Genomic DNA, 144,179 nt, shown 5'->3' with positions numbered 1-144,179 from the left:
AAGTCATCCCTATTTAGTAGGGAAGGGAGTGTTAATTAAAGAAGAAACGAGTTTATTGAAATTTTGATCAGGATGGAGCAACCAAAGCATAATTTTTTAAAATTTATGAGCCAAGGGGAAGTGGGAAATATATCAAATTAATGTGTATTAAAATCATCAATTGAAAGCATACCTCGGATAACATTCCTTAGAATTGTAGAACTTTGGTACTCATCAATGCGTTAAAGTAACTCACACTTCCATGCAGTGGTTGAGGTGATTTAATTATTGTTGTACGGAAAAGACACATGCTACTCTAAATATATAATGACTTCTTGGGAAACACAGCTAATTAGATCGTTTCTCCTACACTGCTTGGCAGCATGTATTTGCTAACAAGGTATGCAGAGCATGTCACAAATATTCTCAAAACCAAGCACCATTTTTCAGTTTATTCATTGTATTTCTCTATTTGAGAAGTTTCAGGGACAGACATACAATTTTCACATAGAATTCTTACTTAACATTCTTAACATCTTGTTTCCTGAAAACTTGTTTCCTTTTTGGAAACTACTTCTTAATTTTAACCAAAATATGATTTTGCAAATCTGAAAAATTTAGAAGGTGAACAAAGTATGTATATAAAACACATAGTGTGTGTAACAGGAAAATAGTTGGGTGAACATTTCAGTTACTCTAAATATAGATACTTTACTTGCTATTAGTGGCAAAAGAGTATCATATTGTAAAAAGTATCACACTGTAAATAGTAATGAAATAGAAAAAAATTAAATGTTGATATGTATATGTGACTCTCACCATATCTCTTTTATCTTGTAAATAATTTCATAAAAACTGAAAATGTGCAAAAGAGTAAGACACTTTCTCTACATCATTTGCTCAACATCTCCTAATTTTGATGTTTTTATTACTCATAGTAAACAATGGATAAAATTAAGAAATAAAAAAATGTAGTAATAACTAAAATATTTGTTTAGATTTCATCTGTTTTGCCACTAATACTATTTTTGTTATCATCTAATGTGGCTTCTTTGAGTTTCAGTAGTTGTTTGTTGAGAGTTATTTGTATATGATTACCAAAAAGTATTTTCAAGTATTTAATTTGAGTCTGCTTGTTGCTTATTTTTTACTGACTATATATCCCACAAAACAAAAATTGTTAATCCATAAATTTTAATATGCCAAATTTATAAAACTTCTATAATAATTCTGGCATTGTTTTCTAAATGAGTCTTGTCTATTATTGATACATAACTATTAACACACAACAAACACACAAAATAATTAGCCAATATCTCCATTGGAAATTTTATAATTTTAAGATTTACTTCTAGTTCCATGATCCATTTGTAATTTATTTTGTATGAAGTCTGATATATAGAATTATATTACTTTTATTTCAAGGATAGTTAATGGTTCTAACATCATTTTTTCTAAACAATGCCAAAATTGAACTCACTTCTGCACATTCAAAAATTACCAGATCATGTTGTAGAAGTATATAGAAAATGAAAGCAATGAAGCTCGCTAAGACTTCAACATTATATGCAGCCAGATGACTGGAAATACTAAAAATACATGCTATTCTTCCTACTTTCTTTTATTGTGACAAAGAACAAACTTAATTTTGTAAAAGATCCCAAGATTTATTTTTTTAAGTCATGCATTTTTAAAATATCACAATAAATCACGCTACTCAGCAGCCTACTATATAGATCAATTTTAGTACTTTTTTAAAAAAAGTCTTAATTATCAAATTAACCCTGATCATATAAAATGTTAAGATTGAATAGTTGTATTCTTCCAAATTCCTTTTCCTTTCCTGAATTTTTTAGCTATCCAAGATTTTTCATATTAAAATTTGAATTAGCATACTAACAGCTACAAAATCTCACTGTGTATTTATTAGTTTCACTGTGTATCTTGTAGAAGAACTTAGGGAGTTTTGAATTTTTAAATCCACTATATATATATATATATTAATTTTGTACTTAATTTGTTGAAAATTAATTTTACTTAATCAAAATGACCTCAAGTCATTTATAAATGCAAATGGTTAAAATTTTTATGAGAGTGGTGTGTTTAGTGGTGTAATGTGATGCACCATTTTGAGGCACATTTTTTTAATTTATCTGTTGTCTTTAGTCTCTTTAGGTCTTGAAAAATAATATGTTCATGAAAGATTTTCAATATAACACAATTTCTGTATATATTTCATAAATTGTGGCTACTTTCTGAGATTTATTTTGAAACCAGCCTAAATCCCTGTCTCCGTTGATAGCATTTAGAAGCTTTTTTTTTCATAAAATACTATTGCTATGTCAATGATCTTTTAAACTTTTATGTATGTTGTGAGTATTTTCTCTTACTAAGACTCAATTGCTTTTTTCTAGTACAGTAATAAAAATTTTCATTTTTTGTTTTAAAAATCCAAAATAAGAGAAAAGGCATTTGGAGTTCTGATAGCCTGTAAAAATATTAAATGATTGTATATTTTTCTGGTGAAAATGTTGAATGATCATATATCTTTCTGGTAAGAAATTCTCTAACCTTCATTGGTATTAAGTGAAGCAATGAGCTCTCAACTACAATTTAAAATAGAATACATAGTGAGCAGTAGTTATGAAAGTGAGATTGAAGAAAACCATGATCCTTTTATTTTCAAATGATTACAACTATACTCAACTAAATATAGGTCATTTAGCTTTTATATGTTCAGATTGAAACAAGAGTTAGACAAGTTTTCATCTGGTAAGGTTTGTACAGTTTTGCTGTTAAAGACTTGAGTACTTTTACTAACTATACAATACAGCCTTGAAATACACTGCTTTACAACAATAATATATTTGTAAATTAAATAAATATACTTCTATTAGTGTAACTACATAACATCATTTTATGTCTCAGTATATGCCCAGATAATGTCTGGATAATTATTATTGAAACAATGATTATATAAGTATACTAAAGTTTTCTACTTGTGTGTCTGAAAGTTAGTATCATGATTAACATACTGTTGCTTTCATAAAACAAACATGTAAAAATAGTTTTCTATAGAGTGATGATTAAGTATTGGTTTCTAATCTTCATATTATTTTAGGCATAAACTCTTCTTCACATTAGATATAAATCATTCAAATGTATCAGTCATTTAATCCTTAATAGTTTAACAGATAATTCAACCTCATCTCCAAAATTTTAATGTATTCACAATATACTTACAACAGACTTAGTGATGATTCCAGTCTTCTAGTCTCTCAAATCAAATATTTTAATGTTATCTTTGACTCTTTATTTGGGCAAATACATGAAATTCCAACAGTGACATAAATTTGTTAGTTTATTTGGGATTATCTCCAGAGAATCATCTGCCTTCCATATCACTACTTCTGGTATCTTCATTGCAGATGCTTTCATTTCTTCCCTTCCTGACTTAACCTTGTTACTCACCATGTTCTTCTGTGCTCTACACAAAGCAGTAGAAGTAGAAGAGACCATTAAATCATGTTTGCTACTATCTGGTAAATAATCAGTCATTGTTTTAGTTTATTAATATAAAGTTTCAAATCTTTATCACAGTATACAAGAATCTACTTACCAACAATTTATGATCATGCTTTTCTCTTCACTAAGATTTCTGACTTTAAGGTGGCTCTATAATTATCAGAACAACATTCCCTGCTACCTGCCTTATACAGGCTCATGAGGTTAAAAATAATAACAAAAAAACTGTGGTAATCAGAAATATAAACATGAAAAAATAGGAACATTCTACAATGTTAGGAGGTCCTGATGGCATTATTTTTATCTTAGTCTTTCCTCCTATAATTCTGACATATAAATATGTCATTACAGACCATGGCAGTTCTCTACAAGACAACAGAATAGAAGCCACATCTACGAGGAGTTAAAGCATCACTAGAATGATCTTGCTTATTTGATAAAAACTAGAAGCCATTACAATAGCCACAGATTTCTTGTTTAGTGATCCCACTCAGAGATCATTAAGTAGATAATGTAAATGTCCAGATTATATGGTTTATTCCTAACCTAGTAGTAAATGATTTTTCTAAAATTCAAACAAAACAGTAAAATTCATAGACAACCAGAAAAGAAAATGCTGGCACTCAGATAATGGAAATGCTTCTGAAAGTTGGAAAAGAGTCCAAAGTGTTCATTATTAAAACCTGACTTTCAAACTAAGAGTGAATACATTTGTGTTGTTTATAGAAATTAGGTCAGTTTGCCTCCGGAAACAAACACACATTCCTTGCATTATCTGTTATCTGTCTTACACATCTGCTGTGTACTGTCATGTCATATTGTACTACATTCACTTTTAAGGTACTTTCTATTTTCGGGTACAGTTCACATCATGTGATGCATACTTCAGTAGTGGCACTTTGGGTCAATAACATTCACTACTGTAAAACTCACCCAAGACAGGACTGCTTATCATCAAATTCTGGAGAAGTACATTAGGCTAATCACATAATTAATATTTGATTGATCTAATACAAGTATATACATCTAAATATTGATTGGATGAATATAACCAGAGACTGAATTTTGCATTTTATGGCTAATAACTCCTATTGTTATCATTAGAAAAGATAAACCATGGTTTCCATAATTGTTTATTCATTATCCTTGATAATGCTGGGTTGTTATATTTTCAATATTAGCAATTAATAGGAATACTAAAACAATCATTTACTTATATATTTTAGCTTTCTAAGTAGCAGTTTCTTCAACCCACTAGTTATAGGAACTTATTTTAGTTTAGGCAAACCTTTCTTTAAAAAGTATTGTATGTAAGGAATGTTTAAAATAAAATTAGCTTGTTTGTGAACCACTGAAGTAGCTACACAAAAATATATTTATTCATATCAACAATGTGCCAATTATCACATAGACCTTCCCTTTCTTTGCAGTCTCATTGATTTGTCAGCTCAGTCCTGAAGACAGTAAATCACTAGAAAAAAATCTTTTTTTATTTTATATATTTATTTTTTGTTGGTCGTGGGGCTTGAACTCTGAGCCTGGGTACTGTCCCTCAGCTCTTCACCTCAAGGCTAGCGCACTACCAGTTGAGCCACAATGCCACTTCTGTTTCCTGGTTGTTTATTAGAGATAAGAGTCTCATGGACTTTCCTACCCGGGCTAGATTTGAACTTTGATCCTCTGATCTCAGCGTCCTGAGTAGCTAGGATTACTGGCATGAGCCACCAGCGCCCTGCAGTAGAGAAAATCTTTGAGAAAATTATAATTAAACACAATTGTGTAGCTACATGAAGCTTTGTCATGTGTATATAATACAGTTGAGAAGATATACATATACCATATGTATATGGTAAGGCAACAGACACATGAAAAGAAAATTTTCAAGAAACAACTGAAAAGTAATTAGTTTTAGCTAAAATTATAACCACATTGTCCTTTCCTTTAATTTTATTCTAGGTATATTATTTAGTAAATATTTTATTCAGCTTGTGGTCATTGTAGTAATATTAGTTTTATATAATTAGTTTTATGTAATTAGTTTTATATAATTTTATGGAATTTAAGGAAGAGTATAAGTGGTCAGTCTGTAACATTCCCTTCCACTGGAAATGTGTATTTAATTAAATATATTGTACATCAACAGTTGCAATTATTTCATGATAAGGATACATGTAACTAATTTTCAAGAGGCAGAAAAAATCTTATTTTTTCTAAAAACTATTTTTATTGTAAACAACTATATGTTTTATTAGCTTTTTTGTGTGTGTGTGCTCATGCAGGGGCTTATAGACAAGGTATGAAACAGTCCTTGAACTTCTTTCTTCAAGCCTAGTGCTCTATCCCTTGAGCTACAACTCCATATCCAAATTATTTTTGGTAGTTCAGTGGAAATAAGAATCTTATAGACACTCTCTGCCTGGCTTGACTTTGATCATGGTCCTCAGCCTCCTGAATAGCTGGCATTATAAGCATGAGCCACCAGTGCATAGCTATTTTTTTCAAATTGTCTTATTATGTAGTTGTAAAAAGAGATTACACCTTTATAAGACAGGTTATAAAAACAATGCATCTTAATCATCAATCTCCCCCATTTCCTCTCTCACAAAAGTACCCTCAACTTACAAACTTCATTTTTTACATTTTGTACATTGATTATAATAACTGCTTTTGTTTATATTGCTTTCTTCCATCTGAAGGACCACCATTGCCCCTGCCCACAATATGTTACTACTTCCTGGTGTTAATTTTTTTTAAGCAATTCATTGATTCTTTTAAATTCCCCTTTGTATCAGGCATGGTGGGAGTGTCGCAGGCCTGTAAACCCTAATTCCTCTGGAGGTGTAGGATTCAGAAAGATCATAGTGTGAGAGCACCCTAGGCAGAAAAGCTTTTGTCATACATATTTCAACAGGGAAAAAAACAAACAAACTGGACATGGTGGTACATAATTCTCACTCCAGCTACAATAAGAATGATGAAGAGGAAGATTTTAGACCAGACTTGGAGCAGAAGGATAGACTATTTCTAACTAGCCAAAACAAAACTTTTATGATGATGATGATGATGATGATGATGATGATGATGATGATGATGAGATGTTGTTCAAGTGCTAGAGTGTGTGCATAAAATCAAAGTCCCCAATCTCAAGTCCTATTACTGATTTTAGCATCATTTTTTTTGGGGGGGGGGTTTCCAGTCGTGGGGCCTGAGCTCTTGGCCTGGTGCTGTCCCTCAGCTCTTCTGCTCAAGGCTAGCGCTCTACCACTTGAGCCATAGCACCACTTCCGGCTTTTTTTTCTGCTTATGTGGTGCTGAGGAATCGAACCCAGGGCCTCATGCATGCAAGGCAAGAGCTCTACCACTGAGCCACCCCAAAGGTGAATTAGGGCTCCCTTTTGACCACATCCTTGCCAGCACCTTTATTATTTGTTTCTTAATAATGGCCATTCTATCTGCATTGAGGTGAAATCTCAGCATTCTATTCATTTGCATTTCCATTATGGCTACAGAACATTTTTGTGTTTCTTCTGGCAATTTTTACTTCTTTTGAGAAGTCTGTCTTTATATTATTAGACCATTAATTGGTTTATTGGTTCTTTGACACACTTGGGCATTTATTCAAAAATCAAAAACCAAGATACAATAAAGCCATCACATCACTATTCACAGCACTAGTCACTAAAACAAGTTTTGGAATTAGCCCAGATGCAGCTCCGCGGACAAATGGTTCAACAGAATATGGTATACATATACAATGTTATTTTACTCCATCAAAATTAATGATATTGTATCATTTGTAAAGAAATGGAAAGACTGGGGAAAAATATGTTTAGTGAATTTAGTAAAGCCAGGAGAGATGAATGTTGCATGTTTTCCCTCATATGGGGAAGTCAGAACTAGACTATAAACACACAAGGTGGTGCGAGTTCACAAATTTACAAATGTATTGACTGAACTGTGATAGACTCAAGGGAAAACTCAAATAGTCTAATTCCTCCCCCACCCGCTTGAAAGTAGCTTTGTTGTAAATCAGTAAATAGCAAGATAAAAATCAAAATCCTATCTCAACATATTCTTTCCGTTTGACTGGCAGAGACTGGCATGCTTTTAGCTTGCTGGTATTTGGATATGTCATACATTAATGGAACCCTGATTATTGTCTATTTTTCTCTTTCCTAATAGTCCAGAAAGGCAGTTACAGCAAACTTTCTCCAGTTGATCTGAGCGTTAAGAGGAACCTGCTTGAAAAAGAAACAAAACCAAACAAACTCGATTTTATATTTCCCAAGCCTTTGTTTTCAGGTAGCCTGGATGGAACAGTGTAATTCTTTTTTTTTTTTTTTTTCGGTCGTGGTTCTTGAAATCTGGGCTTGGGTGCAATTCTTAAGCTCTTCAATACAGGGCAAGTGCTCTACCAATTGAGCCACTGCACCACTTCCCGTTTCCTAGTGGTTTATGGGAGATAAGAGTCTCATGGACTTTTCTGCTAGGGCTGGCTTGGAACCGTGATCCTCAGATCTCAGCCTCCTGAGTTAGCTAGGATTACAGGCGTCAGCCACTGGCACCCGGTTGAAATAGTGTTATTCTTTAGAAAAGAAACTTCAAAACCCAACAAAATAAGTACCAGGAAATGGGTACTTGCAAGGGGTTGTAGGGTGGGTCCATCAGGTAGATGAATGCAGAGGAGAAGGAGGGGAGAATGCAGTTAAGATTTAAATGGATATAGTACCACATTAAAAAAAAGTAAGGGCAGGGATGGGTTAGGAGGGAGTGATGAAAATGTTGAAAGGGATGACATTGGTCAAGATGCTTCATATTCGGAACTGCTCCATTAAATGGCATCTCCATTGGACAATTACTTGAAGGTAATTAAAAACTAATCATCTCTTTAAAAAATACCTTAATGTTATCTATTTGCATGTACTTATATTTGCAGTCTCTACATCCTATGAAGTATGAGGCAAATTTTGTATGAGGTTTTGTATGAAGTATGAGGTTAATTTTTTAACAGTGATTGCAATACCCAAACTTCACTCAAAATATTAAAATAGGTTTAAAATAACTTTATGAAGAAACAATTGATAAATATTCCATACTTACAGATGTATTTGTCTATTTATGTACATACATATAGATACATATCCTGTATGTAATTATATATGTGTATGTACAAATATGTCCTGTACATAGACTGGGAGAGATAAATATATTTAAAGAAAAGGGGCAAGAAAGAGAGAATGTGTGTAAGAGAAAGAAAGAGAAAGAGAGATTAAGTTTTGTTAGTATTCGCAAGCACACATCCAATGTCTTCTTCACATTCTTCTTTTACAAAGGACACACTAGAATACTTCAGAGGGAATTAGTACATAGCATCAGAGACAGCACAGTGTTTTCATGTCTTCTACAAAGGAGCCAAGGCTATTCAGTTTTGCTTCAAGCTTTTTCTAAAAAAGGAAAATTCTACTAAGAGATTGCCTTCCTATACCACTGGGGGTACCTCTTATGGTACGTATTAATTTATATTGGCAGGAAGTTTGGGAAGACAGCCAGCTTCCATTTTCCCAAGTACAAATTGTAGAGCTATGCATATTACAGCAGGAGGTATGTACAGAGAAAGTTGATACTAGGAAAATTTTCTATTAATTACATAAGAGTATGCAAGTAAATTAGAGTTGATAAAATGTTCAAATTGGTAGTATAATTTTAAAACTTATTTGACCTATTAGTCAGCATATTAATAGAATTAGTTTTTGTTGCTGAATATATTCTTGATGAGAATTTGGATTTACAAAGACCTGGCAAGGAAAAATATGATCTTTCAAGATTGGGAGGTTAATTGAGAAACTATTTTACCCAGCCTATCTATATCAAGGATTATAAAATTACAAATGTATAAATTGTGGTTTTCAATGTAATCATATATGTATATATATATATATATATGATTGTCCATGAATATAAATGAAACATTTGTAGAAATATTGCTTATTTTAAATATGTATCAGAAAAAGTAACAATTATTAAAACATTCATCCAAAGAAACTTTTAATTCTATGATATATTTGCCGTTTCAAATGTTTATTCTTTATTGAAAATTATTTAATTATTAAAAATTAAACTTTTTTATAGGCTGTTCTTTTTTTTAGTATTTATTTGTGTGTTTATTCACTCATTTTTTTTCTTACAGTGCTAGTGATATTTCTTGACCATAGAAATGTGAGGTAAAAGTAATCAACACACATTCTAGATAAATCCTCAGCAAACCATAAATTAAACAAAAATTTCTCTACTATAAAAGTGCATGTAACCCTCTCTACATCATCTTGAAAAAATTAAAATAAAATTTTTAAAAAGTATATTGAAAATTGTGCTACGCAGCAACAAATCCTCAAATTTTATATGGATTTTTGTAATTATAGTTGGCACTATAATGAATTCATAGTTGATGCAACAAAGACAGAACATATTTTTAAATAATATATAAACCTCATCCTTAATTTGATGACATAAACATTTATTCTAAAATTGAAGTAACCTACAACTAATTAATATATTTAACAAATATTCTAATACACAACCAGCAGGAAGTAGAAACTTTCTGACTGTTGGACAAAGAGAGCACACAAGAATGGAAGGAGGAAGGATACGTTAGTTTAGTAATTGCATCTGATGTAAATTACTTAAAAAATGAACTACTTAAGGGTAGGGATGTCAACCGGAAACCCCATGAGAAGAAAGGAAGGGGTGAAGTTGACCAAGAAGCATTGTCCTTATAAGCTGACTTGTGAAATTGTAACTCCTTTGTACAACTACTTAATAACTATAACGATAATAATAACTTTAAAAATTACACTCTTAAATGATAATAATTTGGAATTAAAATTAAGTTACATAGTTCTGAAATGTGTGAAACATGAAACACATATTAAATGTTTGGGAATAAATGATCACTTTTACATAAAATATGTGGAATATTTAGTAGCTAAAAGTAGTTCTTCAAAACAACTGAAAATTATTACTAGGCAGTTTTTTGGGTTAGAAAAAAATCTATTGCTTAGAATTCTGACTATCACCAATTCACTGAATTAAAGATGGAATATATTTCTAAAGAAAATCCATCAGGTTATTTTTTGAGACAAGAAATAAAATTGGCTTATTTCTCAGATTGAAAATTCGCAAAAATCTTGAATAGTATCAATGATTTTGTCAAATAAAAACACATTTTAAGAAGTGTATGAACCACTATTTAAGGTACAGTAGTTGGTAAAATGGATTGATGATATAAGACCAGAGATATAGACCATTGAGAAAGAACAGAGAGTCCCAAGGTAAAACAATATGTGAACTGAAATTCCTTCTAACAATTAAGAAACATGATTTTAATTGTAAAACTATAGGGCAACATACATACTGATGTAAGGACCTTCATTTAAAAATATTACACACTTAATCTTACAGCATATATAAAGATTTAATTAAATATACCACAGAAATATTATGAAATAAACCTAGGTTTGGCCCAAGGCTAGAAACAGATCTCTGTAAAAGGTTAGAAAATGAAAAACTAGTTCTACCAATATATAATTAAGAGGTCAAACTTCTAAAAAATATATATATGTTTAAAAATTAAAATGAAATTGGGTAAAGGGAAATTTCCTGCTTTTACATAAAGTGAATTGAGAACTGAAACAACTTGTGTCAACTTCACTAAATGTATTTCTTTTTTTTTTTTTGAGAAAATTCTACTGAGGATGTTAAAATTCCAAGACATTAAGAGCTTCATAATTAGCTTCAGGAAATTCCTGAAAACCAGTTTATAGAGATACACACTTCACTTATTTGAACAAATGGCCAGCTAATCAGAACATCAGTTTGCTCATTAGGACTGACAGTTTACTTATCCAGACAAAATCTTACCACCAAAAAACAAAAAACTTCAAAATCTGTTTTCTGTGATTATAGACTTGGCCTAGCCCTCGGCCTCCCATTCACCCACCCCTCAATCCTCTCTCCTTCCCTCCTTCTCTCTCTCTCTCTCTCACCCCCTTCTCTTTCTCCCCACATACATGTATACACATGCAAACATAAATATTTTAGCAGTGACACTGAAGAAAGGAGATAGGTTCTGGCCGGTTCCAATTGGCCACATGTTGGCTGGTAGGGTCTGACATTTTGTCCTAATACTGGGGGAAGTAACCTTCCTCTCCACCTCCCTGCAGTCACACACAGGTAATGGGCATGCCCAGATTCCTGGAGCAGGGGCAGGCACTTGACTGATCAGTTACTAAACTTGTCAGTCCAGTGCCTGGGATTGGGAATTTCCTGTGGAACAGCCCCCAGAATGGACATGTTTAGGGCCAGACGAACCCAGGCGACATTACACCATACCATGTGTGTCTCTGTGATCGTGTTCTGTCTCCTATCACTTGGCTTGTCTCCGGTCACCATTGCTTGCAATTCAGCTCTCCATCGGAACTGAATTGGTTTCTTGGTATTGTTTTTGTTCTTTCTTCTCTAGCCTGTTTCCTAACTGTGTTGTGTGTATTTGGGGGCTGTAGGCCTTTGTAACAACTAGCTGCCTGCAGCCTGCTAATTGTGTAATAAAGACTCCGATATTCCATCTTTCAAAATGTGGTTTCTGAGTACTTCACCTTACAACACTACCATTGCTAACACAAGTTCCTAAAATCAGTTTTGTTACATCACTATGCCTTACATGTTAGACATTTTGAAGAAATACACATCAACTAAAGTAAAGCTCATATGACAGTATCAGCATAACAATGGCATTACGGAGATATTAAATGGAACAGAAAATAACGCTCTGTAAATTGCTAAACATTTTCCTCCATTAAGAAATAGTTAGAATGGCATTATCCAAAAAGTTACCTTTATAATAAAATTAATATATACGTATATTTGAAATAGAAAAACATATGTACATATAACAAAATTTTGCATTTATATAAGAAATGGCTGCAGTTTGCAGCACATTGTGACATAATTTTTAGTTAATAAAAATATAAAATGAGCATGATAGAATAATGAAAGTAAGTTTTATTGATAAGATTTAGATGTCTTTGTATCTGGTGACAACACTATATCTTTTTTACTTAATAGTTTACCTATTTGATTATGTAAAACAAATTCTAGTAACCTATACAAAGTAGACAAGGTAAAAATTAGACTTCTAGAAATAATACAAAATATTATCTAATATGGAAAAAATGCTACTGAAACAGTAACCACTCAACATTTGTAATGATTCAGTAGTATTTTTTAGGGAAATTAAATGCCATGATGAAAGGTTTAAGAAATAAAAACAGAATTTCAAAATTTTGATATCCAGTCAAAACCATAATTTAAAATAGTTGTAAAATTCCTGAAAACACATCCTAGTGATAATGAATTTAAATTTTTTAAATTATTGCATCAAACAAAGATATAATATAGAAACAATCCCAGTAAACTATTAGTAATGAGAAAAGTAATAAAAATTTATCTACAAACTAATAAAAGTAACAAGTACTGCAAAATGGACTATTTATTCTTTCAAAAATCACGTCAATTTTCAATAAAGTTTCATGAGTTACTTAGAAAGGAACAGAAAGAAAATATGATTGTCAAAAGTGTTATAAATAGAATGAAATGAAGTTTTAAAATTCAAACTATTATATATATATATATATATATATATATATATATATATATATATAGAGAGAGAGAGAGAGAGAGAGAGAGAGAGAGAGAGAGAGAGGGAGTAGACTAGTTTGTTTAACTAAACCAACTGTGGTGACAGAAGATCATAAGAGTGACCTTCAGGAAGTGGCTCTGTAGCTCAAGTGGTAGAGTGCTCGCCTTGAGCTGAAGAGCTGAGGGACAGTGCCCAGGCCCAGAGACCAAAAAAAAAAAAAAAAAAAATGAGTGACCTTCAGAGCTGGCTTATAAAGTGATGATGAAGTTGTTTCTATGTTTTAAATAAATCACTGCATTGTGGATTGGTAGGCATCAGAGTTCATTTGGATCTTTGTTACCTACTAACTCCAAACACATCTCATAATGTGTCCCAAAATGACAAGTTCTGGTTGTGATTATCAATATAATAGTATTCAAGTACTTAATATTCGTAGTTAAGTGAGGTTTTCTTGAGTAATCAGGGAAGTGGGAAGACAAAATGAAACACAAGAAATTATTCAGCGACAAAGAAATATTTTCTAGAATATTCATCTATTAGACAAAGATGATGATTTCTATAATGAATTTTTAATTGAGACCAAAATCAAAAGTAGCTATATTAAGTTTTCAAAAATAAATAAGCATTGTTCATTTGAAAGAATAATTTTTGAACAAAGATAACTAGAATCAGAACTGTAAAAAGAGTTCTCATAGGCATGGCCTTATAGTCTTGTTTATACAGTAAAATTGAGAAGGCTGTTTAACCTTTTCTAAAGATTTAAAATGGCAAGAGACTAGTTGAATGTACTCATCTTGTATTCAAATAAAATGAGGATGATTTTCTATTACAGAGAGAATTTCTAAAATAAGGTAATCATACTGCCAGGCCAAAAAGTTAAAATAAATTGTACAGCTTGCCAATGTGAGCATTTTGCTCATTTCAATTCTCATATTTAACACATAAGAAAAAACTAAGACATTTTTACTGAAGTATTTAAAATAACTTGACCCCAATATAATATAGAAATTTAAGTCCTGTGTAGAGGATCTAATTGATATAAATAAAGGACAGCACAAGTATAGCATCTAAATTTGATTCAAGAGTTAGTAGAAAGTAAAAGCACAAACACAAATCTAGCAGTTCAGAACAAGTAATTGAGATGGGTTCAAGGTCAACACTGTATTATTTTTTCTTAAAAAGAATTATGGAGGTGAAAAATGAAAACAAAAATATATTGCCTAAGAAAAAAAGAAAAGAACTATTTATTCCAGTGTGAAACTAGAGCAAGATGTAAGTTGGAGGAAAAAATGTGATGGACAAAAGTTGACTTTTGCTTCTTTACCATTGTTGGCCAAATCATGGGTGGCATGATGTAATAATAAATATATCCATTTCCCTTGAGCTTGAACTTGGCTGATAGCAGTATTTGGAAAATATTACACTCTACTAAGGTAATGGTTCAGAATTCTCTTAAAGATGTAATTTTGGGATTAAAAAAAATTAAGCGAAATAAGCCAGTCCCATAGAATCATAGGTCCCTTATTTGCAATAATTAGTGTACTTCTAGGATAATCTTAGCAGGTGAGCAGAATAGCTCAATAGCTACGTACATATGACCATATAAGATGATACTAAGCAAAATGAATACCAAGACAAGGACGCAAGATGTTTTCTCTTGTTGTTGTTTTTAATGTACTATGTGATTACTTCTTTCCTTTGGGTGTTCTTCCCTGTGTGGTTTATCCCTGTTGTCACTGTATTTGATTTTGGTACCCTGAGCATTGTATATGTTTATCTGAATTATGGAAGAGAAGGAGAACAACAAAATGGTGAGACAGAGGACAAGGGGAAAACCAATGCCACAGCGATACTCACAAGACACTATGTTGGAAATGATCTGTACAACTTGGGGTGATGGGATTGGAAGGGAGGGAAAGTGGGAGGAAAATGAGCGAGGAGGTCACAAGTTTGACAAGAAATGTGCTTATTATCTTACTTAGGTAACTGTAAACCCTCTGTAACTCATCTTGACAATAAGAATAATTTAAAAATTCAGTGAAATACACATACATGCATCTGTTAAAGAGTTAAAAAATCACAATAATTTGTTTTTGTAACAGGTGCAATGAAATATAAATTCATCATTAAGAGTCATTTAAAAGAATGATACCTATATTGGTGGAAGATGGGATCAAAAGAAGGAAAACAGATGAATGAGGAAAGGAAGGGGGAAATACAGTCATAAAATTTAATGCATATCCAGGGCTGGGAGGGTGGCTCAGTGGTAGAGTGCTTGCCTTGCATGCATGAGGCCCTGGGTTCGATTCCTCAGCACCACATAAGAAAAAAACCGGAAGTGGCACTGTGGCTCAAGTGGTAGAGCACCTCCTTGAGCTGAAAAGCTGAGGGACAGCGCCCAGGCCAAGTTCAGGCCCATGAACCACAAAAAATTAATTAATTAATTAATTAATGCATATCCTATAAAATTTAGAAAATTCAGGGGACAGGTTGGGAGGGATGGAGGAGAATGATGAAAGAGGTGCCATTAATCAGATTGATTATATTAATAAATTGACTTGTTGAATGGAAATTCCTTTGGACTACTAAAAGTAAGACAAATAAAAGGGTAAAATCTACATCTGTTGGTAGTAATACTGTAAGCAATTTATATATTCTGTGTGACCAGTGTGCTTGGAGGAAAATAAAAAAGAAACAAATAAAAGAGAAAAAATGAAAAAAAGAAGAGAAAACAGTGAGAAAGCACAGAAGGAGATATGAAGAGAGGGAAGGAAAGAGAAAGAAGGAAAGAAAGAAAAAGAGAAAGGAAAATAATTGACTTTACAATACAAAATATATAACTGTATATGTCATCAATATATGAATGACATTTAGAAGGATAAATGTTTTTAATTGCTATAGTGGGTAAATTGTAAATTATCTGATAATTGCACCAAGCATATTGAAATCATCAACTGGATCTGAAACCTTAATTAGATCTCTTTTATGAAATACATATCTTAAGTTGGTTCAAGTTAATTTTGATAGGTTGATATTACCTTGGTCACCTCTCCTATCTATGCATTTTGTATCATTTCAATATTTTTCTAAATGAAAATGCAGATGACCTATAAGTTTATATTTTCTCTAATAGTAAATGACTTTCTTTCTCTTTACCTTATTTTCTTGGTACATTTCATCAATTCTCTTTTATTGTTGATTTTCTTTTACTTGTTTTTCCTTAACTTTACTCATTTATTTTCATTCTTCTACTTATATGCAAAAAAATATTTCTCTTGGCCAGCAGGTGGAGTTTCAGATTTTCCACTTAGAAGACTGAATTCTTGATAGTCTTGTCATTGCCATTTAAATTGGCAAACTAAAAAGAGCTCAAATGGCTATGATGATCATAAAATGGCAGATAATTAAACACATAGTTACACTTAGTAGAAAAAAATACAGAAGTAGATGAATTTAAGAGCATCTCTTTATAAGCTAAATGATAATATTATTAGTTCCTAAACAGATAATAATAGCTTAGGAGAGCAAGCACAATGAAGGTAGGATAAACTTTTTTTTGGCCTGTCAATACCAGCCAGTTAGTTCTTCAGAGTAACAGAGCATCAGCATCTTCCTCTGTAACAGCACCAGAGCCATAAGTGTCCTTAAAAACATTTCTAAATATATGTAATCCATGTAACTATAATGGATAGAATATATGGATTTATAGACAACTTGTTGTTAACACAAATGAGGGAAACTATGCAGCCTGTGTTTCTTTGGGTATGGTCTACTTTGCTTAATATATATTATTCTAAGTCTCTCCATTTCCTTACAAATGGTACAATATTCCTTCTGATTAATAAGTAGAATCCCATTGTGTATGTATACCCCATTTTCTTGGTCCATTTGTCCACTGAGGAACATCTAGATTGTTTGTAAATCTTCAAATAAATACAGTGAATCGCACACACACACACAGGGGCATGGTAAATTATATAGGACTCTGTTCATTCCCATACTGAGGCTAAAAGCAGATATGCAAAAGACTGATGGACAAAGGCTCAATGGCTATATACAGATGATCATTATAAAATAATATTTTATGAAATAATTTCCAAGAAAGAAGACAAGAGATTTTTTTAGTTTCCATTGTTGCTCTTTTTGTTTTCTTTTGCTTTTGTCTCGCTTGTCTGTTTGTATTTGGGAAGCGTGGGAGAACACGTAAAAGATGGAGCAAATGCAGCTGAGTTTCTCACTGAACATTGTGTGGTAAACAAACTGCATACATTGTGAGTGAGGACAGGAAGGATAAACTGGGAGAGAGAAATGGAAAGGAAGACACATTTCAAAAAGAATTGCACTCATTACTAGTTCCCTGATTCATGTAACTGTAACCCCTCTGTATATCAACTCTATAAAAAGGATGAAATCTGAAGGAAAATTTTTCAACTCTAAAGCTTAATATATTTTCAGTGGATAAAGTAGTATAAATTCCTCAGTCTATGACACTAAGATGATCTAATTTTGATCAGCAATTCCACATTTAATAATAAAAATCATCATTACTTAAGTCAGCGATTTCTATTTTGTATAATGTGTGTGTGTCTCATAGTTTCCAACTTCTGGTTGATGGATTCATAGGGAATACTTTCATGAGAAGTAAAGTCATATGCCATGTGACTCTCAAGTTAAAAATTTACATCTACATGCAGAAATCTACAGATGAAGCATATGACATGCTTTTCCCTAGTGCTTTCTGTGTAACTAGTGTTGGAAACCTGAAGCAGATGGCATAACTTAAATGTGGGGTTCAGTAAATTTCATTTAAATTCACTTGTCACTATTTTTACTTTTTTAAACATACATTTTCATTAGCATTATTTGTACAGGAAATTCTTTGTGTGTTTATAAACACAGACAATGCACCTTCATGTACCTTATTCCTTCCTTCATGCAGTTCTCAAACTAAATTCAACTTGTTGACTTGATCTCTTTTCACACATATATAACAAAATATTTTGACCACATTCACCCACCTTCACCCCCCACCCACGTCACTCTCTTCTCTACTAATACAAATAAATTTGTATTTAATAGCATTCCCTTATTTAGACTATGCTCATAGTTAGAAGGGTTTTTCATCATGGTATTTCATTCATGCTTAAACTATACATTAATGAGAGACTGACTCTACTGTGTATATTTATTTTTTCTATTTTTATTTTTTTATTGTGAGAATACCGTACAGAGGAGTTACAATTACATGGGCAAGATAACGAGTACATTTCTTATCAAGCATTGTTGCCTCCTCTTTGTTTCTCCTTCCCATCCCTTCCCATATTCCCTCCTCCCCCCAGTCAATCTTCCCCCCACCCCCCACCAAAGTTGTAAAGTTCCATTTTCGACATAACGACTTGTACATCTTATTGTTGCAATGGGTCCATATTTACTTTTTCTAGCCAAACACCTACTATTCCACAACTTTCAACATCTTTCAATTTTGTAATGCTTGGTAGTCTTATTAGTTATAGGATGGATTTTAATATTATTTTCCACTTGAGTTTCTTCTTGTGCTTTCTTAAAAATGTAGTTTAAAATTTATTTTATGGACAGTTTTTAAAAAGCTAAAATTGCCTGGTGTTTGTTTGAATATGTGTGTGTGTGTGTGTGTGTGTATGAGAGAGAGAGAGAGAGAGAGAGAGAGAGAGAGAGAGAGAGAGAGAGAGAGAGAGAGAGAGAGAGAGAGAGAGAGAGAGAGAGGAGAAAAAAAGAAAGAAAGAAAGAGAGAGAGAGAGAGGAAGGAAGGAAGGAAGAGAAAGAAAGAAAGAAAGAAAGAAAGAAAGAAAGAAAGAAAGAAAGAAAGAAAGAAAGAAAGAAAGAAAAGAGAGAGAAAGAAAGAGAGAGAGAGAGAAAGAAAGAAAGAAAGAAAGAAAGAAAGAAAGAAAGAAAGAAAGAAAGAAAGAAAGAAAGAAAGAAAGAAAGAAAGAAAGAAATGGTCTTGGGACTTAAACTCAGGGCCTAGAAACTGCATTGTCCCTGAAATATTTGCTCAAAAGTAGTACTCTACCGCTTGAACCACAGTTCAACTTCTGGCTTTCCTTGACAATTTTAGGTAAGTCTCACTTACTTTCCTAACCCAAACCACAATCCTCAGATCTCAACTTCATGAGTATTAAGATTCCAAGCATGGGTGACTAGCACACTTGGCTTGATTTTTAAATTGAAGAAAATGCTTACATTAGTTATGTTACTGTTTATAGGCAAGTAGATTATAGCTAATAGTCTATCACTCTATGAGCACATTTGTTCTGTTTCTTTCTTCATTTTACCTCAAGCCTCGTGATAACCGTTGGCACATAGTAGGGTACCCATTTTGAAAGACAATGGCATTCTACCTGTCCATTTGTTTTCCTTTCAATATTTCACAAGCATAAAAAAACAAACAAACACAAGTTTCGAGCATTTAATCGTGTGAGTTCATGGAATGCAGCTTCACGTCCTTTGGTGTGTCTATGTTGTTGAGAGCCCTAGGTTATTACCTATGAATTTTTCTGTTGTTGTTATTGTTCTAAATAAAGCTGAAGAAAGTAAATCCAATAGCTTCTGACAAGGAAACAGCTTTTTTTTTTTTTAACCATGCTGCTTACTCCCTTGAGACTTGATGATTCTTCTTTTTTGGAAAACCTCAAACCTGTAATCCTTTATATCTACTGTGGCCCTTTGTGATAGGTAATGTCTCCAAATTTCAACAGAAATATTAGATTGGTATTTTCTCACATTATTTTTTCACATTTCTCTAAAGAAACACTTGCTGACAAAATCATCACTTTATTCATGCTTCTGTTATTAAATTTCTTCAAAAATTAACACAACTTAATACAGTTTATCTAACTTTATTTTTAGCTTTTTATTTCAGTATTTCTCTGGGATTGAACAGAATCTATTTTCAATATAACACAGGACTCAATGGTTATGGATATGTCAGTATCAAAACTATCATCTCAATCTGTTTCCTTATACTTACACACATTTACAGCATAAAGACTTGTGATTTCTCCCTATTATCAGTAACCATAAAGGTTATTTCAGAATTATTTTACATACATGATACTAATGTTCATCAACCTTTAATTGATATGAGACATATTTCTCATGCTATTAAGATGCTATTAGGTTGATTTCTGTAGCTAATAGTTAAAACTATTAAACTAATTTCAAAGTCACAGCATTATGTAGACTTCTCTGATATTATATATTTGGCCACATTACAATACAGAAATTGTGAATTAACTTCAGTAAAGAGCTAAAGTAAATCGTTTAGCCTTGAAGGCCAAATAATTCTCACAAAAACTACAAACCAGTCTTCAGATTGTGAATACAGATATAAATAACAAAATAGCTTGGCTATTTTACCCTGTCATCGTTTTTTGTTACATATTTTCTATAGGTACAATAATTTTTATATATATATATATATATATGTGCCAAGTAACAAGGAATATATTTTTACAGTTTTGAATATTAGAATTACAATATCAAATTGTTGCTAAATTTTGCTCGTTCTGAGGCCTATTCATTTTTTTGTTGATCTGAGGCCTGCTTATTTGTGTATTTTGTCTGCTTAATTCAGATAGCTGCCTTTTCTCTAAGTACACATGTATGATAGTTTCTTTACATTGTCCAAATTTCTTCTTCTTACAAAACCATGGACAAATTGAACATGGGTCTTCCAAGAGTCCTCCTTTTAACTTAATTGCTTACCAAATGACCACTCTTAAATAGAGGTGGTACATTCTCATATACTGGGATTAATAGCTTCAACAATGAATTTTGAGGAAAAACAATCAGATAATAATAACTGAAAAATTGAAATGAATGTAATTTACAAATTATTTGACAGATTAATAGATTATTACCATCATCATCATCTTCATCATCATTATCATTACCATCATCATCATCATCATCATTGTTCTCCAGTCCCGGTGCTTGAATGAAGGGCCTGGTCTCTGTGTCTGAGCTTTTGTGCTCAAAGATAGTGCTCTCCCACTCTGAGCCACAATTGCACTTCTAGCCTTTGTGATGGTTAATTAAAGGTAAATGCCTCATGAATTTTCTTGCTTGAGATGGCTGGGATTAAGTAACTAGGATTACAGGCGTGAGCTGATGATGCCCAGCCAATATTTTAAAATATTTTTAAAAGTGGAACCTTCTTGTCTACAAAGCCATAAATCAGTTTGAAAAGAGAGTCAAACACTTATTTCTTAAGCCCTAAATATTCACATCATTTTACATTATAAAAGTTCAGTAACCCCAAAAAGAAATAATTCAAATTTAAAGGGATCAGAAATTTTTAGTATATTTTTATTCACAATGTGATTTTGTTAATGTATACAAAATAATAAACATTAGTAGATGGCATTATTAGGACTCAATATATGATCAAATCAAATTATAATCAAACTCAATATAATCAAACTCCAATTATAATCAAATCAATTTCAATTTTTTTCTAAAATGTATAAGATTAGATTATATTTTATACCTTGTTAAAGAGATACCAGTATTATGGTCATTATCACAATACTCTATATATTTTCCAATATTTATAATCAACATATATATCCATCAATGAATAAAATTGTAAGTATGCATCTATGATGTATTATAACATATAATATGTAATAATATATTTATATATACTCTATAAATGTGATATTGCTTATTTCAAAAAGTATGATATCCTGACTTGCGAAAACATGAATGAACTTAAGGACATCATGTTTAATAAACCAATAAAGAGCATAAATACAAACACTGGGTGAATTCACTTATTGTCTTATATATAAGTTTGAACGATTTGGAGATTGGAAGGGAAGTTACAGAAATGGTGAGACAAGGATAAAGGGTGAACCAATGCAACAGTGATACACACTAGATACTATGTTGGGAATGAACTTTACAACTTGGGGAGATAGTCGGAAGGGAGAAAAAGTGGGAAAAATCAGGGAGGGTTAATAATATTCGACAAGAATTGTACTCTTTTCCTTCCTTATGTGAATGTAACCCCCCTGTCGATCACCTTTATGTAAAAGACAAGTTCATCAATAGTAAATAAAGTAATGGTATCAATCTCCATAACAGCCAGTTATATTTTTTAAAACTGTAAAATAAAAAAGATTATTTACCCAAATTAAATTATGAAAAGTTTTTGATGTGTCTTTTTATTAGAAAGTTTTTGGTATATCTTTTTTTATTAATAAAGTAGATAAAGGAAGATATAAAATAATCAGTTGGGAAAATCTCATCCAGTAGCTTTTCTCTCAAAAGACTGGTGTCTTTTTTTGTTTTTCTTTTTTTTGGCTTAAGATACAAATACAAAAATGAACATTGATATTTTCCACATGGATTGTTTGAAATTTCTAAGAAGTAGGAATACACTTTATTCTGTAGTCTCAGAATATATTAAAAAATCAATAAGTAATATTTTCCATAACAATAAGTCAGAATATTTGAAATTTGATAGTGTGAAAGTACTAACTACTAATATGAAAGCAAAAATAAAGATACAAAGTACATATCACTTCTGAACCTCTCAATAGAAAAATAAAATAAAATCTACAGTTTAGAATAGAGTAAAACCACAATATCTGTAGAGATTAAATAATAAAAGAAGAATGCTATGTACAACTATATGCCACTTGTTTGTAAAGCAAATTACCTGACAACTTAGGGACTTAAAATAGCAAGATTCATTATGCCATAATTTCAGTGCTTCAAGAGCCCAGATGTGATTCAGCTGTGCCTCTACTCCAGGGACTTCCATAAAGCCATGAAAATGGTGTCAGCTAGACCTGCATAATCTCACATTTGACTAAGGTACTGTTTATTTTCAAGCTCAAATGCATGTTAGGGCTTATTTTCTCATGGGCTATGACATATTTTTTTTTATTTTACATTAAAAAAAAACAAATTTTTGCCATATATGTTGGACCAAAACCTTAACTGTAGCTCTTTCAATATGAAAGAATTACAGTTGTATTCTACCACACCTATTTTGAACTTTGATTGGCTGATAGTGGCTTCTACTATTTGACACATGCAATTCACATGGGAATGGGTCACAAAAGGAAGCAAAGGAAGCTTGCGTCACTAGAGAAAGCAAGGACAGAGAAAATAAAACTAAAACACTCATTTTTAAGTCCTTACCTCAGAAGTAACTAACAGTCAATTTTGTCTAATTTATACCAGTGGATGGGATCATAGCAAAACATATGTTCAGAGACACCTATGGATTATTGACAGTCATATCAGATTTAACAAACCACTTTAAGAAAATTCATATTTCTTTTTTTTTGGGGGGGTGGGGTCCGGTCGTGGGGCCTGAACTCAGATTCTGGGCCCTGTCCCTCAGCTCTTCAGCTAAAGGCTATCACTCTACCACTTGAGCCACAGTGCCACTTCCGGCTTTTTTCTTTTTGCTTATGTGGTGCTGAGGAATTGAACCCAGGGCCTCAGGCATGCAAGGCAAGCACTCTACCACTGAGCCACCTTCCCAGCCCCAGAAAATTCATATTTCTTAACATTTACAGAAGTAAGAAACAAAGAGATAATTGAATGCAGAAGATATAACAATGTGATTAGACATCATTTGACTAGTTTTTATTTATATTTTTAAATTATAAATAGATCAATATGGGAAATTATTTAATGTTTAGAAAAAAATTACAAAGCTTTTTGTAAATTGAATTAAAATGAAAGTTTTAGAAGCACATATCATGCAGCTAAAGTTCACTATTAAGTAAATTATAATTGTTTATAATAATCATTATTTTAGCCAATGTGTTGTTTTACTACTTTTAGTCATCCCAATAGAAAATAAGATTTACTCTTTAGGAACCAAAATTATGTGCTCACAGCTATATTTCAAAAAAACACAAATTTTGTATATATACATACATCTATAAAGCTCAATTGAACTTTACTTTGTATAAGTTTCTCTGAGAATTAAATAAATTGAAAGCTATGTTATACTAAATGTTATAGTTTTTCCCCCCCATGGACAAAGTCCAGCAAATTGGAAGTTGTATATCATTCTAGGATTATATTTTATTTTGTCTTAACTTACTTCTTTTCAAATGCAGCAATATAACATAAGATTTTTTATTATGAAATTTACTATTTATATGATTAAATTGAAAATATATACTGTTTCAAGTGAAAGCTTCTTTGTACATAATGTAAAGTTTTCTTCTGATTTTGCCCAATGAAATAAGCATAGCTAACATGCAAGGGAAGTACTGCATATGGATTGATCACATAGAAGTTCAGAGTGGAAAGGTAGTTAGAAGTGGAAAGGTAGAAGCTGGTGAGCACGGAATCATTGAAAGATCATATAAGGATGATCACTGGAATGTGTAAAAGGGCAAGACAAGAAATTCTGGTGTGATATTGTACAATGGGATTACTACAAATAATGCAATATACTCTTTAAAATTTATAAACCACATTTTGAAAGTTTGGTTTCAAGAAATGATTGATGTGAAAGTAAATAGATTGGTTAATCTTATCTAAACATTGTTCAATATATATAATGGTACTTTATTCATATGTATATTTTCATTTTAGGGAATATTAAATACATTTATTTTTAAGTAAAGCAGAAATAATTTAACTGAAATAACTTAACAAGGATTAATACAAATCTACTGATGATAATTTACTTATTTTTGTTAGAAAATTACTAAAATCAATATTTGCATTGAAGGAGAGAGAGGTATCTTTATTTTATTTACATTTCCTTATTGATTCAGTTAGCCATTCACATTCTATCAATATATCCATTATTATAGACAGAATTCTGATGTAGCTTAAAATGTTTCTATTCCTGGATATATATATTTATATATGCATATACATAGATATACATACATGTGTGTGATGGATATATATATATATATTGCATTAACAAATTTCTTTAAATGTAGGCAGATAAAAATTATTTTAGAGTTTTATTTCTCAACTGGCAACATGCAAATAAAATATAAACATATCTTAACCTAAAACAGACAACTAGAAAAATATTAAAATTCAGACATACTTAATCATAATAATTAAAGTTATAGGATACAGATATCTTTTCATTTTCTTATTTGCTTTAGCCATTTTTCATATCATAGTAGATAATTCCAGCTTTAGTCATAGACACTTATAAAGATAATACACAGGAACTGAGGTTTTTAGGAATCATTTTCACTAAGAATAAAAGTAATTGTATGTCCTATATATTCTCCTTTCAGAATTTCATACAAGAGAGTCATGAAATTATAGAAAATACAAGAAATATTTTGCTGAACACAATTAATAATGATTGTTAACCTGGTATGCTATATAATCCTGAGAAGCATCTAAAAGGCCTTTTATTAATACTTTTAATAATATTTCTCCTCACAATTACATGGCCTTGTAAGCGAGGTGGGAAACATATAATATTTTCGATAGTTTTAATTCCACTGATTTAATTCCAAATGGACATTTCTAGGTCTTTTCCTTTTGCTTAACATTAACAAATTCTAGAGCTGATTAAAACCAGTTTCTCTCTTTTCCTTATCCTCTGATCATTTGTGCTGTTGATTCAAATTCTGATATATCAACTGTGTACAGTGATTCCACTATTTCATGCTGAATCCATGTTGCTTCCCTTTTATATCACACATTCTGAGAAGTATCAGTTACTTTCTGCTTTTATATGATTTTATTCCAAATTAATGACCCATTCCCACATATTAATTTTTATATAACAACATTTTAAATTATTTATAATTATTTATAATTTATAATTATTTATAATTATTTATAAATTATTTATAATTCTATTGTCATCATTCTATTGTCATGCTAGACATTTTAGCTACAGAAAAAAAGATAAAAGAACTAACGGATATAAAAATAGGACAGAGGGATGCCACCAAAAATACCTAGAAATAATAAAAAACAAACATTGAATAAAATAGAAAAACACAAAACTATAATTCAACAGTCAAATTTTACTATAACAATGGGTTGGTAAAGAAAGATAACACAATGTTCTTTATAAACACACACATACACACATACACACAATCTCTAGAAATAAAATTAATAAAGAAAGTGACAATTCTCTACTTGAAAATTACATTGAAAAAGGTATTCAATGGGGAAATAAACTCGTGTTCATGGATCAGCAATATTGTTATGGTACCATTTTACCAAAACAAGCTACACTAAAATTTGATGATGTACTTCTCAAAACTAAAAATAAAAAAATATGGACACACAACTGACCTCAAATTAACAAATCATTTCTGAAAAAAGAGCAATGTTAGAAAAGCTAGAAACATCATATAGGCATCAAGAAATTCGATAGAGCCAGAGTAATAAAAGCATCATGTTTTGAAATAAATATAAATATATAGACAGATGAAAAATGACAGTGGACTCAGAAGCAAACCCAACAGATATAGCTAACTAATTTATAGAAAAGGTGTCAAAAATACATGTTAGAAAACAGCAAAACTCTATAAAATATAGAACAGAGGAAATTGGATATCCTCCTGCATGTGATTGAAACTTGGCCCTATGTCTTTTACTTATTTCAGATCAACTGAAAATGGCTCCAAAATCTAATATTAGACCTTAAAATCCTGAAATTGTTGCCACAAAGCATAAAGAAACACAATCAAGATACTGGCACTGCAATATATTTTTGCATAGATATCCAAAAGCATAGGGGAAAAAAAAGCTCTTCCCTAGAATTACATCAAAGTAATCCCATGTGGACAGGAAGGGAAACATTTGTCAGTGTGAAAATAAATTTATAAAATGGGAGAAATTTTTTGACAAATGTTCATCTGAAAGAAATATCCAGAACATGTAAACAACTAAAAAAGTAGTAACAAACCTGATGATGGATGTTGGCTCCCACTTGTACTCATAATTACTCAGGAGGCTGAACTCAAAAGATCATGATTCAATAACAATCTAAGAGTCTGATATGAATAGACACTGATATAAAATGGCAAATACATTAATAAAGATAGTTCATTATCAGCCATTAGTGAAATGTAATTTTATCATAGATTGGATAATATCAAAGTCAAAACAAGTACGAAAAACAATGCTGTCAAGAATGTGGATGCAAAGAAATGGTCTACACATTTAATGGGATTACTAGTTCTTAAAGCCAACAAGAAAATTGATATAAATATTCTAAAATACCTAGAAATAAAGTTCCCACATGATCCAGCCATACTACTCCTGGATAATTCTAAAGGAAAAGAAGTAAGCTCTCTCTCTCTCTCTCTCTCTCTCTCTCTCTCTCTCTCTCTCTCTCTCTCTCTCTCTCTCTCTCTCTCTCTCTCTCTCTCTTTCTCTCTCTCTGAGAGAGAATATTCACAATCACTAATAAATGGATTATCCCTAGATACCTATCACCTATCAAAAGATGAGTGGGTAATGAAAAATAAAAAATATATACACAAAATAATGTAGTATTAAACATTATAAAATAAATTGTCATTTACACTCATATGGATAGAATTATTAACCCAAATAATAACAGAAAGAAAATTATTATATGTTTCCAATATATGGAAAAGCTGAAAACATAATGAACATTATATATGGTTACTTTCAATTAGTAAGCATGTATTGAGAAGCTCCTTAAATAATTGTCCAATATCTGATCAATAAATATTGTATACTTGTCTGGAAATATCAGTCAGTATTGCTTTTTTTTTTTACAGTTAATATGTGTTACTATACTAAAGAATCCCCACAGAAAATTCTAACTACTTTGAAATTTCTCTATTTTTTCTCATCAAGTGTATTTTAGGTCTCTATATTTTTTAATTGTGAACTAGGATTATACATGTTCCTTTTCTAAAGTTATTTGGGCTGTTGTCAACAACTTAATTTGTTACTAAACCTACTATACAAATAACTTCATATCCATCAAATCAAATAAACCAAATTTTTTAGATATGGTGATTGTATCAATGTTTTATATTAAAAAATAAAATATGTAATAGAGATTGAGTGATTGATCAATATGCAGAATATATTCAGGTTACTAACTGTTGAATAGGTCCGGAGGAATTTGTGTTTCTTTTTTAGGTCTCGCTAGTGGGGCTTAGCATGTTAATTGGGCCGTAGTTCAATGTGCCTTAAACCTGATAATAGCAAACAGCTACTATTGAGAGTTCCAAAGATGTAGTAGTATTGTGTGTGGCCCAATAAACCAGCAGTAGGAGGGTAGCAACTAGGAAGACTGTTGGGACAAAAAAATAAAAAATAAAAAACCTGACCTCCTATAAGAACAAAAAGCGTAGCCTACTAAGAGAAATGGCCAAAATATTCAGCTAAGAAATCACATAAAAAGCAAATTCTCCAAATCAAGCCTTTATTCCAGTTAGCTTACCACATAGGGCACCTGCCACAAAGCCCAAGATTGTTTTCCAGGGTAAGAAATAGAACCAGAAACTAAACTTTGGGTTTGGTGCATGTGTAGGTCTAATATTAACCAAAAACTATAAGAAGATTAATTTCTAAAAGTTATTAATTAATTTCACTAATTTTATAAAATTAAAAAATATAATTAGTAGGACTCAAACCGACCAAACATTATTTCTAATGAATTGTCTTTTAAAGTTTTGCTTAAAATACTGGGAAAAGATTAATATTCAGAATTATATAGAATAATAGTCAGATTATTTAAGGAATTCAAACACATTTACAGGTAGTGAAACTATAACCTTCAGTTAAAAATTTAGATATCTAATTTAGATTTTGCTGGAGTCTTCAAGTCTTTTCTCTTTTTCTTATTTTTTCCTTTTCTTTTTTGCTTTTGGGGATCAAACCCAGGGCATTGCACTTGTTAGACAAGCACCTTGCCACTGAGCTTTGTCCCAGACCTTGAAAATCTCTAATCAGGAAATTATCCCAAGAGCGATTTTAAAAACAGTTGCTTTAAAACATATTACAACTTGTTGTTTTATGGTAATAGATTTTTTTGAATTTTCTTTCCAAGTAGTCATGAAATATTTTACTTTATTCAAACTTACCTTATATGTTTCTAAAAATAAATTAAAATGTGAAGTTATCCTGAATATTTAATGACAGAACTCAGTCAATAAATTTATTATGGAGATAAAGTGCCTTATAAATCATCTATTTACATAGTTTCCTCTTATAATTACTTGACAATACAAATTAAAGTATATAATTATGCTTACAATTTTTGAATTGATCTTAGTATTTTTAACCACACTGAATTGAATTCTCAAAATTAATTATCATACTATAAGTTAAATTAATTAAGGCTTCTTCAGCAGCTAGAAATAATGTATCATTTATTTACATTGCCATCTGTTCTAATTACTTGTCCCAGGTAACTGGACATTATCCAAATTTCTGTATTTATCGTTGACCTTAAAAATGTAACCTGAATTCTTCAAAAAATAAACAATGATTAAGAATAATATGTTCCGGGAGAGTAGAGAATGAAACTGGTAAATAGTACATCTTCAAGGACACACATTTTCATGAAATTGTATTCAGTGGAAGATCTCACATTTGCTTTTCTGAATATAGCCAGAGTAGTAAAATGCATATGAATAACAATCTTTTTCTCAAGGCTTTCATTTCAAAATTTAAAGTTTCACAGTCCTTTTTGGACATTTGAACTGTATTTTAAATATTTTGCTGTAAAAGCATTAAGACAAATGGATCTTTTAGTAATTTTTGTCTGATGTGTCTCATTGATTTTTATTGTTTTCTTCAGATTGTATTCCTCCCTTTAAAATTTGGGAGATAAGAGGGGTGGGGTAACAATGATTAAAAACAAATATACTTATTGCCTAACTTATGAAGCTGTAACCCGCCCCCCCCCCCAGTCACTTTTCAATAAAAAAAAAAAAAGAAAATCTTTGTAATGCTAGTTTAGTGATCATGGATTCCTCTAATTTTTGTTTGTCATAGAAGTTTTGGCTTTACCATCTATGTTTCTGTGTCACCACTTCTACATTTTACATCTCACCATCTTCTGAGAACATTTATTTTACACAAAATAAATTTGATTAGCATACATTTCTTATAAATTTAGTATATTTTTGAGAATTCCAAAAGAAACAAAAAAATCTTATTCATTTTCACTCTATAGGCCATGTTTATTTGATATAATCCCATCAGGAAATAGAAATTCAGAAATTAAAGGGTTTTTTTTATTAATAAGTTTATTTATTGTGAAAATACCATACTGATGGGTTACAATTACCTGAGTAAGGAAATGAGTACATTTCTTATTAAGCATTGTTGCCTCCTCCTTTGTTTCCCCTTCCCATATCTGTCCCCCCTGTCCTTCCAACCACCCCACTCCTTGCCCTTCCTCCCCCACCAAACTTGTAAAGTTTGTTTTTCGACTAGATGTTTCTTGTACATCTCATTGTATCCCTGTTTATTTATTTATTTCTTCTTTTTTAAAAAAATTGTGAAAATACCGTACAGAGGTGTTATAATTACATGGGCAAGGTAATGAGTACATTTCTTTTTTGTTTTTTTAAATTGTGAAAATACCGTACAGAGTGGTTACAATTACATGGCAACATAGTGAGTACATTTCTTTTTCTTTTGGGGGGGGGAGGGCGGTTTCCAGTCGTGGGGCCTGAACTCGGGGCGGCCTTGGTGCTGTCCCTCAGCTCTTCAGCTCAAGGCTAGCGCTCTACCACTTCAGCCACAGCACCACTTCTGGCTTTTTTTCTTTTTGCTTATGTGGTGCTGAAGAATCAAACCCAGGGCCTCAGGCATGCAAGGCAAGCACTCTACCACTGAGCCACCTTCCCAGCCCGATGAGTACATTTCTTATCAAGCATTGTTGCCTCCTCATTTCTTATCAAGCATCATTGCCTCCTCCTTTTTTTTCTTCTTCCCATCCCTTCCCATCTCCCCCACACTCTCCTCTTTCCCCCCCACACATACCCAGTCCAAAGTTGTAAAGTTCGTTTTTCGACATAACATCTTGTAAATCCCATTGTTACAATGGGTTCACCTGTATCCCTATTTAAACAATTTGTTTTTTCCCTTCCCCTGCACAAAGTATACCAACAGCAAATACAGTGTAATCAGATTTAATATCGTGGGGGAGAGACAAACAAAGCAACAAAGAAATCATCTTATAAATGTATTAGAAACAATCGCAAGAAAGAAAAAAAATTTGAATCCATCCTTATCTTGGGATTCATTTCTCCTAACATCAACTTATTTCTGCTTGTCTCAGATATATACTAGTTATGGCAAATAAGGAAAACCATGGGACCTATGTTTCTTTGGGCCTGGCTTACTTCACTTAATATAATTTTTCCCACCTCTTTCCATTTCCTACCAAATGGGGCAATGTCATTCTTTCTGATGGAGGCATAGAATTCCATTGTGTATATATACCACATTTTCTTGATCCATTCATCTACTGAGGGGCATCTGGGTTGGTTCCATATCTTAGCTATGGTAAATAATGCTGCAATAAACATAGTTGTGCTGGTAGCTTTAGTAAGTTCTTGTTCTTGTTTGTTGCTGGGTCATAGGAGAGCTCTAGGTGGAGTCTTTTGAGGAACCTCCATACTACTTTCCAAAGTGGTTGAACAAGTTTACACTCCCAGCAACAGTGCGGTAGGGTGCTTCCCTTCTGTCAACATACCCTTCAGCATCTGTTGTTATTACAGTTTTAGATTATAGTCATTCAAACTGGGGTGAGTTGGTATCTCAGTGTTGTTTTGACTTGCTTTTTTTTTTATGGCTAGGGAGGTTGAGCATTTCTTCATGTGTCTGTTGGCCATCCTTCTTTCCTCTTCAGAGATATTTCTCTTTAAGTCTTTAGCCCACTTATTTATTGGGCAGTTGTTTCTTTGAGGATTTGTTGCTGGGGATTTAATTTTTTGAGACCCTTGTCCGTTGTATGGCTAGTGAAGATCTTCTCCCAATCTGTGAGCTTTCTATTGATCTTGCTAGCTATGTCCTTTGACATACAGAAGTTCTACAACTACATGCAACCCCATGTGTCCAACCTTTCTTTGATTTGTTGTGTTTCTAGGTCTCTATTCAATACTTTGGCAAAGTAGCAGGGTATAAAATTAACCCAAAAAAACCAATGGGTTTTCTGTATGCCAGCAATGAAAAAAGTGTGGCTGAAATCAGGAAAGCAACTCCATTTGTAACAGCCCCACAAAATATAAAATAACTAGGAATTAACTTAACCAAAGAAGTGAAGACCCTCTCTGATGAAATCTTTAAAAACCTGAAAAGGAAATCAAAGCAGAACTTAGAAAGTGGAAAAACCTCCCATGCTCCTGGATTGGAAGGATCTACATTGTGAAAGGCTACCTACAAATTCAGTGTGATACCTATCAATATTCCAACCTCATTTTTCAAGGAAATAGAAAAAGCAAACCAAAAATTTATATGGAACAATAAAAGACCCCGAATAGCAAAAATGATCCTTAACAGAAAGAACAGTGCTGGAGGAGAATCAATACCAAATTTCAAACTCTACTACAAAGTCATAGTAATCAAACAGCTTGGTACTGGCACAAGGACAGACATCAGGACCAATGGAATAGAATTGAAAACCCAGAAATGAACCAACAGACCTAATCTTCAATAAGGGAGTTAAAAAAATAGAATGGAAGAAAGACAGCCTCTTCAGTAAATTGTGCTGGCAAAATTGGTTAATCACTTGTAGAAAACTAAAGCTAGATCCTTCAATATCACCCTTTACCAGAATCAACTCCAAATGGATCAAAGACCTCAAGAGTCAAAGCAGACACTCTGAAAACAATACAGGATGGAATAGGAGAAACCCTAGGTCTCCTTGGCACAGGCTGAAATTTTCTTAATAGAGACCCAGAAGCACAACAAATTAAAGATTTTATATAAGAAATATTTTTAAATTGTTTCAAGAACATTTTAATTAAATTTAAACTATATTTAAAATATATTTAGCTGAATTGCCTAATAAGATGTAGAAAAAATGAATAAATAAATAAATAAATAAATAAATAGGTGGTCTCTATCGATAAAGGTGAGTTACAAGGCCCATAGGAGACGATACACCATAACTGAAAAACTGCCTTCAACACTTCTGATAAAATGACCCAAAACATTTCTAGGGAAGCGTCCTCATAGAAAGATGTATCACAGAAGACTATTTAAAAAGTAGTAAAAGGGGGCTGGGAAAGTGGCTCAGTGGTAGAGCACTTGCCTTGCATGCCTGAGGCCCTGGGTTCGATTCCTCACCACCACATAAGCAAAAAGAAAAAAGCCGGAACTGGGCACTGTGGCTCAAGTGGTAGAGCACTAGCCTTGAGCTGAGGGACAGCACCCAGGCCCAGAGTTCAGGCCCCACAACTGAACCCCCCCCCCAAATAAGAAAAGTACTAAAAGGATAGTTGAAGGTCAATTTTACTACCATGAAAGGAATTGTGTGAGGTAACTACTTGGGTATTTTAAAGTATTTGAAACCTAAAAAAATGAAGAAATAGAGGAGTATATATCACATTTGAAAAACAAACAAACGAAATAAAAGGAGCCAACATGGAATTATATATGAATGCCCAAGAAATCAAAATTAAGACATCATTTTTGACTTAACCAACACAATATTTCCAATAAGGTGATATCTGTGCAGCCAAGTGGCATATATATTTATAATTTTGTGTAATTTTATAAAAATAATAAGTATTATTCAACTATAAAACAATTCTATCAGATAAGTGGAGATTATCAACCAAAATCAGAATATTCCAGTAATCATGATATTCTTAAGGTTTCCAATTCTGAAAATGAGAAGAAATCTAAATTGCATATTCATAATTCAAAACTTCCATTAAAAAATGAACCTTTGGTTCTAATTTAGACAATAGTGTTTTATAGTTCCAGCATACTTGAACCTTGCTTCCATGTGGGAGTTGGTGAGATGAGAAACTGGAAACTTAAACTTTAAATTTGAAACCCCAGTTCAAATGCTCTGGGGTGATACTGTGAAGAAACCGTCCTTTAAATAAATGATTTCATCTTCAAGCAAGAAAAGCATTAGCATCCTGGAAAGTTTCCAGTTTACTGTTCTGAAGAACTCAATTTAGCAGTTTTATCAACTTTGACTTATCCATGTTACTGGGGAGAAAGCAGTGACATGAATAATCCAAAATTCAGTTAATTTTAAAAGAAATTATATGAAGTGATTTTCTGTGTTTGATTTGGCTTCCTAGTTGTGTTATACCTAAGATAATAATAAAATTTGCCTTTTTTCATCCCCCAGGGGATAATTGATAGCTCAGTAAATTAATGTGTGATAATGGAGAGCCAAGCATTTTTGATAGTGAATATGAAAAAATTTCATAAGCAGCACATTTATACATGGACAGAATTTACTAATGCAGGAAGCTTGCTGTATGAAAAGAGAAAATTAACACAAGTGATTCTATGTTGTTTAATATTGACTGGAATGCATGCCCACAATACTGAAGTGCACAGGAATTACTACCCGACCCTTCTATGACTCAAGGTATTGAAAAGCCTTCGGTACAGTCCAGAGCGTAGCCATCAAGGATTTACATTTGAACAGAGTGCAGGCATGAACGTCCATGAGGTTTTTATGTCCAATTAACCACCAAAAAGCAGGAAGCAGAGTTGTGGTTCAAGTGTTAGAGCAATAGCCTAGAGCAAAAATAAACTAATAGACAGTGACCAGTCCATGAGTTCAATTCCCAGGACCTGCACAGACAACACCACCTAAAATAAAAGTACAAAGCATTACAGAAATGCATGTTAAATTTAATTTGTGGACTTTTTCTGTGACTATATATTCTGCATAATTCCATTTATATACACATGCAGAAAGAGCTTTTTATATTTTAACATATTCCTTTGGTTTTCTTTTCTTGCTTCTTATTTAACTATAAATCTAATTCTGCAATTTCTTCTGCCAAAGAATGCATCTAGTGTATATTTTATTATATGTATCATGTTTGTAGTATTTATTACTACTATTTTTAATTTTTTTATTATTGCCAAGGAATAGACAAATATTTAAGGACTTCATGTTAACAAGTAAGTGTCATATGGCAAGAAATAATTTAGTATAAATTAGAGAAGAGAGGGAGAATGCAGTAAAGAATTCAATGAATATCCTACAAAATTAAGAAACTGTGAGAGAAGGGGTGACTAGAGGAGCAATGGGTGAGAAAGGAGTGACATTGATGAAGATGCAGTCATAAACTGCTTTGTTAAAATGGCTACTCTTTTTATACAACTACTTAAAGAATAATGACTAAGAGAAATTACTTGGATGCACAGTAGGAAGCTGATTAGTGTTTAGAGGACATTAAAGAAAATGAGGATACATATGGGAATGACATTGAAGAAATTGACTCAAGTCAACAGACATGTTGGACCACTAAGGGGAACCAGTCTGAAGGAATACCATCAGCTGCAGTAACTACCAACAAATACAACACACATAAAAATACTGATACCTTTCTAATGACCAGTGTTCAGTGGAAGAACTGTGGCTACAGAAGCTTAGTCATAGACTAGAAAGAGAATGTTTTCAAAGAAACATTTTTTTAAAATTTTTATTTATTTATTTATTGTTATTGTGAAAATACCGTACAGAGGGGTTACAATTACATGGGCAAGGTAATGAGTACATTTCTTATCAAGCATTGTTGCCTCCTCCTTTGTTTCCCCTTACCATCCCTGCCCTTCCCCTTCTCTCTTCCCCCTCCCCCTTCCCCTCCCCCATTCCACCACTCCCCCAGTGTTGTAAAGTTCGTTTTTAGACATAAGGTACATCTCATTGCTGCAATGGGTGCATCTGTATCCCTATTTAAACAATTTGTTTTTTCCTTTCCCCTCACAAATACAGTGAAAACAGGGATTATACCATGGGGAAGGGACATACAAAGCAACAAAGAAAGCATCTTATAAATATGTTAGAAACAATAGTAAGAAAAAATAAATTTGAGTCCTTATTCTTCCCTATTTGCTGTACTTACATCTTAGCAATGTTATGTTATATAAATAATTCCAACACAGGACCAATATCCTATGGAAGGATGAAATCACTGGAAACTGCTATGACCTTACAAGTCATCCACAGACTGTAATTTTCCTAATTTCCTCCTGGGTCACAATATTTGCTGATTTCCAGCAACAGAAGATGCTCAAAGTGATGATTCTAAATATGTGAAAATGAAATGACTAATAAAGATGGTGTTACAAATGTATGTGGAAAGAACAGATTGTTTATTAGATACTTTTTGGAAAATTTTCTCATTACATGATGAAAAATAAACATGAATTTCTACCTAGTTCCACATAGAATGGTAGAATCCAGACAGTTTAAAAACTTAATGAAACTTAAAGCTATAAAATCAATAAACAAAAACCTTAAGAAATAAAACAATATTTAATTAAGATTTAAAAGCACTAATGAAATAATAAAAAATATTGATGACCAATCAATATATCATATAAAAGGAAAGTCGGAATTATTCTAATCATGTGGCACATTATCTAGATGGTGATTGTTTTGTTATAAGGAAGTGGAGTCTCTCTGGATTTCTACAAGTACAGACATGGTAATCTGGATCTACTTGGCCAAATAAAATATTTGCAGAATTACTTACTTAGGAATTTCATTATGCTTAAAAAGTTCAGAAATCTGATTACATCCATGTATATTTACATCCTATTGATTAGTCTTCAAATATTAAATAGAAGGCATAAGAAAATCATGTTGTAGAATCAGAAACAAGTATACATTGTGAATTGCATACAGTTAACACTGAGTAAACAAAATACTGTACTACAGAGCCAGGCGCCGGTGACTCATCCATTTATGACCTCCAGAGAGTGAGATAATCCATGGAGGCACAGTGAAAGGTGAACAAAAGAAGTTTTTTTACTCTATTTACACCAGAAAGGGGTCCTGAGACTACCTTGTCCTTGCTAGATACCCACAACCAACATCACCCTCAACCACCAAACCTCCAATCCTACAATACCCAGCCTGACCCCCCGACCTTTATTAGTTGGTCTGCAAACCTCCAAACCTCAGACCTCCTAAGCTCCAAAGCTCCAAACCTCCAATGGAGAAGGCTTTTCCCTTTCTTCCCTTTCTCCTTCTCAGCAGGCCTCTCTACTCTCCACAGGCCTGCCCTGCTCCCGGAGGGCCTCTCCACAGGCCTCTCTAGAGGAAGGCCCCAAATGGCCCCTGGAGGAGGCCCCAAATGGCTTCTCAAGGCTTGCCCTGCCCTCCACAGGCCTGTCCTGCTCTGCTCAATCAGGCTTTCCTCTCCACTCCTACTACTCTCCTTGTTGCTCTTTCTTCCTTCCCCAGGACTCCTGGTCTTTCCCTTACTCTCTCTCCTCAGGAATCCGGGTGTCTGGTCTCCTCCAGACTTCCATCACTTAAGAACTCCAGCTGTCCTCCAGACTCCCTCTCCTCCCGCTGGACTGTTTTCCCCCTAATCTCCACAGGGCCTTGGTACATGCAGCCTATATTTACCCAGATCGGCTGTGCCCCTCCCCCACTAATTGTGTCAAACCACCATTCATGCTCCTCCCCCAAGCTGACCCCTCTCCAATCCCAATAGGCCACTAGCCCTGTGGGGCTTGACGCCCCACCACCTCCAGTAGCATGCCCTGCCACCTTTCGGCAGCATGCCCCCTCCCTTTCGGTGGCATGCCCCGCCCCTTTCAGAGGCATGACACGCCCCTACAGCGCATCCTGCTGGTCGGTGAAGTCAGCCTCCTAATGCCCCACTCTGTCTGGTGGCCTGATCTGTAGAGCTGTAAGGCTCACCTCTTGATGCCCCGCCCACTCCAACAGGCCAGACTACGGGGGTCAGGCTGGCTATTGGGTCCCGCTGATTATCGGGGCTCCAAGGGTTATTACAGCGCCTGTAATCATAGCTATTTAGGAGGTTGAGATCTGAGGATCATGGTTCAAAGCCAGGCAAAACAGGAAAGTCCCTGAGACTTCTATCTTCAATAAACCACCAGAAAACCAGAAGCAGTGCTGTGGCTCAAGTGGTAGAGCGCTGGCCTTGAACTGCAGAGCTGAGAGACAGTGCCCAGGCTCAGAGTTCAAGCCCAACGACAGACAAAAATAGATAGATAGATAATCTATATTTATATAGCAATATAGTACAGTAATGTATTTAGAATACATGGTGTGTTAAAAATGCATTAACACAATGACATATGTGATAAAATATATAGATCATAAACTGGAAATTTACACACATGAAATAATTCGATAAATATTGCAAGCATATATATGGAAGAAGATGTCACAGACAGTCTTCTGGATTAGTTATTTATGTGAAAATGGTGAGGAAAATCATATGTGTAAAAAGGCTTCATGGAAAGCAAACCTATGAAGTTATTATGGAACAGTAAGAAAGAAAAAAATGTCTAATCTGAGACAACTGACATCTTTGAAAATTGAACTTACTTTCTGAGGCTGCTCATTCTTCACTTACTGTATCTCATATTGAATCTTCTAAGGGATTTCCTTAAAGTTTTAGTCAAGTAGTATCTGTTCTGGATAACACTGAATATGAATAATGATGATCACATATCTTCTGACATCTAATGGGGTCCTGAAATACTATGTATAAGTTATGTGAATTCTTACACACATTTACATTACATCGCCCCAGAAAAAAAGAGAGAAAGAAAAAAACAAATTGGATGAAATTTAGACACTACAAAATATCAGAATGTGCATGTATGCATAACTAACCAGCAAAAGATCTTGAGCATAGATAGATTTGCCAACTGGAAGAAATAGCCTGAGGTACTCTTAACAAAAACCATAATTCAATACAATTGATCTTATTTCAAATGTTAATATCTCATTTCAACTATAAGAAATAGAAGTTTAGAAAAGATATTGTGGTCTTAGACACCCTCTCACACATTTTTCTAACTCTTATACCATACAGGCCAAAAATGTTTTAGGGTGAAACTAAATGTAGTGTTAACCCCGTCTCGCTCTCTGTCTGTCTCTCTGTCTGTCTGTCTGTCTCTCTCTCTCTCATACATACACACATTATTCCTTGCATTAATTTAGTAAAATTTTATGGTTTCCTAAATTAATGCCCAATATTTAGGATGTTATACTTCATTTTAAAATTCGGTTTCTCTGTAGTACTATTGAAAGACAAAAATGATAACCATATGAATAAAACAAAGCATTGTTTCTTTTTTATATATGTATTATCTTGGCATTTGTAACTCTTTGTAGTTATGTGTGTGTGTGTGTGTGTGTGTGTGTGTGTGTGTGTGTGTGTGTGTGTGTGTGTGTGTGTGTGTGTAATCCCCAAAGTCCATGAAAGCTACAAATAAATGTGGATGTCTCTGTTTCCTAGAAGCACATGAATGGTTACTTCTATGAACAGAACATTTAATTTGGGTTAAACTATGGTGAATTGATTCTGGGTAGCCCTTGTCTAGTAATTACATTCATGAAGGATGTGTCAATATCATTTTGTTTCAATTGTCACATTAAATCAAAGATAATGCATACAGGTGTATTGCATGATGTAAGAAATAATGCTATTGAGTGAAAAATCCAAGAAAAAAAAGATGAAGCAAAATAAATAAGTTCAGATAACAGAGTAAGATTAATTGGGAGTCATTTATACATGATAATGATTTAAATGTTCAATTTAACACATTGAATATATTCCCTAGATATATTTCATAGAACTAAGTGTTGTGAGGCACAGTAAAGTTCACACAGTAATACAGAAATCTGGTGCAAAATGAGCTAGCACTTTAAAATTTTAATGTGTTATCAAATAGCACAAGGTTAATAATTTCATACTATATCAAATCTAATTTATTATTTAGTAACTTTGATTATAGGGAAATTAATTTATCATTTAGTTCAAATTTCCCATACACTAATTTGGCAGTTGTCAAAAGAGATATGTTCTTATTAGTAAATTGTTTATTATTATAGGTAGCATGTGATATAACTCAGCAAATGTTTATTTGCTATTAAGAGATATCAGATTATGAATTTACATATAGAAGTAATTTGAAGATGATAATTTGCACTCAAAACTGTACTGTGAAATAAGTTGTCTCTACTTTCAATTAATACTCCAAGACTTAGTTAAGACAGAATGTGGTGAAACAAGAGTATTATAAAAAATTGAGTTATAGAGGGCAAAATGTGAATATTTTTTATAATATTCTGTATAAACCTAATATAACTAAGAAAACATTTTATCTTATTAAAAAATAGCATGCTCAACTTTTAACATTCTTTAATATTTTACCATTGCATTTTGTCTATAAGGAAAACTGTTAGCTGTGGCTGATATCTTTTCTTAATTCTAGTACACTGAAGGTTCTCCAAACAGTGATTTCCTCTTGTGAGAAAAACTCACTTAGTGCCAGTAGTAAAATAATGAAATGGGTAAGGTGATAAAGGTGTCATTAAGTATATGGAAAGCTTGTTTTCTGGAGGCAGGGGCCCTTAGAATCACAAATAATGGGAATCACACACAAGTATTGATTATTCGGTATTTAAAGAAAATAATGGTGAATTATCTTAGTGTATCTGTGAGCTTCTATTAAAAAGAGTTCATGGTGACTCATACCTATAATCCTCGATACTCAAGAGGCTGAGATCTGAGGAACAAGGTTCAAAACCAGCCTGGTCAGAAAAGTCCCAATGAGGCTCTTTTCATCAATCATCTGCCTAACAACCAGAGGTGGTGCTGTGGCTCAAAGTTGTATGGAGCTAGCTAGCCTTGAGCAACAGAGCTCAGGGAAAGCTCCCAAGCCTTTAGTTCAAGCCTCATGACTGACAAAAAATAAGTTCAAACAAAGTAAAATTTACAGGTGTGTAAAGGTATTGAGGTGAATTATAATGTTAATAATATGTTAATATAAATACACATCTTATATATTGATTTATGTTTATATAGAAATATATAAATGTTGATATGTGGAACAGAAAATGTAATAATATCACTACCATAAAAATAATACTGGGATTTCTTAGGAATGTAAGATTTGAAAAGCTATGCATACATTTCTTATTTTTTTCTAAAAAGAAGTATATTTAAGTAATATTGCTCAAATAGTTGTGCTTGAAATTATAGATGCTAAATGGCAAATTAAATAATTCTAAAAATGTATTGCTCAGTATCTGGATATTTGATTCACTGAATTCCAAAAATGACATAAATCCTTAAATGCTCCAATCTCTATTTTAAAAGCCATAGCACATACCTATTTTTCAAGCAGAAAAGGTCAGATAAGTTGATGTTAGGGAAATGAACCCTAAGATATATACTCAAATGTTTTTTTTTCTTTCATGTGTTTGTTTCTAGCACATTTATAGATTATTTCTTTGTTGCTTTGTATGTCCCTCCCCCATGGTATAACCCCTGCTTTCACTGTATTTGATGTTGTTATAATTTGTAGAGGGGAAGGGAAAAAAACAAATCATTTAAATAGGGATACAGGTGGACCCATTGCAACAATGAGACGTACAAGTTGTTATGTCGAAAATGAACTTTACAACTTTGGTGGGGGGGGGGAGGGAGGAGGGCTAAATAGGGGGACGGGGAGAGGCTTGGATGGGAAGAGGAAACAAAGGAGGAGACTACAATGCTTGATAAGAAATGTACTCATTACCTTGCCCATGTAATTGTAACCCCTCTGTACAGTATTTTCACACACACACACAGACAAAATCATCATTATTATGGCTCTATAGTAGACCTTGAAATCCGGTATCGTGATCCCTCCTGCATTGTTTCTTTTGCCTAGAATTGCTTTGGCTATTCTAGGTCTTTTGTTGTTCCATATGAACTTTTGGACTGTTTTCTCTATTTCAGTATGTCATTGGGATTTTAATGGGAATTACATTGAATGTGTATATTAATTTTGGCAGCCATTTTCACTAAGTTAATTCTGCCAATCCAGGAACATGGGAGATCTTTCCATTTCTTGGTATCCTCTATGATTCCTTTTTTTTAGGTTTTTATAGTTTTCATGAAATAGATCCTTTACATCTTTGGTTAGGTTAATTTCCAGATACTTTATTTTTTTGAGGTTATTGTGAATGAGGTTGTTGCTTTGATTTCCCTTTCTGCTTGTATATTGTTGGTGTACAGAAAGGCAACTGATTTTTGTGTGTTAATTTTCTATCCTGCTAATTTGCCAAAATGGTTTATAAGCTCTAAGAGTTTGGGGATGAAGTCTTCGGGATTGTTAAAGTATAAAATCATGTCATCTGCAAAAAGAGATAGTTTAACTTCTTCCTCCCCTATGGGGATTCCTTTAATGTATTTTTCTTGCCTTATTGCTCTGGCTAAGGATTCCAGAACTACATTGAAGAGGAGTGGGGAGAGTGGGCATCCTTACCTTCTTCCTGGTTTTAGGGGAATTGGTTGTAGTTTTTCCCCATTAAGTATGATATTGACTGTTGGTCTGTCATATAAGGCTTTTATTGTTTAAGGAATGTTTCCTTCTATTCCAATTTTTCCTATTAACATGAATGATTGTTGTATTTTATCAAAAGCCTTTTCAACATCAGTGGAAATAATCATGTGGTTCTTGACCTTGGATCTGTTGATGTGATGGAGTACATTTATTTATTTATTTATTTATTTTTGTCAGTTGTGGGTCTTGAACGCTGGGCCTGAGCACTATCCCTGAGCTCTTCAGCTCAAGGCTAGCACTCTACCACTTGAGCTACAGTGCCACTTCCAGTTTTTTGGTGGTTTATTGGAGATAAGAGTTTCATGGACTTTGCTGCCTGGGCTGGCTTTCAAACACAATCCTCAGATCTCAGCCTCCAGAGTAGCTAGGATGACAGGTGTGAGCCACCAGCATCTGGCTATGGATTACAATTTTTGACTTTGGTATGTTAAACCATCCCTACATCTCTGGGATGAAGCCTACTTGGTCATAATGTATGCTTTTTTGATATGTTTCTGGATTCTGATGGCTAGAATTTTATTGAGCAGTTTTGCATCCGTGTTCATAAAGAGATTGGTCTGCAATTCTCTATTTTTGCTGTGTCTTTGCCTGGTTTGGGGATGAGTGTGATACTGGATTCATAGAATGAGTTGGGATTACTCCCTCTGCTTCTATTTCGCTGAAGAGTTTGAGTAGTATGGACATTAGTTCCTCTTTAAAGGTCTTATAGAATTCCATAATGAATCCATATTTCTCTAGGAATTCATCCATTTCTGCTAGGTTTTCCTTTTTTGTGACTATGGGTTCTGGAAATATTTCTTTATAATTGTTTGGATGTCTTAGATGTTTGTTATAATTTTACCTGTGGCATCTTTGATCTTATTGATTTGGTCTCCTCTCTTCTTTTTTTAGTTAATCTTGTCAGTGTTCCATCAATTTTGTTGTTTTTTGTTCCAAAAAACCACCTTTTTGTTTTGTTAATTTTATTTATAGTTTTCTTAGTCTCTATCTCATCAATTTCAGGCCTTATTTTGGTTATCTGGTTCTGTCAGCAACTTTATGTTCAACTTTTTCTTATTTCTCTAGCACTTTTAGTTGCATCATGAGATTGTTTATTTGGTCTGTCTCTGTTTTCTTTATGTGCACATGAAAGCAATAAACTTACCCTGAGGACTGTTTTTGTTGTGTATATAGGTTTCTTTGTGATGTGTCCTCATTTTCATTGAATTGTAGGAACATTCTAATTTTTGCTCTAATTTCTTCTGTGACCCATGTGTTGCTCAGCAGTGTTCTGTTTAATTTCCATATATTTGAATTTTTTTTTTTTTGATTGGCCATGGGGCTTGAACTCTGGGCCTGGGCGCTGTCCCTCAGCTCTTCAGCTCAAGGCGAGCACTCTACCACTTGAGCTAGAGCGCCACTTCCGGTTTTCTGGTGGTTTATTGGAGATAGGAGTCTCACGGTCTCTCCTGCCCGGGCTGGCTTTGAACCTCGATCCTCAGATCTCAGCCTCCTGAGTAGCTAGGATTACAGGCGTGAGCCACCAGCGCCCGGCTTATATTTGAATTTTTCTACTGTATGCCTTGTTATTTAGAACTAGTTTGATTCCACTATGGTCAGCTAAAGTACAGGTTGCCTATTCTTTGGTTGGTGTGGACCTGTCCTTTGGTGAGAGTGGAGTATTAAAGTCTCGTATTATTGTATTTGGATCCATCATTTCCTGTAAATCTGACAGTATTTGCTTAACATATTTGGGTGTGCTGATGTTTGGGGTGTATAGATTGACAATGGTGATGTCCTCTTCTTGGATTGTTCCCTTCATTATTATATAGTGACCTTCCTTGTCTTTTCATAGTGATTTTAGTATAAAGTTTATTTTAGCAGATATCATAATGGCAACTCCTGCCTTCTTGCTAGAGGCATTTGCATGGTGAATCTTTTTCCATCCTTTCACTAGGAGTTTGCTTTTATCTTTGTAAGGTGGGTCTCTTGAAGATAGAAAATTGATGGATCTTGTTTTCTGATCCAATCTAGAGTTATTTTTCTTTTGATTGGTAAATTGAATCCATTAGTTTTTATGGTTATTATAGAGAGGTATATTGTTTCCTGTTATTTTATACTTTCCTAAGTTTTTCTTCTTTCCTTTCCTCCTGTGTTTTCTAAGTTGGTCTCCTAATGATAGATAGATAGATAGATAGATAGATAGATAGATAGATAGATAGATACGGTCTGGATCCCTGTTCTTGAATGTTTTCTTCAGATTGTATTCCTGCTTTTAATATTCTTTGTAATGCTGGCTTATTGTTTGTGAATTCATTTGATTTTTCTTTACTATTAAACAATTTAGTTTCTCCCTCAAATGTGAATGCTAGCTTTTCTGGATATACCAGTCTGGGCTGGCAGTTGTTGGTTCCCAGGGCTCAGATGGTACTTTCCCAGGCTTTCCTTGCATTCAGTAGACATGGTATGGAGAGATCTGCTGTGATTCTATTTTTCCCATTGTAGTATACTTCTTTGCGTTTGCTGTGTGCTGTGTGCTTCTTTGTTGCTCAAATCTAGCATTTTTACTATAATGTGTGTTGCAGTGTTCCTCCTAGGATCTTGCTTGTTAGGTGTTCTGTAGGCCTCTGTTATGTAGGTAAGATTTTCTCTTTTAAGACTGGGGAAGTTTTCAATGATGATCTTATTGAATAAGTGTTGCATTCTTTTATTCTGGTATTGCTCCCCTCTGTCCACCCCAATTATACAAAGGTTAAATTTCTTGGCACTGTCTGCTTGTCCTTGGGCTTCCCTTTGGCACATTTTGAGGTGTTTTTTTTTTCCACTGCCTGCATTTTGTCTTCAGTATCTGATATTCTATTTTCCATTTCATTTATTCTACTAACCATGGCTTCCATTGTGGTTTGCATGGAGGAAATTGAATTTTGCATGGAAGAGATTGAGCCATTTATAATTTCTATGGCATTCCTTAGAGTACTAATCTCATCTTTTAGTAAGCTGTGTACTGTATCTATTTTTGTGTGTATTTCTTGTTGAAGGCCTGAATCTCTTTTGATAGCTCATTCCTTTGTTCTTTAAATTTCTGATCTATTTCTCATTTTAATTCTTCAGTCTTTGCCTCTATCATCTCTTGGATATAACGTTTGTCTTCCATTGCTTTTCACTTCTACTGGTGTTCTCCCCTGTGGGTTGCTGGCCTTTAAGTCTGGGTTACTATCTTGACCACTGATGAATTTTGTAATTTTTTGCTGTGATTTTTGCATGTAGATTCAGGGATTGTTGGAGACCAATTCCAGGCCCTGATTTATCTGGTCACTAGCTGGCTACCTTTGTTTGGTTCAGGATTTGTTCCTGATGTAGCTTGCTGTCAGTGCTGGGCTAGTTGAGAGTATTTTACCTGGTCAGAGGTTCTGTTCTGCTTTCCAGCTTCTGATCTGATTCATGAAGGGCTTACTCCTGTTAGTTTGTGGTGGGGTATGCCCTCTGCTGGGGTATGTACTCAGATTCTGACCAGTCAGGGGCAGGCAGTTAAGATGGTTAGGGATCCTGCTTATCCTGTTACTGGTTGGAGCTGTCCAGTGGTGCTGTGGCAGATAGCTGGTTTTGTGTGCTGTAGGTTGCAGCACCTGTTCCCTGTTCATTGTTATGATTGTGCTGGATGGTGTTGCAGGTTGGGTCTGTTTCACAGACTTTACCACTGTTTATGCTATCCTGTTTGGTGTCGCGGGTCTGGGGTCCCCCTCCACTGCCGCCCCACTCCGGGCTGGACTGCTTCCGTGGGCCAACGCAGGGAGGCACAGGGTCGCGCTGCGAGTCAGGAGTCTTTGCTACCGCTGTAGCCACTTCAGCCGCCGCAGCTGTTCCGGGATGGGTTGCTTACATGGGCTTGTGTGGAGAGGTACCGCACAGCACTGCCTTTCTGGGGTCATTTGCTACCACCTGTGCAGTCACTGCCACCCCAAACTGGGTTGGGTTGCTTCCATGAGCCAGGGGAGAAAGGTGCAGGGCTGGGGAGTCTAGGTCCTTCACAGCTGCCGCTGCCACCAAGGCTGGGCTGGGCCACTTATGCAGGCCGGTGCAGGTAGGCTCTGTGCCCCGCAGCAAGTCTGGGGTCGCCCCAGGCTGGGCACGAAACTTATAAGAGTGGGTGCAGAAAGGTGTTCTGTTGCACTGGATGCCTAGGGTTTGTTTGCAGCCCCTGGATGGGCTGGGCAGTTCCCATGGGCAGCTGCAGAGATTGGGCTGAGTTTTCCGTTTGTATTCTCCAAGTGGACACTAGCTCTTGGGAGTCTTCCGGGAGCCTTGGGACACTTGCAGCTTTGTGGTCCCTGGTGACTCCTGAGCCGGCCGGCCAGCGTGGAGCCCCACCGACAGCATGGACTGGGGGAAGGGTTTTCCTACTTTACAGTCTTTGTGTAGGTTCTGGAGTTTTTCCTTTTTGTTTTCTTTTTTTTTTTTTTTTTCACTTCCTGTAACTCTGAGTAATCTCCTTTTTGTTGTTGTCTATCTTTTGAAGAAACAGAACGTTGAAACCTGAACTCTCTATTTGGTTGGAAAGAGCTGCAGTGTTTCCCTACTGGTCTGTCTCTATCTTGGCCCCTTATACATGTTGTTTCTAACAATAAGGGAAAATAAATGATCAATTGTGTGAATTCTTGAAGGCTAAAACTTTCATGTAATTAATACACAAATCTCTCTGTTTTAAAATGGTAGACATTTTTTTCTCTAATTTATTTAAATGTAAGTACATTACATATAAATATATATATACCAAATATAGTTGGTATATGTCCTCCATTGTCATGTATGTATAAATATAGTTTTGTGCTTTAGTTATTTAAATATAGAAACTAAAATTATAAATATGAATTAGAATGTACGTACCCATTTGAGTGAAATTTTTGTCAGGCTTTTAAAAAGAATTGGTAGTGTTAAAAATGCTTAAGGTAACATTTCTATACCAAAAAAAAACACATTTAAAGAAAGCAAAAATAATTTTTAGAAAAATGTCACAAATGCCTATAATTTGTAAAGAACAATCTTAATGTAAAAATTAGTGTTGGAGTCTTCTTGCTTAACTAGCAAGCATGTAGCTCTGACTTTAGAATAGCCAGGCACCAGTAGCTCACGTCTGTGACGCTAGCTACTCAAGAGGCTGAGATATGAGGATCTCGATTGGAAGCCAGCTCCATCAGGAAAGTCGGTGAGACTCTTACCTCCAATTAACCAACATAAAACCGGAAGTGACACTATGGCTCAAGTGGTAGAATGCTAGCCTTGAGCAAAAGATGGCCAAGCCCCATGTCTATGCCTCACAACCTAATAAAAAATATAAAAACAGCTTCCAGAATGCACTTATACATATATACACACATATGTACATAAAGAGGTACATACATACAAACAATTAGATTAACTCCCTTCATTCACCATACATATCAAGGAGCATACATAATGGAGTCCAAGATTTCCAAGTGATTTATTTCAAGACTCTAATTTAGTCAAAGAATAGATTTCATGATGGAAGATTATTTCATCCAGGAAAAAATAATTGGAGAGTAATATGCATTAAGTTACACGGTAGAAAGTGAACAAATTATATGGCAAAACCATATATTACTTAAATATTGATGTGTAATATTAGATCATATTAATGAAATTGTCAAATAAAAGTTTTATTTCAAAACTGATACATAGAACTGTTGATACATTGGTTTAAAAAAAATGAAAGTACCTTTTCCTTCCACAGAGCACTTGATATGCGGTTTGTCATTGTACTTTAATCAGATATATCTAACAATGAAAAATTGTCTTATCTTTTCAATTTGTAGGTATTTGTACTTTAATCTTTTAGAATTGAATGATCTCACAGTGCTGATATAATCTTACTCAAAATTGGAAGATATTTAAGACACATTAATCTGATTCAAATGTGTAATTTGATTTTTCAAGATATGTCAAATGAAATTGGCTTAAACGTTCTTTTCTGTATGGTAGTTCAAATGTTTCTAAAACTAGTGAGTGCCAACAGAGTGAGAGATAAAATAGATAATTCAGTTTGGTGTTTACCAGGTAAAAAATAGTTTTGGATTTAAAGAAAAATAACCACTACTATAGAATATCTTAAAATTCTCTTTCTAGGTATATGCATTTCATTAATGGGAACTATTCTAAGAGGTCATGATCTTGAGAAAAAATGTAATGAAGGTTCTTATTAATATAAATTTTATTTACTAGTTCAAATATACATATTGAAAAATACATGGCCAGTTTATTGTCTAGACGCTGTGTACTATGTACTATATATATTATAGTTCTTCCTCTTTTACTTTTTTCTTGTAAACAATTATAATCTTAACCAGTTTAAAAAGCATGTACACATTCTTCAACAATGCAAAAGTAGATTAAACGAAAGCTTTATCAAACTTGATGTGTGTATGCATACTTAATTTATATAACAACCTACTGAACTGCTTCTTATATACCTTTAACTTATGGGACAAAGTCATTTCAATTAGTATAAACCAAGAAATAGTTACACATTCTATTCTGTTCACTTGCCAAAACAAGGAAAGAGATACAAGCTTTTTTCTAATGCTTAAAATAATATTCCAATAGTTTAAAAAATACGTTTTAGACTACATTTTTAATCCTTATTGAAGGCCAAGAAAATAACTGTGTCTTATTACAATCATTTTACTGTGGATAATTTTGTGATATAGCATTCATTTTTAAACTTGCAAGGTCGTGAGGAAAAGATTATTAGCAAACCCAGTCTAAGTAGATTAGCCATTTGAGCAGTCTTGAAGGTAATCCCTTTTATGTGGAATTAAAAAACAACAACAAAGACTAACATGCTAAATGCAGAACTTATGCATCTGTGTTTGGAGCTTTATTAACAAAAGGCAAATGATGAATGTTAATGGATATAAATGATCTTTTCTAAAGTGTTAATTTCATAAAAATTATTTTGGTATTATATACATTTGCCAAAGGTTAACTGTACAACTATGTGTGAAATCTCAAAATTAATCAAACTACAATTTGTATTGAAAGGTTACTTTTGTTGTCCATTCTCCTGAATATAACTGACCAAACACTCATGAGGTTTATTTTATTTTTTATTTTTTATTTTTTTGTCGGTCGTGGGGCTTGAACTCTGGGCCTGGGCTTTGTCCCTCAGCTCTTCAACTCAAGGCGAGCGCTCTACCACTTGAGCTACAGCGCCACTTCCATCATGAGGTTTATTTTTGAATTCAGGGTAAAATTTACACCTGAACTGCATAGCAATTGTTCAAATAGTTTAAATATTTGCTCTAATCAATCCATCCTTACTCTTCTGGAGATTATCTGTTCCTCTTATCCTAAGGACAAAAAATTTTCTTTTGTGTGTGATTTTTAAACGTTGGAGATAAAAGGACACAAAATCTTTTTTTGACCTTAGCTATAGCCTGGGAACTATGAGTGGTGATCCAAGGACATTTCATTGACTTCATATCTAGATTCTGAGAAACCTGCTACTTGATTTCCTTGAACTTTGTGGAGCCCTTGGCAAGTCCTCAGGATTTATGTTTATTTTTTTTTCAGTTCTAAAAGAATGTAAATTTCTCATTAGGGGTCATTTTTTCTCTTCTTTGAAGGACTTAAATATCAATCACAGAAGCCATTTTTTTTTTTCCACATCTATCCCACTAAAATTCAGTGACTGGAAGCTAAGGAATTTGGTGGAGAATAGAACATATCCTTCATCTTCTACATGTTTATGCAAAAGTCTTTGATTTATGATTGATTAAGTAATTATAGCTGGTAGTTCAGGCCAACATTAGTTATTGATAGGTTAAGAGGAAAAGTGTGGTGAGTAGTTTGTGGTGTGGAGGTAATGCAAAACTAATAGACTGTTGCCAGGACAGTCTATTAGTTATAATAGATTTAGTTATAATCAGTAAATCAAGTAAAAACAAATGTTCACTTGTTAGAACAGGCTCAAAAGTAGTAATATGGAGGGGTACAAGAGGTACTAAATAATATGGGAGCTTTTAACATATCCATGCATGATTAGATGCAACCACAGAGAAAGGGGGATAGGCATAATATAGCAAAATTGATGTTCTTAATTACTAGGTGTTAGGTGCAGAATGTGGTATTCTCACATGTAAAATTATTTCTTATTGTGGTAGCAAATACATTTTTGTGATTGTTGATAAATAAATTAGGGTGAAGAACTTTCCAAAGTAAAATTTCCGTATTTTAAAGTTTTTTTTTAGACATATACAGACCTAATGGCTTACTTCATTTTCCTCTGAGCTATTCTTGTGTTTTCTTACACAATATTTTCCTAACTCAATGGCAGAAAAGGGGAATATTCAGTTAATCACACACTAAAGGATACAGTCCAACATTATTATTATTCTCCAATGTAATTTTCTCTCATGTGATTTCATATTTTGCCTTCTCAGCCTAGTCCATATCCTTTATCTAATGGAGAGACTATTTCACGCTTTCAGATATGCCTTTTAAGTGCATATATGTGTTTACATATATATGCATCCTCTTGCTTTCTGTATATGTTTAAGTCTTTATATTAATCAACAAACACATTAACATTCAGAGTTATAAAACCTGTAACTTGACCTTGATTTCTTTCTTACTACAAACTTTTTGTTTCTATTAATTCAATAGAAATGTTCTCCCCCTATGCTTGGTAATTACAACAGCTGCTGTATTATGAATACTAGGTTTTTGTTCTGATCCTCCTCATTCTTAATAAGTCTTAATAAGAATTATGTAATTGCTATCATGTAGAAGGTATAGAAAAAGAGGAAGAGGAGGAAAAAGTAGAGAAGAAAGAAATGTAGGACTGGAAATAAGAAATTTAAAGAAATGCAAAATGAAATAACCTATGCTTGTATAAGTAACAAATCTTTTTACTCAAATATAGCCATGGTAGTGGATGAAAGGACATAAATATACAATGTAATTATGTAAATATTTCTATATTACTTTGTAAAAATCATAAGCAATGAAATAATAATTTTATCATTATTGAGAAATACTGTCTTAAAAGAGGCCCCTCCATGTCTGAAAAGTATGCAAATTCTAAAGATAGAATATTTTGTTGGGCTGGGAAGGTGGCTCAGTGGTAGAGCGCTTGCCTTGCATGCTTGAGGCCTTGAGTTCGATTCTTCAGCACCACATAAGCAGAAAAAAAAAAGCCGGAAGTAGCGCTACGGCTCAAGTGGTAGAGCACTAGCCTTGAGCTGAAGAGCTGAGGGACAGCACCCAGGCCCTGAGTTCAAGCCCCCTTCAAAAAAAAAGAGTATTTTGTTAAGATATATTTCTCTGCCCAAAACACGTCTACCATGTGTGCATGTCTCTGTGTCTAGATACATGAGTCTGTACACATGTGCAGGAGAAGCATAAGGGATTTTACCTGAAAAAGGAGGGGTGGATTTCTGAGTCAGAATCTCAATTCCAACTCATTCTATATTTTTCCTCAGATTGTGGGTTTGGTCTGCCTTCCCTTGGATTTTGCTTTCAAGAAAGAGCATGGTTGTGCTGGGAAAGTGGCTCGGTGGTAGAGCACTTGCCTTGCATGCATGAGGCCCTGGCTTCGATTCCTCAGCACCACATAAGCAGAAAAAAATGCCGGAAGTGGTGTTGTGGCGCAAGTGGTAGATTGCTAGCCTTGAGCTGAAGAGCTGAGGGGCAGTGCCCAGGTTCAGAGTTCAGGCCCTACAACTGGGACCGCCCCTCCCCCCAAAAAAAAGAAAGAGCATGGGGTTTTGTTCTTGCTGACTTAAACTTCTCAAGGTAAACTTTTATACTACAATGAAGTTAGTAAATTTAACTGTGGGTGTTATCTTATATATTTTTTCTATTTTATTTTGGTATTAGCTTTACCTTTTCTGGTTTTTGTTTTCCTTGTTTAACATTCACAGGAGTATCTATTTATATATTATTTCACTTCCCTGTATATTATTCACTTAATTACCATGCACCAAATTAAAAAAACACAATAAATTGGTTCATGATTTCCCCCAAATATTCCCATGTAATATTCACATTGGAATTTATGTTAGAACACAACCCTTTACATAAAGACACTGATAGTACTTTAGTCAGAAGCAATTAAGGTTAGATTTATTTCTCAATCATAAAATGTTCTTTTACTTTACTGTGAATTTACAATAAAAATTCCTAGTTATAATAATCATTTTCTTGCTTGTTCTTGAATATTAACATCTCTTCTTCTCTGAAGTTATTGACTTTTCAAATAAAAATCTAGACATCACTAATTACACGAAAATAATTTGCTGCTAAACTTCCTTTGATTCATTCTATAAATGTTTGTCTCTTGCTTTTGATAGAAAGTAACTATTAAACAATCTACCAGAATTTTGTTTTTGTTCAGAAGTCGAATTAAAGAAACTTCAGAGATGATCCTCTCACTAACTCAAAAGGAGAGAAGGTAGAAAATGTAACCCTTATGTACCCAATATCTGCTTTGTTTAATCAACTGCATTTTAGAAAATTATTGCCTTAACTTACATGTTTTCACTGTAGAACACAGTATTTCCATTGCAAAGGGGATGTATGATAAGCTCAAGTGATTGTGAACCTCAAGCTGGTTGAGGATATATTGTGATCACTCCCATCACAATTCACAGGCATTGAGGTTAAATTTTCTGTGACTGGGTCTCTCAATTCGCTTTCAATTATTTATCTCACACTTTGTAATTATATGGCAGGAACTTCTATAAAATTTAAAAACATCTAAATAATTAATTCTTAACAACTCTGTAAGTAATATATTTTTTGCTAGTTTTAGAGAAGATGAATCTGGGGTCAGATATGTTCAGTAAGTTTCACAATATGGCAGTTTTTCAATATTTAACTTTCATTTGATTTAGTCAAAGACTGAGAAGGTACAGTATTTTATTCTAAATTCATATATATGTGTGAACAAAACTTAGCACTTAGCTGATGACTGTAATACATTAGAAAGTATTATAATTTCATAAAACATATTTTTTGGTTTAAAAATGGATTTTTATTCCAAGGTAGATTTTTTTTTTTTGCTTTAGTGATCAATTATACAAACTTGGGAGATATTTAATTTTTAAGTCTCTGTCACTCTAAATGCTATTACCACTATTTCCTTCTGGCAGCTACTAGACTCCAGGCTGAGGAACTAGGGATTAATAATGGTTCCTAGAAGATGTACATTAAAGATCCGATATATTTCATTGATGACACATGCCCTACTTCCTCAGTACCCTTCACTCTAGCCAAGGCTGTCTGTGACTGGAAGAAATACTTCCTAGCATCTATGGAGCAGCAGGCAGCTGACAAGGACCATTAACTAATTTAGATTTAAGTGTCTGTGGAATGGCTGGCTGCAACTACTACAGCAGAGCCACGGGTAATAGAGGTTTACTTCTCTGAGGAACTCTAGTGTCTAGTATTGTTCTCTCACTTGAACCTAATGCACTGGAAATTTGTATATTATATGTGTGTTTTTGGTTTATCAGAACACATGGCATTATTTGAATAAAGTGCAAATTTTATAGTATGCCATTGGAACAAATATTAAATCAATAAAGGGAAAATGTTATTGTTAGTTACATGGGTCCTCTGCAATGTTATTTGATGTGATGTTCTTCACATGAATTGCTCTGACAGTTTTTATATCTTGTCATTGCATGCTGATGGCAGTGTGCAAATAGGTTTGCCACATAGGAATTACCTGTCCCACAAGTTCATTTCCAATGGCATTCTAAAACTCAACCATCCTTGCAGGAGTTAAGAAAGATTTATAGAATTGTTGCAATGCAAATCCTTAGGTGAAAAAAATAAATAAATACTGGTGGTCTTGTGAATATATTAAACAAGTTCACTACTATTATTTTTTTTAGTTTCTTAGATTCAACCATCATACAGTACAAATATAAAAAGAATTACAACAGGTTTGAACTTTAATTTATTTTCTATTATAACAAAACTCCTGGGAAATCCTGGTAAGACTAATAAAACTCAGTTAAATTCACATTTTCATTCTTACATGGTAGAAACACTAACATATTACTCTATGCACAAAATAGTAGTTTATATAATGGGTAGAGAATTATGTCTTTTCAATTAAATCTAAACCAAACCTTGAAATAACTGTATGTTATACTTCCAACTAAGAAAATACTTTGGCTTGGCATCTCTTCAATTCTAGTTATTCAAGAGATGTCTAGTTGAAATGGACTGGAGGTAAATCCAGGTAAAAAGTTTTCAAGATTTACTTTTTTATAATTTGTTTTCTTTTGTTCACTCAATAGAAATGTATTGTTCACATGAAGTCCAATGTTCTAAGTTTATAGGTGATCCATTCTTATTATACTCAGACCTTTTTTAATCAATAGCTGGATATAGTGTCCTGTGCCCATTGCCCAGGTATGACCACAAGACAAAAATAAGAGGCTCGTGGTTAAGGCATGCACTCAGATAAAAAGGCAAGCTCCTAACTCCAAATAAGCAATGGGAGAAAATGCTGAAGGCATCACCCATCTGAGGATCACCTCACAAGCAATGGTAAGGCCCTGCCTTTGCTAAACTAAAATAAAACAAAACAAATAAATACAAAAAAGAATGTGTTAAAGAAATTATTTGCATATGAAGAATGGACTGTAAAGACTGAAAGAATAGGCAAACAGCTGTTAAAATGTCTACTTGATTGTGGAACTGAGAAATAGGATGAGAACTATAAGATTAATGTTTTTAGTGACAAAATGTCCTATTGTTTTTCTTACTGTTTATGCATTGTCAAAAATGGATTTAATAAGGTTACTGATGAATGTATCCTTAATGAAGATTTCTTTAGGAAAAAAATAAGAATGGATAAATTAACAAGAAAATATTTTCAGTTATCCTTAATTGATAAGTTATTTAATATTTATTCAGATCATCAGTTCAATGTATAGATGAGTGCATTTTCATAAGGAGTTCCATAGAAAATGTGAGCAATGCTATTAATTTAGCTTACTATAGATAACAGTAGTTAAAGAATCTGAATAACTGGAAGTCAGCAGAATGTACTATCCTAAAATATGCCACCTACCAAAAGTCATATGTTAAAGACTGAAAAAAATTAAAAAGACAGGGCTGGGAAGGTGGCTCAGTGGTAGAGCGCTTGCCTTGCATGCCTGAGGCCCTGGGTTCGATTCCTCAGCACCACATAAGCAAAAAGAAAAAAAAAGCCGGAAGTGGCGCTGTGGCTCAAGTGGTAGAGTGCTAGCCTTGAGCTGAAGAGCTGAGGGACAGCGCCCAGGCCAGAGTTCAGGCCCCACGACCGGACCCCCCCCCCAAAAAATTAAAAAGACAAATCTATATGCATGTATGTATTATACATAAACATATAAAAATACATAACATATATATATGTGTGTATACTCTCTCTTTTCTGCTCTCTCTTCCCACCCTACCAACCATTTGCAAATTAACAAGATTCAATTTTGTTCCATTCCTACTCTACTAGTGAGGACAAATCTAACCCTTCGAGACATCTCTAGACTCTTATTCTGGAGATAGACTTGTTAGCGTTGGTATATAATATGCACTAAATATAAATGTCCTCAGTTATTTGCCTTTGAGTAATCTTCTGGAAGCCTGAAGTATGCATTAGTATACTTCTGTTTTTGATTCTGTTTGTGATTCTGTTTGTTATTCATTAATTTACAGGGCCCTGTTGTAAAATCAACAAGAATAGAAAGAAAACTTTGTTTTTGTATCTCCCTTACTCAACTTTGTTTATTCAAATTGAGCAAATCTCTAACCAATCTTCATCATTTTGTTTTTTCAGCAATCAGAACATATTACAACTTCTTGGACTGTTTGCTAAAGCTTTTAACGTTATAAGATTGTGGCTACAGAAGCTTTTGGAAGATAAAGTTTTAGTAGAAACTAGATTTATCTGTAATAGTAGCTAGACAGGAGGCTGAGGTTTGAGGATCTTGATTTAAAAAGCAGCCAAGGAAAGACAGTCTTTAAAATTCCTATATCTAATAATACAAAATGCCAGAAGTAGAACTGTGGCTCAAGTGAGCCTCTGAATGATAAATCTAAGAGTCAGTGCCCAGGCCCAGAGGAGAATCCCAAGTATTAGCATAAAATTTGCAATTAGTTATATTTGTTTACAAATACACATGCATGTTCAAAATTAAATTACTTTTACTTTTAAATGTAAAGTTGCGTTTGTAATTATTGCTTCATAGTTATCCTTCACTTTTTACTTTTTCCAAATATTAATAAATAAAAATGAGCACTAGGGAGAAATTTCCCATATTATGTATCTACATGCAAAAGCTACATATACAAAGCTGGGTACCATTGGCTCATGCCTTGTAATCCTAGCTGCTCAAGAGTCTGAGATCTGAGAATTAGGGTTAGAAGACAATCCAGGCATAAAAGTTGTTATGAGACTCTTATTTCCAATTAACCACTCAAAAACTGGAAGTGGCTCTGTGGTTCAAGTGGCAGAACACTAGCATTGAGCACAAAGAGTGTCAGTGACAGCATCTAAACCCTGAGATCAAGACCCTAAACCACCACCACCAACAAAAGGATGCATATATAAATGAATAAATTTGTCTTACAAATATAAGTTGGTATCTATAAAAATAGTTTTAAGAGAAAAAAAAGAGACATTCATGTCTAGGTAAATTGTGTTTTGTTTTCTTTCTTCATAGTATTTTGAGTATGAAGTATTCTGGTTCTAATAACTATAATACTATGTAGATTAAATGAAACATGGCTAGGTAGAAATCACAGCTTTTAATATTCAACAAATCTGTCTGTTGTACTTAATTCCCCTACAAAGGATTTTTTTATTATAGTCATTAATTGGGAATGATGTATTATTTCACTATCAGTACACTGACACAGAAAAGCTTCTGACTCCCATTAGCTGCAAAGGTCATGTCCAGATGCAGAGGAACACGATTCTGTCCTTCTTTGATTTCTAACAGATATTTGTGACTTCGAAAATGACCTAATCACTTACAGGAAAAACAAAACAATCAGTATTGTTTTTTATAGTTACTATCTTCCATATTTCTTACTGTTGTGAAATGTTATAAGTTATTAGTTCAAATCCTATCCTTAGACCTAGATTCTCCGAGGAAAATAGAGAAGTTTGCAATCCATCTTAAGAGTGTTATTTAAGTGTAACTTCCTCAGTATTTACAAGGTCACAGAACTTCCTATCTTTCTAATTCTCAAGAGACATAGCATGGGAAGATAAAAGCTCATCTGGGAGAAGGAGACTTCTTGGTTTTCTAACAAGGATAGAATGATATAGCTCTAAGAAAGTACAATGAGAGATCAAGTCAAAAATGTGAAAAGCATCCATCCATTTCATATAACCCTCTGCCAACTACTATTGGCACACATTTAAAATTCATTGTCTACTTGAAAAGGCTATAGAAATCAATGTTGAAGCTATGAAGAATTACAGACAAGATGATAAATTGCACATAAAAACTTTTCCAGGTCATTTCTGATAGTATATTAAAATTTTCATGTAACATGATTGTTTTACTGCATTTACCTCAACTTCCTTTACCTTAGTTCAGGACCTATGCAAAGTTATCTTACTAAAAGGCAAAACAAACAAAAAAAAAACAACCCCCCCAAAAAACAGAATAAAAGAAGTAAAACATATGACAACCTGTGCAAATGCATGATGGTACATCTACATAAAAGAATATTGCTAGCAGGAGTGTTGATATGAATGTGGAAGTGCATTTGTTTTATTTGTTGAAAACCATTACTAGACAGTGGTATTGTTTCCTCTAACTGTCAGCATTGCTGTTATACATAGTTGGGGCTAAGTTGGAAATGTATCCTATAGTGATCTTCAATCCAAATAGAGTCATATCAAAAAAGTAGGCAACCTGAAGCCTACAGTACCAGACATTAGAAAGCTATGATTCAATGGGGGAGTCAACAAAAACAAAAGCACAAAATTAGAAAAAAATGGAATATTGTGAAACATTACAGGTTATGAATTAAATCCTTACCTTAGAGTTAGAACTGCACTCTTATAGGAAAGAGATAGTTTCCCTTGTTCATTTGGTTACTTGCAAAAATTACAAATGGTCTGAAAGCTATATTCGGGCTTGGAGATACTAATGTGAGCTACAGAAAAATTTTGAAATAAGGTCTATGATTTTGATTAATTTTACAAAATTAATATAAAAGAATAGAATTGTACTTTAAATTTCATGGTTATAAAAGGATAAAATATTTTTAAAATAATACCTAGCATTTCTCCTAAAGAAACCTACAGTTTTATAAATGGTGCTTGTTTTAAGAAACTAAAGGGAAAAAAAGTCACAAAAGAGTAGACTTTCTAGCTCATTATGAAATGTTTCATTTTCAGTACTCGAGATCATTGTTTCAAATTTTAATGTCAAATATGAAGTTGTATTATTGTTCTGTTTTGCAAAATCATGAAGATCTTGTACTTCAAAACGGATATATTTTAAATTTAGATTTTATGAATCTTCATGATAACAAATTTTATGTGATTTTTTTAAAATAAAATACTAGTAATTAAGTATATTTTTTGCATATTGTTTTCTAAGGAATGAACATATTAAAAATTCTACAGGTTTCTTTAATCAAAGTTTTATGTGACTGTGGTATTTAAAACATTATTACAATTCTTGTCATTAATGAGCTTAAACTGTATAGTTTTCAGTTTTCACAAATGGAATGATCTAACGATGCATTTATCATTCTTTTAAGCATGAACTCAAATGGGAAGAAACTAAAAACTAAAAATTTTCTCTGTGTACTCAAGAATTTTCATTGGATGATATACACAATAAAACTTTTGTTTTTATATACTTAAAATGTGTGTTCAAATGTTACTAATCTGTCTCTGTGTTTGTCTGTATGTGTCTTAACTCTCCTAAAAGGACTTTACAAAAATGTAGACTACATTCAGAGCTGATACTGGCTGATTTTCATTACAGATTTTCTTACAGTCATGAATAATATTCCTTTGTGTATATGAGTAACATTTTCTTTATTTGATTATCCATTATAAAACACATAGCTTAATTCTAATTCTGGGCTATTATACACAGATTTGCAAAAAACATGGAAGTGCAGACTTTGCATATGGATTCATTTTCTTATGTTCATGCTATTTCTCATAAGATATGCTAATTTAAATTTCCACTAATAGTGTCTAACATCCCTAGCTGTGTCTTCTCTCCAGTTCTTACGTAGTTTGCTTGTTTTATATTTTGATAATAGTATTTCTAACTTGCTTAAGAAAATATTTTATGGTGCTTGTTATTTGCATCACCATTACTAACTAGTGACATTTGATATTTTTCATAGATCCAATGGCTTTTTATATAATTTTGGGGAAGTACATTTTTATCATTTTCTAATTTTAAATATGACTTTTTTGGGGTTAGATGTTGATTTTCATGTATGTTCTGGATGCGAATCCAAATAAATAACTTTAAATGATTTATAGTTGCTGTTTTTGCATTAGATGAACTGTAGACACTTTAATTTGATAGAGTCCAATCAATGTAAACATTTATTTTAACTGAAAAATGGTAAACTCTTAATAGCAATTGGTATTTTAATCAATGTTCTCTAATGGATTGTAAAAATCATTGTTATTAAAATAAGTTAAAATAAATAAATTGTCATACTATAATATAAATATTCTTGACATGGTGATATTTGATGGCAACTGTTGATAGTTTCATTTGGAATAATACAAAAACTTAGTAAGCCTGATATCACACTGATGGCCCAAAGATTTTCATAACATTAGATTTTTGTAAAAAAAAAAAAAACAAACTGTGTCATATTTTTGAGTGCTAATCTCCTTAGAATACTATGCAGAATTTTAGTAAATACTAATGAAAGAAGAGAAAGTAGCCACATAAATTATTAAAAACATCCTGTGAATATGGTTTTTCTATCATCTAACAAGCATCAAAAAATAAAATATAAGTGATTTTTTGACAGACATTTTATTTAGTGTGAAAAGGTATAGAACAAAGCATATAGAATAGCCTCTGAAAATTAATTTACACATCCAGGCATCAAAAGCACGCCAGAATAAAGCTATTGGATAAGTAGCTTTTATTATTCAGATTTTACAGGCACTGCCATTATTTTTCATTTGTTTTATAATGGCTATCTTTTTTTTTTCTCTTGGCACTTAGGTGATTTGCTTCTTCCTTAGTATGACAAACTCTGTTGTCCTACTTACCAAGCTAACGAAAGTCACCCATGATTTGTGGGTCAAAAAGAGGGAGGTTTATTATTATCTCTCGCTGTAGCACTTTCACCTCCCTTAGCACTTGATTCATTAGACACTTGTATGGCCTTGGAAATTGCTTTCAAACCTTTCAAAGTTAATTGAGCTCTGAACTGAGGCCCAAAGCATCTGTACAGTCTCCTAAGAAAAATAAGAAAGAAAAAGAATAAAAGGAACAAATGAGGGAACCACGTTATCTTTGATATGGCCAGTGAGCTCTGAAAATTGTTATAAAATCACCACTTTACATATTATGATAAAACTGTATTTTCCAGAATTAAGTGCATTTTTCTCTTTACCAAGGAATAATGATTAAATTACTGTTTCTTTCTTCTGTGTTACATCATTTAGACTATCCTGATATCCTGGAGTGTATATATACATATATATATTCAAATATATAATATATTCATATTTATATATTCATATATATTCACATATATTTCCACATATATATATACATATATATGTAGATATAAATATATATATATATAAATGAACCTTTTAACTGAGTAATAAAACCACAAAAAGTCAAAAACAAAAGACTACCACATAAAAAAACATTTAATATCCCAAAACATATTTGTGAAAATATTCTATCAACTTTGACTTTTCCAATGGCTAATTTCTCTGAAAAAAATATATAAAATTCAGGCAGCCTCTTACTATCAGGGTCAAATCTGAAATTCCTAGCGTGCTCCCTCTGTCTCTCTTTATTTCTCTGCTCTGTGTTGCTTCCTCTTTTGCTCTCTTTTACTTTCACAAACACACATAATGTAAAGGAAAAATTCATATCTGAAAATTTGAATATTCAATATATTTTAGGTAATTAAAAATATTATGAAATTTAAAATAACCCTTAAGATAAGTTCCAAAAACTGAAAAAGACAACACCATAAACAAACAAATTAGAAAATTGTGTGAAAACAAACATTTAATTCCAGGAATTTTGTTACTGACATTACAAGAGAGATTAGAAGGGTTATCAAAACACTGTAGCCGAGGCTTCTGTTCTTACTATATTTGTTTTGTTTTGTTTTATTGTGAAAATGCTGTACAGAGGGGTTACAATTATGTGGTCAAGATAATGAGTACATTTCTTATCAAGCATTGTAGCCTCCTCCTTTGTTTTCCCTTCCCAGCCCTTCCCATCCTCCTCCTGCCCTACCCACCCAATACTCCCCACCTCCCACACCAAAGTTGTAGTTTGTTTTCGACATAACTACTTCGGTGACCTGAATTTTGGGATGGGAAGGGAAATAACAAAATGTTGAAATAAGGATACATGTTGACCCATTGTAAACAATGAGATGTACAAGATACTATGTTGAAAATGAACTTTACAATTTGGGAAGGGGGAGGAAGGACTAGCGAAGGTGGGGAGCGAAGAGATGGTAGGGGAAAAACAAAGGAGGGGGTAACAATGCTGGACAGGAAATGTACTCATTACCTTACTCATGTAACTGTAACTCCTCTGTATACTATTTTTACAGTAAAAAATACTAAAATAATTTTAAAAAGAACCTTTATCCTCTAACAATATATATCTGTAAATTTAACAATTGAATATAGGTATATTAACCAATAACTTCATAAATATTCCACATTTTTTCTTGTCAATAAGTGGAGACACTAATAGCCTTTACTTCTAGACTATCTTTACAAGCAGAAAATTTAATGAAAAGTTTTGAATAATAGTGAAAGTATCTACAGGAAAAGTTCATGTTTGAAAGGAGGGCAAAAATGATTCAATCTTATTTTTTTTATTGTGAAAATACCATACAGAGGGGTTACAATTACATAGGCAAGGTAATGAGTACATTTCTTATCAAGCATTGTTGCCTCCTCCTTTGTTTCCCCTTCCCATCACTTCCCATCTCCCCCCGAGCTCCATGCCCGCCCCCCTGCACCAAAGTTGTAAAGTTTGTTTTTCGACATCTCATTGTTGCAATGGGTCCACTGTGTCCCTGTTTAAACAATTGTTTTGTCCCTTCCCCTCCACAAATTATACCAACATCAAATACAGTGAAAGCACACAAATTATACCAATATCAAATACAGTGAAAGCAGGGGTTATACCATTAAGTGAAGTAGGCCAGGCCAAAAGAAACATAGGTCCCATGGTTTCCCTTATTTGCAATCACTAGTATATGTCTGAGACAAGCAGAAATGGTCAGATAAGTTGATGTTAGGCGAAATGAACCCCAAGATAAGGACTCAAATGTGTTTTTTTTCTTGCTTGCTATTGTTTCTAACATATTTATATGATATTTCTTTGCTGCATCTTATTCTTTAAGCACTTATTCTAAGATTTCCAGAGCAAGTGTGAAACCAGATACTATTGGATGTTATCAGCATTATGTTATTCTTTTCCTTTTACATACATATCTATAATAAAATGTAATTTTCAATTCAACTTATTAAGAAATTTGAAACAAATTACAATAAAGCAAATGATTATAACTTATAATAAACTGTTAATTAGGTCTCTCAGTGTCTTATTGTAATATACTTCCACTGTTTGTGATGATATGAGATGCCACAATGCCTGTGCTAATTAGAACTGAGAGAATTGATAACAGGCATATTGCTTCTTATTTGTCACAACCACCTCGACCAGCAAGGAAGACGCGACCTGGGATTCTTCTCAATGCGGTTTAGTCAGGACCTTTTACAACATCTTCTCTCCTGCTTCTTCTGCCCGCTTCTTCCTGCTTCTTCCTGCTTCTCCTCCCCCCCCCCCTTTATAAGCCTCCTGGATGGCCAATCACGAAGATCTATGGGGCATATACCAATACGGTCGCAAACACAGAAGCAACCGCGCCTTGAACCAAGGAGCTACAATGTTGCTTTTGTGTCTTTGGTCCCGGCTCCCGCAGCTCTCCACACTTATTACCCTTTGGATAGGTAAAAAACACTGCCATCTGCTTGGCATCCACTTGGCCAACAGTTCTTTCCAAATAGACTGATGATGTACATTCACTGTTCCTTTATTTTGCCCATTGAACATGACTATGAAAAAGAAAATAATGTGGTGCAAAACAAACGAATACTTGAAGGGAGAGACATGTTGCATATACATGCCAGACTAAAGGAATATGAACAGCTAATATCACTTCACCCAATACAATAAAATTTTCATTACTTACAAGAGTATGGTTGGCTTACCATATTATTTGGTCCACATAGAGATAATATAATTAAAGGTGAGAAAGAAAATCAAAGTTGATGAGAAAGGCTATGACACATTTATCATAGAAACTCTAGAAAACCACAAATATTAGCAATGATTTATTCAAATATTTGGCATGTAATATATCACATGCTTTCTGGAAAGGGTCACATCTAAAAGTAGAAGTTCCAAGGGAATAATGGAAATGAAGAATAAACCAGACATGTTGATTTAAAGTCCTTAATTGAACAGGTCCAAGGATTGTGAACTATTAAGGAATAAACCAGAAGAAATGAATCATTCAATTTGATGTCCCATTTCAAATAATTTCATCGCATATATATTGCAAATCTTTCATGGTACTTACATATTCCCAAGCTAGTAACCTTATTCTTTCAGTGTAGAAAGGGGAAAGAAAAGTTGTAAGGCGACCTCCTTTCTGGCAGTGCAGGCCCAGGCTCTCTGTGAAGGAATTGAATTAAGTACTTAGGGCTGGTTCTGGCTGACTGCTCTGGGCCTGATTGCCCCATTCTCAGGCACTTGATAGCAAGATCCTTTCTTTACAGATTCAGCCATGACCATTATCTCTTTTTAGGAGATTCTCTCAAAAGACATGACCATAACATTTTTCAAATTCTCTAGGGTCATTAGCACACTATCTCTCTTTCACCTGCTTCTTCTTATCATTTCCTGGGATTCAGAAATTCAATTCAGTTTTCTGTAAGTTGTTAAAATGCTGAGAATGCCATTTGCCATACTTACCAGCTAGGAATGTTTAAACAGAATAACATAAACTATGAATTTACTAGCTAAATTTCCTTACACAATGAAGGAATTCAGCAAAATTTGATTTATTCACCCAAGACAAAAGACTTGTGTTTGTAACATTTCTGAAGAGAACTTCAGCTCTCTACAAATCAAGGCTGCATAGTAACTTCAAAAACTATAGCATTGCAAAAAGTACACCTTATTTTTTCATGTAAGTACTAAACCAACTTTTCATATAGAATTTTAGTTACATTATAAATAATATGTATATGATGCCTTGATTGTGATTAAAGTTCATAAAATAAAAAGACTTTAACAATTTAAGAGATTAGTTTTGGGTGAATAGAAAATACACAAAAATAATAATTGTTGCTCTTATAAACATGAATACCTACTCTATATCCAACTATAATTTTCAGAAAGCAAGTTTTAAGGCAGAGAATTCTTCCTAAGTATTACTAGCAGTTTTCTTTCCTTTCACAGAAGAGTTATATTAGGGCAAAATTTCTAAGACCATAAAACCTAATCAAATGTAGTATTGCCATTTCTCAGTGATGACTATCACTGTTTATGTAAAATAGACTCATTCTAAATTTTTAAAAGTATGTTTTAATATATAGAGTATCAGAATGTGAAATCTAGAGTAAGCCAGTCTAGGCAGAAATGTCTTCCACATTCTCTCAAATAATCAGTAAAATGGAAAACTAAAGGGATGACTCAAGAGGTGGAATACTAATCTTGGAAAAGAAAACAGCAATTGAAAGAGGGCCTAAATTCAAGCTTCAATTCAGGTATACACACACCCACACCCACACCCACACCCCCAACACACACAATATTGTAAGTGTTCTTATCAATAGCAATTTATGATATTGCATTTTCTATTTTGATAATAATTTTTTGATAATTTTTTAAATTATTGAACACATTCCTATTAACAAATAAACTTCCAAATAACAGGAATTCCACAGGAATCTTGTGGACTTCCACAGGTTTCTGGAATTTTTAATAAATTGTCTATTGACTGTGTATAAGTGATCAGAAGTTAAGGAACATAATGAGGTATATGAATTGCTCTGAAACTAGCTATAACAAGATCCATTTACACTCTAAGGCCTGAAGAAAAAACAGAATACAGTTTTCCTTAGATGTATAAAATATGGGTAATGTGATGGGTTATGAATAATGTTGTGTCTTTATAGAGAGCAACGGAGAAGTTAGAATAAATCAGCAATATAGAAATCAGTAAGTATCAGAGTTCACAACTTCTATTTCTAATCTTTAACTGAAAATTACTCAATCCAAAAGGAAAGAATAGGACAAGCATACTCTATAGACTATATTCTGGTAACCTTATTTGGTAGCGGAAAGAGAAATGACTGAAATTATCATGTATTCACATTATAAGTATTTAAAATACTGATAAGAAGAGCTCTTAAACTTTCTTCCCAGCGTCAGTAACTATAAACATGCTTTTTTTCCCGATGTTAGCCTCCTGAACTGTTTTTGCTTAGAGCATTTGCCTTATAAAAGCTAAAATTAAAACGGTTTCTTCAACAGATCATATCATTTTTAGCACCCAAGAATGTATATTGAAGGACCCAAAAGCTATATGCTTCATTAATGTGTCTATCTATCTATCTATCTATCTATCTATCTATCTATCTATCTATCTATCTACTTCCCATGATAGACTTTAATAACTTTAAAGAAAGTTCCTGTCTTCGGTTCAAATTCTACTCAGCTTTTTGCAGCATAAATTTGCTCTTAAAATATTATCAACTTATATAAATGGAAACAGAAGATATGTGGTTAACCCAGTATATAAGCAACACTTACATTTCAGTTGTTTTATCATAATGTTGATATTTTCCAAATAGGGCAATCACCAGTTCTTCAGAAACTTGTCTATTATCTGATGTTGAGGTCCCTCAAAACAGAGCCTGGGAATTTATAGTGCATGGACTCTATTGATGGAGAGCCCTCTAGTCAACAATGTAAGAGAATAAGGATAGCAAAATAGGTCAGGGACTATGTGAACTGTACTGCGAGACTTTTGTGCCTCTGAACAGGTAGTCATTGATTAAGGTTGCAAACAAGCAAGTGCTGACCAAATGTTTCCATAAGTAGAGTGTGATTTCTAAGGAGAAGAAAAAAGAAAAACAGCTTTTAAATTATTATCAGTCAAGAATCACAGAAGCTTGGAAAGTAGCCACCTCTTCAATGTAAAGAGAATCTGGGTGGAAACAAAAAATGTATACTATAAAAAACATTTAAACCATATACTTCTATGCTTCAAAGCTGCCATTAGAATTGACTTTACTATCTGTTAAAAAATCATTTGTATTGTAAATATATTCTAAGAAAGTAAAGAGATAGAAATATTAAACTAATGTTATATCCATAATTACATGATTTCCAGGCTTTATCTAAGACTTCTAATAAAATACCACTCAGGATTTTATGTTCTGTTTTTCTGGTAGCAATCAAAATATTTTAAGAACCAATTTAGAAATAGCTGTCATTACTATCATCACTACTGTCACATATTTTTTGAAATGACACTATGTATTTTATTCTTTCATGAACCTTTAGGTGATATTCCTGAGATTTTTTTTTGGTTGGTCCTGGGGCTTGAACTCTAGGTTTGGGCACTGTCTCTGCCCTCTTCAGCTCAAGGCAAGCTCCTTTTCAATAAATCATAAAAAGTAATCCACAGAGGAAATTTGCTACAACCTACCTTTGTTTATAATGATATCTGTGCTTCTTTGTTCTATATCAAATGCCTGTCAGGTGGTTCATCATTTTAATTACAGGACAGATATTTAGTCCAGTTTCAAATATTGCCTTCCTATTAAAAAATCAAACTAGGAGGACTAATGTTTCAGTAAACATGGAAAGCAATTATTTAAGAAAGCAAAATAAGGTCTAGGAAGGTGGCTCAGTGGTGGAGTGCTTGCCTTACATGCATGAGGCCCTGGGTTCAATTCTTCAGCACCACATAAGCAGAAAAAGCCCGAAGTGGTGCTGCAGCTCAAGTGGTAGAGCGCTAGCCTTGAGCCGAAGAGCTGAGGGAAAGCATCCAGGCCCAGAGTTCAGGACCCAGGACTGCAACTTTTTATTGATCCATTTAACTTGGAAATAGAAATAAAATATTAACTCCTACAGTGTTAAGAGAATAAAACTAATAATTGAAAATAAGAGTTAATTGATAACATATTATTAGTGATTAGTAAGTAATATACAAGATTAAAATTACAAGATGCTGTCACAAAGTTTTGAAATCAGAAGAACTTATATTAAGAATTATAAGAGAAAAATACAGAGTATTCTTTACTAACTTACATAATCCGTAAACAAAGTATCAGTGATTTAAAAACAAAATGAAATGATTACATATCTTTGTTTGTTTGTTTGTTTTGGTACCAGTTGGGGATTGAATTCAGGTACTGTGTGGTGTCCTTGAGCTTTTTTTGCTCAAAGCTAACACTTGAGCTACAGCTCTACTTCTAGCTATTCTGCTGTTAAATGGAGAAGAATTTAATGGGAATTTTTTGCCTAGGCTGCCTCAAACCGCAATCCTCAGATCTCAGCCTCCTGAGAAAGGAAGATAGTAGGCATGAGCTAGTGGAGCCTTGCTACATGCTTTGAATTATAATTTAAATTGGTTTTTCTATTCTCTTTGAGCTATCATTTGATTGTTTTACACAGCAATATATTATATTGTCCATTTTTATTTCTCTACAAAATATATATTTTAGTTTTTTGTTTGTTTGTTTGTAGCAGTCCAGGGCCTTGAATTCAGAGGCTAGGAGCTGTCCTTGAGCAGGCTAGTGCTCTACCACTTGAGCCGCTGTGCCACTTCTGGCATTTTCTGAGTACTTTATTGGAGACGAGTCTCTCACAGACTATGCTGACTTCAAATTTTGATCCTCAGATCTCAGTCTCCTAAGTAGCTAGGAGTACAGGTGTGAGTCACCAGAGTTCACAGTTCAAAATATCGAAAATGTACTAAATTTTTCATTTTTATTTCTCTACAAAATATCTAAAATGAAGCTTAATCAACAACACATATTGACACTTCTTAATTTCTTTTTTTAAATGAGAAACATTATGATTTTCCTAAAACTTTTGTGACAATGAAAATTGTTTTGTGTTTATGTGAATATCATGTAATTTATTTGTATCAGCATATGTAACATCATCAAATTTTATTTCATCCACTTTCTTTTCATTCAATTTTATTTCACTTAAAGTTTATTTCACTCAAATTTTATTTCACTCAAATTTTATTTCACTTTTATTTTATTATTTTTGCATTTTCCTGGTGAATTGTTTCATTTCTATTACTTACAGGACTTTATATATGATTTAATTCTTGTCTGCTATTATTATTGGAACATGGTATTGACATTCATTAGTATTTGATGTTATTCCTTTTACTGACAACCTCCTCCCCCCCTCCCAACAAACATTTGAGCCATTCTCACAGACATTTTGCACTAGGTTTTCTTTTTGAGACTGTGTCCTAACTTCACCTGGTAGTCCTGTAATTTCAGTCTTTCCTGTTACTAATTCTTGGTATTATAGATATGAGTCACTATACCAGGTTACACTATGTTTTACTTTGTATTATGTGCATATGTGTGTGTGTGTGTGTGAGAGAGAGAGAGAGAGAGAGAGAGAGAGAGAGAGAGAGAGAGAGAGAGAGACAGACAGACAGACAGACAGATAGACAGACAGACAGACAGACAGACAGAAAGACAGACAGACAGACAGACAGACAGACAGACAGACAGACAGACAGACAAAGAGTTAGATACAGAGAATTGTAGTTACTTTTAGTGAAGAATACATAGACTTTTTAAATAACATATGAAGTTACTAAAATGAACAACTGAAAATACAGCTTTGAGATCATAAATTGAATGAGTTGAATGTCTTAATTCCTATCAAAAGTCAACACTGATATCTGCCCTTTTTCAGCTTCTTCTAGAAACCCTGAACAATTTTCACATTTACTAACCGATTTTCACTCGGTCCCAAATGTCATCACTTATCTTTTTGGAGTAGAAACAGGTGTCATGTTTCTTCTCACTTAGTCATATATTTTATAATTTTTTGCCACAGCATGGTTTTTCATATTGAATATCTGGTTCTACAAGAGCTAAGACTCAAATGTAAATGGGAACACAGTTTCTGTCTATACGTATGGCATGGAATAGTACCCATTTGCTTGGAAGTCAGGAAGAAAGATTTACTTCAAGACTATGTGGTGAGTTCAGCATGGTTCTTACATCTGTAATTCTTGCAATTCTATCTCAATTATAGATGATATCATGTTACATGATGATGCTGATCTACTGGACGCTTCAATTTTCAAATATAAGCAATAAGAATATTAAGAGTGGGCTGGGAAGCTGGCTCATTGGTAGAGTGCTTGCCTTGCATGCATGAGGCCTTGGGTTTGATTCCACAGCACCATATAAGCAGAAAAAAGCCAAAAGTGGCTCTGTGGTTCAAGTGGTAGAGTGCTAGCCTTGAGCTGAAGAGCTTAAGGACCGCGCCTAGGCCCAGAGTTCAGGCCCCACAACGGAGGGAAAATATATATATATATATATAGTGAGAGTTACTTTTAGAAGGTAAACTAATCACCGGGCACCGGTGGCTCACATCTATAATGCTAGCAGCTACATAGGGGACTGAGATCTGAGGATCACGGTTCAAAGCCAGCCTGGTCAGGAAAGTCCACAAGGCTCTTACCTCCAACAAACCACTCAGAAAACCTGAAGTGGTGCTGTGGCTCAGGTAGTAGAGTGCTTTCCTTGAGCTGAAACGCTGAGGGATAGTACCCAGGCCCAGAGTCCAAAAGAAAAAAAGAAAGAAAGAAAAAAAAAAGAAGGTAAACAAATCAATTTATACATTTGGGATGTGACTTCAAAAATCTTAACATGGAAGTGGCGTTGTAGCTCAAGTGGTAGAGTCCTTGCCTTGAGCTGAAGAGCTGAGGGACAGCGCTCAGGCCCAGAGTTCAAGCTCCACGACCACCAAAAACAAACAAACAAACAAACAAAAAACAGCATTTTGACATTTCTTGATATGAATTTTATATAATGTTGCAGTACACATAAATTTAAAGCACTGTTTTATTTTAATGTTTTTATTTTTATATGAACTGCTTCCTTTTGTGTTTAATTTTCAAAAAAGTTAATCAGAGTTAATTACTCGAATTAATTAATCAGTTGTACAAGGGTGAAGTTTATTGTTGTAGTGCCATGTATGCATCTCCCTTATCCCCTTCCACCTTTAAAACATATCCAAACACTTTCTGCTGTTCGATAAACACACTGCATATAAAGTACTTTGACTATCTTTTTTCATTCTTCATTTCACTTGACCTTCCTCCGGTGCTGATATGTAAGCCCTCAACACAAACATATATGTGTTTATCTGATTTGAAGAAGTTAAGAGGAATAACAAAATGGTGAGACAAAGGACAAATTGTGAACCAGTGCAACAGTATTAAAGGACAAATTGTGAACCAGTGCAACAGTAATACTCAGAAGGGCACTCTACTGGAAATGAACTTAACAATTGGATTTGGGAGGGGAGGTGGGAGAAGGGTGTGAGAGAAAATGAGGGAGGGAGTAACACCATTTGACAAGAAATACGCTCATTACCTTACTTATGTAACTGTAACCACTTAGTACATTGCCTTTACAGTAAAATCACATTAAACTAAAATTTAAAAAGTGAATAAGTAAAATATTACTTTATATGAAGATCTGTTTGACTATGTTGATTATACAAATATTGATGGCTATGATATAATTAATTTATTTGATGCATTACATTTAAACCTCTTATCTAAATGGAAAGATGGATTTAAAATTTCTTCCAAAATTTTTCCATTGTATTATTCCAGTGGCGATTATAACAATATTAATTGAAAAGCACTTCCTAGAAAAGAATGATTGTGTTCTGATTTTACAATGTCTGAGAAGCATAATGTTTGTAAAAATACAGATTTTCAAATTTGGCAATGCTGCATTTTGCAACTGACCTCTTATCATTAGGTGCAATAAATTCTGTTCCTTGGGGAAAAGCTGATAGTGAACATTTTGCTTTGGTAAAGGTATTCTTTTGCAAATTTATTGAACATACATATATAGCATATAAAATATTTATTTTACAAATAAAAAATGAATTAATATGAAATGAATTGAAATTAAAAGTAAAATAACTTTACAGTATGTCATAAAATGGAAGAGAGACTGAAAAACACATGTTGGGAATGAAGGAGGCTGGAAAGTGGAAAGAAATAAGGAAATTCTCAGTAAGGAGAGCTTTAAAAAAGACAAAATAACAAAGCACAATTACATAAATGACTAGCTTTGTGTTGTATAAAAATTCATAAAATTCACAACAGATCATCACTATGTATTGTTTGTGTTAATGTGTGATTACCTGAATAGAACTGTGTATATGTAAAAATCATTGAAGATTTATAATCTTTCTAATTATTTCATCAATAAATCATTCCAAATTCCAACTTTAAAATGTTGATTGCTGGGCTGGGAAGGTGGCTCAGTGGTAAAGTATTTGCCTTGCATGCTTGAGACTCTGGGTTCAATTCCTCAGTATCACATAAGCAAAAAAGCTGAAGTGGAGCTGTGGCTCAAGTGATAGAGCTCTTCAGGCTTCAGCTGAAGAGCTGAGGGACAGAACCCAGACCCAGAGTTCAGGCCCCAAAGATTGCTAAATATCTCATAAATAGAATGTAAGCCTGACATCTAAAAAAATTTCAGAAGGTTTAACAATACCACTAACTTTATTTTGTATTGATATTTGATTATGACCAATATGTTTCTCCTAAACAATCTTGAAAAAGGAGCATTCTATGATTCCATGTCTTATACATGCACAGGATCTCTATCTTAAAGGCTAGTGGGAAATCAATCACAACACACTCACACACACACACACACACACACACACACACACACACACACACACACACACACACACACCACTGAAAATGACAGCAGAAATAACTGCACCAATGCCAGAATTTAAAATAAGAGGTACTTAAGGAAAGAAAATAAATAAATAAAAGATATATAAGAATCAAGTCTTTTCATGATGTAATGATAGAAATGTATGCTTTCTAGACCATGGCAGAAAAAAATTGACAGTTTAGGATTATCCCTAAATTTGACATGTGAATACAAGTTACTAGTGCTTCTAAGAGTTGCAATGGTTTTGAATGTAAAATTGACCACATTGTGTTGTAGTATGCAGAGCTGCAGCTAGTGACTTTAGTTATAATGCAGAATATTTATTACATGAAGATCATATGTTTGGTCCATTATTGGAGGGGAAGGGAGGAAACCTTTTATCTGGGTACCAGTGACTCTCCGTTGTAATCCTAGCCACACAGGATGCTGAGATCCAAGGATCATGGTTCAAAGCTAGCCTAAAACTAAGACTAATGAGCTTCTTTTTCCCCCAATTAATAACAAAAGAGCTTAAAGTGCAGCTGTGTCTCAAGTATCTCAGGGAGAACCCTGAGAGTCCAGGACCTAAATTCAATCCACAGGTTTGGCAAAAAAAAAAAAAGTAAGGAAGGAGGGAAGGAGGGAAGGAGGGAAGGAGGGAAGGAGGAAGGACAGGAAGGGAAAGATGGAAGGAAGGAAGGAAGGAAGGAAGAAGGAAGGAAGGAAGGAAGGAAGGAAGGAAGGAAGAGATATAATTTTTTACATTCTTTATTATTGAAGAATATAAGAAATTTACAGTCTTCTACAGTAAGTATCCATTACTATTGTTTATTTTATTGTAAAGATGCTGAACAGAGGGGTGACAGTTACATGAGTAAGATAATGAGTACACTTCTTGTTGAACATTGTTACCTACTGGTTTGTTTTTCTCCCACTATCCCTTCCTCAAGAGCTATGCACATATGATCATAAACAATGATGCTAATTAAAATGAACTCCAAGACATGAAAACAACAGGTCTTTTTATTTTTCAGTTGTTGACCTTGTTGTAGGCAATGTATAGAGTCTACTTTCTTTTTATTTTATTTCACTTTTCTTTTTCATTAGATTATCCCTGGCATTCACTGTTTTTGACCCTGGTACCCTGAGTCTTGTATATACATTTATCTGATTTGGGGAAGGGAAAGGGAATTACAAGATGCTGAGAAAAAGACAAAGGGTGACCCATTGCAACAATGATATCCACAAGATGCTGTGTCGAAAGAGAATTTTTTTTAATAGAGATAAAAGTTTAATAGTGAAAATATTATAAAATGTAAATGAATACCTGGGATTTTTCACAGAAAAAGAAAATGAGAGGGTCAAAAATCAGATAGAAAAAATATACTTTGGGGCTGGGAAGGTAGCTCAGTGGTAGAGCACTTGCCTTGCATTCATCAGGCCCTGGGTTCGATTCCCCAGCACCACATAAGCAAAAAAAATAAAATAAATATAATAAAAATAAAAATATACTATATGAAACATATGATACAATATATTAATTTAAATAATATTGAATAATTACAAGTAGTTATTAAAAGTATAGCCTTTTTAATCAATTATGTAAATTAACATTTATACACAAAATAGAAAAAACCCTCACACCATTAGTTTTACTATAATTAAAATTATATTGGCTACAGATATATACAAAATTTCAATGTCATATATATATATATATATATATATATATAAACACATACCCCTTAATAACTATTTTAAAGATAAAATCAAATTTTACAGGAAAGTTTGAACACATAATATAATAAAAAAATCCACAAAAATAGTTTATTATACTTCATAAAAATTAAGAAAACTATTCCTTGTGAAACTCCATCTAAATAAGATGGAGAAAATAGATTCAAACCACTTATACAATCTGACAATTATTTAGCATATATAAAAACGTGTCAAACTAAGCAATAAAAATATAAAACAGAGAATATACTAAAAAATGTAGCCAAAATATGTCAGGAAAATCCACTGAATATACATATGGTAAATAGCAATATAATGATGTTTTATATCATTAGCCATTACAGAAATGGAAACAAAATATATAGTGAATATATATATATATATATATATATATATATATATATATATATATATATATATATATAGCAAAATAAGCAAAATGAAATGTTGATGTTGGGACAGAGAAATAAGATCTACAACATATTGCTCTGTGAGAATGTACGGTAGCATTGCTACAATCCTATGAAACAATTTAAAATTTCATATTCAATTCCAAGTAATTGGATTGCTGTGCATGTAACCCAAATAAAAGCCCAGCTTTATGCAACATCTAACATCTTCACCCAGGAATATTTTCGTTAATCTTATGTGTAGTTGCTAAAACATGGCAGCAACCCAGTTGTCTTTCTTTTATTATAACAACAGCAGAGTTAAATTAACTGATATACTCATGCCATGAAATATTCAACAATGAAAAGGAACGCATTTTGGCATACAGCTTGGCTTGTTCAAACATTCAGAACCTATATTTTCTGATTTTATTCATCTAATATTTTTGAAATTAAGCACAGATGATTTGTTTCCAGGTTTAGTGAGGGGAAAGCGTTGGTGGTGGAGTAGTCACAGTATGAGAGTTTTGGAAATAAAGTTTTGCTGCACATACAATGTAGTAGGAGATGAACAAAACTACATTAAAATGAAAGTATATAGCACTTACCATCTACAAACACACACACACAATGCATTAGTACAAGTAAACCTTGGGAAATCTAAATGAGATTAGAGAGTTGTACTAATTTTGTGTGGTTTTGATATATTAGTAGTGTTTTGAAAATGCTTTCTCACTTGAGAAAACTTGCAAATAGTACATGAGCTAACTCTATATTATTTTTTTGTATATTATTTTTGAAGCTTCAACTAAATCTGTAATTATCCAAGAACAATTTCAGTGAAAAATATCATCCTGAGACATTCTCTCAACTGTCAGACTGGGAAATTACAAAACTTCACAGCCTGTTCTGTTGGTGAGCCTGTGGGGAGAGGGACATTCTCCTATACTGCCTGTGGAAAATAAATGAGGACATGTGCAGAAATTTGGCAAAATAAAATTAAATGACACGTGTGAAAATGTAATGATAGACGTTCATCTTTGTTGTGATTCTACAATGATACTAAGAACAAATAACATATTATTCTTTAAAAAATAAAGTTAGGAAGCATAAGCCAAAAACAATGGTACATGGATGGGCATTGGCTAAACGGAATTGTTGAGACTATAACAAAATGATAAGTGGCTGGAGTAGGTAGAAATTATATAGGAAAACACTTTTCTCTCAATATAGAGTTTTGGTTTAGCTTTTGGTTTTTGATCTATTTCAGTACTTAGTATTTCAGTGAGTCCTATTTTTCCTACCTTTAGTAGCACATATTAATATTACAAGGGGTTTCATAATGATATTTCAATTGTTATGTACAGTGTACTTGGAGTAAATATACCAATTATATTTCAATCCTTTAGTCTTATCTCATCTATTTTTAAAAACAATGATTGTTGGAATTAATCACACACCCTCTCTCTCTCTCTCTCTCTCTCTCTCTCTCTCTCTCTCTCTCTCTCTCTCTCTCTCTCTCTCTGTCTCTCTCTCTCTCTCTCTCTATATATATACACACACACACACACATACATACATACATACATACATACATATATATTTGGATTCTTTTCACACTACGTACCGTCTTCTCTCTAATTAACCTCTACTATTGGTACTACTCAAGATAGTCACCATCTTGCACTTATGTTCCATTATTATTATGTTTAAAATCTAGGCTCCACAAACCAATGACAGTATAAACTATTTGGTGTTTGAGCTTTGCTTAACACATTTAGTATAGTGATCACCATCTTCACATTCCTGTGAATGATATATCATTCTTTATGTCTGAAAATACACCATGATATATATGTGTATGTGTGTGTGTGTGTGTGTGTGTGTGTATCACATTTTCATTATCCATTAGTTGACTGTGAGTCATCTAGGCTGATTCCACACTTCATTTATTGTAAAGAGTTCTATGATACACACGGATGTACAGATACCATTTTTTATTTTTAAATTAATTGTAAAGGTGATATCCAGAGGGGTTACAGTTACATAAATCAGTTAATGAGTGCATCACCTCTTCTCTCATTTTCCTCAAACCTGACACCCCTCTCATGCAAGATGTATCATTCATTTCCAATATATTGTCTAGTGAGTATCACTGCTGCATTATTTCGCCATTTGTCCTACCAATTTTGTGGTCTCCCTTACCCTCCCTCCCCCAAACAGATAAACTTACATACAAGACAAAAAGTACAGAAATTTTTTAAAAGCATCAGTGAGGAGAAAAGTAAAATAACAAAAATCCTCTTGTTTCTATTTCTTTGTGTTCATTTTGATCATCAGTTTATATCTTAAATGATGACATGTACATAGCTAATGAGCTCTTCTCCTAAACATGTCCTCCTTTGGTCTCACTGTGTGAATGTTTAGAGTTCTGTTTAATATACCATGTCCAAGTAAATTTTTGTCTTTTACCATCCATTGTCTACTTGTATATTTATAAGCACAATCTAATTAATGTAAATCAAGGAAACCATGCCATCTACGTTTCTTTGGGTCTGGCTTACTTCACTTAGCTTAATTTTCCCAATTCTTTCCATTTCCTCATGAATGGGGTAATATTTTTTAACGTTAATATTCCTTCAGAAACATGCCGCAATGTTGTCTTCCAAAGCCATAGCATAATACTTTCACTGACCAATGGATGTCCATACTTACCTTCATAATGGCTGTAATAATTTACATTCCTCTCCACATTCTATAAGGGTTCTTTCTCTCCCTACATCCTCTACACTATATTGCTGTCTCCTTCATGATGCCAATTTGCCTAAGTAAGATTGCACCTCAGTATAGTTTTCGTTTTAGTTTCTATTATGACTAAATATGTTGACTATTTCTTTATGTATTTATTAGTGAATTATAGTTCTGAGAAATATCTGTTCAACACATTTTCTCATTTATCATAGCCAAGGGAAAAATATATGTGAAAATCTACAGAAAACAAACCCAAATAAACCCAACTTTATTTAAATGATTCAAAAAATGAACTACTTCCAAATTCCAAGACTATTGATAATAGTATTTTTAATATGAACATATGGATAAAAAGCAAAAAATAAATATAATGACCTTTCTAAGTCATATAACATTGCCATTTTAAGAATGAGGGATCATAGTCACTAGTAATTATTTCATCAGAGGGCAAGTATAAAATAAAATAAAATGGGCTGGGAAGGTGTCTCAGTGGTAGAGCGCTTGCCTTGCACGCATGAGGCCCTGGGTTCGATTCCTCAGCACCACATAAGCAAAAAGAAAAAAAGCCGGAAGTGGCACTGTGGCTCAAGTGGTAGAGCGCTAGTCTTGAGCTGAAGAGCTGAAGGACAGTGCTCAGGTGCAGCGTTCAGGCCCCACAACTGGATCCTACCCCAAAAAATAAAAATAAAAATAAAATATAAAATAAAATCTTATGTATATGATGAGAATTTAAAATAAATATTTGTATTTTAAGCATAATTCTATACACATCATTTGAAAATAGTACATAGATTTACCATTGTGAATAATCTCTCTGTTTTTAGTTATTATGTGACAAATTGTACCCAGAATAAATGCATATAATTCTCATTTATTTATTAATGGGGAAATACCTTGTTAGAATAAATTTTAAATTCAATTATTTATAGCCTAATATAAGAAGATATTATTACTTAAATGTTGAAAATTTTATCTATAATGATTGCACTATGCAAAACAAATAAGATCACATTGTCTCAAATAAAATATACATTAAATTTTTAGTAAGCTCTGGAGTTTCACAATTTCTTATGTAGATTCTAAAAGTCCCAGAAAAATAGAAAATTTATAACTTGTGAGATTCAAATTCCAGCAATACAAATTTCTAGGAAAGAACCACATAAAAGGCTGGGCTGGCTTACCATATAGTAAGATAAGAAATATTCAAGATCACTACAATAAAACTGTTAATTCCACTGAATAAATATGACATTAGTGGAAAATTGAGTAGAGGCCTCTCAAACGAGACATGTAGAATAAAGTTTTCAACATGCAAAAAATAAAATTATGTTCAAAGAAATAAAACAGATGACTTGTTTTATATATATATATATTTATGATGTTTTCACAAATGTCAAAATATCAGTTCTACACTAATTTGCAGAACTTAGTAAATAGGGTTGATATTAATGAAGATACAGTCTATTTTCATTGAAGTATTTCAGCTTTTATATCAGTATAAAATAAAGTTTTGTAAGCCAGTAGGACTCTCAGAAAGTAAAATGAAAAAAATATATATATATATAATATAATATTCAAAAGAATAATACTAAAGGAAAACAATGAACATAAACTCTTAGGTCACTTAAATATTTCCTAATAGAAGTAGAAGTGTTAATATGAGTGATGTTTCTCACACACTTTCTCTCTCTCCTCTCCTCCCCTCCCCATGTCTTTTTTTTTTTTTTTTTTTTTCAGTTGTGGGGCTTGAACTCTGGGCTTGGGAGCTGTCACTGTGCTCTTCAGCTCAATGCGAGCGCTCTACCCCTTGAGCCACAGTGCCACTTCTGGTTTTCTAGTGGTTTATTGGAGATAAGGTCTCACGGACTTTCTTGCCTGGGCTGACTTTGAACCACGATTCTTATATCTCAGCCTCCCCAGTAGCTAGGATTACAGGCTTGAGCCACCGGTGTCTGGCTCCCATGTCTTAGTTATTATAGCAAAATCACAATACTTTAGTACTTAGAGAATAAAGCTACCACATTGCTACTAAATAAATGGAATAGCTACATTGTCTTCTACAGATTAAAATGTCCACTCTTCTTTTGCATTTCCTCAATCTTTTCAAAAACTTAATTGTGTTCTCTAAATGAGAAAAAGATTTACATCTACAGCAGACCAATTACTCAGAGTATTAACTATCCAATTTCTTGTTTTTTTAATTTTCTTAGATACCATCTCATACTATTACTTCCTTAAAAATCCTTATGAAAATTAACATGACCACTTTCTTTATTTTTACAAAATCAGTTTAGCTACTATAAAAAAGTCTGTTTTCCTAAGAAATTACATTCATTTAGCTCATTGCCTTCAGATTCTATTATATGCATGTGTGCATATATGTGTGTATTTATGCACACACATAAATACATATGTGTATATATGTGTCTAGACACTCTAGTGTACACATTTTTGTGTATTTAAAAAGTAAAAATATGAAAATACATGAGTTGCAATAGAAATATGTCTATATAGATTTGTCTTTACATTTCTCATAATATTTTAATATAGTATCCAACATTTCTTAGAGTTCTTCAATAATTCTCTATCTTACCTAGTTACACTGCAAATATTGTGAGTGAATGCTAATATATTTAATACATTGTTAGATCTATGATTAATATATTCTAAGATTATTTATTAAATGATACGGTTCTTACCTACATGAATTTAAATAAAATAATTAATGATATGTCTATATACAAAACTCTCTTTGGAATCTTGTCATTTGTTGCCTTAGAAATTTATTGGGGGTAACGATGCTCAATAGGAAATGTACTCATTATCTTATTCATGTAACTGTGACCCCTTTGTACAGTATCTTTACAAAAGATAAAGTTCTAAAATATAGTACAGAATTTGAAACACCAAAGAATGATGATTGAAAAAGCAACCTTGACTGATTCAATGAGTACTTTCTTATTCAGCCAGACAAAGGTATCAGGAATCTTGTTAATAAGTATAATTTTAGAACTCCACTTCTTTTTGTTAATATTTTCATGTAAATTTTACAAGTGTACTTGTTGTTTGGACATATAGAAACAAAAAATCATACTTTAAAATACACATATATTATTCTGCGGCTGCATTGGTAGTCTTGACATAGCTATGTCTTGATCAGTTACCTGCTTTTCAGCATTTCAAACATTTTCATTCCTAACTACAGTGATAAGGAGTAATAGTAACTAGATCAAACCTTTCTCCTGAATTACTTCATACTTTAATTTGGCATCTTGATTTCATATTTTGTCCTTTATTTTGCTTGAATCTATTACACTTAGTTGTTGATCCACACCACTCCTCTGAAATGTATGTGTGTGTGTGTGTATGCCTATTTGTGTGCACAGTCATACCTCTCTTAGGGCCTAGGAGCTTTCATTGAGGGTTTGTTGTTGTTGTTTTGTTTTGTTTTGTTTTTGTTTTGTTTTAATCACAGAAACAGAAATCAGTATTTTCTATTCCAGAAAACCACAAGAAAACAAAACTTTTTTTTCCACTAATGAGAAAAGTAAGTTTTATTACCAAATACAAACACAAGGTACCTCTTATTACAGTGTCATCTTCCTAATAAAAGGTAATAAAGTAACAGGTGAGTATAGGGATGCACTATTCTAATTACTTAAATCACCCGAGTTAGAATACAAATTATCAAGAAGAGAAAAGATAACCTGTACTTGGTAGGATGATACCAAAAGAATAACCTGATAAACTGTTGGTGGTAATGTAAACTTGTTCAACCAATCTAGAAAGCATTATGGAGGTTCCTCAAGAACAACCATGTTTATTAAAATACTGTTCACCATCACTAAGTCATGGAATCAGTCCAGACAACCCTCAGTGGACAAATGTATCAAGAAAAATGTTATTTATAAATAGATGATAGATAGATAGATAGATAGATAGATAGAGATATTGATGGATATAGATATCTAGCTATCTACCTGTAGATATCTGTATGCATAGATTCTCTCTCTCTCTCTCTCTCTCTCTCTCTCTCTCTCTCTCTCTGTCTCCCTCTCTCTATATATATGTAATGGAATTTTAGCTATCTATTAGAAAGAATGATAATTTACCATTTGTAAAGAAATGAAAAGACCTGGAAAAATTTATGCTTTCATTTGAAACTAACATTATATTAATAGAAAGAGGTCTGAATTATTATATAGAATTTTTTCTTGATTATTAGGTTTTAAATTTAATTTGATGTCTGGAATTTTACTTGTGAAATCTTGTCCCCAAACTCCTATTCAACTGTTACTCATCACTATCCAATAATATCAGTAAAAATTTGAAAAAAATTAAAAAATTCAAAATAGACTTCTGTTAAAGATCATAAGTGATATCATCCAGTTGAAACATACTCTCTTAATCACATCAAGATGATGACATAGATTTTGTGAGATACATAAAAAACACACAAGAAAGAAAATGCATCAGGCATAACAAATACAATCAGGAAGTAAATCTATTGACATTCTGAGTACTGAAACATGATAATAATTAGAAGTGAAGGAATAGAAGCCTGAAAGGTTTTTAAGGAACTTATTTTACAAATCAATGACAGTTGTACTGAACGAACCTCAAACAATTGACCCTGTATGAAATCTATATAAATACTAAAAAACCTAACAGCAGTAGGAAGAAGAACTTTGAAGCCATATAACCCAAATAGAAAAAAAAAACTGAAAAAGTCACTTGGTATTTGATCATCTAAAAATTGATGACATAGAAAAACTTCAAAGAGGGTAAATGCACCCATAAAAAATTCAATGGTCAAGAAAATTCTCCAAAAGTAGAAACTTGCTATATTGGAAAACTTTCTTACTAACCCAAATAAAGTAACTTCATTGTTTTCTATACAGATTACACCCATGATTGCTAAGCGAGAACCACTGCTCTCAGGTTCCACCAGTGCTAATTTTATGACACTTGATAATCTCCTTTTACTCTTCTTTGCCCAGGTGTATATTGGCATGGGCAGCATTATCGCGTTGTAAAGAATCTAATTGGCCATGAGGACAGAACAGCTCACTGCCTAAGATTTGAATAGTGTGATGCATGCAAGTGGATGCTGAGTTTTTCACTGAGGACAATTTGGATACCTTCATGTATTTCCAACTTCCAATCAAAATCTGCTCTTTTCTTTATAGAACCAGTATAAAGTGCATTTTGCCATTTTGATTTGTAGATGTATCTAAGTATGTCTACAGATTTTCTCAGTAGGGCTAGAGGACAACAAATGTAAAACCATTCCAAGTAAGGCCTAGTCAAACCCCCTTCACCTCCTATGGCAGAAACATTGTAAACCAACTGATTAAAACACACAAAACAAAGCAAAAGTTGAACAAACTCAGATTAGTTGGAAAATGTAAAGCTAATTTAAAATTAGGTCTATAACCTTCACAAATGTTAAGTAAAATAGAGCTTCTATAAATCATTTAATTATATAGTCAGTGTTAAATAATTACACTGGAAAACATCTATTCACTATTTGTCTGGTTTACACATGAGAAAATTACAATAAACAAATATACAAAAGAACTTCTATGTTTTTTGACTTCCATTACTTCCTCATCGAAGGCTAATGGTTCGTGTAAGTGGAAAATTAAGAAAAGAAATCCAGATATGTATTCACCCTAACTTCTTCCATCAGTTGTTATTTATATGCCTGCCTAAGAGCAAACACCCACTGCTGTGACTCTGAGAATACAATTTTTAAATTAGGAGGAATTTAGATGAACATTTATAGATCATGTGATGACATTCTCAATTTTTTATTAATAATATGATGTCATTATGATAACTTTTGTGGATCTCTTTGCTCCTTTTCAAGGCATGTTGGACTTCACTTGCAGGAGTCCTTAACTCCTGCAAGAAGAGTCTAAAATTAAAACAAAATGATATACTAACTTGTTTCTATGTTTATTTGGCAAGTGAAGCTGGTGTCCCTTTTCTCTCAGTCTGCCAGTTCTTTTATCCACTTTTCAAACTACTTATTGTTGACTAGAATATTTTAAAAGGCATGTAAAAAGTTAAGATCAATTCGAATTTTGAAATGAAATAAGATAGTGAACTTAGTTCTTCTAAAATGAAATGAGGCTGCAAATAAGGTAATTTACAAGTGTATTTGATTCTCTTCCAGTGGGTGAAGTGAAAATATTTGATTTTTTTGTATTTAATACTCTATTATCATGGATATTTTGGTGTATCCTGGAGAGTTTTCTAGTACTGTTTTTTTGTATGAACTCTATAAATAAAGTAGTACAAATGTATTAAAAGTCTGCAAACTTGAAAAAAAATGAAATAATACTCTTGCTCAGCTTTATTGCTCATTGGGAGTGCACTACCACATAAGCACTATTGGATGCATTATTGTTTAGAGGGTTGTAGTGACCGCCTACTCGACCAACGAGGAAAAACGACCACCACACCAGGAGTCTTCTCAGATCACGCTTTATTGGAGAGCCTTTTAGTTGTAGGAGAGCTTGGGCGCGAGAGAGCGTGCACCCGAAACACAGCCGCTTATATAGGGAATTGGAACACGGGTCTTTCTATTGTTGGTCGCCTGCCTTTCACCGTCACCAGGTGTCATATAGGGAATTGGAACACGGGTCTTTCTATTGTTGGTCGCCTGCCTTTCACCGTCACCAGGTGTCATGGGATTGGCTGGGAACTCTACCTGGCTCGTGCACGCACACAGCCCAGGCGTCCCGCCAAGCACCAAGTGGGCAGAGTCTCGCCTCGGCTCCCTACAGAGGGTTAGTTGGAATGGAATCAGACCTACTGTGTTACCCAGTTTGACTTTGCAACACAAACTTCTAGATCCTAATTAAGTAGGGTTAAGAAAGAATAATAGGCATTACAGGTGGACCTGTTGCAACAATGAGAAGTACAAGTTGTCATGTCGAAAACGAGCTTTACAATGTTGGTGCGGGGGGGGGGGGGGGGGGGGGGAGGTGGGGAGGATTGGGTGGGGGGGGATGGGAGCCTGGGAATGGATGTGAAGGGTAAACAAAGGAGGAGGCTGCAATGCTTGATAAGAAATGTACGCATTAACCTGCCCATGTAATTGTAACCCCTCTATACAGTGTGTTCAAAAAAAAATAGATTAAAAAAAAAGAATAATAGGCATTTCTCAAATAAAATCAAATTTTTCATATGGAGATAAAAATTATTAACCTTACATCCTTAATTTATGAATTTTATGTGCCAGTGATATCAATTCACATATAGGATAAACCATCTGAAATGTTACCTTAGAAATACAACAATAATAATTATAATAGGTAACTTTATTCTATTGCTCTAATTTATAATAGATACAAAACATGGTTATATTGTATAGGCCTGGTAAAAATACCAGAAATATAAGCAAAAACAAGGGGAAAAAATCATGGAGGATGAGTAAGAAAAAAATATCACAGACTATTACTGTCCAAAATTTCCTCAAATTATTTGTGTGACTATTTTTATAGTGAAAATATAGCCTATAATGTGAGATAAATGATTTAGATACAGCAAATGATTTAAAATTTAAAACCCACTTTAAATTATCATCTCTATGAAGAGAAAAATGTGGCATATAAACAAGTGTTTGTATATACACACATGCATACATAAACATGAAATAATTACAGAAAGCAAGAAGAATGCACCTTGTGGTTTTTTTTTTGTTTTTGTTTTTGTTTTTTGCTGTTGTGGTGCTTGAACTCTGGGCTTCCTCAGCTCTTCAGCTCGAGGCTAGTGCTCTACCACTTGAACTACAGTGCCACTTTCGGCTTTTCTGATGGTTTATTGGAGATTAGAGTCTTATGGACTTCCTGCCAGGGCTGGCTTTGAACCACGATCCTCAGATCACACCCTCTTGAGTAGCTAGGATTACAGGGGTGAGCCACCAGTGCCCAGCAGCACCTTGGTTTTATTTCCAAAGTTATGAAAGAGAATTTTGCTTGTGAAGAGAAGGAATTAAAATTTAAAAAAAACATAACGTTAGCTATGTAACTTTCAAGTCCAGAAATAAAATAATTATGTATAGGGTCTTTCTGATGATAAATGATTAATGAAGTGGTAAAAAATATTTAAAAACCAAAACAATTCACTTTTCAATATATTTAATAAGCCTGGTAAGAAGTATAGCATTACTATAAACAAGTAAGAATTTGATTTAAAACTTAAAGGGACAGCTTAGACAGTGACAATGGTAATCAAAATTTATATAACTGAACTAAAAATGCATCATGGAAATGTCTATTTTACTTAAGTCACTCATTTCCCCTATCTATAATGATTGTTATCTTATATTTTAGCTTATCTAATTCCAAAGACAGTATGTGCTTATTAACAAAGAGGAATGGCAAAAGAAGATTATCAAGATTTATCAAGCAGATTAAGCAGTAGATATCAATAAAAAAAACTAATGGTGATATCTTCAGCTTTTCACAAGCCATAATCAAACTATTTCAGTTCATTTTCATCAGTTTTTCTCCAATTGTGACAGAGAAAGCCCTCTGACATTGCCTTTAGCAGCTTGTGAAAGCTGAACAATGGATCCACACTGGTAATACATTGTCCTCTTCAATGAGGTTATTTACATCATTGACATGTTCCCCCTTGATAAGGACATGACAAATTACTTTAACTTCAGGCTGGATAATATGGGGGATTTTTATAAGACAATTGTTATTAAATATTGGTGAAATGAAAAGTGACACCATCTCTTTTAATGGGCTGAATGTTCAAAAGATTAGCAACCAAAAAAGCTACCAGGATGGTGAAAATGTTGATGACTTCTTCTTGGTACGCTGCCCTATGATGAAAGTTTTTAGATGATTTTAGGAACTATGTGGCTGTCTAATTTCTAATTCCCCTAGGAAGCTCCAAGTGTTGTCTTCAGCTTATTCTTGGGGACTTTATTTCTTTCTCTGGCCTTTATTGATCTTAACTGTCTCTGGAAAGCAAACAGTTTATACCAGCAAATACTTTTCAACACAAAGTAAAGAAGAATGAGTGATAAGAACAAAAGCAATAACTGTATCTTGATGAAAAAGCTAGAGAGTGAAATGTACTGTTTTTCCAGTAAACCAAAACATCTACACTTTAGTAACAACTCTTGCTACATTGAATTTTGTGTGACCTTGAAAAACATTCCATTATTGAGGGAAAAAAGGAAAACATTTATTATACAAAACTTACAAAACTGTAGATGTAAACAAGAGTTATGTTACAAAGTCACTTTTTTAATATTGCTATATTATATTTGTTAAACTGAGCCATATATTATTACTTCTTTTATGATGAGAGTAACTTTTAACATCTATATTTCTAGAAAGTAAAGAATTACATGGTAGTAACTGATTTTACATATTGATATAGGAGTACTTTAAATATTTGCCACAGAATTTTTAAATATGTTAAAAAAATTTTGGAGGTTCCTCAAAAGACTACACATAGACTACCCAGCAATCCCACACCTGGGCATATACCTAAATGATCACAAAGAAGTCCAGCACAAACATGTTTATTACAGCATTATTTACTATAGCTCAGATATGAAACCAACCTAGATGCCCCTCAGTAGATGAATGGAAAGAATGATACCATCCCATTTGTGAGGAAATAGAAAGACTTGGAAAAAATAATATTAAGTGAAGTAAGCCAGGCCCAATGAAACGTAGGTCCAATGGTTTTCCTTATTTGGAATAACTAGGATAATCTTCCAGAAAGCAGAAAAGGTTAAGGCTATGTACATATGACCATATAAAATGATGCTAAGGAAAATGAACCTCAAGATAGGAACAGAGGTTTTATCTTTGTGACTGTTGTTTTTAATGTACTCTGTGATTTTTTTTTTGTTTCTTTTGTATAACCCTGTTGTCACTGCATTTGATTCTAGTGCCCTGAATCTTGTATATACATTTTTTCCTAATCTGGGGAGGAGAAGGGAAATAGCAAAATGCTGAAACAAGGATACAGGCTGACCCATTGTAACAACGAGACATACAAGACACTATGTATAGTAGGGAGTAGTGAGGTGAGGAGGGAAGAAACGGTAGGGGAAAAACAAATCAGGGTGAACAATGCTTGATAGGAAATGTACCCATTACCTTACTCATGTAACTGTAACACCTCTGTACAGTATCTTTATAATAAAAGGATAGTAGGCAAATTGTCTTCATATCTGTCTGAACAGGTAAAAATGAATTGTGTTGGTAAATAGAACATTATTGAAATTCTCTAAACTTAATGCTTCTTAAATATAAGACTTGAAATCTGAATATACTGAAAGAAAATATTAAAGTTGGTAAAATACTGGAGTAGGTAAATATTTTTTGAACAAAAAAGGGAAAGCACAGTCAATGAAATCAAAGAGATTGATCGTCTTTTGTACAAGAAAAAAAGTTTCTACATAACAACAACCAAAAAAAAGTACTAAAAATGAAAAAGGAGGATCTTTGTAAATGAGAGGCAGTTATATACTTTGACAAGGTGTTAATAACTGGGATAGATTAATTGCTGCTTTACAAGTGCCTATATTACATTTCTTTAAATTGGCCTTTCCTTACAAAATGAAAAATTAATTTGTATGAGAAGAGTACTCAGCATGTCTAATCATAAAAAGATGCAAATCAAAGCCATAGTGACATATCACTTTCCTACAATAAAAAGTAGTTATTATTGCATTCAATAATGATAATGAGTGAGATAGGGATATGGAGAAAAGTACTGTCATTTTGGTTGGAGTGTAAAGTAGTACAACCATTATTGGAAACCACTGCTCTGCCTTAAAATACTTAAAAAGAGCTATCCTATAATCCAGCAATCCTTTAGAATACATATATTAGTCCAAAAAATAAAGTTGGTGTGTCAGAGATACCTTAATGGCAGCACTATTCCCAATAGTCAAGGAATAGAAGCAGCCAAAGTGGGCATGTGGTGGGTGGCTAACACACATAGAAAGCAAACATATGATGTGAACACATAGGCTGTCTACAACCAACAAACAAACAGAAAACCTTCTACATTTAATTAAGCACCAGAACCAAGCTCAAAAGGAATTTGGCTTAAGTAGAAAAAGAATAAAACAAATTTAAATAAATATTTCAAAATTATAGTAGTCACCTTGCAAGAATGAGACACTAAGCAGAAAGCAAAGAAAAAAGGAAAAGGGAAGATGAATTTTTCTGACTAATAATATCTCAACTATAATCATCTAACCAGAAAAGCAAATTAACAAGAAATAAACAAAAGTAGGACACAATATCCAATATATGTGCAACAATTATAATATGTGTAACATATCTGGAATGAGCTGGTTAGAAGAAAGAGCTATGAAATAGGAATACATTTAAAAAATACATCCATATTGAGAATGCACCCAAATTAAAGTCAGATTATCAAAAACAGATTATCAGGCAGCTCAAAGAACAAAGAAATTTTAGCCAATAAAAGTGCTTTGCAAGAAATGGTTCAAAAATTATGTAAAGACAAAGAAAATTATATAGAAGAGAAGCATGTATTTGAATATAGAATAGAAGCATACAGGGAAGTAAGTAAATGCAATATAAACCTTGCTTTCTTAATATCCTTATTTGTCAATTTGATGTAAATATGAATAGCTAAAATGTATTACATAGTATATACATATGTATGTTTGGATATATATGATTATATCTATATATGCTTACATATAAAGTAATAAAAGAGAGAGGGGAGAAAATAATAGATATTCTATAATTAGAAACCATTTGCAAGATTCATAATGCAAAATAATGTTACTTGAAATTGTGCTTTGTCAAAAATATGAGATTCAATTGTAGGGTCACTGAAAGCAAAGTGGGAAAGACATATAATAAAAGGCTATCTAACTCAAGCTTCAAAAAAGAACATATATATTATCCATATATATTTTTATTGAAAAAATACTGTACAGAGGGTTAGAGTTACATGAGTAGGTTAATGAGTATATTTCCTATCAAGTATTGCTACCTACTCCTTTGTTTTCCCCCTACCATCCCTTTCCACCCCACCTCCCCAATTCCTCCCTACCCCCCAAAAAGAGAATATATTTAATAAGGGAAAAAATAAAAAAGGAGAAAGGGTGGCAAATAATAAAGAGGAATGAGTATAATACATATTAATTAAAATATTACTACTCGTCTTGAACATTGTTAGTTCAAATGAGCCATTTAAACAGCAATGTCAGAGTTAATCAACAGGAAATATTCCACTATACTCATTTTACAATATACCCACAATTTATTATTTATACCAACATGTATTATTAATGTTTAAAATATTATTTATTTATTCATTCATTCATTTATTCATTTGGTATAGTATCTTATTATGTAGTCTAGGCTGGTCTTCAGCTCACTATGTAGTAGTATAAGCTGGCTTTCAATTCACAATACTCCAGACTTAGCCTCCAGAACCCTTACTTCACAGTGTTCACCAACACACCAGCTCAGACACTTTTACCTGAAAATACACTTGAATAAAGGAGTCAAGAAAGATGTACTATGATAATATTTAGCAAAACACAGATGTCTAAACCATCAGGGACATTATCAGGGACATAAAGATATGTTAACTAATGCTAAACATCAGTTTGGTAAGCAGACATACTATATCTAACATGTATGTACCAAACAACAAAAAACTTAAAATATATTAAAGTTTAAAATATTTAATTTAAAATATGTTAGTAAGGGTGATTATGACAAATAACCATGATTATGTAATGAGAAGTCCATGCTACAATAAAAAATCTAAGTTAACCAGATAGTGAGCCTCTTCAAACCATGTCTTCAAATAATGCTAAAATATTTTCCCTAAATGACACAGGCATTTTAAGGGACATTCCATGCTTTAAAAACATCTTAACAAATTAAAAATAATATAAATCATAAAATGTAAGATTGGAAGAAGTAAATAAATGACTAAGAGAAAATAGCAAAAGTGGGATTGCTGGGTCATAGGGGAACTCTATGTGGAGTCTTTTGAGGAAACTCCATACTACTTTCCAAAGTGGTTGATTGAAATCTCAGAATATCAGAAATAACATACTTGTGAGCAGCACAGTTATCAAAGAATAAATCTAGAAAAATTACAATATTTTGAACTTAAAAGCATGAAGACAATTGATAATATTTGGAGGATGTAATAAAAAGCATACAATAGGGCTTGGAAGTTGGCTCAGTGGTAGAGTGGTTGCCTTACATGCACCACACAGCATAAAAAGATGGAAGTGGCACTGTGGTTCAAGTGGTAGGGCACCAGTTTTGAGCTGAATAGTTTAGGGACAGCACCCAGGCCCAGAGTTAAGCCCCTCAACCGACAAAAATTAAAAAATTAAAAATAAATAAATAAATAAAATATAAAATTGAATATATTTTAAGAATAAAAGGCTTTAAAATAAATTATATCAATAATTATAAGAAATTATGTAGTAGAAAGTACATAGTACAAAGAATATTTTAATTGTTCTTTAAAATACAAAATCAGGAAAGACAACACAATTTAAAACTGGGTGTTTTAATTGAAAACAATAGTCTTAAATTGGTAACTGTAGGGAAAATAAGAGGAAAAAAATACTAATCCCACAAATTTTATTTTTATTACAGATATACAGATTATATATGTATTATGAGGAATATTAAATAATATTACAGATATGCCCATATGTTTGATGACTTAAATAGAAGAAACTAATTTCTGGAAAGACAGATCTATAATAACTCAGAAAATGACCAAGTCTGAGTATCATTGGGTTTGTTTAATGATATTGAATAGGTAATTAATAAATCTCATGAAAAGAGCATCTGGCATTGTTGAGTTGACAATTTATTGGGACATAATTATGTCCATTATTTGCATCTGTCTTCAGAACATAGTATCAGGTAGAATTGTTTGAAATAATTCTATATCGCTAAAATTAGCCTAATACCAGAAACAAAAGGATTAAAAGAAAGTACAACTGTATTTGAAAGTCTAATACATATAGATGAAATATAATTAATGAAATATTAGGAAATTAAAATTATCAATAGTTACTATGATAAGGTCAAATAGCTTTGTTCTAGGATAAATGTGCTTATAAATTTCAATGACAACAATTTTAGCAAAACTATGACTTGCAAAAATAGTTTCGGTGATAAACAATGTCTGTAAATGTATCAGGATTGGAGCAAGTGTCATCAACCCAAGGGATATTTTTCTTTAAGTCCTATAGCTAACATCAAAAATGATAAGAGAGCTGGGCACTGGTGGCTCACGCCTATAATCCTAGCCATTCATGAGGCTGACATCTGAGGATCGTGGTTCAAAGCCAGCCCGAGCAGAACACTCCGTGAAACTCTAATCTCCAGTAAACCATCAGAAAACTGGAAGTGACGCTGTAACTCGGGTGGTAGAGCGCTCGCTTTGAGCGGAAGAGCTGAGGGACAGCGCTCAGTCCCAGAGTTCAAGCCCCATGACTGACCCCAAAATAAATAAATAAATAAAATAAAAGATAAGAGAAAAAAATGCCATGTTCAGAAATCTTTACCCATTTTGTTTGGCCATAGTTATTCCTATGAGTGAATTATCATGAGGATGTCCTAAGTGACTAAAACTGTGACTATTTCCATTGTGTATATTTCACTTCTTAAGATATAATTCTAAAAAAATAAAAAAAAACTCTAGTTAAATATAGCCTGAATACAAAAGTAGGCTTGCTTCTGATTTATTCATTTCTTCATTCTTATTTATTCCAAAGGTATGTATTAAGTACCCGTATTTCCTGTGCACTGGGACAGATTTTAAAGGTGTATAATAAAGCACCTCACTTGAAACAGGGCAGTTTCTGCATGGAAATTGTTCAGATAACCCTTGCACTCTCAAAAAACAATCCAAGGAATAAGCTCTTTTCAATATAACATTTCAGGTCCCGAGTTGCTGAGTAAAGTGCCAGAGAAACTAATCTTACAAAACAGTCATAGAAGATGAGGTTCAGCAAGGCAAAAGGGGATCCTAAGGTATTTCTGTAGAAATTGATATTGAACTCGAGCTTGGACTCCGGATTAGAGATGATAGCTCTAGTGATGATAAATCTTGACTATCAACTTGTTTGGATTGAAAAAAAAGCCCTGGAGATTAGTAAAAGTCACCTCTGAATGTCTGTGAGGGCATTTCCAGAAAAGATTATCTAAACGGACAAGACCCACTTTCAAAGCGAGTGGACCATCCCATAGTCTTGGGACATAGATGGATTAAATTGGGTATGAGCAGTAAAAAAAAACTTAGTACAGACCTCTCTCCCACTAACTCTTGCTCTATCCCCTAACTCTGACCACCACCCCTTCCCTCTCTGATATCCTTTGCTCTGTTGTTCCGTAGTCTCCTTGCCATGATAGCTTTCTAGCAGTAACAAAAACAACCATAAATAGCATGAGAATACACTTTCCATGATGGATATGCTTTTGCACTGGACTAGTCGTTTAGATAATTATATTTTAAGTACAGCATTTCTAAATTTGTCAAGTGTGTGGATTATACTTTAATTTTTGAAGTTGCATGGAGATCAAAAGTCATGCATTATTCCATCATAGAAAGATAGGTCTTTTTCATTCAATTCACAAAGCAAGGTGAAGAAAGACAAAATGCTCAAGAAGAATCACTGACTTATGATATTGCTGGACTTCATGTCTGAGGGGAATGTGATGTATTAGTATTTTTACTTGCCCGAATGTTTCTGCTGCCAAAAGTAACCAGCCTCTATTTCAATATGTTAGGTAAACAAGACAAAATGCACAAATTGTCTCCTTGATTTCAAAAGAATGCGCAAGTGATATGATAAATTGTTATGCAAGTGTTATACCTGATGGATATAATAAATCATTTAAAGTTATGGACCAGTGTTATACTGTTTCAATTAATGTGACAAACATATACTTTGTATATATATTTTTTGTTTTGTGTAGTTACAATTTGTGACTCCTATAATACACTAGCCATGATCAGAAGCTTCTCCTACCCTAGTTTAAAGAAGATATTCACTGAGGTATTTCTTGAATGCATGTATGAGGGACACTCAGATTACTTGTAAGAAAAGAAAAAAATTCAGAATTTTACCTTATAAAAAATGACCCTTCAGGTAAATTTGGAAGGGTGGAAGGAATTACTCATGTACTTAGGCATCAGTGAACAGTTTAATAAGTTCTTAATATATTAAAAAGGTTAGATTAAATATTTAAGCTTAAAGAAGTTTCCTTCTTCCTTTTTTAAATGGGAAGACATCGTTATTTATAGAAGAATAATTGAAGTACAGCAAGTATGGATACAAAAGAATTAAGGAGCAGTAGCAGAAAAAACATAAAACTTGAAGTGATGGGGTTTATGGAGGGAAGATGTTTGAAACAGGTAAATAGCATAGTTGTCAAACCCTGGAGTAGATAATCTAATTAACTCTTTTCGAGGCCACATTACACTGTTTAATTAAGTTGTTGATTATACAGTAATCTAATGCTTAGCTTTAATACATGCAAGAGATTTATAGACACTCTTCAATTGTACTGATTATAGCTATGAAGATTATGATATGTACAGTAAATGTACATGAAATATTGCAAGACAAAGGGGAATAAAAACTTTATCACAAACTTTGATGTATAAATTGAGCTCTGATACACACACAGGTGGTTCATATCTGTAATCCTAGACAAGAGGTTGAGAACTGTGGATCGCAGGTGGCTCATGTCTAAAATCCTAATTACAGGGAAGACTGAGATCTAAGGATCATAGTAGAACACCAGCTGGAGCAGGAAAGTTTGTGAGATTTTTATCTCCAATTAACCATCAAAAAACCAGAAATAGAACTGTGTCTCCAAGTGGTGCAGTGCTAAATTTTAGCATTATAGTTCAGGAAAAACGCCCAGGTCCTGAGTTCAAGTCCTAGGACTAGTACACATACACACACACATGTACACACACACACATGTGCATGGACACACATGCATATACACATGCATGCACACAAACAAATGAGCACTCAATAACAGTAAACTGGAATCAATCAGAGTCTTGGAAAAGCACTGCAATCCAAAATAATACACTCTTAAATACTAAAACTTCTAACTGAATAAATAAAATATCTGAAATATAAAATCTTGAAAATTACAACCTTGTTATAAGGATGGAAAAATGGAAATTCCAGAAATGACAATTCTTTTGAAAAAAGGATAATGGGCCTGGTGTTCCTGACTCCTGTAATCCTAACTACACAGAAGACTGAGACCTGAGTATACCAGTTTCAAGCCACCCCCATCAGACTCCCCTTGGGACTAATATTTTAACTCCAATTAACCACCAGAAAACTGGAAGTCAGTGTGTCATTCAAAGTGATAGAGCACTATCTTTGAGTGAAAATGCTCAGGGATAAGGCACAGACCCTGAATTTTAACAAGATGAACAACAAAGTAAAAACAACAACAAACAGTGTACTCCAACAGTAAAATACAGAATTCTGGGGAAGGAATTGACCAAATAGTTTTGTTTTTCTTTTAAATGAAAATGTTAATTTGAAAATATGTAATCTGTCTTAATAAGTACTATGCTTAATCATTTTGAGTGAGGTAATCCAAGAGCAAAGAGACAAACAGCACATGGTCTCCCTCTGTGGATGCTAAAAGCAAAATGCAAGGAGATATGACAAAGTAAACAGGATTTGAGAAAGAAAGAACTTCCACTCATTTTGTCGTATCATTGCCAAATGACTCTATGTTCTTGATCACAATTATGGTATACACACACACACACACACACACACACACACACACACACACACACACACACACACACACATATGTACACATCTGATGGAAGTTAGGAGAGGGACACAGAATCAGAGGGAAATGGGAAAACATACACCAGAGGGGCCCATCAGCTGCACGGGACATTGATGGAAATAAAGCAAACAACTCAAAGGCAGCCATGGGAGGGAGGTAATGAGAGGGAAAGAAGGACAGCCTACACTAAGCAAAAGGAAAGAAATGTAAATATCACCTGATGTGGAAAAAGTAGTTGTATTGTCAAAGCTCATAGAATTCACAAACTTTAAAGACCATGATAATGATAATTTGTCTTATGAAGGTTAAAATGTGTTTGTGACTTTAACTATCACTATTCCACAATACTGTGAAATATGTGAAATTTATGTAATAATAATAAAAAAAGATGATGCTGGATACAAGTGGTTTTTCCTTGTTGATTTTAATGTACTATGTGATTTTTTTTGTTTCCTTTGTATGTTGTTCCCCCTATAGTACATCCCCTGTTTTCTTTGTACTTGATTTGGGTACCCTGCATTTTGTATATACATTTGTCTAATACAGGGAGGGGAAGGGGAATAACAAAACACTGAAATAAGGACACCGGATGATTCATTGCAACAAGGACAGCCACAAGACAGTATATTGCAAACAAACTTTACAACTTTGGGTGGGGATGGAGAAGAGTGAGGGAGGTGAGGGAGGGAAGGGATAGTGGGCCAACAAGGAAAGGGATAACAATGCTCAAGAAATGTACTCATTGCCTTACTCCTGTAACTGTAATTATGCTGTACAGCATTTTTACAATAAAATAAAATAAAAAGTAATATGGTTGTATATAAAAACCTTTATACATCCTTAGTTAATAAAGAAATGTCTCCTCTATTTCAGTATTTGTAAATAATGAGATTTCAGTTTATATGTATACATATATATACATATGTGTGTGTGTGTGTGTATAAGATAATGTACAGATGGGTTACAGTTACATGAGTAAGGTAAGGGGTACATTTCCTAGTGAGCATTGTTACTCCCTTCTTTGTTTTTCCCCTATCATCCCTTCTCTCCCCACCTCCCCAACCCCTTTCTCCCCCACCAAAGTTGTAAAGTTCTTTTTCAACTCACTGTCTTGTCCATCTCATTGTTACAATGGGTCAACCTGTATCCTTATATCAGCATTATGTTATTTTCCTTCCCTCTCAAAAGGAAAAAAAAAAAGTATATACAAGACACAGGACACTGAAATCAAATACAGTGAAAACAGGGGTTATACCATGAGGCAAGAAAAAAAGATTACTGGAATGTGGGGAAGTAAAGGGAGAGAGGGATGATAAACTAAGACCTAAATTCAGAGAGAAGAAAAGGAGAGAAGGAAAGGAGAAGAGAGGCAAAGACAAAAGGAGAAAAATAAATTAAAAAAATAAAATGAAACACATAAAATTATATAAGTATAAATAAATAATTAATTCCACATTTAAAGCAGTTGAGGCTGAGGGTTAGTGAATTGAGTAACTGGTATCTGAATTAAGTATTCACACAATGAAGGATAAAATCTAATAATGAAAGATGGGTATGTACAAAGATGGGGAGGAACAGAACAACAATTAAACAAAAAAGACTAAAAGGGAAAAGAGTAACAAGAGGATAAAAATAAATAAATAAATAAAAACTAAAATAAAAATAATGAAAAAATAGAAAACAATTTAAAAAATAAAAATTAGTTTGAAAAAAAGTTTTTTGTTTTTGTTTTTTTTGGGGGGCGGCAGGATATCTCCCCTGTGTCCATAACCAGTCACTTGATAGTCTCTGTTTCACTTTTGGTGTCTGATTTGCCTGTGGCTTGATTGTTTTCTTAAATCGGTTTGTTTGAGCAGGTAGAATGAAGCTCTGACTTACCAGGGACTTTATGACCCTCCTTCCAGGATAGTTCAATGGGAGGTTGATCTGCTTTGAGTATCACAAAAGAAAGAGAGGGCTGTTTCCTCTAGCTTGGAGTTGCTGTGAAATGGCTAAGTTGTGGGTTGGGTTGAGAACTGTCAGCAATCAGTAGCATTTCCCTGAGACGCTAGCTCCTGAGAAACTCACACAGCCCAGCCGGGAGCCATTTTCAGGATTTATGCTATCCAGTTAACAATTGTTTTTTCTCTAACCCTCTCTCAGCTAGAGTTGTGGCCCAGCTACAGATGGGTGGGGTAGCCTCTGGCTCTGTTTACAGAGTGAAGAAAATCACCCATCCACTGGTGGAACTTCCTCTGCCTTGGAAGGGCAACTTTCCCTGGGAGTGGAGCTGAGCCCTCAAAGTGAGGAGGTGAGGTATTGTTGAATGGCTCCTACTGTCTTCCTCCAAGGCCTGAGTTACAGGTTATCTGTGGTCTTTGTCAGTATTAAAAATGGAGTTCTTCGCTAGTGGTGGGGAAAGAGGCTACCTTTCCACTTCTGCTCTGTGAGAAGGAGTGAGGATGTCTTGTGGTGTTGTTATGCCAAGGTCGCAGGGCCCCCACCAAGAAGACCACCGAGAGTCAGACTCTACAGCTGTTTTATTTATTTATTTATTTTTATTTTTGTCAGTCGTGGGGCTTGAACTCTGGGCCTGCTGTCCCTCAGCTCTTCAGCTCAATGCGAGTGCTTTACCACTTGAGCTACAGCGCCACTTCCTACAGCTGTTTTATTTAAATGGGCTGCAGCTCGGCCTACACGCAGACACAGTGGCGCCTAGGAGGAGAGCCCCGAACTAAGGATTTGCAGGTCTTATAAGGGCACACAACCAGGTGGTTTAGCACCACATGTTGCTCTGCGCTGAAACAAGCAACAAATGGACACTGCCTCAAATACTCTAACCTTTCATTCCCCCCTTGACTTATGGTCTTGAGCCACAATCTTGTGGCTCTGGCCCAAAACTAAACTCCAACAACTCTTGATCTTGAACGGGTATACCAATAACAATCAGTCCATTTTTCTTTTCTTGAGGTGTATGTGGAGTGGTTGGGTAGGATGCTTGGAGACTTTCCATGTTTCCCCATGGTCGTGAGGGCAAAAGGGTCAGCCAGTCTGGCGTGGGAGCAGTGGATCCAAGCAGCAATGCCATCCACCTTAAGGGCAGTAGGTTTAGCCGGTAGCACCATGTGAGGTCTCTTCCACTGTGGTTCCAAAGATCTCAAGATGTGCCTTCGAACAACCACCCAGTCCTCTGGTTTAAACAAATGGGGGGGGGGTAGAAATAGAAGCAGAATCATATAATGCTCTAAGTTGGGGCCACATACTCTTATGCACCAGCTGTAAATAGTCAAGCTTACACAGAAATTCAGTATTATCCAAATCAGCAAGCAATTCAGTCTGAAGGTTAGGGATAATGGGTGGAGGGTGTCTATACATTACTTCAAAAGGAGTAAGCCAACCTGATAGGGTGAATTTCTTATTCTAAACAAGCAAAAGGAAGGAGTGATAGCCAGTCTGCGCCAGTCTCCAAGGCCAATTTAGTTAAGGTCTCTTTTAGAGTCCAATTCATTCTTTCTACCTGCCCTGAACTCTGGGGTCTATAAGCACAGTGCAATTTCCAATCCGTCCCCAGTGCCACGGCTATTCCCTGACTTACTTTTGAGATGAAGGCCGGTCCATTGTCTAACCCCATGGTGGATGAGAAGCCATACCTGGGTAGGATTTCTTCCAGGATCTTCTTAGCCACAATGTTCGCAGTCTCATGCTTTGTTGGGTAAGCTTAAACCCATCCTGAAAAGGTGTCTCCAAAAACTAGCAAATATTTATATCCAAATTTTCCAGTTTTAATTTCTGTGAAGTCTACTTCCCAATACACACCTGGCCTATCTCCACGGAGGTGACCTCCTTTTGTAACCGGTTGATTAGGGGCATTGGTGAGCTGACAGGCTTTACAGTTTTTAACAATGTCCTCAATGAATTGATTTCCTTGCCTAATTTATACTTCCGAGTGTCGGAGCAAGTCCTGCATTCTTCGGGTTCCCATATGAGAGACCTGATGGATTCTCTTAAGAATCCCCTTGCCCAATCTTTGTAGCAAGATAAGTTTCCCCTCACCAGTTTTTCACCAGTCTTTGTTTCCTTCTCTGTCTGGGGGTTTATAGGCCATGGGAATTTTATTTATCCACTCCAACTCTTCTTGTGAGTACTGAGGCTCAGGAGGCAAAGCTCGTGGCCCTGAGTCTACTAGAGTCAGTACTTCTGCTCTGGGCTGAAGGGCTGCCTCCTTAGCTGCCTGATTGGTCAAGTTATTGCCTTTGGTTATAGAATCAGTTCCCTTTTGATGGCCAGGGCAGTGCATAATGGCAATATTTGCTGGTTCCCATATTGCCTGGATGAGCTTAAAATTTCTTGTTTGTTTTTAATAGTCTTTCCCTCAGCTGTCAGCAGCCCCCTCTCTTGGTAAATGGCTCCATGGATATGCACAGTGGCAAAAGCATACCTACTGTCCCTGTAAATGTTTAGTCTCTTCCCTTTTCCCATCTGTAGGGCTTTTGTTAGTGCCACTAGTTCTGCTCTTTGTGCAGGCGTTCCCTGGGGGAGTGCTTCAGTGTCCATGGTGATTGCTGCACCCACATACCTTTTTCCATCTCGAATGAAACTGCTGCCGTCTGTGAACCAGGTATGCTCAGCATGCCATAGTGGCGAGTCCAACAAGTCTGGTCTCTTTTCCTTGACTCAGTCTCTCTTTTCATGCTCAATTTCACGCTCTCTGTCCTTCCTTTCCTGTCTTTGCTGTTCTGTCTCTCTCTTATTGTAAACCTTTTCTGCCATGGCTACTAGATCCCTAATAGACTTCTCACCAAGTCTATCTAGAGCCTGCAACTTTTGCTTTATGTCTGGTGCAGCTTGATTTATATAGGCAAACATAATCATCTGAGCCGACTCCTGGGTCTCAAGGTTATATGGGGTATATTGACTACAAGCTTCATACAGTCCAAAAAAACAATAAACAATACAAACAAAACACAGGCCTGACAGTTATGGGAAAAAAAAAAAACTTACGAAGTGGAGATCTCCCGAATTGGTCCGCTGACTCCTGTAATGGGACACCCACGCCCCACAGCAGAAGGAGCAGACCCACAGTGGGCCTCGGTTAGGAGGCCCTCTTGGTCAGTTCCAGCCCAACACCAAACCGACCCTCTCCCCACGATTCACATGGTGGGGTTCCAAGGACCCCTGCTCCACATGGCATGGTTACCCCTGCCCCACAAGAGGATCTGGGATGTCTCCCAGTTCCTCCAGGGTTGTCGTGCAAGCGCTTCCACTTCAACAACCCTTTTGGAATCAGAGCGGCCGTCCTCACAAAGGAAAATGAAAGTAAAACAGACAAACAACAGGACAAGACAAATTAACAAAGACAGCGCTGTTTTACCTTTGGAGTCTGAGGTCTCGGGGATCTTTGGGGGGTATCCCGGACAAGCCCCCACTAATATGTTATGCCAAGGTTGCAGGACCCCCACCAAGAAGACCACCAAGAGTCAGACCTTACAGCTGTTTTATTTAAATGGGCTGCAGCTTTGGCCTCATCCTACATGCCCACACTGTGGAGCCTAGGATGAGAGCCCCGAGCTAAGGATTTGCAGGTCTTATAAGGGCACACAACCAGGTGGTTTAGCACCACGTGTTGCTCTGCTCTGAAACAAGCAACTAATGGTCACTGCCTCAAATACTCTAACCTTTCAGTGTCCCTTGGTTTCTGGGCCATCCACATTCTGCCACTGTCCATAATCAGCAGTATAAAGATTTCTGCTCCTTGTCAGTTCTTGCTCATGGTAAGTAGAATCTGCTCACAGACCTTTTTCCTGGGTTGTTTGTTGATATGGTGGCTGTGGCAGCAGCCACCGCTGCTGCTGTGAGTGCTTGAATCTGTCTCCATAACCAAGCTGCCTGAATTTTTCCTCTCTGGTCAAACTCCTTATGCTATGATGGCACACATGGTGTGCTTTTTAGATTTGGATTTTTCACTAGAACACTAGAACTGGTTTCCACACAAGAGCTTGTTTAGCCCCCAGCTTCTCCTCCACCTTCATCCTCCAGACTCAGAAATTTCAGTTTTATGAGACACTGTATATGACCACTCATAAGAAATATGGTAAATTAACATAAATTTTCTGAAGGAACACTGAAATCCTTAGAAACAGGACAAATTGACAAATTGCTAAATAAAAACTGAAAAACATGAATTTGAAAAAATGAAATACAGGATAATATAAACACACAACTTATCAAAATTTGTAACATAAATTAAGACATCCATAAAAACAAACACAGAATGGAATCTAAGAAAAGCAATAAGTATATTTGAAACTAACAAGTTCAATATATAAAAGGTATAATAGCTGAGACTCTACTAACGAGGAATTATGAAATGGCAGTTATTAATTTAAAATTTATATTTTGTTACTCCAGAAGAACATAAAGAGCAAAAAATGCTGCTCAACTCAATGACTGTTGAACTTAGTATGTTTAATTTTTCAACCTATGTACATATATATTCAGTAAACTCAAAGACACCCTAAAATTGATAAGCTATGTTCTCATACTATTATAAAACATTGTGAAAATATCAATAATATAATATAAAATCTCGAATAACTCATTTACAAGATATCTAATAGATGCAGAATATGAAAAGTAAGGACAAAGCTAGAACCATTAAAATATATGGCTTTAAAAATGTATCACAAAACTGACACATATGGTGGAGCAATTCATTGAAAAAGATAAATTTTTCACATAGATGGATGAAAGAGAATAATTTTATTAATTGTTTAAAGGGTTAAGGTCACAAAAGAGAGTGCTAAAATATGTGATATTTATCAAGTTCAATTCATGCAAAAACAGAATGAAATCCCTTTGTAAAATTAATATATGATAATAAAATTTAATAAGTACTTTCTCTAGACCAATGGAAAATAGTAGAAAAGACAAAAATGAATTCAGATTTCCTTACATCTAATTTTCACAGACAGGAAGAACTCACTGAATATAATAAGTCTCATCCATACACAGTAGTAGAAAACTAGGACATGTATAGAGATAATTAAAAACCTAGATCCATACCTCTCAAAGCATACTGATATAAACTAAATACGGATCAAGACCTGAAAATATGGAAATAGGCAAAAATATAGGAGAACAGCTTCAGGACAGTATTTTCAGCAAGGATTTTCTTTAAAGGTCAGACCACCTACCCTCAACACAGGAAAAAATGCATAAATTAATAAATGACAAGCTAAATATTCATCCAATTTAAGATACAATTCATAATGTGAAGAGACAACCTATAAAGTAAAAGGAAGTATTTACAAACTATGAGACTTGAGATTAATTTCTAATTTATTTATAATTCTTAAAGATTCAATATAAATTGCAAAGTGAATAATCGAAATGTGATCGTAAAAACAATCAAATAACCTCAACAGATACACTTCAAAAGAATAAAATATGAATTACAAAAAAAATGTGAAAAAATAACACAATCACCACCAATCAGCAAATGAAGCAAAGTGAACACTAAAAGAGATGTCTGTACATCTTAGTCACAAAGACCGTTATAAATAGGACAAAATAAGGCAAACAGAAGGGATCATGAAAAGAAATGCCAGCTCAGAGTTATCAGGGATATATGCAGTAAAGCCATGTGGGAACAACAAACAAACAAAAAATGTATAAACATGTTCAGAAATCGAAAAAGGATTGAAACTTCTAAAATTGCTAGAGATTTGGTGAAAAAAACCCTATTAACAATATACTCAATGATGTATATTTATAAAACATGAAATTCTAACATTCCCCAGAGTACATGTGATGAAAATCAATTACAAAGACATACCACATATTCTAATTTATATGTGAAAACTAAAATGTTGATGTGAAAAATAGAAATAAGACAGTAGAAGTAGTACTTACCAGAGCCAAAGAGCTATGACAGAGTTAAACAGATGAGAAGAAGATTGCTAACGATTACAGTGTTAAAGTTAAGTAGTGAAAACAATAAGTTAAAAAATGTATTAATGATAACAAAATCTAGGGTTAGTATAGTTATTCTGAAACCTCCAACCTCCTCTTTATGAATCATGGGTAACTGTAGATAGCCTGTGGGGCCCCAATAATCATTGGGCCCAATAGTCAGCATAGCCATGGCCGGGCCTGCTGGAGGGGGTGGCGCATCAAGAGGTGAGCCTCATTGCTCCACAGACCCGGCCACCGGATAGAGCAGGGCTTTGAGAGGGTGACGTCACAGCCCCAAGGGGCACAGCCAGCGGGGCGTGCCATGCCACTGAAAGGGGGCAGAGCATGCCGCCAAAGGGGCGGGGCATGCTACTGGAGGGGTGGAGCATGGAGCCCCACATGGTGAGCTGTCAGGAAGTGATTGGACAGTGGGCAGCTTCGGGGAGGAGCATGAATTGCAGTTGGAAAGCCTGTGAGGGGAAAACCATGAGGGGAAGAACTGTTAGGGAAAAAAGAGGTAGTGTGGAGGAAAGGGAGGAGGAAGAGTGGAGGGAGAGAGTGCAGGAGGGGGGGCCTGCAGGGGCAGGGCAGGGCAGGCCTGTGGAGAACAGGGCAAGCCTTGAGGGGTCATTTGGAACCTCCTCTGGAGGCCATTTGGGACCTTCCTCTGGAGAGATCTGTGGAGAGGCGCTTCCTAGAACAGGGCAGGCCTGTGAAGAGTGGAGAGTCCTGCAGAGAAGTGGGAAGGGAAGAAAGGGGAAAGCCTTGCCCTTTGGAGCTTTGGAGCTTTGGAGGTCACTTGGGGCCTCCTCGGGAGGCCATTTGGGACCTCCTCCAAAGGTCATTTGGGGCCTCCTTGAGGGGTCATTTAGGACTTCTTGAGGAAGCTATTTGAGGCCTCCTCTGGAGGCCATTTGGGACCTTCCTCTAGAGAGGCCTGTGGAGAGACGCCTACCGGAGCAGGGCAGGCCTGTGGAGAGTGGAGAGGCCTGCAGTGGAGGAGGAAGGGAAGAAAGGGAAAAGCCTTTCCCTTTGGAGCTTTGGAGCTTTGGAGGTTTTCAGACTAATTGGTGGTTTGCAGACCAACTAATAAAGGTCGGGGGTAGGGGGGGGGTCAGGACTGCCTATTGGAGGCTTTGGAGGTTTGGTGGTTGAGGCTGCTCTTGGTTCTGTGTATCTAGCCCAGGACAAGGTAGTCTCAGGAACCCTTACTGGTGTAAGTACTGTAAATATACTTCTTTTCTCTACCTTTCACTGTCTGTGCCTAGATGGATTGTCTTGCTCTCTTGAGGACATAAGTTTTGGAGGACCCAGCGAGATAATCCATCTGGACAGCTTCAGGCCATGGCCCATGGGAAACCCCCTTGTAGCTGAGTCTCTCAGCTCTCAGGGGTGAGAACCTCCTCTCCCTTGAGTGTTTGTTTCCTGAGGAACAATATGGACAAGAGTCATTTGGCAACCCATTAAGGGTGAGTCTGGGCAAGCTTGCCAGCCTGTTTTTTTTTTTTGGTGACCTCCTCAGGACGTCATCTGGGGCCTCCTTGTCAGACCATTTGGGACCTCCTTCAGAGGTCATCTAGACCTCCTTCAGAGGTCATCTGGGACTTTCTTGAGAAGTCATATGGGAACTCCTCAAGAGGTCATCTGGGGCTTTCTTGAGGAACCATCTGGGACCTCCTTCAGAGGTCATCTGGGACTTCACTGATGAGCCATCTGGGACCTCTTGAGAGGTCATCTGGGACTTCTTCAAGAGGGCATCTGAGACTTCCTCGAGAGGTCATCTGGGAGATTCGGGACTTGTGGGTTAAGTGTCTGTGGCTATTTTTCTCTGTGTGTTCGCTGATAATTCTATCTGTGTCTTGTATACATCTCTGCTTACTCCTTTTTTCTAGGATAGAAGAACAATGTCCCAAAGTTCTCATCCAGTGTTACAGGATCCCCTGAGGAAAACCTAAACAATGTACTCTCCCTCCTATTCTGTGTCATCAACACCTCCAATGTTAAGTCCCCCTCATACCAGAAGTGGTTCCTTGTATGAGCCTGAAGTGGTACAAGGTGTAAAGTCCCCTTATTACCCTGTAGACAGGTGCATGGGGGACATGGTGGGCAAATCCCCTTTCTAGTGTATGTTCCCTTTACAACTAGTGACCTGGATAACTAGAAACAGCAAAATTCATCCTTTCCTGAAAAACCCCAGGGGCTCATCTACTTATTAAAGACAGTATTTTTCACAACCAGCCCACGTAGGATGATTGTCAGCAACTTTTCCAGGTGTTTTTCACCAGGGAGGAAAGGGAATGAATCCAGTGCAATGCCTTGAAGGCAGTCCTTGGGCCAAGATGGTTTACCCACTGATGACCCAGTCTGTTTGGAGCGAGTCTTTCCCCTGACTTGCCCAAGCTGGGATTACAACAGTGATGGAGGTAAGGAGGCATTTATACCAATTATCACCAGACTCTGTTAGTAGGGATACAGGCAGTGGCTAGGAAACCAACTAATTTATCTAATGTGAGAGAGACTGAACATCTCCCCAGTGAGTCCCCTGCTGCTTTTCAAGAATGTCTCTTGGAGGCTTTTAGTACCTACACACCTATAGATCACAAGACCCCAGAGAATCAGGAAGCCCTAAATATGGCCTTTACTCAGTCGGCCCCAGATATTAGAAGAAAGCTTCGAAAGTTAAAAGTTTTTTAATAAGTTTTTCTTATTGTGAAAATACTGTACAGAGGGGTTACAATTACATGAGCAAGGTAATGAGCATTGTTGCCTCCTCCTTTGTTTTACCCCTACCCTTTTTTCCCTCCCATTGCCACAATTACACTCCCCCCACACACACCTAAATTGAAAAGTTTGTTTTCCCACATAGTGTACATCTCATTATTGCAATGGGTTAACCTGAACCCTATTTAAACAATTTGTTTTTACCCTTCCCCATCCCAAATTGTACCATCATCAAATACAGTGAAAACAGGGGTTTACCATGGGGGAGGGACATACAAAGCAACAAAAAAATCACATGGTACCTTATAAATAAGTTAGAAACAATAGCAAGAAGAAAAAAACCACTTGTGTCCTTATTTTGGGGTTCATTCTTCTTAAAATCATCTTACCTGACCTTTTCTGTTTATCTCAGACATATATTAGTTATTGCAAATAAGGGAAATCTTGGGACCTATGTTTCCTTGGACCTGGCTTACTTCACTTAATGTATTTTTTCCAAGTCTTTCCATTTCCTAACAAATGGGCAATGTCATTCTTTCTGATAGAGGCATAGAATTACATTGTGTATATATGCCCAGAAGAACTCTAATAACAACAGATGCTGGAGGGGACGTAGACAGAAGGGAACCCTACTTCATTATTGGTGGGAGTGTAAACTTGTTCAACCACTTTGGAAAGCAGTAAGGAGGTTCCTCCAAAGACTACACATAGAGCTCCCCTATAACTCATCAATACCCTTCTGGGCATTTACACCAATGATCACAAACCAGGCCATACTAAAGCTACCAGCACAACTATGTTTATTGCAGCATTATTTATATAGCTAAGATATGGAACCAATCGAGATGCCCCTCAGTTGATGAATGGATCTAGAAAATGTAGTATACACAAATGTAGTATACACAAACGTTAAAAGGTTTTGAGGGAAAGGTGTTATCTGAGTTGGTAGTGGTTGCCCAGTGGATGTCTGATTACAGAGATTCCCTGGAAGAAAACAGTTAAAGAAGGGGTTTCGAGTTTTGATAGCATCACAGTACAGGGACCAAGAAACCTTCGGCAAAGACAGTATAATTCATTTGCAAATGGCAGTAGGGAACCTCGACCACTAGACCAGTGTGCTTATTGCAAGCAAAAAGGATATTGGAAAAAGGAATTTCTAAGGAAGAGAAAGATGAAAAATGAAAGGTTAAGTAAGCACATTAGCAACCTGAAACTGTGTTCAACAAAAAAATGTGGTGACACTGGCTAAAAAAGATTCTGAATCTCCAGCACATGTCAGTAAAGGAGGAGGATACAGTGGAAGAAGTCTCCAAGCTCCAGACTGAGGTTCAGAGTACTAAACAGGAATTACAGGCACAGCTTTCAGACTCCACCTCCTGCCCTTGTGTTGTGGAGGATCGGTGGCCAGCATCTGCCGCTCGCCGTGGACTCTCCCGACCTGTGGCACTCAAACTGTGGGGGCACTTTTTCTCCCTCGTGATTAAAAAAAGTGCCGCTACTTTTTGAGTGTCACCGATCTGGGCAAATACAACGCTTCCATGTGCACGGAGTTTGGATTTCAGGGCGCTTAGGACTTGAACCTGCGGCAGGCCCAACTGGTCGTTGCTCAAAACAAAGGCACTTGTCTGTATCTGTGTGGAAAATGCTTCCATTTTGTGAGTCACCAGCTGTGGAAGTGGGCAACAAGGCGGAAGAGCACTCTCTACCCTCCTCCCTCGGCCCCTGCACCGCCTCACCCCTCCTCCGGGTGCCAGCTTTGTCCAGCAAAGGTTTATTCATGTTCACCCAGTAGACTCCCCTCCAAGGGAGCGGCTAAGCCCTCCTAGCCTCCTGCTTTATTTGGTGCTGTGACTTGCCCAGTTTTTGTGTCCTGGTCTTTTAAATATTTTGAAACCTTTTTTTCTCCAAAATGGGGCTAGGAAGGTGGTAGAGCGCTTGCCTTGCATGCATGAGGCCCTGGGTTCGATTCCTCAGCACCCTATAAGCAAAAAGAAAAAAGCTGGAAGTGGCGCTGTGGCTCAACTGGTAGAGCGCTACCTTGAGCTGAAGAGCTGAGGGACAGCGTCCAGGCCCAGAGTTCAGGCTCCATGACTGGCAAAAAAAAAAAAAAAAAAGAAAGAAAAAAGATAAAGAAAAAAAAGAAAAGAAACTAGAGACCCCTGAGATTCAGGGAAAAAAACAAGCTGATCACATAGCTCGGGAGCCAACTCTAAAACCAGTGGGGCCTCTCTTGCTGCTAGTTGTTAACATTAAAGAAAGAAACAAAAACAGTGGTAACAAGTGTGCAAATGTGGAGACTGCACTTGTAAAAAATGGTTACAGGCTCAAGCCTTCTGTCTGTTTATATCTGATTTTTTGTCACCCTGGTAAATCGCCCGAGCTATTGCCTAAAAGTGTCATGTAAACCAGTGGGGCATCCTGACAAGACTATCCAATGTATGTAGAAAGTTGCCAGCAGGTAAATGCTGGAAAGATGGAACATGTGGAGAGGGAACGTATGCAAGGAACCTCACCTGGAGAATTTTGGGAAGTGGACTTCACAGAAGTAAAGCCTGCAAAGTATGGGTATCAGTTTCTGTTAGTACTACTGGACACTTTCAGGCTGGGCTGAGGCATTCCCAACAAAAACTAAAACCACTCAGGTAACAGTTAAGAAATTACTCCATGAAATAATTTCCTGATTTGGTTTACCCTTAGCAGTGTTGTCTGACAATGTCCCAGCCTTCACTGCCCAAGTTACTCAATTGTTAGTTAAGGACCTAGGAATACATTGGAAGTTACATTGTATTTATAGACCTCAGAGTTCAGGGCGGGTGGAAAGAATAGGACCTTAAAGAAAACTTTAACTAAATTAATTACAGAGATTGGCTATGACTGGGTAAGCCTCCAGATGCACCCCTCATGTTAGGGGATTCACTGCCTTCGAAATAATTTATGGTAGACCACCTCCTTTGGTTCCTAAACTTTGGGATGCTATATTAGCAGAAGTGTCTAACCACAATCTTGTATAGACCCTGCAGGCTTTGCAACATGTTCTTTTGTGTACCTATTCTTTGGTAGCCAAGGCCCACTGGCCTCTGGAGAAAAACTGCACCCATTCTTTTCTGCCAGGACAGCTAGTATTGGTAAAAAGGCATCATACTTCTGAACTGGAACTCAAGTGGCAAGGACCTTACTCAGTGGTGCTAACTACATTATTAAAGTTGCAGGAAAACAGCATTGGATGCATGACTCTCGTGTGAAACAGGCAGTGAAACAATATCCAGCGAAGGCTGCAAGACAGACTGTTCAGAGACACTCAGAGGATCTGGTAAGGACAAGACTTATCAAATGTTAATTAGTATGTTTATATGGTTTGCTCCTTGTTATCTGTTAAATTTGCATTTTAAACCTGTTCAGTATGGGGGAGAGAAGGAAAAGTTTAAGATTTGGTTCAGAAGGAATCAATGATTTGATTGCAAATGAAAACCAGTGAGGAATGTAATAACCTGTTGGGCACCAATAATCAGTAGGGCCCAATAGTCAGCCTAGCCCCATGGCCTGGCCTGCTGCAGTGGGCGGGGCATCAAGAGACGAGCCTCACTGCTCCACAGACCAGGCCACCAGACAGAGCAGGGCTTTGAGAGGTTGATGTTACAGCCCCATGGGACACTGCGGAGGGGTGTGCCGTGCTGCTGAAAGGGGGCAGGGAATGCCGACAAAGGAGTGAGGCATGCTGCTGAAAGGGGCGGGGCATGCTCCTGGAGGGGTGGAGCATGGAGCCCCACATGGTGAGCTGTCAGGAAGTGATTGGACAGTGGGCAGCTTGGGGAGGAGCATGAATGGCAGTTGGAAAACCGTTAGAGGAAAACCGTTAGGGGAACTGTTAGAAAAAAATAAAAGTTAATGCTGGAGGAAGGGGAGGAGTAGGAGTGGAGGGAGAGACGGCAGGAGGGGAAAGCCTGCTGGAGCAGGGCAGGACTGTGAGGCAAGCCTTGAGAGGCCATTTGGGACTTCTTGGGAAACTATTCGGGGCCTCCTCGAGGGGCCATTTGTGACCTTCCTCTAGAGAGGCCTGCGGAGAGACGCCTACCGGGGCAGGGCAGGCCTGTGGAGAGTGGAGAGGCCTGCAGTGGAGGAGGAAGGGAAGAAAGGGAGAGCCTCCCCCTTTGGAAGTTTGGAGCTTTGGAGCTTTGGAGGTCAGAGGTCTGGAGGTTTTCAGACTGACTATTTGGTGGTTTACAGACCAACTAATAAAGGTCGGGGGGTCAGGACTGCCTATTGGAGGCTTTGGAGGTTCGGTGGTTGAGGCTGCTCTTGGTTCTTTGTATCTAGCCCAGGACAAGGTAGTCTCAGGAACCCTTTCTGGTGTAGTGTAAATAAACTTCTTCTGTCTACATTTCACTGTCTGTGTCTGGATGGATTGTCTCACTCTCAGGTGACAGAAGTTAACAACATTCTTCAGCAATAAAATGCATAACAAGTAAATACAACATTTATATTTCTGAATTATTCACAATGTGAACTGTTAAATATTGCCTACATTTCATGGGGCATTAAAAATTATATAATTGAGCTGGGTGCCGATGGCTCACGCCTGTAATCCTACCTATTCAGGAGGCTGAGATCTGAGAATTGTGGTTCAAAGCCAGCCTGGGCAGAAAAGTCTGTGAGACTCTTATCTCCAGCAAACTGCTCAGAAAACTGGAAGCGCCATTGTGGCTCAAGTGATAGAGCACTAGCCTTGAGCTGAAGGAGCTGAGGGACTGCCCCTAGGCACAGAGTTCAAGCCCCACAGCCGGAAAAAAAAAAAATATATATATATATATAGTTGAACAATGTTTATAACATATTCAAGAACAGCATTTCATAATTACCCTAAGAGTATACCCTCTGAGCATGTAATAATTTTAAGAATTCCAGATTTTTTAAATTAAAAACAAGTCCCTGAATTGTCTTAAAACAAAGAACTTTGCTCTTTAAATTCTATGAAATCAGAATATGACTTCAAGGATGGAGTGATATAAAATTAATTATTCAGTAGATATATAATGTTAAAGTTAGGTTTACATATTTTATCTCAGTGAGTTTTCGAGTTACCATATGAAAAACCTCTGTTCTTCCAGATTAGAGGAAGTATCATAACAATCACATTGAAACAGACATATATGCTCCACTGAGCAAGCAGTTTTATCCCTGTGATTCATGCTAATGCTGTGGAGGCTATTCTAGTATTACACCATGAAAACAGACCATACTTTGGAGACCAACTTTTCCTACCCTCCCTCCCTTTACACAGGAAGCCTTGGGATCTTAGATAGGCTAAGTGACTTGCCCGAGGTGACAGTGTCTAAAATTAGTGCTTGAGCTACAATCAGGAACCCATATTCCCTATGCCATGTCAGAAGTCTTTACAAGTGTTCCTTAATGAATTTTCCTGCCTTAAGTCATGCCAACAACATATCCATTCTCTACAGTGCTGCCAGAATGATCTTTCATATGTGCAAATATGACTAACTTATTTCTCTGTTAAAAAAAACAACTTGAACTGCTCTCTCATTCAATAGATAAAATTAAAGTTTCTTATACTTAAATACAAGATTCTGACACCTGCTTTATTTTCTGGGTTTTTCTCTCAATACTTTTTAGAACCTAGAACTAATTTGCATGTATTTTAGCAAATGCATCTTACTTTCTATGCCCAGCAAACTTAATTTCTCTAAGGAAACAAACCTTATTACCTCTATAGTCTCACACACTTGTTCAACATTTTTGACACCAGATATATGGCATTATTTCCCCAAAGACCAAGCAGTTTCCCTTCAGATTTTTTAATATACACTAGATGTTTTCTAATTTAACTTAACTCTGACATTATCTACCTGGAGATAGAATCAGATCACTCAAGATGACAGCTCCGTCCCACAAGACTGCCTGACATCCACTCCAGAAGCCATTTGCAAGCATTAGATTGTGACCTGTGCTTCTGGTCAATTGGTAAATTGAAGTGTCCAGTGACATCATGGTCTGGTTTGATTAATGTGGTGAGTGGTTCACAAAATCACTTTTACTTATAATTATCAGTTTATTAAAAATGATATTACAAAGGATGAAGATGGGCAGATGCAACCATTTTGTAAGACAGGGTATAAGAAGTGGCTCAGGATATCTACAGGCTCACTGTTCTGGAAGCTCTCCCAGTACTGTCCTTTTCTGTCATATGGTTGTTTCCTTACATAGTTATGGTTAAAAAAATGATTGGCCTTTGATTTCCGACTCATCTTCAGACCTTGTTTCCCTTCCTGGAAGTCTAAGCACCACCTCTCATCATGCTTTTGCATTTTATATGACTGTCCTCCAACCTGAACAGTTTGGAGGCCCAAGCCACTATTTTCTCTATTAAATCTGAAATTCGGACTAGGCACTCCATAAGTGACAAGACTGTAAAAAGCCATACCCCAGGAAACAACAAGGAAGACCAGCTTTAAAATTTCTAAGATTACAATTTCAAGAGGTAATAATAGTATATCTTTATCATTTTTGTTTTGTAAAAAATGACACATTGTTTTAACCAAATACATCTATGATACTCATTGACTCATGGTTTGCTTACACACCAAATTCCACTTTAAATAGACTATAAACCAAAATCCACTTAATATAGCTAATGTGCTGAACATTATAGATTAGTAATATTTACATTAGCATAGAGAACCAGTTGTGTACTTCCCTGGTCTCTTGGCTGCCTGGCTGCTATGCCTCAGAGCTACAGTATCACATCACAAAGTCACCACATATGCTGAAGCCTAACAGAGAAAGAAAACAAACTTCAGAAATCAGAATTTTCACTAGCTATATTTAAGGATTTCTATTATTTATAAACATTCTTGTAGAAATTTCAAGTATTCTGTTTTACCTTCTCTTTCACTTCCTTAAATGAAAGACATTTGTAATGAAATGGACAATTAGACTTAACCAAAAACAGAAAACATTCTTTAAAATAATTTGGATTTTTATTTTTTAAAGTGTACTAATGATTATATTTTATTTGATGTCTTGATTCTTAATTCTGTGTATTTATAAAATTTACCATTATATACATATCTTAAATTTTTGTTTGGTCTTCTGCAAAGTTACATATATTGTTTTGCAAATATTGATTTTATATTGTAAACATTTCTGCAATGTCCAATTAAGAATTGCTTGTTAACAAATAGGGCAATGTCATTCTTGGAAAAAAATTATATTAAGTGAAATAAGTCAGGCCCAAAGAAACATAGGTCCTATGGTTTCCCTTATTTGCAATTGCTAGTATATGTCTGAGACAAGCAGAAAATATCAGATAAGTTGATGTTAGGTGAATGAACCCCAAGATAAGCATTTAAATGTTTTTGCTTTCATGCAGTTGTTTCTAACTTATGTATAAAATGATTTCTTTGTTGCTTTGTACGTCCCTCCCCCCATAACCCCAATGAGATGTACAAGATACCATGTCAAAAAATGGATATCTTATTATGTGTGTATATCTTTCATTTGAACCTCAATGTCTAAACTTCTTTTAAAGCTCAGATTTTAATAGTATTTACATAAATGTTTATGTTAATGAAGGAATAACAGATGTGTGTTGTATTAAATTTCTCCACAGACTTTTTAAAATTCCTTTTCACTTATTCAGTTCCTCAAATGCTTTGAAATGATTTGTCCTGGGTACAGACTAACCAACCTGATTGTGCTTTTTAACATTATGTGGCATTACAAAGTTTTTCTAATTCGTGGTGCCACCAATTGAACTGGAAAATGTAGAGGACATAGAAAATGTATTCCATCTTTAGAAACAAAATTTAATGAAATAACTAACAGAAATGGCAGATGACACAAATGGAATTGATAGCTCTTGTTCCAAATGATTTAAATAACAAACCAGCATTTTGGCAATTTGACTGACTTAACATGAATTAACATTTTGCATATAAATTAAAGATGTAATTAAATGGGATGGAAGACATTTTGTTTGGCAGAAATTTATATAAAATATGAGGATTTTAATTGACCCCTATAACTTTATGAGTTAGCTGGAGTTTGCTGTGCAGTGGTCTGCTCATATTATAATTATACTGCATTAGTACAGACTATTTCAATCTGTAAGAAGTAAGTCCAAAAATAGTGGTTTCCAACAAGGCTCCCAGTCTTATTTGAAATAATATTTTTGAAAAGGTGCTAACTATGAGGAGGTCTATGAAAGCCTTCACCTGCAATGGAAGTTTTAGGATACAGTGACTTCACTTGAAATATGTACACTAAACTACAGATAGGGTGTGAAATGCACTATCTGTGTGTAAATGTGCAACATATAGTATGTAAGTAGCATTCATTTTAAATAAATGCAGATATGGAGATAGCTCCATATTTGGAGCTTCAGGGACTCATTTCAGATAAATTATATTTTTAAGTCACAATTTCCAACACTGGTACTTAGAAAATTTTATTGTGTTATTTTGATTTTGTGTCAGTACTGGAATTTGAAATCAGGTCCTACACTCTTAGCTTTAAAGTTCACAAATCAAAATCTATCCTTTGACTGGAGATAAGAATTGTGAGAATTTATGGGTCAGTACAGGCACTTAACCTAGAACCTCAGATCATGGCTTCCTGAGTAGCTACAATTATGAGTGTGAGCCATCAATACGGAATTCAGCTGTTTTTGTTGTTGTTTGTTTGTTTTTGTTTTTGCTTTTTATCACTTGTTTTATTGAAAGGAGGGGACATACTTTTGTCAAATGCAAATTAAAATATTTTTATGTGACTTGAAAAATTCATTACAATAATACAATGCACAATTCTGAGTAGAACTTAATATTCTTTTTCTTATTTCCAACAGCTGCACTTGGAAATTGTTCTAGTTTTTTTTCTTCTGTTTCACTAGACGGTGCTTAACATTGTTTCTCTCTTTTGTTGAAATGATTCATTTGAAAGATTGATTTACCTATTTTTTTCTTAGTGATATTCATACGTGGAACAGCCCAAGATTTGATGGTATTTTCTCCATGTTAGTGTTGGATGTGGTAATAGGGAAAAGATAATATGCATGAATAATGACTCTGTATATAAAATAAAAATATAACACTCAAATAGACCAGCTCATTATCAACTTAATCAAATCATGTCTTATCTTTTAAGCTTTACTGTGATAGCCTCCATTATAGGATAATTCATATAAACATAGTAACAGTGAGTGAAAAATACAAGGTCCATTCTAGCATTTTGGACATACATATCTGGAAATACAGTTCACAACCTTAAGTGAGATAAGGAAGGTGTTGGAAGCACACACTACCCAGCTGAAGTCATCATGCAAGAAAATTAAATGTTTTAAACTATTTTATCTCTTTGGAGATATTTATAAACTGAAAGAGTAATTACATTTTATCTAACTTTAGCTAGTAAGTCCAAAGCTTAGAAATATATCATATTTTTTAAATGTTACATTTGAAGTCATTTGAAATTAGACACTACATGAGTTTATGCAATATAATACCTGTAACAACTCTAATAGGTAAAATCTTTTGTAATTTTATATTTTAGCTTGTTCTAGAAAATAACTTAGATAGCAAGATCAGTCCTTAGCTCACAGTTTTCAATACCAAATACATAAGATCATATGAAGTTTTGAAATAATGCTACAAGATGTATCTTTAGTACTATCTTTTTAATGTAACTTGCACTTTTACAAAATGTTCTTAGGAGAGGAAAAATCAAATAAAAAGTGACAAGAGGAAAACATCTCAATGTCTCATAAAAATAAAATGTATTTAACACTAGTGGGAGAATAGATACCTATTTATAAATTGCTGGCAATCATTTAACAAGAAAAAAATGGATGATAAGCATTTGGGCTTATGAAGTTTTGCAAAGAGAAAATAGTTTCCCTTAGTGATTAAGCTTATTCTTTCAAATTATGATATCAGTGTAATTCAATCTGCTTCAAAAATGCAGATCCCAATCATCCTACACTTCCCTAATTTTAAAAAGGTATTTTTTCTTAACTTAAAACAGCAAATCATTGGATATATAGTGGTTTATATTCACACATACATATTATGTAAGAATTTATCATGTAAATAGAAGGGATTTCTTCATATAACATTTACAGTTTTGGAGGATAACTCCAGCTGGTAGCTGGGGAGGAAAGGAAGCTTGTGTAATAAGAACAAACCCCACTCTGAAATATGCTGCATTGTGTCCTCTTAGTAGGCCTCCACAAACACACTAATATAGCCACATGCAGGATTCATTGTGTGGCTCAGGGGTCAGGGACAAGGCAGTGGACATCTTTACTGAAATTGCTACTGTTCAAATTAGTCTGCCTCATAGGAAAGCTTAGTGTCTCTACTAGGGTATCCTTTTGAATTTGCTAGCTCATGCATAAATTTGCCTTAACATGAGAGGACAAAATATCAAACTATTAGATACATGTTGTATGTTTAATAGATAAAATGTAATAGATGGATACAGCAATCAAAAAACCATAAAATAATTATAAAATAAGGAAATATTCATATGAGATATAATTAGGACATCAGGATTTACAATTTTTTAAGAAAAAAATAGAAAACAATTATTAATAAAAAAAAAGAAAGAAAAGAAGAACAATTTTACCTGCAACATATATGTATCTTACTTGCTGTGTGTATAGGTGAACATTATTTTCAGGTTAAACTTACTGTGATCCAAAATTCAAAGTGCCAGCCGGGCGCCGGGTGCTCAAGCCTGTAATCCTAGCTACTGAGGAGGCTGAGATCTGAGGATCATGGTTCAAAGCCAGCCCAGGCAGAAAATTCCATGAGACTCTTAGCTCCAATTAACCACCAGAAAACCGGAACTGGTGCTGTGGCTCAAGCAATAGATCTCTCCCCTTGAGCTGAAGAGTGCAGGGATAGCTTCCAAGCCCAGAGTTCAAGCTCCATGACGGACTCCCCCAACCCCTAAAAAAATAAGTCAGTAAGGACCATTTTGCTAGAAACATATGTGCTGTCTGGACTAGTCCAAAAGAAATTCAGTGAGAACCAACAAGCTAGATTTCACTTCCTCTAGATTTCATGAACATAGAAAAATGATTTTGTACTTTCAGGGATTGGCTTAGATTTTTGTAACAGAGTTGTTCATTAACAAGTTTCAATCTTCATTTACAAGGTTCTTTCTGCCAGTTCTTCACGATTTGCCATTGCTGTACTCTTTGCCATTGCTCTACTCATTGCCCTGTATAGGTTATCAGTCTCATAACACGTTACAAAAATCAACATCTCTGTCACTTAAAGGTTTCTCATAATTCCTGGCCAAAATTATGTTCTTAATCTACCATTCAATATTTGGTGATTGTAAATTTCACTTATTATTTTCACTTATTATTTCATTTTTTTGTGTGGTTTGTTTGCCTTTTTGACAGTACTGGGGTTTGACGTAAGGGCCTCATGTTTGGTAGGCAAGCGCTCTACTACTTGTGCTATACTCCCAGATTAAGCACTGTATTTCAAAAGTGAGATTGAATTCTGCTTCAGTGGACATCTGTAAAATGAATTTTAGCAAGTCGATTGGAACTCCACCATTGTTACATTTAAGACTATAAAAATGAACAACTTATAAACAAATGTGGATTCTGAAACTTGGCCTCAATAAGAAATGTGTGTGTGTGTGTGTGTGCGTGTGTGTGTGTGTATTTGCTGCAAGGAATCAAATTTCTACTGTGTTGGTAATAATTTTATATTTCTGGGAATAGATGATTAAGAAAGAAAAAATCTGTTGTTTTATACTATGCAAAGTTACAATAATTTAAAATGAATTTGTCGGGCTGGGAAGGTGGCTCAGTGGTAGAGCGCTTTCCTTGCATGCCTGAGGCCCTGGGTTCGATTCCTCAGCATCTCATAAGCATAAAGAAAAAAAGCTGGAAGTGGTGCTGTGGCTCAAGTGGTAGAGCGCTAGCCTTGAGCTGAAGAGCTGAGAGACAGTGCCCAAGCCCAGAGTTCAAGCCCCACGACCAGACCAAAAAAAACCCCAAAAACATTAAAATGAATTTGTCAATAATGAAGCCATTTGGTCAGAGTAAAGAGCCCTGATCCATTCTGAAGTTGTTGGAAGTGGGGTGGAGGGTGAGGAGAGATTCTTACTTATGCTGGCTGAAAGAAGACCCACCTATTGACAGTAGAAAGAAACATTTTAAATAGAAGTTTTGAGCAACAAAAAGAAATGTGAGTGATACGTGGTATTGAAATGTCTTCTAAACACTCAAATTTGCCTTTGTAAGAACCAAGTGATATTACAAAGAATAAAAAGATGCAAAATAGAGCTTACAAGAGAGTTAACATCCAAATTGCTGTATTAGATACTTACACAAAGTGTAGGAATTAGCTTTCCTACTTAAGGAAATTCAGCTATATTAAATGATTATAAAAAGAGTAAAGTCTTGAAGCCCAACATAACCACTTAAACAATCGTGGCGTCATTTGTGTCAGAAAGCAGAAAAATGCAGAGAAGAGATGTATCAGAAAACTGAGGAACATGTGGTGACAATATGGATGATGGCACATTTGGTTCTCTATATGTATAGCGGTATTACTAATTGGGCCTGTAAATCTAGTTCTATAACTAAGGTAGAAAAAAAATTTAATGAGGTAATAGAATGAATGGTTTGTATCAGAAAAGTAAAAGATATATAAAAGTTAAATATGTAATATTATATTTTAAGGGATTAAAAATATTTTGCTACTGGTGCTAATAACAAAATCCCAATATATGTAACATAAGGAAAAGCTGGAAGCAAATTTGTTGGCAGTACATATCAATTTTATTTAAAACCAAATTGTGTAAGTCAATTACAGTCTATTACTTCTCTGGGATCATGTTTGAAGCTTAAAAGTATTATATTTCAAAAAGCCAATACATATTTTAAGAGTTTCATTTCTATAAGTAAAATTAACAATTTGACAGGCTTAGTTTGTCTGAGTATATATCCTAAGTGGGATTTTTCTATATGATATTTATAACCGAGACTGGAATTTAATATGGATCATCACTTTATTGAGACCTCTACATTAGTGAAAGTTATTATAATAAAATTACATCCTGTATGTCTTATTTGGATTAAAATATTTTTAATTACATATTTTATGTAATTAGAAATTCCACATACATTTTTATCATTCTACATGTGTACATGTTTTACAAATTTCATAGATTTATGATCTGTGAACTTTCATATTTCAGCATGCTATCTTATGTCTCTCAATATTATGCATGTTAAATTGTCCCTGAGGTGCAATTTTTTTATTGTATAGAAGTCAAAAGCATATATGACTTCAGAGCACACTTAAATGCACTAGCATAATTATCCCTATCCAAATGCCTTTACTTATCAATAAAAGACATTTTTTGTGTAATAATAATTATTATATACCTATATAAGAAAAAGTATATTTAAAGATCAGAAGAAATTGATTCACATTGTTTAGACTTCTGATTATAAAGAACTTATTTATAAATTTTGGGATAATACATTATTGGCATTATTAAACTCATAAAAATATACACTCATTTCAACCAAATATTGGAAGATTATATTAGAAGTTACAAATGATCCATCCGCAGAATTTGTTCTGATGATAAACATGCTTGTTTTTCCTGCAAGAGATTTTTGGAACTACATTTTTACACATTCAATTGTAGAAATGTACTTTACAAAGCAAACGGGCATGAAATCCCAACAATTTAACTTCCTGAAATATTTAATTAAGTTCTATTTCACAAAAAGAAAAATCAACAACAAATTTAAGATTTCAATAGTAAGCCTTTGTCAATAGCCTTAACAAATAAAATGATTATAAAAATGTAAAATATGAAATAAAAGTTTCAATTCATTGCATATATCCTAAGTAAGACACATAAACATAAATAAAATTCAACTTTAAACTAATTCTGTGTTCAAATCATATTATGGTACACCTCTAACCTTGACCCTTTCATCAGTATTCATTCTAAGAAAAGATATTGTCATGGATTTGTTCTTCTTTCCTAAGAAGTTCTTAAATTATTTCTTTTTGGTTGTTGTTGTTTGTTGTGGGGCTTGAACTCTGGATCTGGGCACTGTTCCTGAGCTCTTCAGCTCAAGGCTAGCACTTTAGTTGAATCACAGTGCCATTTCAATTTTTTTCTGGTGGTTTATTGGAGATTAGAGTCTCAGGGACACTCCTGCCCAGGCTGGCTTTGAACCACGATCCTCAGATCTCTGCCTCCTCAGTATCTAGTATTACAGGCATGAGCCCCCCAGTGCCTGGCTTATATTACTTCTAAATTACTGTTATTTAACTTACTATACATATCTTTACCTCAAATTCTCCCCAAATGACTTTATAATCTATTTTTTAATATCTATATTTCTCTAAGATCATCTTTAATCCAATTAGGTACTTAAGTTAGAACACATTTTCTAAAATGTGGCAACCAACATGTAATCTGACCCTTTGGGATTAGAGCATTTATCCGGCCTAAAACTCTCCTCTGGTCTCTGTAAGTCAGAGTATTGAAAGTGTCATATCAGATTCTGTGACTCAAGTCTTAAATGATTTCAAATTCAGGAATTTTCTTAATTTTTGGTCTAGAATATTTTAATTTTATTCTAACTTACATGACAAAGTTTGTATTTTATATTATAAGCAATTAAGGTTTGCAATGGAAAGTGATTTAAGAACCTTAATAAGTGTGCAATAGAATGCATACGGTTAATTTTAGCTTACTTTTATTTTTATTTAATTTTTATTTTTTTGTAAAGATGATGTACAGAGTGATTATAGTTACATAAGTCAGATAATAAGTATATTTCTTTTTTAATAGTGTCACTCCCTCTCTTATTCTCTCCCCATTTTTTTTCCTTCCTGACCCCAGTTCAGCAACTTGTGCAGTTCATTACCAACATAATCTCTAATGAGTACAGCTACTGAATTAGTTCACACTTTGTCCCACTGTTTCTGTGGTACACTTTCCTGTTCCCAAATCAGATAAACTTATATACAAGACAAAGTGTACAGAAATTTAAAAAAAAAAAACAGTGACAAAAAGGGTAAAACAGAAGAAAACAAAACTCTCAAACAATACAATAAAAACCTCTAATTTCCATTTCTTATTGTTCATTTCAATAAGTATCATTTTATATGATCATATTCACTTACATCAAGGCAAAAAATGTTTAGTTCGGGCTGGGAAGTTGGCTCAGTGGTAGAGTGCTTGCCTCGCATGCATGAAGCCCTGGGTTCAATTCCTCAGCACCACATAAGCAAAAATAAGCCGGAAGTGGCGCTGTAGCTCAAGTGGTAGAGCGGTTATTGTTCATTTCAATAAGTATCATTTTATATGGTCATATTCACTTACATCAAGGCAAAAAATGTTTAGTTCGGGCTGGGAAGTTGGCTCAGTGGTAGAGTGCTTGCCTCGCATGCATGAAGCCATGGGTTCGATTCCTCAGCACCACATAAGCAAAAATAAGCTGGAAGTGGCGCTGTAGCTCAAGTGGTAGAGCGCTAACCTTGAGCTGAGGAACTGAGAGACAGCGCCCAGGCCCAGAGTTCAGCCCCCACAACCGGATCCAAAAAAAAAAAAAATGTTTAGTTCAATTTGACAAAACGTAAAACCATTTTTACGGTTTTCCTTTTATTAATATTAACTTACTGTCTTTCAAATCCATGCTTGTTCATTGTGAATGATTACAAAATATGTCACTGTCCCAATCGGCTCTCATGGTGTTGACTTCCCATGTTCCTTCCCCTCTGAACTGCTAATGAATTTCTCCAATCCATGTCTAGCACTTCAGATTAGGTTGTTCCTTTTCAGTATTATTTCCAAAGTGACTAACTTAACTGCCCCTTCCTTTTTCAGAATGTTCTTTTAGAAAATGTGTCATTGACTGAGAAAACAAAGCTTCCATTACATTTACATTGCTTTGTAAAGTGAAAACCTTAGAAAGGAACTTAAAAACAGAATGAGAAAAAGTAAAGGGGACTGGACGGCAAAGGTCAATGTTGGAGCTGGCAAAAATCCACAAAAATAAAGGCCTGCAATCACTTGATCTGGGGTGATGGCAAATGCTCCCCAAAGGTGTTAATTTAAAAACCTTCAAATGAAAAATTAAAGTAGCAACTAATACTTAAACAATACTTTGCTACTCATATGATTTAATTTTTTTGTTTATTACAAAATCCAAGCCTGGAAGTTCATACAGAAAACTTATACTTCATTAAAATAGTTAATAAAATAATGTTGGTTGTAATTACATTAAAAAGTAAAGCAAAATGAACATATACACTAAAGTTATAAAATGTCCAGATGCTAGTAATTGATCTTTGTGATTATGTTTGTTAAATGTATTTTATGCTCTGAATTATGTTCCAAATTCTGTGCATTATCCATCAAAAACTTTAAGTAATAAAAAATGTATAACCATATGGCAGAATCCAGTCTAATCTTATCATTTGAATGTATAATTTCCCCCTGTTACATTTTTATATGTAATAAATATGCATTATTTTTTGCTGTGTTGTATCTCATTCATGAGAATTCTTTTGCAAAGAAATGACTTAATCTGAATTGAGAATTTAATTCAAAGTTTCTTTCACTGTGATTCAATAGTCTAATACGAGTGTCTTACAATGTTGCAATAACCAAGCAAAGCTATCAACTATTGGATAATGATTGTTCACGTGATAATATATGTAGGCCAAATTGTCAAATCTATTTTATGCAACTAACCAGGTATTAGCTTCACTTTTAGATAAATAGTAGTATGTATCTTGCTTCTTACTTTTTTTGTAAAGTGTGCTTTGTATTTTGGAAACATTTTTAACTTTTTTAAAATAAAACAATTGCCTTTACATAATGAAAATACTCAAGTCTTGAATTTTCTATGATCTTACCTCATTCATTACACATATTAGTAATGCCCTTTATTTTTACCTTCTCAGATTTGATGCAGATTTTCTTTCTTATACATATGTATTATAAATGCCTGTTAAGTGAGCAAGGAAATGATGGCTTATACTTGTAAGTCTAGTTACTCAGGAAATTGAGATCTCTGGGATCACAGCTGAAAGCCAACCCTAGCAGACCAGTTCCCCAAAAATAAGCACCAAAAAGCTGCCTGAAGCAGAATACCAGGGAAGCAAGACCAGGAAGTACCAGGCCATAAGTTCAAATCCTAGTACTGGCCAAAAGTATATATGAAAAAAATGAATGACTGCCTGTAAAAAAATAGACGCATATAACCAAAATATTGTGGTATTCATCAAAGATCTTCTGCTGTAAGATCATAGACTGTGTACCAACTGTTTTAGAAAAAAAAGTTGTCGTCCTTGTGAGAGATTTTAGTAGATTACACTGACACGTTTAAATTATTTTTATACTGTCATCTTTCTTATTTGTATTGTAGCAAATTTAGACATTATCTTTAGAGCCTATCCAAGCTGGAAATCAGAAAACAAGAAATACAAAACACAATACACTCCATTCTCTATTCTTCTTCCTTTATCGTAAATTTGAGATTATCTAATTTTTTTCCAAAAGTAATTTCTCAAAAGTATTAATACTTAACAGCTTATCAATGAAATACTTTTTATTAGCAATTTAATGGCTTCATTAATGCATCTAATGATGTGTAATATATATGTGTGTGTTACATATATATGTATTAGATTACTGTTATATATCATTAAATGTAAATATTAAAAGTATTTAATTTTTGTCCCTAAGACTTTCTAATCTAAGACCCATTATATCATGATATCACATTAAACACAGTGGTTTACATTTTAATTATTATTGAATTACTTACTCTTAATCTATTGAATTTATATAAAAATGACAAAATATCTGAGGAGCAGATAATATGTCAAATAATTCTGTCTTCTAGAAAGTTAATATTGCATCTCATTCTAGCTTTTATCAGTTTATGTTTTCAAGATTAATGGTTTTAGACTTGTGTACATAATATATCTACATCTATCTCTCTATATTCTATTTATTTATGTCTCTACCTGTTTATTTATGTCTCTCTTTTTGGCCTTCATTCTCTCTTTGTAGTTTGTAATTATATCAAAATAACTTCAGATTATGTATTGATAATTTATTTTATATTTTAAGTATTAGAAATTTCTGATGCATTAATTTTTGCAATAGAAATTCAGTCCAAATATTTCAGCCGAGCCTGCAGTGGAAAGTAAAGTTATTCTAACAGCTTTCTTTTTAAAGTTTGATTTTTTTTTTCTTTTACACAGCATGACCATAGCTTTCAAATGTATTTTGCTCCTGGCAATGCCAACTTTTACCTATCATTTCTGATTAAAAATCATATGTCCCGTGGGTGTGTGTGCATGCACAACTTACTAGAATAGAATAAAACTTGGTTATTATTTATATTTTGTGAGATCACTTTCTTTTTCCTGAATATTTTGTTGGAAATTCCAAAGAACAGGAAACTTACACAATAAATATTATTTCCATTTTGTGTGTATATTAGCAAATGTATTTTGGATCTGGATTATCTTTTTTGACCTTGATAATTAAAATCAGAATGGTTTATAATAAATACCTTCACACACCAATCACAATTATTAAATGAGCATGGGTGTTAGGATAAGATACAGAAAACTTCCTTCATTATACAATTAAAAAAATAAACAAGAAAGTGTGAAAATATTAGTTTAGTGCTGATTTAATTTTTTTATATTAATTAAAAATTACCTCATACACCTATCTGAAGAGAACATTGGAAATAGTTTAAGCAGAAAAAAATCAATAATATATAATCTAATGAGACTAATTTCTTAAGCAAAATCTTTAAACTTTTCTTAACATAATGATGGATAAATACAAATTTGTGTAGGTGCAATAAGGTCCTAATATTAAGGAGAAGTAGAACACAAATCTTTAATTTCTTCACTTCTGTTAAATAAATCATTCTATTTTTACTGAAGCTTCTTTTTAGCCAAAACATTTTCCTTGGCTCTACATTCCAAGAAGCACAATACATTAAAATCTATCTCTTTATACTTCCAGGCAAAATAAAGTTATAAACATTTATTACTATGCATTAGATAAATATATGTAATATATGATTCCAAATAGATTATTGTTATAGCATCTCCTAAAATGAAACCATTCAATAATAATTATGGTACTCTAAATTTTTTCCTCAATTTCTCTGGGTGCTATCTTGGAATTGTTAAGAAAAAAGAATCATTGACTTAATTGATCCTCATTTCCTATATTACTGATTTATAATATTGTATATTGCTTTACATCAAATATAGAAAATTTTCTGTTTAAAATATTAAGAATCCAAATTTTAATACTTTAATGATTGCTTTCTTTGAAAAACAAATTCCAAGTATTCAGTTGAGTAAGGAGAGTTAGGTAAGGCAAGTTAGGTAAGGACACCCTTGATAGATAAGTTTTTCTTTTATCTACTCCTCATTATGAAGATTCAAAATATGTCAAACACACTCATTGTAATTCTGATGGATCCTCCTTATGTGATAGCTCCACTAGAAAAATTGAGATACACACTCAGAACAATGATTTCTGAATATTATTAGCAATACAAATTGATTTCAGTACATACAATGTAGAATTTTGTACTAGATTGATTTTTAAAACGTTGATATGATTGCCATTATCATGTGTCAATGCCACTAGAAATGACACTGTTACTTACTGCATATGGTCACTTTTTGTTAAACGAAAATGACATTAACTTTTTGAAAATAAAACATTAAAGTGGTTAAACTAGGAGTACATTTAAGAAAGAACCTTCCTATTAAAAAGTGGGCTAAAGATTTAAAGGGAGACTTCTCTGAAGAGGAAATAAGCATTAATGAGATGTACAAGTCGTTAGGTCAAAAAACGAACTTTACAACTTTGGTGGAGGGAGGCGGATCGAGTGGGGGAAGGTGGGGTGAGTATGGGAAGGGATGGGAAGGGGAAACAAAGAGGAGGCAATAAGATATGTACTCGTTATCTTGCCCATGTAATTGTAACTCTGTACAGTATTCTCACAATAAAAAATAAAATAAAATAAAAAATAAGATTAAAAAAAGAATGGGTTATAGACACATGAAGAAATGCTCAATTTCTATGGCCATAAAAGAAATGCAAATATAAACATCATTGAGATTCTACCTCACCACCGTTAGAATATCTATAATTAGATGTAATAACAGCAAATGCTGGAGGGGGTGTGGCCAAAAGGGAACCCTACTGAACTGTTGGTGGGAGTGTAAACTTGTTCAACCACACTGGAAGGCAATATTAAGGTTTCTCAAAAGACTCCACATAGAGCTCCCCTATGACCCAGCAATCCCACTTCTGGGCATTTACCCAAATGATTACAAACAAGGTCATACTAAACCTACCAGCACAGCTATGTTTATCGTAACATTGTTCACCACAGCTAAGATATGGAACCAACCCAGATGCCCCTCAGCAGATGAATGGATCAAGAAAATTGTATAATGGATTCTATGCTTCCATCAGAAAGAATGTCAGCACCCAATTTGTTAGGAAATGGAAAGACTTGGAAAAAATATTATTAAGTGAAGTAAGCCAGATTGAAAAATATATAGGTCCCATGGTTTCCCTTCTTTACAATGATTATTATACTTCTAGCATAATCTTACCAGATAAGGAGGAAAGGTCAAAAGCTATGTACATGTAAGATGATGCTAAGTGAAATTAACTGCAATATATGGACATGAGGTTTTTCGTTATTCTTGTTTTTAATTTGGTATGCATTTTTTTCTTTTGTGTGTTCTTCCCCCTATGGTATATCCCCTGCTGTCATTATATTTGATTTTGGTACCCTGCATCTTGTAAATACATTTATCTAATTTGGGGAGGGGAAGGGAATAACAAAACTCTGAAACACAGATGACCCAGTGTAGCAATGATACTCACAAGACACTATGTTGGAAATGAACTTTACAGCTTGGTGGGGAGAAGTAGGGGAGGAAAGGAATAGTAGGAGAAAAACAAAGAAGGGTGTAACAATGCTGGTTAAGAAATGTATTCATTATCTTATTCATGTAACTTCTCTGCACAACATCTTTACAATAAAATAAAATAAAAGAGTACATTTAAAATGGATTATTATCTTCAGCAAATGGTCCCTTAACTGCCACATTAAGAAACATGGCTGAATCTAATGTAAAATAGTATTTCATTGATACCATAGATATAGAATAAATGTGTCCTTGAAAATGTGTATGTTTAAATCTAATCCACAGTATGATAGTAATTAGACATAGGCCGTTTGGAGCTGATATTAATCTGCTTTTAAGTGAACACCAGAGATCCTCATCAATTTTATCATGAGGGCACAGTAAGAAGTGCAATTATGAAACCTAAAGAAGAACCTCAACAGAGGCCAAATCTGTGTTTTGTTCTTGGACTAACTAGGCTGCAGAACTATATGATATAATTTTACTGCTTTATAAGCTTCTTAGTTTATGCTATTTTACTTAGAAGCCAAAAGCAGACTGATGGAAGTGCATATATACATATATGTATATGATATATGAGTGATATATACATGCTCTCTCTCTTTCTCTCTCTCTTTGACACACACACACACACACACACACACACACACACACACACATCTCACATTTTCATCCATCCATCTACTTAGGGGCATCTGGGGTTGGTCTCATATCTTAGCTATGGTAAATAATGCTGTGATAAACATAGTTGTGCTGGTAGCTGTAGCATGGCCTGGTTTGTGATCATTTGGGTAAATGCCAGAAGGGGACTGCTGAGTTATAGGGGAGCTCTATGTGTAGTCTTTTGAGGAACCACCATACTGGTTGCCAGAGTGATTGAACAAGTTTACACTCCCACCAACAGTGTAGTAGGGTTCGCTTTTGGCCACATCCCCTCCAGCATCTGTTGTTATTGGATTTCTTGATTATAGCCATTCTTACAGTGGTGAGGTGAAAACTCAATATTGTTGTGATTTGCATTTCTTTTATAATCAGCGATGTTGAGCATTTCTTCATGTGTCTAGAATGACACCATCCAATTTGTAAGGAAATGGAGAATTGGGAAAAATCATATTAAGTGACATAAGCCAGATGCAAAGAAACCTAGGTCTTATGGTTTCCATTATTTGCAATAATTAGTATACATCTAGGTTAATCTTAGTAGATAAGGAGAAAATCAAAATCTATGTACAGATAACCATATAAGTTGAAGATAAGAGAAATGAACTCCAAGAGGCTTTTCTTTGTTGTTGTTTTAAATATACTATGTGATTTATTTGTATCTTTTGCATCCTCTGTTGTCACTGTGTTTGATTTTGGTACCCTGGTATTCTATATGTTTTTATTTGAACTAGGGAAGGGAAGGGAACAACAGAATGGTGAGACAAAGGAAAAGGGGGGAACCAATGCAACAACAATACTCACAAGACAATATGTTGGAAATGATCTGTACAACTTGGGCGTAGAGGAAATAGTAGAAAAATGATGGAGGGGATAATGAATTTGATAAGCAATGTAAACTCATTACCTTACTTATGTATTTGTAAATCCTCTGTACATCACCAAAATAGAGCAGACTGAGTCACAAGACAGAGTTCTACATGTATGAGAAAAAACATTCTTATAATTAATTTTCACTAGGTTTTCAGAAAAAAATGTGCATTAAGTGTGACTTGCCTTCTTATTTAAGCAAAACTCTGTTACTTTTCTGTGTAAAACAGTCATCATCCCATTAATATAGCTTCTGATTTCATACATAATAAAACTTGGATAAAAGTGTTTATCTCACAATAAATATAAATGCTACAAAGGACACACAGGCAACCAAAAATCATTTTAAAAAGCCAAAAAATTGTTGAGACACCAATATCATTCTGAAATTATGAATTTTCCTATATCAACACTGTCCTAAAAATACTCTTGTTTTTGACAAGTTGTGATAGTTTCAAACACAGGTAAAAAAGTAATTTGTACATATTTTCCATGGTAAATTGTTGAAATATAGTTCAATGGGCTCAAACATACTTATCTTATTTTTGAAGAAACTCTTGAATCTTTAGTGTATACCATTATATTATGTATGCCTGTAGCTTTTGTCCATAACATATGTTTGACTGAAATATTCAATTTACTCATTTTAAAATCCCTTATATAATATGGAAGAGAATTAATAACAAAAGCCATTGTTACAATCTATCACTTAGATTGTTAGTTTCAATAAATATTAAAGGCTAATGATTTCTGGTAAGAGTAGCCACCTTAGAGAAAGATTTCCTAAGAGATGTCATTTTCTTATTCAGATTCCTGCTCATAGTTCAGTTCTGTTGAGTACAAATTGTAATGTAACGGTAATATTTTTACAGCTTTTATGAATTATGACTAACTATTGAGTATAGAAAGTTCCAAGGTAAGTTATTCCTCAAACAGCAGACATTTGCTAGTTTTCTGTTTACATTCCTCATCAGCTTAGCCAAAACATTCCAGTAATTGCAATGTAGGGGGAGGGCTTATATAGCAGTCATTTGTTGCTTTGGTCTTTCCCAAAGTTTTGAATTGTATTTCCTGACCCTCTCCTCACCTTCACCCTCTTCTTCCTGCATTTCATTTAAAGAAACTCTTGCACATCAAATTTTATCTTGCTGTCTACCCCAAAGAGAACTTTACAGAACACAAGAATATATTTACAAATGGAGAGCATACATCAAAAACACATAATGGAGGGTCACACTTTGAATTGAGCCCATGCAGAAGAGTACCTGAGACTCTTATCTTCAATAAAGTTCTCAGAAAAAGTGGGAAGTCGTGTTGTGGCTCTAGTGGTAGAGTGCTAGCCTTGAGCAATAGAAGCTCAAGGACAATGCCCAGGCCCTGAGTTCAAGCCCCAGGACTGGAAAAATAAAACATAGACTGGATAACCTCATTTTTGAACTTAATAACTGAAGATATTGTAGTTACAGGCCAAAAGATCAATAGTTGAAACATTTAGTAACGGACTTCCCCCCCCCCCCCAAAGGAAAGGCTTGAACTTTGGACCTGGGCACTGTCCTTCAGCTCTTCAGTTCAAGCGAGTGCTCTACCACCTAAGCCATAGTGCCACCTCTGATTTTCTGGTGGTTAATTGGAGATCAGAGTCTCATGGACTTTTCTGCCCGGGCTGGCTTTGTACCATGATCCTCAGATCTCAGCCTCCTGAGTAGTTACCATTACAGGTGTGAGACACCAGTACCCGGCTAGTAATACACTTTTATAACATGTAACCAGATGAGATACAAAATCATGAATTCCTCATGTAATTTTAAAATGCTCATGAAATATTTGAAAATTTCCCATTCATTTTTATTGAGCTATGGAATTTATAAGTGACTGCCCATGAGGTTCTATAGACTGATAAGCAAGTCCCAGATGGCTTGGAAGCTGACCAAAACAGAATGTTTTGAACATTTCTTAGGAGCAAATCTAGTCCAATTGATGATACTGCTATTTGGAAGAATTATTTGTTTATATTCATTCACCACCTTTATAATGCTAACATATATACAACCAGAAACCTGGATTTCTTAGATTTCCACAAACCTGGATTTCTCTAATTTTCATATTTTTTAAAGACTCTTATTTTTGTATCAATTTTGCAAACTAAAAAATCTGTGGGAAAAGTCTTGGTTAAACACTGCTAGACTCATTTTCTAAAACATGATTGAAATCACAAACTTTAATAATTTTCTTATTTCAAATTTAATATTGTAAGAACCGATAAGAGTCAAATTTAAGATACAGTCATAGAAATTGATTACCATTTGAAATGCAGAACATATATACTTATATATGTGTGTACATTTATCTATATAATACATATGTATATATATGAAATGTTTATATAATGTAAATGCATATATACTTGTGTTACATAAAATATTTATTGATATAATTGTATATGTAAAATACAGATTATAACACTATAGGAACAACTAACCCATTATTTAGGGAAAGATCAGAAAATATAAATTCAACAGATTACAAAGAACACTCATGCTTTATTCATGTTTTTATAGACTCCGAATGAGCCTTAAAAGCCTATAAATCCTTCAACCTAGGAAAGTAAAAAGACAAAACAAGCTGTATTAATGGAAAAAAGATTTGAAAACGTATCTGAAGACTGAAATTTCTAGAATAATAATGAAGAAGCAACAATTATGAAACAAAATATGTTTTTGTAACTTATATGGAAGAGTTGCAAAGAAGGAGAAACACAGTTTACTTGGAAACACCTTCGAGAAAATTTGTTGCCACACAATTTCTAACACCTTTGTTTGAGAATGTTAATGACACCTGAAGTCAAGCTTTCATAGACATTTGACCATAGATGACATTCATTCACACTGCTTCTTCTCTAACTGTACTTGGAGCATTCCTCCAGTGTCCTTTTGAAAACAAATCTACTCTGCAATAAGTAATGGTTTTCTTAGTTCCTGGTTTTTGTTTTGTTTGTTTTTTGCTTTTGTTTTGGTTGGTCATTGGGCTTGAACTGGATACTATCTCTGAGCTGGCTCTTCAGCTCAAGGCAAGTGCTCTACCACTTGAGCCACAGCGCCAATTCCAATAATTTTTTTAGAGTCTTGTAAGAAATCATAAGTGCAAAGAATTTCAGAAAAAGTAATCTGTCCATTTTTTACATTTTTAAACTCCTTACTTCAAAAGGTAGATGTAGTGAGGATCATCTTTAAATAGTTTATTAATAATCATAGTTTTAAACATCTGTTGCTTGTTTGGAAGTTGAAACAGTAGCCTGGAAGATCATTGCACAATGTTCAAACAAAAAATCAAATCAAATGCTAAATAGGATAACAGAAAGATACCAAAAATAATTTTGGTGTTTATTATTATTATTATCTTTATTGTTATTATTGAGGTGTACAGAGGGATTAAAATTACATGAGTCAGGTAATGAGTACATTTCCTTTCATGCAGTGTCTTCTGTTCCCTCATTTTTTCCCAGCCCCCTCCCTCCTGTCTCCACTCAAGAGTTGTATGTCATGAAAAAGAAACATTTTAAGAATGTGTCACTTTTTAGCCCTGCAGGCTTATTACTCTGTACATTATTATGGGAGAACACAGTTAAAAATAGAAAACAAGCATTCAGATGTTACATGATACTGAGTGTCAAAAAAAAAGGTACCAGAAGAGAGAAAGAACTGGAGCATGAGGTCAACATGGATAAATATGTGATTAAAAAGTCTATCAGTGAAGGTCAAGAGGGATAAAGCAAAAATAGTGATGAGGATCAAAATTGTGGAACTGACAAGAGACATTATTAGAAACTTGAGCAACTTTGGCACATTCCATTAGAGACCAAAATTACAGTATCATAATGAAATTTAAGGTATTCATATCATCAACATCCTGATATCAGTTATTTGATTTGATAATACCCAGTGTTTTCCCACTTGCAACCATTCAAAACTTTGGCATAAAATGAACAAATATTAGGCACTGTTATTTTCTCCCATTTCTGACTATTAGAGTTAGTGGTAATGATATAAGCATTAAATAACCTTGGGAAAATATATTTTTTCATGAGAAACAAAATTCTTGCTTGCTGGAGATAGCATTTTTCAATTTTGAGTTACTATGGCAATTTTATATCTTCCTACAATTTCAACTTAATTTTAGTTTAAAACTGACATGAAGTAATTTAAAGAAGGATTTTAAAACTAATTATATGTGAAAGATTGTTTTGAATTTCACATTCTTTTAAGGGTTCATGAAAAGTGTATAAAGAGCAATTGGTTATTTTTAGTATTCAGATGAATGATATTCTATTACTCTCAAATGAATTTATTATTCCTTTTGTTTTCTTATCATTGAGATCTACTTAATACAAGTTTTGTAAGGACACTTATATCATGTAAACATAAACTGGATTTATCAAAGTAAATATGTACAGACAATATCTTTTCCAACTATTCTCCTAAGTTATCTGTTCTTTCAAGAAGAGAGTCAGCTCTCTCTGCTTATTTTTCCTTTGTATGTGAAGCAAATTTTCTTGTACAAAAATATTCATCTTCAGACACTCTCTCTATTCTTCCTTCAACCATCAATCATACACTACAAATATTAAGCAACTCACAAGTCAGCTTAAATACATAAATACATGCACTTTCACAAAATAAAGAGGAACATTTATCATAATATTCTGAATTATTGCCATAAATATTTGATAAATTTGTAAATTGTCAGTTGAAAATGCTCAAGTCATTGTGTGAAGGTCCCTATCTCCATTTACAATTTTAAAAATGTAGCAAATTTTATCAGAGGCAATAAAAGTAGGTAAAGAAAGAAACAATGGATTTTTCAACACAGTGTTTATCATTTACTTCCACCAACATTTCTTAGAAGTAAATTAGTCAAATGTCTATTGTTGGAAAAGAATATTAATACAGAATCCTAATAAGTAATTTTTTTACTGTTACAGTTTAGATCAATATAAGCAATCATCCTGTTCGTGCCAAATGTGCACAGTGCTATGTGGTATGTACATTAGTAGCATATTTTAAAGAACTTTGCAAAGCTCTGAATGTGTCAAGTTGACAGTTCCACGAGAATGTGTTTTTTGTCTCTATTATTGTACAGATGATGCTGAAAATCGGTAGTAGTTCTGTATAATATCACGCACACAAACACATATACGCAAGTTAAAAATCAGAAACATTTAGCAACAAAGATCAAAACATTTGGATTGCAAATTATTATTCTTATACTGAAATAAGAGAAGGATTAATGTAACACATATTATTCTTTCAGCCTTCTCTTAGGACCACAAACATCATTATTTGCTTCCTGTCTTAAATTATAATGGAATTTTTACTCATCCTTTTGCAAGAATGTTATTTAATCATTTGCAACAAAATGAAAGGACCTCAGAAAACTCATGTTAAGTGAAATAAGTCAGGCCCAGAGAAATAAGAGATGCATGTTTTCACTCCTAGGTGGAAACTAGAAGTAATTTATAAATGTGTTAGTGAATACTTTGCAGTGGTATGCAAATATACAGAAATATATTAACTGAAATATGATAGATTCAGAGGAGAGCTATCAAACTAACTTTTAGAAAATAATATAAATAATAACTTTTAGAAAATAATAAAAATAATAATATCAATCTGTGAATTCCTTTGGCTAAGAAAGAGTGGAAAGGAATCATGGAATCATAAATTTATCATCAGTCATGGGAAGTAACATAGCATCGGATGTCCAATGTTCATTCAATAATCAATTCCAGAATGGAATAAAAGTTCTGAAAGCCACAATTGCTTTGTGTACTTTCACTGATAGACCAAGTGACATGATCCATTGCAGAAAAATACATTAGGAACAGCCAGTTAATATTTGTGTCTGCTAAGGGGAGGGAGGCAAACATAATTTCATTAATTGTGAATCTTTTTTAATGGCAAAAATATTTAGTAGTAAGATGGTGAGTAGCAATCAGGCGAAAAAAGGGGCTGCTTTCTGTGCTATTTAAAACATTCATTTTTATATTAGACACCGAACTTTGTTTGGGGGGTGGGTGGGATCTGGTCATGGGGCCTGAACTCTGGGCCAGCGCGCTGTTCCTCAGCTCTTCAGCTCAAGGCTAACGCACTACCACTTGAGCCATAGCACCATTTCCGGCTTTTTTTTTTCTGCTTATGTGGTGCTAAGGACTCGAACCCAGGGCCTCATGCATGCAAAGCAAGCACTCTACCACTGAGCCACCTTCCCAGCCCCACACACCGAACTTTTGACATTATATAATATTCATTTACATTCATGTTAATTTTAGCACAGTTACAAGGGTATAAGTTTTGTATGAATTGAGACTAAATTTTCTTTGGTTTACACTTACATTTAAAGACATAAAATAAAAAAATGATTATCTTGTTTAAATTTGATTCACCACAGAGTGCTCAGACTATTGATGTATGTGCATTTATTTTTATTTATATAAATAAACATTTAACTAAATTCTGGTTGTCTATGCATTGTTGCATTGCGGTAAGCAAGAGTTTGCCAGAAAATAAGTGACTACAAACAATGTACTTTTCTCTTTTTCTGTCTTAATATTTGTTAAATACCTAGTCAGTACATGCAATTTTATGTATATAATCTAATGGAGTCCCTGCAGCAATCAAGGGTATTCTGGAATTGCTATAATCCATTAATAATAGAGCAAATTAAGGGCCAGGAATTTCCAGGGACTTGCCAAATAGCACATAGCTAGTAAGTAGCCAAGCTAGGATTATAGCCTGTGTTTATCAGCTTCCAGAACCTCCAACTATTTGCACTGGTTGCCAAGGAGAGGAAGCCAAAATCACCACTGACCATCTACAAAATAAGATAACTAGAGAATTAAATAAGATGAGGTGAGAAAATGCACTCCATCTTCCCCTTCTCCAAAACAAAACAATGAACAAAAACAGGAGATGAAACAAAGAAAAGACAATGAACTCAAGGTTGTAGTTTTTCATAATTTGTATTACTATCCATGGTAATTAGATACTAAGAGGGAATAAAATGGATGTAGAGTTGGATAATAAATACTTATTGTTGAGTAAACACAGAGACAGACTAATCAACATCCAGATTATATTTTTTAATAAATGTAGAGCTAGAATATATGTGGCCTTTAACAGAGCATAGGTTGTAGGTATATCTGAATGTGTCGTTTTGTTTTAAATTTTATTTTTCATTGTTATTTTAGAGGTAATATAATGAGGGGTTATAGTTACATGGATCAGGTAATGAATAAAATTTTCTTTGAACTATGTTTCTCCTTCTATTGCTCTCTTCCCAGGTTTTTTTTTTCCTGTCCCCCCACACAAGATGTGCAGTCATTTTCCACATAGTGTCTAGTGAAATAAATCTCTCATGTAAGCTACAGATTTTCTTATAAAATTTAGGAAAATAGTCTGCTTACTTGTACTAACTAACCAATAGTATTTACTTACACTAACATTGCTCAAAACTACTCACATTCTTCTTAATCTCTGAGTTGTATTCCTATTAACTGGATCACCTCTAAAATTCAGATGAAGAATTAGAATTATTCATTACCTTATAAAATATCATTTGTATTCTCCTCCTCTAAACATTATCTGATAATATAAATTATAAATTACCTCTCTTTTAATCTTATCTTCCATTCTGTAATGCATTGGTTATCCAAGTATGACAATGCTATGTAAGTTTTCGTAAACTGCCACCACATGAAAGCCTTTATTGAGCATATCAAAAGCAATAGACCAACAACTACTGTATGGTAAGGCATTTAATCTGAGTTTTGGTATTTTCAAGAATTACACACATACAGTTTCTATTCCACATTCCATTGCTCCCTACATTTACTATAAAGTTTCATATGTGTTTACTCATATCCTGCTTGTTGTGACAGTTTTATAGCACTGTCTGAATGTGTGAAATTTTCATCTACAAATGGAATTTTACTGTCCTTCAGGATGTGCCATTGTTTGGCTGAAATTATTGGTGTATCGAAAGGAATAGATGGAAAGAACAATCTTGAGTAGAGCAACAGTCAACTTTTGATACCTTACACGAACTCAAGGAAAGAGAAATGTGTATGGGAAGAAATAATTATCTTCTTTCAATAGGGTAGGTGATACCAGTTCAGGGATCTTAGGCAAAATATTAATTCATCAACCCAGACACATTACTCAAATATTATTCTGAACAAATCAGAATCATATTTTTTCTCCTATCAGGAATATAAATTCACCATAAGAGAAATAGAAGTGTTATGCATTCAGTATCTTTTGTAACTCCGTTATCCTTACAATTAATTTCTGGACCCAATTTTCAGCTTGGTTAATCCAGTGGAATATAACATCTTAAAACACTGCCGTGAATACCCTTTGACTTTTAAAATATGCCCCAAATTTCAAGTTTTGTGATCTAAATGTATCCTCTTTTTAATCAGAGTTTTAATCTACCAAATCAAAGATTGTCTAAATTCATAGCCTTATGAATTTTCATTGTCTTCATTAATTTCAATTATATACTAACCCATAAACTTAAACCAGCTTCTAAAACATCACTTCCAGGTGAATTAATAATGATATTGCTAAACTCAGAGGTTATTATCTCCCTTATTACGACTATAATGCACTCCCTAACACTTGAAAGAAAAGGTATCCACCTCTAGCATACTATTTAGATGAGAATTTCAATGGTTTTATTGTGCCATCTAGCCCTTAATTTTATACTATTTGCCATCCATAGGAAATGCAGGCTAAAATAAATAATTCACCGAAGCAATTCCAGGACAGAAAATAGATAAAGAACATGCATAAAAAAGGGATAGTTTGGTGAATAACTCAAGTCTAGAACACTTACATAAAAAGTACACGATCTTAAACTCAAATTGTAGTTCAACAAACAAAAACTGGGGACTAATACATATGGAATTATTAAATGGGATTTCAGAGTCACACTTGGGGTTCAATCATGTTATAACACTCTTAATAATTATGCAACATGTTCATGCAGATTTAAGCATTAGAGAGAAAATGAGAGTATAGTTATCTATTAATTATTGCTCATGAATTATTCCAAGAGCATTTTTAGGTTGGGACTTTGGAAAACATAAAACCTACAAAGGCAGATGTATCATTTGGGAAAAAAATGTGTTACAGTTAGTCTAATATAGATAATTTAGGCCTGAATATACAGTAGCTATCTCCAAATCAAGAATGAAATTAGTTCTAGAGCATTTTTCAACTTTCATTGACTATCACAGTCATTAAAGACTTTTTTCTGTCAATAACATGTTATTAAGCTCTATGCCCCATTTTTATTCATAGATCTGTGTTATGTCATGAATATTTGCACGTCTTTAAAATTCTCTCCTGATTAATTGATTCTGCTGGTACCATATTTTGACCTTGCTCTAGATTACATTGAGTGGAGGACAGTAGTTTTCATTGAAACATAAACTTATTAAAACACAGAATAGCACACAATTCAATAATTTTACCTAAGAAATTATTTATTAACTAGTCAAAGACCATAAATATTGTTTTAGAAATACAGGAAAAACTAATTAATAAATGGTACGACTGTGAAACAAGGTTAGTAGATATACTAATATACCTTCTAGCATAAAGCAAAAGCTATGCATTTTTTATCAAATTTCTAAATTCAATACTAAGAAAACTGAATTAGACCCGTGTGTGTGTGTGTGTGTGTGTGTGTGTGTGTGTGTGTGTGTGTGTGTGTGTGTGTGTGTGTGTGTGTGTGTGTGTGTGTGTGAGATATCCTAGGACTTGAAGTTGGGGTTTCTTGTTCAACGTTCTTGCTCATAGGTGGTACTCTACTTGAATCACCTCTATAACTGGCATCGTGCTACTAAATTGGAGCTGAAGTCTTAGAGATTTTTTTCTGTCTGGGCAGGCTCAGTCCAGTTTCAGCATATTGTAAAGCTAGAATTTTGGACATAGAAGTCTGGTATTTAAAAAATAATAGTAATAGCTAAAATTCATGACTAACAAGAACAGATCTCCAAAAGATAAAAAGAAAATTGAGATAAATTTGCCAGTTTCTTGAAAAACTTAGTAAGAATTTTGTGCAGTTTTATTAGAAGGGAAAATATTTTATTTATAAACAGAACAATAATTTACATTTTGTTCAGGTAGACTGTGACTAACCTTCAAAAACATCACGATTATATTATATATTGAGTATATTAATGAAGTAATGGTTCCAAAGAAATCAAACAGCATTATTCCAAGTCTAATATATTCATTCCAGGAACATAATCTTATTAATTTATGTACATCTCATAAACATGATTGCATATATAAAGACTTAGGAATAATTTACTATAAATTGATACTAAATGTACTTGAGGATGTCTAGTAGTGTATACAGGACTACATCCAAATTATCTAAATTCTCTAACTCAAACTGAAATGGAATTACTTTGCTCTGTGTCTGAAAAGGTATTTTTATTTGCATATAAGATTTTAAAGAGAAGCGGAGAGACTATGCATGCCTATAAAATATCAGTAACTAGATTGTATCTAATGATACCACATATGTTTTGCCTCTAATTTTATTTTTTATTTTATTTTGATTGATACATAAAATGTAAAAGCACCGTATGTTTAAATGTTGTATACATTTTCTAATGATTATAACATTGAAACCATTAATTTCCAGGAGCATATTTTACTTATGGTGAAATGTACAAAATCCTTTCTTCTTGTTTAACTGTACACTGAAGTTTTCTATAGTCAAGATAAATTTATAGGATATCAGAACTTCTTGTAGCTATATCATTCAAATTTAATAATGCTTGATGGAAATTTCCTAACTCACAACCCCTATCTTCCTGGACATGTGATGATCAGCATTCCATTATCAACTTACAATAGAAGACCTTTTTGAGAACCTACAGATGAATAAAAACATACAGTATTTGTGTTTATATGCCTGGCTTATTTTACTTAACCTAGGGATCACCAGTTCCATTCATGGTATCACAAATAGGAGGACAAACTTATATATATATATATATATATATATATATATATATATATATATATATATATATATATATACATACATACACACACATACATACATATATTGCAATTAATTATCATTTCTTTTTTATTGTAAAGATGAGTTACAGAGGGGTTACACTTACATAAGTAAGTCAATGAGTACAATTTTTGCTGAACATTGGTAACTCCTCCCTTGTTTTCTCCCTCTGTCCATCCCTCCTGAAAATCCTCCTCCCTAAATTTTAAAGTTCATTTCCAATATAGTGTCTTGTGAGTATCACTGCTTCATTGGTTCACTCTTTGTCCTTTGTCTCACCATTTCTTTTTCAAATCATAAGTTAATGGGTGTGTTCACTGTCTGCATTTCTTGGATACTGTAAATAGTGTCAAATTAATATGAGAATGTATATTCATATACAGAGAGAGATCTTTCTAAATTAGATATGATTATTTGTATAATAGTTCTATCTTTGATTTGTAACCTCCATGGTGTTCATTTCATAATAACATTATTGATATACTCTTCCATCAGGAGAGTGTAGGATTTCTCTTTTGCCACACCTTTGTCAATATTTGTTGTCATTATTTGTTTTGATACTAGACATTTTTACTTGGGAAACGGAATTTTATTTTGTGACTGAGGTATTTTTCCATTGAGCATTTTTCTTTTATTTATTCACTTAAGGATTATCTACAGATACTACCAAACTTTTGCTAAATTATTATTTAATACAAGGTATTTAGTACAGGGCTTTGTGCTTCTGTTACTTGCCTTATGATCCCAGAACTTTGGTTGTGTGTTTGTTTGAGTCCAGGTTTCCTGTTGGCCTCTTGAGTTTTCATTGAATAGTTGGGTTGGCAGGCAGGCATACACCACTATATCTGGCCTGTAGCATTTCTCAATTTGACATTTTTTTACTTTTCAGATTTTTGGAGTGACTTAGTCTTTGATGAGCAGTTAAGCATAACTGTCTCTAATAATATGATTTCTGAAAGTAGCTATAAGATCTCTTTGCTTTACTTTTTAATTAAATATATTTATCATGAATTGAGTCTAGTGGAATTGTCCACTCTTATTTATTTATTTACTTATTTATTTATTGTTAGTCTTGGGGCTTGAATTCTGGGCTTGGGCACTGTCCCTGAACTCCTCAGCTCATGGCAAGCACTCTACCATGAGAGCCACAACGCCATTTGCAGTTTTCTGGTAGTTAATTGGAGTTGAGTCTCATGGTCTTTTCTACCCAGCCTAGCTTTGAACTGTGAACCTCAGATCTCAGCCTCTTGAGTAGCTAGGATTACAGGCATGAGCTACCGGTGCCTGGCTCATTCTTTGTTTTTGAAACCACATGTCAAGTATTTAGTTTATTCCAAGTTCCTAGTAGACTTTATACAATTGAAAATAAGTTTTCTTTCCTGGCTGTTGTACTCAAACTTTAAGTTTACAGGAGATGGAAAGGTTGTTTGTCTAGTGTCTTTTGAAGTATTTATATGTGTTGCAATTATTTCAGAACCTTCCACAGAAAGATGTTTGCTTAATTCAGCAACTTTCTCCAGAAGTTTCCTAGGAAATACAGTGAATAATAGAAAGAACAAGGAAATTAACAGCAATGACCAAACCCTTGAAAAATCATGTTTTAGAAAATAATAAGGGCACAAAGTGAGCAACCATCATGTGTAACACACTAAATCATCAGTGTTTATTGTGTGACTTTACTTTGTCTTGTTTTGTTTTCTCGAGAAATGTTTGCAAGAAAGCCAAAGTCACTAAAATACTCACTCCAGATTTTTTTTATTTTTTTTAAATTTAGTTTTATTTTATTTGTGAACATACTTACAGAGGAGTTACAATTACATGGGCAGGATAATGCGTACATTTCTTACCAAGCATTGCAGCCTCCTCCTGTGTTTACCCTTCACATCCCTTCCCAGCCTCCCCCCTCCCCCCCAATGCCAATCCTTCTCCTTCCACCCCCTTCCCCCCCACCACCGACATTGTAAAGCTCGTTTTGGACATGACAACTTGTACTTCTCATTGTTGCAACAGGTCCACCTGTATCCTTATAGAACTGGTTTTTCCCCATCTCCTCCACAAGTTATACTGACATCAAATATAGTGAAAGCAGGGGTTATACTGTGGGGGAGGGACATACAAAGCAATAAAGAGATAATCTTATAAATGCATTAGAAACACATGCATGAAAGAAAAAAACATTAAAATACACATCTAAGGGTTCATTTTCCTGACATCACATTATCTGACCTTTTCCGCTTGACTCATACATATACTAGATATTACAAATAAGGGAAACCATGGGACCTATGTTTCTTTGGGCCTGGCTTACTTCACTTAATATAATTTTTTCCAAGTTTTTCCATTTCCTAACAAATGGGGCAATGTCATTCTTTCTGATGGAGGCATAGAATTCCATTGTGTATATATACCACATTTTCTTGATCCATTCATCTACTGAGGGACATCTGGGTTGGTTCCATATCTTAGCTATGGTAAATAATGCTGCAATAAACATAGTTGTGCTGGTAGCTTTAGTGTGGTCTTGTTTGTAAACATTTGGGTAAATGCCCAAAAGTGGGATTGCTGCGTCATAGGGGAGTTCTATGTGAAGTCTTTTGAAGAACCTCCATACTGCTTTCCAAAGTGGTTGAACAAGTTTTCATTCCCACCAACAATGAAGTAAGGTTCCTTTCTGTCCACATCCCCTCCAGCATCTGTTCTTGTTAGAGTTCTTGATTTTTGCCGTTCTAACTGGTCACTCCAGATATTTTTCAGCTTGTCTCTTAGATTACAAATTTCCAGTGCTTATGGGGATGTGAAACAGAAATGTCATCCTTTTTCTCTGAGTCTAGGAATTTGGTTTCATGGAGGTTCCTTGTGATAGAGGACACACCTCTGTCCATTTTGGCTTCAGTTATATTTTTAAGTGATTTTATTTATTTATTTCCTCTAGAGAGATAAATGATGCAATCTGTAAGTCATAATTAAGGAAGTTACATCATTTAGACTTTATAAGCATATGGATATCTCCTTGAACCAAAAAGTCTGCACAATTGATTTCTCTTGGATTAGAGTTCCTTGAATAAAGAGATACTCACCCTTTCAGTTATTTTTCAAATAGGGTGTACTCAACACAATGAGATATTACCAAATGAGATGAAGAGTCTGCAGTTTTAGCCTGGCTGTCCTTAAATTATGATATTCTGCATTTGAAGTAGTTGAGATATCAGACATGAGGTAAAACACCTACCTTAGGTTTTCTAGTAGCTACATTTTCAGAAAAAATTACCTAAACTAGGGAAACCAATTTTTATGGACTTTATTTTACTCAACCAACTATATAGCTAACAGTAGTATTTTCACATATGATAAATGTAAAAATTATAACCGATATATTAAATTTACATTACTTTTTTTATTAAGAAAATGTAGTGTATAAGCCTGGCACTAGTGGATCAAATCTGTAATCGTAGCTATTCAGAAAGCTGAGGTCTAGTTCAGAGGTTTAAAGCCAACTCGGGTAGGAGAGTTGGGGTGATTTTTATCTGTAATTAACCATTAGAGAATTGGAAGTGGGGCTGTGGCTCTAAGTAGTAAAGTGTTAACCTTGAATAAAAGAAGCTCAGGGAGAGCACCCTGGCCCAGAGTTCATGATCAACCAGAGAAAAAATGTGCTGTACAATTTGATCTAGGTACCAAATCAAAAATTGATTTAATTGCTCAATAGAACTATGTACCTGATGGATACAAATTTGATAACCATGCTGCGTTTTTGTTCTTAGGATATAGGAAGAAATGCCTAAATGAACAGCTTGCAAGTTTTTGCCAAATATTTTTACTTGTGCAATCATCCAACCATGTCTTTGCTCCAAGTATTCTAAAATGTCTGTGGAAACAGTGTTCCTCGCCATTGTTACAATAAGTTTTCTTGCATATATTAATATGTTCATTTATAGGTTATTACATGACCAGAGAAGGTCAGTTCTTTCTTGAGAGGCAGACAGCAATCGGTAGCCAGATTAGTCTTTCAAAGCTTGCATCTTAACATATTTCTCCCACAGGAAACCAAGTTTCCAAAATGTAGCCTGTAAGGTTTTGGCGCTACAACTTTTCAAAAGCAATAAAAGTTCTCTTTAGTTATGCACAACTAAAAATTCCATTAATGAGGTTGTT

The sequence above is a fragment of the Dipodomys merriami genome, unplaced genomic scaffold (assembly GCF_024711535.1).
Source record: "Dipodomys merriami isolate MVZ:Mamm:240054 unplaced genomic scaffold, mDipMer1.0.p SCAF_2, whole genome shotgun sequence".
Lineage (NCBI taxonomy): Eukaryota > Metazoa > Chordata > Mammalia > Rodentia > Heteromyidae > Dipodomys > Dipodomys merriami.
Note: the sequence above shows the minus strand (reverse complement) of the source record.